A 144179-nucleotide genomic window follows, 5' to 3' on the forward strand; every position below is an offset into this window, starting at 1 on the left:
TCTTCCCTCCCCACTCCATAGCTGCCAAACTGATATTCCTTAGTACAGGTCTGACCATCGGTCCTTTGCTCATCAGGCTTCAACGCTTGCTCTGTTGCCTTTAAAATACAAACAATTGTTGAGCGTCTAAAATCTTTCACAACCTGGCTCCAGCCTATCTCTCCAGTCTTATTATGAACTTGCTCCCCTTCACACTCTAGAATCCAACCAAACCACGATATGTTCAGTTTCCCATACAAGACACTCCATAACTTTGCATAGGATATTCTTCACACCCTCATCTGTCTCTTGGAAACTCTCAGCACAATTCAAGGCTCAGTCCAAGTTGCTACATCCTTCGAAAAGCCTTTCCTGATTCCCCCCAATTATTAATGTCCCTTTCCCCTGATCATCACGTATTTATTTTCAATATATATCCCATACTTGCTTATCTATGAGCATGTTGTATTCCCCTTACTAGAATGTGTCTCCTTTTGGTATTTCTAACTTTGGTACATAGTAGGCACTTAATAAATGCTTGTTGATTCAGATAGTACCCAGCAGACGGTTGAAGCTCAGGGTAAACTAGGTTCAAGGTAAAACAGGACTCAAATCCCATTAGTGACCATCTTTAGCTTATTTCATAGCTTCATTTTTTTGTTTCTTTACCCATATTTTGGGCAATTCATTCTTCATTATTTCTGAGTCAAGAGAATTTTGTAGAAGCTGGCCACACACTACATTCAGTCTCACTAACCTGTGAGGATGTAGCTTTCAGAATTTGGCACCTGCTTTTGCATTATCTTACCGTGCCGCAGAGCTGCATCTGTTAGTGTGGTCTTTAATTTAGTTTCTTGTTCCCATCCCAACCCTATCTATACCCAGAGTGCCATGACATCGAGGTAAAAATGTGGGCTTCCTTAGGGAAAACAAAGTCTTTTAATATGTAGGCTACTGTTCAAAACCATATAATGGTGTTTTAATTGACATTAGATTGGATGACACTAGAATCCATTTAAATCTGGAACAGATTGCAGTCTAATTTACTTCCATAATTCTAACAGAAATCTACCCAAAAGGCTCAACAGGAAAAAGTAACTAGCAAAGAACGGTGTGGTGTTACAACCCCTACAAACCATCCTTTTATCTACACAGAAGATATGGGCCCTGAAGCACATTCTTCACAGAATGCTTTTACTCCCAAGAAAAGATTTAGGGCATCTGGTCTTAAGGGAATCCTAGGATTTTCAACCTCTGATTAAGCTCTTCAAGAAATACTCTTTTTGGTCTGCATGTGACTTTTGTAGTCCCCCTTATCCATTTGATGCAAAAGCAGCCTAGCACTAGCATTGCTTGATAGAAGGGCTGCTTATCAGTGAACCAAATCTATTTCAGAGTCAGAGACTGAGAGATGCAGGAGTGACACAGCTCGCATCAGCTGTGCAGCGCCATCAGCCTCTAGGCCTTCAGGAAATAAGTCCCCCCAGGTTCCTTGGCGGCTTGCCACTAAATACTGCTTGTTTATCAACCCAGACCCAAACACTGACTATAGCATGTTGTTACCTTCCTCTCTTTTATTAAAAAACCATCAGTCACTGATAGTACTTTTTTTAAAAAATAGAGATTCAAGTTTCTAAAAGACTTGATCTGAAGTCTGACAAAGTGTCAAGCTAAGTGTCTCTGTTGGGATCGCTATCCCCAGATTTGCTATGCCAGAGCTTAGAAATACCGTCTCTCGTTACCCTCAATTTTAGAGTTTAGTTATCATAAATACCACGAAAAGCAGGAGGGATTATTTTGTGCTATATGGCCCTACACAGAAGTCACAGACCAAAGTGAGACTGCAATAAATGGCAAAGAACTAAACAGGAGACCAAAACAAGCCTGGGAAGAAGCATGAGAGAACATGAAAAGGATCCAAGGTGACTAGACCTATGCTGAGCAGAAGACTTGAGCACATTTAAAAAGCACAGACAATGTTCAGTGCTATTATCTAAGAGTATTAGAGAGGAATCAGAGAGGTCTGAAATGTTTAAAGTAGGTAAGGAGGGAGAATTTGATGGAACTTTTGGTTATTTGTGCCTGGGTGAGGGGTAGTAGTAGTAGTGAAAGAAGGCTAAATAGATGCAGTGAGGATTGTAAGAGGTGGAGGTGGTGGAACAGAGTTGAATATAGAGTACACAAATAACCACCTACTGTTTGGCTTTCACATCATCTCTATTCAGTCAGGTACCACAAAGATGCTTGGTGTTGGTTAATATGACATATTTAATAGGTCATGCTCTCTATAGCTTAGCATAGCTATTTTGTTGAGAAGACGGATGTGGAAAATACAGTAACTGGCAATTGAGGGCATGGGCTAAGCAAGCAGCAGCTTACCTTTCCTCATACGGACTCTTCACAGCGTCCCTACGAAAGGAGGAGCTTTTTCATACAGAGTAATACTAATCCACCTGTTCTACTTTAACAAAAGTAACCTAAATAATTCCCCAAATTAAGATCCTCTGACATTTCTTTTTTATCTTCTTGACAAATCATCTGAAGAGAGCAGCATGTGATGGGATAGGTCTAATGAGGGTATGAGATTTTCATTTTTGAAGGAAACTCCTTATTCGTTATTACTAGCCATGGGCCAGATCAACTATTCAGTGCCAAAGGAGGAAAAAGCAGTGTAGTAAATGTTTGAGGACTTTTTGGTGTGACCATGCAGTTAGCTTTAGAAATTTCCTGTCACTCTCATCCTATGCTGCTTAGAAAGCCACGGTTTAAGTTCTGACGACGTTCACTGACGCTGTAGGTAAAGACAGCAACATTTGTTTCATCAAAACAACTTCCTGGATTCAGCTCTGACATTTCACTTCCTTGCCTGTCATTTTAGAAAGGCCATGACTTTTGAATATGAGTGATAAAGCATTTATTAAGCCCTTTGATGTGCAAAGCACTGTTAAGTGGCAGGGATACAACAAATAAAGAAAATCATGGCAGTCACTGCTCTCAAGGAGCTCACATCCTAGTGGGGAGCCAATATACATAAAGGATTTCAGCTGCAACTCTGGTGGAAAAGTCCTTATGGGGGAGCAGCAAAACAGGTGGTAACACATCATCTTTAACATCATTTCATTGATAAAATCATGTCATATGTACCACAGTAGCAAATATAGTGCCCTCTGTGTAAGATATAAATTCAGAAGTGACCAGAGGTGCTTTATACTCATTGTATTTTGAGACGACAGCAATGCTTGCAAAGTGATTCGAATACATTATCTCATTTGATTCTTAAAATATTTCGAGGTTAAGTGCTATTATCATTTCTATTTTACAAAAGGGGGAACTAGGGCTTAGAGACCTGCCTATGGTCATACAACTGGCATTAGTGGCAAGATCTGAATCCAGGTCTTTCCCGACTCTGATTTCTGTGCTCTTTCAACTACATAATATTTCCCTAACAGGTAGAAAACGAGGCCAAGCATTAGCATCTATGTGCTATTAGCATAAGCTATAGACAGATATTAGCTAACATTTTATAAGACACTTTAAGGTTTAGCAAGTACCTTACATATATTATTTCATTCAATTTTCACAATAATTCATTGAGGTAGGTGCAGAGATGCCTACTGTTACACCAGGAGATTGAAGAGTTAGCAAGGAACTAAAAGCAAGGTTCATAAGATCGCAAGGAGACTATAACCATTCCCAATCATAAGCTATCACAAGCTTTCAAAGTAGTTCTGACTAACTCCAACCACTTCAGGATAAAGTTTTTTTTAGAGCTTCAGATATCATTGCTAAATAGTGAGAAAAAACAAACCAAAATTAGGTGTTTTCACATTGACCTGTTGCATTTGTCCTTTCATAAAATTGGTGATAATGGTGAAAAAATCTTATGTTGTCATTATTTAACCAACAGGTACTGACCTACGAATATACCTTATCACTTGAGGCCTCATATACAAAGACAGAACTTAAGATTTTTGAAAACCACAATAAAAACCTGAGAGGTTGGTGGCAAAACAGACTAGTGCCAGAATGAGACAAAGTTATTAAAATAAATTTCATTCACTCTGTATTACTATAATAGATATCGACAAGTTCATTCTTAGCATACTACTTCTATTCTCTTATGGGTAAAGCTGTGTTGAAGATAAGAACAAACCTACCAACATTTCTGTTGGCAGTAGTAGCTTATCTGCATTCTTCTCATAGTTACAGCAAAAAAAGAAAATCATTTTTATAACAAAGACATCATAGTACTTTCTGCACATTAATTTTGCTACTATAGTAAGTATAAAACCTTTTGTCATTACCTTTTCCTAAAATATCTGGGTCCTAAATGAAAACTCCTTGTTCTCATATACTCAAACAATGGACTCCAGTCAGTAAATATACCAAAGGGAAATCAAACAGCAAACTAAACAGGTACCTTACATTCTTCAGAGTTGGAAAGGCACTGAAAAACGTGTACCCAAATGACAGAGAAAGAAAAGATATAAATACCTACAGAATAAAGTCCCCCACCAACCCTCCCCACCCATATTATGTGAGAGAGAAAACACCAAATTCCACATTATTTCCTTCTTTTATTTAGAAGTCTAGGCATATATGTTCCACAAACACACAAAGGATAAATCAAACACTCAGATGCTAAGAGTTGGTCTTCAAACATTATATCCAACGATGCCACCCTTGCCTATGATCTCTCCAACGTAAAACCACATGCATACCTCAGTGGCCACCAAACTGTTTAGCAGAGCTTCCTGAAAGAGAAAAACAAAACAAAACAAAACAGCCACAGTTTATTTAAGGTATATGCTTTCTCCTTTCTTCTAACCATTCTCCACCACAGTTTTTGTGACAGAGACCAAAAGAACACTATTCGGTCCAGGACAACTCAATTTAAGAAGAATTACTGACTAAAGTTAAATTCATTCAACTACTGAGGGCACTTCTCAATTATGAAAACTAAATAGCTCAGAGCTCATACTTTGAAGAAAATATTAAAGGATGAGAACTGTCTCTTGAATAGATAGCATTTCTTTCACAATTATCTGGCCCAAGAAAATTCTCAAACATTTGGGTGATAGCTCCACAATTTTAGTCAAGGGTAGCTCAACCTTTTTTACTTTTTTCTTTAGTAGTAAATAGTTAAATGAGTTCCTCAAAAGCACTTTCTCATAGAGACACAAACTAAATTATAAAGGACAAGAAATACATAACACTATTTTCACAGTGAACTCAAGAATTTTCCTATTCTTTGGGAAGATGGCTGAGACTTCTTTTACTGAACATAAAATTTACAATTTCTTTTTGCAAGTTTGAATCTGAAAAATCACCCAGGTTTTCAGGATGTGGGTATAGCAGCTCAGCAGTTATTTATTCTCTTTGAATTCTACAGCCTAGGTCAAGCAAGAGACGATGGAATTCCAAGCTCCAACCCTTACAGCTTTTAGATTTTTATCTTCATGCAACTGAATATTCCTTTAAACCAAGTTATAATGCTTGCCAGGTCTAGATTTTTTTCTTCCAGGAGAGCGCTGCTTCCTGCTTATGATATATTCAAGCAGACCTTTTGGCTGAACTAGAGAGAGCCTCAGAGCTAGAGATGCACAAGAATGTTGAGTCAGCAAAACTAAGCAATCATCAAAGCAGAAACCAATGTAAAATGAAGAAAAGAGCTGCCCAGTCAAAAGGTCAATTATTTGCTACAGAAGGGGTCAACGGGAACTAGGATATTACACAGCAAATTATCAAGGTGAAAATCTTCAGAAGCTGTTAAGTCAGAGCTAACCTCTATATACATCTTGTTGGATTTAGCCTCACTTAAAAACACAAGTGTTAAACAAAATGATCAGAAAACTCTCAAGGGAAAACATTTTCTGTTACGCACACCTATTTTCATTTAGCCCATGGTTACCTTAACTGTGAGATTTTTGAAGCTACCAGTTCGAGCTGATGAGATGACTTTCTTCAGGCTTTCAATGGCTCTGGGGATCTCAGTAGGACTTGGAGGAACCAGCTCAACCTTGGCATACTGCCAAAATGTGACCAAGCGAGGCTTCGAATAAGTTACAGCAGCTGGAAACAAGAAAAAACCAAAAACCAAAACCAGGATGAACTCACTGGAGACTGAAAGAAGCAGATGTGTGGGCTGGACACAAATATTTATTCATGCATCGCATTCATTCACTGCTTGTACCAAATGTGCACCCCATACGAAGAGTCAAAGCTGCTCCCTGGTAACAAGCAGCTATTAAAGATGCCTAACACCTGTGTCACAGGGGACGTTCAGTCAGGCAGGAAGCCTGTAAGTACAACTTATTATGCAAGGACTTCACTAGTTAGAAGCTAGCACCATTGCCTGGTTTATGAATGGCAAATCCATTTAACTGCATAGTTTGTACATGTTGGTCCTATACATTAAGAAAGTAACAGCAATTTTATCATAAATACTTGGTAGAGACTGGACAGGAGTGGGTGGGGGAGGTAAGAATGGTACATTCAGAATCGGATTAAAAATCTGTCACAATATTTGGCACAAATAACTTGATCCAAATGGAATTATACCAATTAGCATCCATTTTTAGTATCTATTATCAATATGTGCTGGATTAAACCTTTCTTTAACAAAAGCACAGCTGCTCTTCTTTCAAAAGCAGTAGAAACAATACTGCAAAAGCCTGTAGCAGCCAGGATGAAGAAAGCAGTATTTACAAGATAAAATGTCCTCAGACATTTATGTTAACAATTCAAGAAGAATTTGTCCTCTTCTGATTTAACTAAAGCCACTATTTATACCAAGGTAGTTACAGAACTGTAGCAGTAATAATAGTAAGATGGCTTTTTTGAATGAAAATCCAAGAATAAAAACAATGAACAAAATAAATTTATGAACATAAAGTATATGGATCCATATCCCTTGTTTGTTCTTCCTGCCTATTGAAATTTACTTCCAATTAGCACCTGAAATACCAAGCTTGGGAACAGAAAAAAAATTGTTTAAACCCACTGAGTTTTCTAGTTGCTAGAAATTTTGCGATCAGATTTGGCTAAGAGGAAAAATTAATGGCAAATAGAAGGTATGACGTTTCCTTGTGAATTTTTTCATTGGAAGGCCATGTAGTATAGTGAAAAGAGAGCGAGGTTTGTAGTCAGAAGACTTGAGTTCAAGTCCCATTTCTGCCACTTAACTACCTGGGTGGCCTTGAATACATGTCTTAACACTGTGTGCCTCAGTTTCTTCATCCACAAAATGAAGGGAATGGACTAGGTTAGCACTTCTTAAACTGTGGATCCCACAGTTCCCTAGAAAGGCCCTTCGAGCTCTAAATTTATTACCCTAGGACTTATGTATCCCTTCTCTATTGGGACAGTGCAAGATGTAAATATTCAAGGAGACAAAATCTTTTAAGAAATGATGTAGAAAAGACCTCATTCTGGCCAATAAAGAAGGACAACTAAGAAGCATGATTTGGATAGGACAATAGTTTTTTTTAAACTAGTTCAAATGTAAGATAATGACAGTTTTTTTTCCAATGGTTTCACAAACTAAGAAAGAAACAGAATTTAAGGCTGGAAGGGTCTTTAGAAATCGTTTAGTCATTACTTATCACAGTGTCTGACACAATATCAAAATATACTTTTGATTAGAAACTTTCATTTCATTGAAGAGGTAAAGTGACTTAGCCAAGGCTACAGAGCTCATTAGTGGCCAAGTTTTGACTAGCAACTAGGTTTCCTGACTCCTGACTTATGTTCTTTCCACCCCATCTTTATATATTTGGGGGGGTGGGGTGGTGGTGGAAGGGCATGGAGGAAAGGTTAAGAGTTTTATAATAAGTTTTCTACTCTGATACCTTATTGAGCACAGAGGTGAACCTGAGACTCTCAGTGCCTATGTCAGGGAAGCACAAGTTTTGGTAGGTCCTACTAAGTCAAAAAGGCAGAGCACAGGCTTTACTACATTGTTGTCTGAGGATCAACCTACTCAAATCCCCAAAGGCTTATCACAAGTGGTGAGATCTAAGTTATAGAGGAGTTGTAATTTACCTGATGTAAAAGAATCTATTGTGACAAATTCAGATGCTTTATATATACATTCACAGATTTCTTACTCCACTGAAAATCAATCTGTCAAATACTTAATCACTGGAGAAGTTTGACGGCTATGAAATCATTATGTACTATGAGCTCCACCAAGATCAAGTTAAAATAATATAACCAGCAAACATTTAACTTTCAAAATATATATATACATACACACTGGACTAGTTATTAGATTGAATTAGATGTCTATTTTGTTTTTGACTTCGCTTCACCAATTTCCTCTTTTTTCTATAACATCTAGAAATAAAAGGACACCTCTCAATTATCCATGTTAATGGAAGCAAGTAATGGTGCTAATAATGCTGAAATTTGTGTTTTACTTAAGAATGTATAATGATATTTTTTGCTATTTATCTTTATTCTTCAATTTTGGTTGGGTTAAGATTAAAACCAATCTGTATTCCTTGAATACACCCCGACTGACTGACGAAGGTGCTGGTTCTTGGGGGAAGGTGAAAAGCATCTTAGATCCCCAAAGGGATGCTTAATGGTAATCCACTAAATGGATAATCTAATACAGATAAGAAAAGACTATTTACTTTCTATTTTGGTAGCCCTTGCTTGAATGAGGATGTGTATGATAACTGACATCTAGTTATTTCAGTTAAACAGCACTTTGCAAACATGGTTGTTTCACTGGCAAAATGTAGAGAAAGGCTTCTTTATCAATATTTTGTTAGTAAAGAGGTTATTTTCTATGGCTCTTGCAGTTTTGGCACTGTCCCTTTTAGAACCTGCATGAGAAAAGGACAAGGAATACGACTAGTCTACAGGCTGTTCCTAAAGTCTGGACACATAGGCAAAAATGCATATTTTCAAGAAATGAATGAAATTTTCAACATTTTATTTAACTGGAATGTTAACAAATAACATCTTCAATACGATTTCCATCATTTGTGATGCAAAGGTTGATGTGCTTTGCAAGATTCACGTGAACTCAATGCAATAACTCCACACTGCCGTCAATTTTAGCACATTTACTCTTTATGCGTTCAATCAAGTGTGTTGCACCTGTGATTTTCATTGAGTATACCCATCTCCTTCAGCATACCCCAGAAAAAGAAGTCAAGGGAGCTAAGGTCTGTTAATATTCCAAATATTGCAAAATATGCATTTTTGCCTATGTGTCCGGACTTTAGGGACGCCCTGTATTACTAAGGAGGGGTGTGCGCCAGGCAGAGTTCCAAAGTTTTACTTTTAAGTACCAAAGTTCACATTTCCTGCTTATATATTTCCCACAATGGAAGGAGTTCTAGAGGTGGAGTCAGGAGATCTGGATTCCAATGCTGGCTGTCAACACTTATTAGTAGCTATGTGACCATTCTGGGCTTCATTTAAATTAGGGATGTTGCGAAAGAGTCCTAATTGTTAGATCCTAGAGAACTGTTATTTGGGAACACAGAGCTTCCAGCAGTCCCTTGAATAAACTAGGCACTTGGTAAAAGTAGTAAGTGATACAATTGAAATCGCTCCAGGAACGGATGCCTGAATAAAACAAAGAACGATCTACAAAGTAGGCGCTTAATAAAATGCTTGCTGACTAAATAATGGTTCATCTAGAATACTGGATTACACGCCATAATTTTAAAGCTATCAGATGGGAGTCACTCAGGGATTCAACTCCAGCTGAATGTTCTGTCACTTAGCCAGTCTGGATGGTCTGAATTCATACTCATATAGTGCCTTAAGGTTTAATAAATCATTTTACTCACAACGAACCTAAGATACGTATGGCACAGTACTATTAGAGCCACTTAATCAGAAACTTAAAGTAAGTTGTCCAAAGACGCAAAACCAGCGTAGGTGCCGGTATTCAGGACCAGGCCTTTCCGGGCTCTGAGGTCCTCACTCTTTCCCCCCAAAACACGCGATCCCAGCTCTCAAGCTCAATTCTTCTCTTGGGCTTGGGGTGCCTGGGGTTTACAAAAGCACACCCCGGGCCCAGATTTACGCGCACTGAATGGTTTACGGGGCCGCCTGGCAGGGAGGACGGAGACAGAACATGAATTCTGCGGTTTCAAAGCACTTTGTGGGCAGCCAGGCTCTCGGGGTGGGAGCAGGGGGTTCGTCCAAATTCCCGGGGATCCCCGCCTCTCTGCAGTCAGTTTCCCCTTTGCTCCAAAGTGCTTCCAAACCAAAGGGGTTGAGAGAAGTCCCCTCTGTGGCCCTGGCCTCAAGGCAGTGGCAGATAAAGGGCGTATTCAAGGCAGCCCTCACTAGAGTTTCGTATTCGGCCCCTACCCACGACACGCTCGGAGTTGAAATGGGGCCGCTCAGGTTCCTTCGGATCAGAGTGGAAATGGAGCCCGCAACTGGACAGTTCTGGGGAGTGAAGGCGAAAGGCCCAGCCGGGCGAGACAGGCCGCGGGGCAGCCGGGGGCCCTCTTCTGTCCCCCGCGGCCCCGTGCGCTTCTCCCTGCTCCCCTCCCTCCACCCCCCCTCACCGCCGCCCAGTCAGGGAAGGAGATGAGAGAAGGTTCCGCTCACCGTTTAACAGGACTGGAGCCTTCTCGACAGCGTTGCGGACCAGCTGAGCCATGGTAGGGGCGAGCGGAAGAGCACACGGCCACTCAAAACCGTCCCTCAGTCTGGGCCGCAGGCTCTCGACTGAATGTCACCCCCCGGAAGGACCCCAACCCCCAGGACCCCTCCTCCCCTTCCCGAAGTAGGATGTCCAAGGCGCGCCTCACCTCTAGGGTTCCTGTGGCGGGCACTTTTAGCTCAGTCGCCTCACAGTGGACCCAGGGAGGTGATGACAGAGCATGACAAATATTTTTATGTATTATGTGTGCCTCTCTGTGGATACAAGGAGCAGATTAAAGAAAAATCCAAACAGGCGATTACTTGGGCAACCTTAGTTAGGAGCTCGGAACTGACGGAACGGGCTGCGGAAGTCAGGGAAAGCGCGTGCGCGAGAGCCCCAGACTTTGCATTGAGCAAGCACCACCCCCCGCCCCCCACCCCGGGCCTAGCTTCGCTGGTGCCCTAGTACCGCCCCCCAGAGATGCGAGTTGTAGCTTGTCCTTGGGCGGGTACCCCAGTGGAGGGCGAGCCCTGGGCGGAGAAAGGCGCGCCGGGCTGCGGTCCAGGTTCTGCCCCTGACCCGCTGCGTGAACTTGGGCTCATCACCACGCCCTTCGAAGAGGTTTTCTCACGTGGAACACGAGAGGGACCGGATTTCTAAACCGGCCTCGTGAGACCGAAAACGTTTATTGGAGGGCCGTCGCGCACCCGCCCCAGGCGTCATGGCTGCGGTGCAGAGCTTGGACTCCCAACCTCCCGCCCCCGGTCACCCGGATTCTTGCGTCCGTTCCCGTCTGGTAGCCTCTGTGTGGCCTGGCTCCCTTCCCCTCCCTTGCCCAGAGCCTGGCTGGCCGCCCAGCATGGGGTGGTGCCCACACCACGTGCCCGGATCCGCCTCTAGCACTGAAGCCTGAGAAATAAAGAGAGGGAAGTGGTGACCGTGGCTCTAGGCAGGTTTTTATTAAATACAAGTTCTGCACAAACACCCCAGGCAAAGGTTGACAAGCGGGAACCTTGAGGGAACCTTTTCACACACGGTTCTGATGACTAAATTTTATTTCAGTGGCAAAACTCCATTCTCCATCCTTCTCCGGATTCTCTTCACATTTTGCTTGCCAGGTCTGGGGATTATTTTCTCACGTGATACCAAAGCACAGCGCAGTACCAGCCCCAGGCTTGCAGAAGCACCTGGGAAGCCTTCTGTAATGGCTACTCAGCAACCGGATCAGATAAAGCAGAACAGACCATAGTCTGACACTTTCAACCATTAAAAAAAAATGCCAGCTGCCAGCTGCTGAGATGGAAATGTTCCTCTAATTTCTTACCACACGTTAAGAACTGTATTTAAATAAAAAAAACTTAGTACCACTTGATATAATCTACTAAATATTAAATTTTAGTATCACTCTTGCAAAGTTATGAGCAGTGTTGGAAGTTTTTGTTTTCTCATCAAATGTTCCAATGCTTTAAGAAACCTCTTAAGACCCTTCAAGATATAAAGTGTTGCTTCAGAGTTTGCAGAGTTTGAAACCATCTTCTTGAGCTTCATTAATACCCTTGTCTATATGAAGATGGTCATTTGAAAAAATTTACTTCATAGGTGCCCTTAATTCAACTTACTGTAAGAAAGAAAGGCACAGGGGCAATGGCTTCACCACCAATGGGTACCCTTAAACGACTTACTTCTTCCACTCTGTTGGATTGTGGTGTTAATTTAAAGAAATCCAGCAGCAGGTGTTAGGCACTATTACTTACATAGTGCTTCAGCCGTACGTGTAGATTTTCAAGAAAGTAGATTTTTTAAATAGCTTGCCAAGAAAGGCTTACAATCTAAAGGCCACACAGAAAGAAATACAGTGGACACACATAGTAGAGGCAGCACAGAAGTAATTTACAAAGCTGCTGGGGACAGCTGACTTGAGGTTTCATTGCTCACTTTTAGCCATCAGTTTTCCCTGTAAACCTCTGGTTTTTGTTTTCTTTACATTCTAAGTGTATGTGTAAGAGACATATAAGTAGCTAGATGGCTTGATACTGTACACAATGCATTCTCAGAATGCTAGCTACAGGCTAATAATGGATTTAAGTGAAGCACACGACAAGGTAACTAACAAATCTTGGAGCAACTCAGACATACCATGAAATTGGTGAAAGAATTCTGGGTTCCTAGATCACGGATAACCAAGGCAGCTCATGGTAGCCACCTAACACAATCTAGAACACCCTCTGGGGCCCATCTGATTTATGGTTTTCAATATGAGACAAACACTAAGATAGTGATAACCTATTAGAACTACTTTCAATGGACACCAACTCATTTTAAAGAGGTCACAGCCCATTTCAATGTACATTAAATCAAGGACCAATGCTCGCTCCCTACTTCCTATAAAAAAATTTAACCATGTCAAATTAATTTTTAGTTATGGAATTTCTAGGTTTACAGGTATAATACATATAAAAACAGCCCTTGAGGGAAGGAAAGGTTTTAAACACTATATGCCTTTTCCAGCACATAACTTACAAAACTCAACAAGTGTGGCCTGCATACCCATTATAGTCCATCTATCCTAAAGAGAATAGGACTGAAAATCACTGGCAAATATGCAAAATGTATGTGGCCAAGGTTTTTCTCAAGTTATTTCTTTGTTAAGTGAGAACCCAGAGCTGGGCTCAGACCAGCTCTGTCAGATCCTCTGGCCACAGGCCCAAATATACATTAACATACATACTTTACAATCTAAGACTCTTATTTAGATAGAATGAAAGTGTCAGCAAATGTGTCTACACACTACACTGCACACATATAATCATGCAAAAGGCACAATAAAACTGGTATACAGTTTATACTGCACCTAAATAATACGTATACTGAGATACATATTCTGTGTTGACCAAGACAGCTGTTGGCTGGATATTAGTGATTTCAAATGGCAGAGATAGGAAAGGACCCTATTCATAATACAACTTGTCACACTTTGTTTTACTTAATTTTAGTCCCTGCAGTTAGGGTGGTGGTGGTGTTTTGCAGATGCCAGTGGAATCAATAGGCATATGCCTTCCTCTAAATAGACACTAGTATGCCCTTACCCCAGGATATACAGACTAGACACATCAAAGCTGCTGCTATGTCCCACTCATCTTCATAAAAATATCATAGTGTTAAATCTTATAACTGGAAAGGGCTCCCCACAGGGGAGTGTTTGGATAAGATGGTATCCCTGGGTACCATTCCAAAATAACAAACACCAAGACCACACAACTCATGGCTTCTGAGAGCAATTGCATAAGATAACCTCTTTCTATCCTGTGCATCATCTTTTAAAAAGCCTATGCAAACATCAAGACATTTTATTCACATTGAATTTTGTTATCTAACAAAAAAATAGCAATAACATCACAGAGCTATACAAGGAGAAAGGCTGAAGTCCAGCTTATGGAATCTGATAGGGACCTGGCCAAAATTTTTTTTGGTTGTGCCAATTGCCACTGAAATATGTGATGTCAATTCCTTAATATCAGTGAATAACAAAAATAATGAGCAATTTACATGGTAAGTAGCCAGTACTTAAGAGAAACAAATTAAGAAATTAGCCTCTCCCCCACTGAGACCACCAGGAAGCTGATATTAGTGTAAATTGAAGGGTAAAAAAAGAGGAAGAGGAAACAGAAAGGTGAAAGTTGGAGACTTTCTAAACTTGGTGATGTCACATAAAGCATAATTATCAGCAAGTCAGGGAACACAGATTTGAAAGTTTTTAGAGTCATAACTATCATTATCTGTGCAACAGCAATTCTCCATTTGAGGGAAAGGAAAAAAGGGAAGAGAGGAAAAAGGGATTGAGGGTGAGGGGAAGGAGAGGAAGAGGGAAGGGTGGGGGATGCGAGAGAAAAAAAGAGGGGAAATGGGTGAGACATGGATTGGGTGGAGGAAGGGAGAAAGAGGCAGAGGAGACAGAGACCAATAGACTATATTATTTATCCACATTCTTGGGGTTGGCTTTTGGTTTGTTAAATTCACAGTATTTACTCAAGTTGTTCCTTCTGCAATTTCCTCTCTGCGAGCCACCGTTGGATTTTCTCTTTCAGTTCTGTGTTTGGCCGGATCTGGTCCATCGTTAGGGGGCTACGGTTAAAGGGATCAGTCTGATCACTGGGAGAAAGAGAAGGAAGAGAGAGAAATTTACTGTAACAATGTCTAACACTGCAGGTCATTGAGGCAAGCAATGTTTAAGATAAGACTCTCACTTTTCATTAAGCAGAATCAGTGACTGTGAGAATACATGTCAACTTACTCTCTGAAATGCTCATTTTGTGTCTGGGAGAGGCTGAGATAAAGAAAATCTGAGACTGTAGAGCAGGGGTTCTTGACCTGCGGTTCATGAATTTCAACAGGTGCATGAACTTGGATGGGAGAAAAATTATACCTTTATTTCACACATTTAAAAATATTATTTTGAGAAGGGGTTCACAGGTTTCATTAGAGTTCCAAAAGGGTCTATGACACAAAAAGAATAACCTTTTGCTCTAAAATAGCTAGCATTTATGTAGTGTTTTAAAGTTTGTAAAGCCCTTCATTTTTATCCTCACAACAACTATGGGAAGTAGGTGCTATTTATATTTTAAAGATTAGGAAGCTAAGGCACACATAGGTTAGTTGACTTGCCCAGGATCACACATGTAGTAAATGTCTGAGGCCAAATTTGAACTCAGATCTCCCTTACTCCAGGTCCAGCACTCTATCCATTGTACCACCCAATTGCCTAGAGGGAACCTCCAGAGGATCCTCCTGGTATAAATTAGCTTCCCTCCCTTAGCCTCTGAAAAAATATACCCAAATGGTGGGCAGTGGATAGTGTTGGGCCTGGAGTCAGGAAGACCTGAGTTCAAATCTGTATTCAGACATTAGCTGTGTGACTGTGGGCACTTAACCTGTCATTTAACCTGTTTGCCTCAGTTTCCTGAGTTGTAAAATGGGGATAGTAATAGTACCTACCTCCCAGGGTTGTTGTGAGGGTCAAATGCGATAGTATTTATAAAGCACTTAGCACCATGTTTGGCACATAGTAGGTATTATATAAATGCCTCCTTCCCTTTGTCTTCCCAAATGTTATTGCCCAGGTAATACTTAGTTGATAATAGAAGCTTTAAATCCCATCTTTCCGCATTCAAACTTCAGCTCTCCCTGAGGCTTTTTGTTATTCTCAGTTGTGTCCAACTATCAGAGGCAACTATATCCAAACTACCTGTATGGAGCCACCAGGGGTTTCCGTTGGACAGGTTCTTAAAAGTTATAAAAAGACTGAGTTACCACGTGAGTAATGATCCTAAAATGGAGAGAGACCTTGTAAATGTGTACTTGATCCACAATGTTACTGAGTTCTGTTGGCCAACTAGAGAATAGGATTTTCTAAGAGAAGGGAAGGCTTATAACAATTTTTGTAGGATACTAAGTGTCCTCTCTGCATACCAAGCCTATCATAATATGAAAATTCTTACAAAAATGGGAAAAAGTACTACCTAGTACAGTGTCATATACCCAATATCACCAGTCATGGTATGGCTTTCTTTTTCCTTTGGCCCAGACCTATGGTATCATTGGTTTAGAAAACTCCTTGTGAGGAAATGCTCTCTCCCAAATGCAAATCAATCACTATCCTGCACCTTATACTTTTAGAGAGAATTTAAATCACTTGCTCATGGTCCTGGTCTGTGTATGTGTTAGATGTGTGTGATTTGAACTCAGGTCTTCCTGCCTTCATACTGCCTCACTGTCTGCCTTTAAACCATCCCTTCTATGTATTATTCTTCTAAGGTTAAAAAATACCTTCCACCATACCTTCCACCAAATTCAGACCAACTTGTAAGGGCAAGGAGCCTTTTATCCTTAGTTCTGCCTGCTATTGCTGCTAAACAGGATTCTTAAGTAACTACTTATAAGTGGTAGTGGAGGTTACCATTGCCCTTGCTGGTGATATCCAATTACTGGTAGCTGTTTAAGTAGTAGTCTGGGGAAAGTTTTCATATACTCTGACTTCCACTGCCAAGTACAACTGCAGCATCAGGACAAGGGTTAACCTGTGTGGTTAGTACAGATTGAAAACTAAATTTTTATGAAGAAAAATTCAAATTGATATATTTTACAATGTATGCTATTTGTTGATTTTCTCAAGAAAGGAAGTGATAAGGTATGAGTAAACATTTCTGAATGGGGTGCTTAGTTTGGAGTATTAAATTTCTCTTTCCCACACAGAAGGATCAATTAGTTAATATAGAAAATATTTACTATACTCATAACTCCATACTCAGAGTTTAGGGAAAGGGATCATACCAAAGAAATATAGTACATGGTTTCTGCTCTCAAGGTTTGTTTGATTCTAGAATGTGAATACCTGAGCAGATGCCTGGCTATTGTGGACCTATCCACAGTGACTCTGGAAGACGGAAGCATCACAGGGTCTGACATGAGTGTGCTCATGATGGGATCTAGAAACTCATCACAGGCATCTGCGTAGGTCTCTTCTTCCTGTTGCTGGAGGTCTGCAAGAGACTGAAAGCAATAAACCAGGTGGTTAGTGCTGGATTTCCAAAGCCACTGATTATGGGAGGCTCAATGGCTATACCTGAACACTCAAATCATGAACTACTGTTAGCACTAACAAGAGTTTAATGTTTATTTTTTCACTAAGAAGGTATCATGAACATCTGAGCAGACACAAGCAAGATGACCAATTTTGCCCCCAGACCAAAATTCATTTTGGCTGCTCTGAGCTGGAAATGAGTTTCAAATATTGGTATGAAAAGGTCAAACAACACAATAGAAAAGAATGTTTTCTTTTCCTCTACCTGTTCTAAATGCTAGAATTCATTTGCATAGTTACAGAATCTCCCATGTAGGCTGAATATGAATATGAAAAGCTATTTCTGGTTTTAGGTAGAGAAACCACAAGAGCAGTCAAATTTTACATATGGAAATATAGCTGTCAATGGTCAACCATATCATAAGCAAGGCACTAAATTGTCACTAAATCTAGCTTTACTATCACTTGGTTTCTTTATCGGCCCAGTAAAGGTTCTAAGCAGAAAGAAAGCCTCACTCATTGAATAAGTAGTTCAATCAAGGAAAAGGAAGGCTGTCTCTAAAAAGGCAATGCTTTGGTTAGGCTGGGTATAAGGACAGTTGGGTTCCAGTTTCTTCATTGCACAGGTTCATACTCCTTAATCATTTCTATTCCAGTTTTACCTTCTATGAAACAGAATAACTGTAAATGGAGCCTTGCTTTATGTGAACAGTGAACTATTTTAGCTTTAAACAATGCAGAAACATAACAATGTAAATCAGCCAAGAGAATTAAGTAGATCTATAGGGAATGAATTAATGGCAGCAAAACACACCTGGGTAGGGGAGTTGTGTCTCAATAGCTCTTATTCAAGGCCTCCTCGAGCTACCTCCTACCCCTGGGAAGAAGAATGAATGTATTTTTACATTCCTCTCTTCCTTATAGCAGGGTCTTAAAACCAATCACGTTTTACTTGAATATATCAAACAAACGAACTTAACAGGAAGAGGGCACATCAAATCACTGATCATGATAAAGCTCTTTTTATACACCTTTATACTTCCTCAAGCAACTTTTTTGGGGGATACAGAGTAGTGGAAGTGGCATGTTGGTTTTAGCACAGGCTGTAAGCAGCTACATAGTGGTGTTTCCTTGGCTTACCTTGATTTTCTCTGCCAGATTGCTGAAAGCCACAATCATATTTCCAGGCTTGTTTATTTTCTTCAGGACTCGGACTGTCTGAGCAAAGAGCATTGGGGAATAAGATCGCCCATCCTTGGGCACAGTGGCACAGAAATTTTCCTCATCACTGGATGGCCGGCATCAGAGAGAAACAATGTGAAGAGTATATGTCAAACAAAGGAGATGTGTGCTACGGTTCAGAAAAGGTCTCCTATCACCTATAAGCCATGATTACACATTTGATATAGGAAAATTGCATGCAACATTTTGGGTGAAAAGCCGAGTGAGTTTTTCCCTACAGGCTTAAAGATTATATTTATTTTTCTTTGCAATCCAGAACCCCTCAAACTTATCTCTACATGTGGTGGGCATAACATTTATCACCCCAAAGAATGCTCCACAGTTCATACTAAATCTCTTTAGGGTAAAGTTTAAATTCTGAAAACATGCTTTTAAAGAAATTAGAACTCCATCATTTCAGTCACATCTCTACAAAATGACCACTCTGCCACCCTACAACCATGATTACATTCTCTCTGATCTGAAAAGATCCACATTCATGTACCCAAGGTTTAAGTAGATGTTGCAGATGTCTGAAACAAGCTGCTGGGGTTTGAAGTCAAACTCGCTGAAGTCCTTGACCTTTAAGGCTCCCATCTTAGGACCAACTAGGTGCTGCAGGAAGTAGTTTAGCATAGAGATGATGCGTTCAGCCAGGAAGGGGTGTACAAAGAGGGACTTGATCTCTGAAACATAAATGGATGGCACCCTAAGAAGTTAAACTATTAGCAATTCTTTACTACCTCCGGGCAGGACAGGTAAAGTATCTGTTTCTCTATGGAGGTGAGATTGCATTGAAGAAGAGAGATTTCATATTCCATATAGAATTCCTTAGAGATTTATGTATTTATTCTACCCATGGGATGGCTCAAGCTCTTTACATGCAAAGCCAATTGCACAAAAACCTTTAACAAAGTGAAAATAGATCTTGAATTAAGTAAAGTTTGGTCAAATCATTTGCCCAATAAGTCTGATATGAATGTTTTTTTGGTGACCCACCACCTAATCTTACAATCAAAGATGCTGCTAGTCAGACTTCTAGGGTCAGCTGTCCAGGTCCCCCCAACAAAGTTCAGTGCTGCCACCACTAATTTTTAGATATGCAGATCTTCCTGTTCTTACCTGATGTTAGAAAGGCCAAGGTACCAATGGTTTCATTAGACATGATGTTATGGAATCGAGCCAGCTGCCCAAACATTTGCAGACTGGCCTCCTTTTCTCGGCGGGCCTCTGGAGACAAACTGTCCCATTCACCTTGGTCCCTCTCAATCTGCTGAATCTTTATCTTGCTTAAGTACTAAAGAAAATGGAAACAATTAGTGGGATGAATCAAGATTCTTCAATTAAAATTTCTTTAGTTCAACAGACACTAAAGGACTATTTTGCACATGGCAATTTGTTAGGTAATAAAGGAAGATAGTCAAGTAAGGGAAAATATTTCAAGAATCTGCTTAAAATGAAACAGTTAAAAAAAAAAAGGCAAACTTAGTATAAGTCAGTGTAGATGAGATTTTCCAAGATGATATAAGAACATTGTCACTCTAGAGGGTGTATTTAAGCTTTAAATTTTAAGCTATTAAAGCTTAAAACTGCACTGAGACTTTTAGGACACCCTATATATCTTATGGAGGTTGAGTAATAGGAAGAAGTTGAAGTGATACAGAGTTCAGCTTTATGTAAGGAAAGGTTTCCTAACTAGAGTTGCTGAAAAGTGAAATGGGCTACTTCAGGAGATGATATTAATAATGATAATAACGGCTAACATTTATATGGTATTTACTATGTGCCCGGCACAGTGCTAAGAGATTTATAATAATTATCTCACTGAATTCTCACAACAATCTTGGGGGGTAGGGGCTATTATCCTCATTTTACAGAGAGGAAGTTTCCCCGCCACTGGGGTGCCCCAAGGAAGCTGGATGACTCCTTATCAGGCAAGCATAACAGATGTGGGTTAGACAAGAAGACTATGAAGGTCTTAAGTTCTGTAAAACTGTGTATGAGTGAAAATGAAATACTTCGGTCACCTAGGCAGGTATGAGGAATCAGAGATCACAGATTTAGAGCAGTAAGGGACGTCAGAGGCCTCTAATCTAATCCCCTCATTTTACAGCTGAGGAAACTGACACTAGGAAGGGAGGTGACTCACCCAAGGTCAAGATTTAAACCACAGTCCTCTGAGTCCAGATCTGTTGATCTTTCCTCAATCAGAAGAAAATGAAATCAAGATGCTTCTTGTCATCAAGAAAGCTCTATCAGGTTGTAAGAAGGACCATATACTTATGTGGACACCTGTTTCTGTTCATATTCTTCTAGCAAACACTAGGACAAACAGCTGCATGCAGATACCATCTGTTTTGCCTGTGTCATAATGGCTCTTGCTGGGAGGAAGATTTGCACGTAACATGGCCTGTTCTCTTACTCTCCTGAGTTTATAAAGAACCTCATCTGAAAATATCAGCTTGAAAAAATCTTTGTATTTTGAATATGTATAAGCAGCTGTGGGTATGGCTAATTAACAAGAGGGTCATCATGAACCCAACAGGCTGTCCCCAAGGTTTAACCGGTTGCCTCCCCTCTGGAAAATTGCCCTCCCTTACTCCCATCATAGGGATGGGAGGTTTTGCTCAGTGGATGAAGGCTGCTTTTTACTGAAGCAATAAGTAGTTCCATTAGGTATGGTTAATCACACCCAAGGGGCTGAAAGACACCAAACTACGTTTTATATTTTGCAAAACCTAAAAATATAACTGTTTCCTACAACAATTCTACGAATCCACCCTGTTATTATCACTCAAGATTTGGGAGATGAAGAATATTGACAATTTGAGATTCCCCACACAAAAACCTACCCTAAGCCAAGCTCTTTCATTTTGCAGATCTGGTTTCATGAGTTAATTCTACCAGTATCCCTTTGTCTGGATTCAACATGCTATCTTTTAATCTTTTTGCTGAGGCAGCTCACCCCTACCCAGTTGACTTTAGTGCCCCTTGATCTTGGCCAACAGGGGGAAATTACTTGGTAGGCTGCAGGTGACCTCATATCAGGTGTGGTAACATTATCTGGTTCCATTTGTACACTCTCAAGCTCAGTGTTAGAAACTGATCCTGCTTTTAAACAAACATGAGGTTGCTCTATTTTGATTAGAAGGTATGAATTTATGATTTGATAACATGGAGACTGTCAAACAAATTCTTACCTGTATGGCTTCATCCAATAGGAAGATAGCATCATTCATCAGCAGGTTAAGGAAACGGAGAAAGAGAGGAGGATTCATGGCCTCCAAATTTTCAGAGGCATAATCAGCTAGACCCTGCAAACCCCATCCCAAGAGAAAGATATGTTAGCATGAAACTACAGCCCCTTGGGGTTTTTTTAACGTAAGGACAGAAATTTCACTATTAACTATCTTACCTTTATGCTTTCTCTGTAGGTGTCTGTTCCCCACATGTACTTTAAGATAGGATACATGGGGCGGCGGTAGTTAAACTTTTGCTCAAACTGATGGGGGTCTCCTGGAGAAAGGCAATAGAACAAAGGATAATCAGGTAGGGTGTGGGTGTTGGTGAGAGTGAGATGGAGAGTAGGAATCTCCTTTCATTGTGAAGCTGCTAAGGCTGCTAGAGGTATCTGCTTTCAGAGTTACTATCTGCCCAGAGCAAAGGTGGGATGTGTACTCATTTTCTTATGATAGCTCAGGCAATGGATGTATAGAGCACCTTGCTCAGCAAGGAATCTTTTATCATAGCAGGTGCCTGAACAGCAGCCAAGCCGCAAAACAAAAACCAAAAAAATAAGCACTACCAAATCCAAATACAGGGCACTCATCAAGCTTTGTTGTGAAGGTGCCATAGGAGCATCAATGCAGGAAGTGAAGTACCATTGCAGAGATACGTTTCCAGATATATTTCTCCTTGGACTAGAAATAGTAGACTGTGCCTTCAGAATTTTAACTTATTATGGTCATTACTATAGGGTAGGGGTGGATGGAGTATTTCTAGCTTTCCCCAAATTTAACATCTGTATCGAGCTCAATTCAATCCCCACATTCTTGGAACTCCATCTCTCAACCGGGAGACCATCTAGGTTCTGATAACCCTGAAAGACAGGAAGTCAGAACATGACACTGTATCCTAGCCTCAGGAACGGATAACCTGATGCTCATAATACCTTTGACACAACAGTGCTAACCCTGCTGAGAAGAGGCTCCCCTGTAACAGGGCTTGAATGACAACTTGACATATGCCACTACTTGAATAAGTTACCACTGGCATACTATCTGGCTACAACTAAGGGGCTTCACTGCTAGAGAATACCAGTTGACAGCATTTGAAGCCCAACAGGCAGACAGGCTGTAAACAGACGGAAGAGCCTCAGTTAATAAGTTGTCTTTATTTCTGCTGCTTTTGCAATTTTACCCAGATAAGGGAAAAGAAGGGTCTGCATATGCACTAATTAGATAGTCTAACTGACTCTGATTTGATCAAGTCTGGTACCCTAGTACTTTCTTCTACTCCACAAAACATCTGCCTGGCTGTCAGTGTCTCAGTGTTGGGGCCATTCACAGCTGCTTACCTGTAAATTCGATGTCTACAAAGACTTTGATGAGTGCCTCAGCAAGCTGGGCTGCATAGGGATAGCTGCAGAACACACGCTTACGGTGGAACACACTGGACACCAGGGGATTTGGGGCTTGGTCCAGGTGTGGCATGACTGCTTCTAGCACCTCTGCCAGTTTGGCCCTCAGGTGGGGGTTTTTCATTCTGCAATATGTTTAGGAGATGAGATAATAACAAGTATGGGGGAGAACTGGCTACTAAATTGGTGAAAGTCTGTTATTTCAACATTCAGACTAATTAGGATGGTGACGTACCATCCGTGCTCCTCTCTAACTGTAGTTTTACACACATGGAGTGTCTCTGCAGCTTAAAATGATCAGTTTCTAGAGGGCAATGCTGGGCAAAACATGACTCTTGAGAAGCCATCTCCTGTGGTGCCTATCTGAAGGCTGGTGGTCCTTCTCGGTGTCACAATTCTATACAATACAGGACTTGAATCACTGCTCTCTCTCTTTGATTCAATTCCACAAACAGTTATTCAGTGCCTCCTGCTACGGACTAGGCACTAACACAAAAACAACAATTCTTGTCCTCAAGAAGTTTCCATGATAATACGATATGTAACACAGGTAAATAAATATGTTCAGGAGAGAGAGAACCAGCAACGTGGGGTATCAGGAACAGCTTTAGGAAGGAGGTTGGCCTGGCTGAGCTTTGAAGAAAACTAAAGATTCTAAGAAGTGGAGATAAGGATTCCATTCCAGACATGGGGGCCAGACTGGAAAAGCACAGGTAGGAGATGGAATGCTAAGTTTGGGGAACAGGCCAGTTTGGCTGGAGTATAGAATGCATGAAATAAATCTGCAAAGGTAGGCCAGTGCCCGATTATGGAGGAATTTAACTGCTAAGTTGAGGAGTTTGTATTTTACCCTATACTCAACACGGAGTTTCTAGACTTCGTCACACAATTTAGCACTTACTATTCTTTTCATCCTGGTTATATTTTAAGTTTTGAGACCATAACTTACACATCATCTATATTATTCTTAGTGCCTAGCACATAGTAGGTACTTAACTAATGCTTGGTGACTAATGATTTCTCATTAAGTTCTATGAAAACTAGGCAGTGACTTCTAGTTTCCATTTTAAAAAATTAGGAAAATGAAGGTCCATCTCCATTTTGCTGCCCCACCACCTCCTGGGCATACCTTTATTCATATGAACAGACAGACAGGGCCTATTTCCTACTATACTTAAACCAGAGAGACAAATAGTTTGCTAGTCACACTAATGTCTGCTAAAAGACGGTTAGAAAGTCTATGAGGGGGAAGACTGGGATAGACCAGACAGTACAGCACTAATAAGACCTCTGATAACAACAGTACCTCCTCACATTTATATAGCACTTTAAGGTTTGCAAAGCACTTTCTTCACAAGCCTTATGTGAGGTAGGTAGGTGCAAGCGTTATCATCGCTACTTTACAAAAGAGGGAACTGAAGGTCTGAGGGGTTAAACAACTTGTCCATAACTAGACCTAGTAAGGCACAACTTGGATCTAGACTCCCAATCTAGCACTGGAAGACTAAGCTTTACTGTTGCTATTATTATTGTCTGCAGTTACTTACAAGTCATTAGCTGTAACTGGTTCAGTTTGACATGATGGTGTTTCTGCTTTAACAAGGGATTAACTGCAGAAATCTCACCTGAACATCCTGTGCAGGCCAAACCTCTGAGGGGCAAAATCCTTTGCTTATTATGTCTCTCAAGTGTGGAATTCTTAGCTACCCCCAAGGAAGGTCAGGTGAGTCATTAATGTTAACCTAAGACATCCCCTTATGATTTAAACTTGTTTATTCTTGGTTTGAAAGCACTCTGGAGATTCTGTAGCTCTATATAGTGATAAAAGTCAAGTTGTTGGCACATTACCTCTCTACGCTCCCAGTGAAAATGGTGACAAAATGAAGAACTTGCTCGAGGGAATCAGCTGATGTCTCCAGGATGTCATCAGCAAAGCGCCGTAGGAAAATGAGAAAATCTCCCAGGTTATCCGCAAAAAATTCTGCAATTGTAAATGTTTGCTAGTCTTTCTTGATGGGTTACGAACCTGAGCCAATGTTTGATCCTTTCTCATTCGGCAACATTTAAATTATCCTTTACTCCACATTTATGGTAGAGCTCAAATTACAGAGACTTTCAGTTGATTTGTGAACATTCACTGGAAAGGTCAATTCCAGTCAAGGTGCAGGACTAGATGAGGAATTCTCTACATTTACTAAGTCAATTTCCATATCTGTCCACATGTAGTTGACTAGTATTGGGATGCAGGTCTGAGCACATGGAAGCAATAATTACAGGGCTTAGCAAAGTGACATACTGTGCTAGTGTTTCCTCTTTGGCTCCCAAGGCTAACTGCTGGTTTTAAAAAATACTTATACGGATGTTTGAGGAGTTTCTGATATGGATAATTAAACTATTAAGTGGGTAAAACTGTTGATGACATTGCTCATGACACATGAACGACATTTCTGGGTGTAGCTTTATAGACCTCTCACACTATTTGCTGTAGCTAAACTAGATTAATAGTTATCCCCTTAACAATAGTCATCTCCTTACAGTCTTGCACTTTCCCACCTCTGTTCACTCTCTCCCTTATACCTGGAATGTCCTTTCCTCTTACTTCTGCCTATTAACATCTTACCCACCCTTCAAGGCTTTCTGTGATCTCCAACAGATGAAAGTGATCTTTCTCTCATCCGTCTTTATGTGCTCCTATTACACATAAAGATTCTAATTTGTATTATATACTTGTTTGGTCATAATTACTATACAGTAATTCCTTAATGGTAGGGACTGCCTTATTTTTGTATATCCCCAGCACCTAGTGTGGTACATTCCACAAAGTAGGTACTTAATTGATTAGTGAAGTTGGCACTGAATTGTGGAATAAATGAATAAAGAATATCCTATTTCTGAGGAAGATTAAAGGTGATATTTCTACAGATTACAGAATTTAAATCTAGCCATAAAATTGAAGATATTTACTTTACATCAGAAAAAGTATCATTGGCTCATCCTGTATAAAGTCAGCAATGTAAAAACTGTATCATTGAGAAGCCCTTACATAGGTAGAAGTTCGTGGAAGAATATTACCATCTAAATAAAACTGATTGCTTTGTAAGTTCTATTAATCCTTAGCAGAATATTTTCGGATTTGAGTACCAGGGGTTCTTTTTACATTTCTACCATTAGACAACCATATGTAACATTAAAAAGCATTTCTCTGAAAAGCATTGAAAATAACACCGAGGGAAGTTAATCTGAAGCTTAAACTTCTGGAATGACTCAGTTCAGACCTGTCAGTTATAAACAGGAAGCTCCCAAGGAAGGACCAACTCACCTGGCACATAAGCCAAAGAGCTGTACTGATCCGGCAAAGGGAAGGTCAGCTCTACTGGCTCTGTGCCTTGGTTGCCAATGGCTAGCTGAACCAGAAGAACGGCCATGGACACCTGCAAATTGAGGCAGTTTTGTAGCATCTGTGGCTCAGTCATGGCAGTCTTGGTGGAGAGATAGACTGTCATCAGCCGCTCAAACTGCTCTCGGAGGCTGTCTGCGGTGGGGCTGGCACTCTGCTGGGCCTCACGCCAGGCGACCTGCAGCCGGTGCAAGCTCTGGTTGATTTTTACCATCTGGTCATGCAACCTGCCCCAAGGGAGACCAGACAGAATGAGTCTGGGAGGCTAAAAGAAGGCAGGTTTGCCACAGACTACCCAGGTACATCAGATATCCAAAAAAGTTTGTTGAATGGTTGATGGAGGTGTGGGGGTAGGGGTGGAGAGAATGAAGGATGGGGAGAGGAAAGGGTGGAGAAAAGGTGTAGCTCCAAACCCAGATGAGAAACAAAGGAAGTAAACTGGAACCAATTAGGAGAATCCTGATTTAAGGGCAACATTCATACTCTTGAAATGTAGGAAACAAAATACCATCCCTACACATAGCTTATGCTTGGTAATATCTGCTGAATTGATCTGAAGAACTTCTTTAGTTAAGTTGCATGTAGATCACAACCTACTAGTTTCTAATTTTAGAAAACAATGAAGTGACCCAACTATCCTGGAAAGCAGTCTGCTATTCTGCTCTAAAAAAGTCTAAAATAGTGATGTCTTTTGACTTAAAGACCCCATTGCTAAGCATTTATTTCAAGGAAGTCCAATATGGAAAGGTGCCATAGCTGTCAAAATATTTCTAGTGGCATTTTTTATAGTAGCAAAAAAATAGGAACAAAATAGATGCTCATCCAGTGGGTAATGGCTAAACAAATCCTGGTATGTGAAATGTAATGGATCATGTTGTTAATAACGAATGTGACTGCCGAGCAGCATGAGAAGACATGTGAACTGATGCAAAGTGAAGTAAGCAGGAAAACAATAATATATACATAAAAATAACTATAACAATGTAAACAGAAACAAAAAACTCAAACTACACACTGTATAACTGTAAAGATCATGCTAGGCCCCCAGGAGAGGAGAAAATGTACTTCCCACCTTTCTTTAGGTACTACAGGTAGGTATTGAACACTGAATATACCGTCAGGCTCTGCTGACATATGGGGCTGGTTCTGTTGCACTGTTTAGGGGTGCGAGGTGGTGCAGTGGATAGAATGCTGGGCCCAGAGTCCAGAAGACCCAAGTTCAAATGCAGCCTCAGATACTCACCAGCAGTGTGACTCTGAGGAAATCACTTAACCTCTATTTGTCCCAGTTTTCTTAACTGTCAAATGGGAATGATAACATCACCTGTCTCCCGGGGTTGTGAGATAAAATCTGTACAGTGCTTAGTATACTGCCTAGCACACAGTAAGTGCTTAATACATGCTTATTCCATCCAGCTTTATACAACAGTTTTAAACCATATAGGAGACAAAAATCATGATTTCTTAGTACCATACAATTAGGGTTTTTTTTTGAGCTAAAAAAACTGAGGGAAACAGAAAAGTCTATAAGAAATGTTACTCTACATAATACTTTGGGTAGGTTTTACATCTCGAAGTGCTTTTGGCGAGTAGGCAGAATTAAGTTTTAAAAATTTTCAGAAATCTTCAATTGATCTTTGAAAAGCCCTAGTGTAAGTTTCTCCCTAATCATTTAAAACTGTTACATCTAAGTTCCTTTATGGGAACATTCCACTGATTGTGTTGGTATTTTTCTCCCTTATGTAATAGCCCAATAAGAAAAATTATCCTATGAAATACTACTGGCCAGAATTGAGGTATCTCTACTCTTAAGCTTTTGGCACCCCCACCTTACTGTCTTCAAAATTCACATTCCAAAAAGTTCCTAGTTCTTAATGTAAAGGTTTTTGGGGATTCTTTTGGAGATGAGTATCTCACAATATATACTCCTCAAAAATTTTCCTACACCCATTTCCTGGCTCTTTTCATTGAGGCTATCAAGGACTCAAGAGCAGATGGGAATATGTAAATAGAGTTCTGCAGCACCAACTATCTATTGGAAATTCCAAATAGATATCTATAAGTATCTCAAATTTAGTATGTCTAATGTTAATTCATTTTCCCCTTCTCCTCTGCCAAAACGCACGTTTCTAATGAATTTCCCTATTTTTATCAAGGGCACAACCACCTTTCCAGGTTAGTAATGTCAATACCATCTTCTACCCCTCAACCTCCCTCATTCCACATAACCAATCAGTGGCCAAATCTTACTTTCTCTACCTCTACAACAGCTTTCTCATCTATCCCTCTCTCAATACTAAAAACAACCACTACTTTACTTTTCGCTCGTATCATCTCTTATACACTTGTAATACCTCCTAATAGGCCTCCCTGCTCCTGTTCTTTCTCTACTCCAACCCAGCTCTGCAGAGCTGCCAAAATGAACTTCCTTAAGTGAAGGAATGTCTCTCTCCTGCTCAGGCACCATTATCTCCCTATTGCCTCTAGGATAAAATAGAAACTCCTTTGTTTGGCTTTCAAAGCCCTTCACAGCCTGGCCCCAATCTACATTACCAGTCTCCTTGTGTATTGCTTCCCTTTCCTGAACTCTGCAGTCTAGCCAAACTGGCCTTCTCTCTATTCCCCACATGTGGCACTCCATCTCAGTTCTTTATGTCTCTGGGCTGGCCATCTTCCATGCCTAAAATACACTATGGCCTCTTACCTCTAACTCACAGAATCCTTTGCTTCCTTTAAGACTCAGCTCAAATATTACCTTACACATGAAGCCTTTCCTGATTTCCAATTGCTAGGGAATAAGCATTACTATAGGACCTATTATGTTCCAGGTACTTTATAAATACTATCTCATTAGATTCTCACAACCACCCTGCGAGGCAGGTACTATTATTATCTCATTTTACAGCTGAGGAACCGAAGCAAACAGAGGCTGAATAACTTGCCCAGGGTCACATAGCTAGTCAGTGTCTGAGGCTGAAATTGAATTCGTGGGATCCATAAATATGTTATCTTTTATTTATTCTGTACATATTTATTCTGAACACACTTAGATACATGTGTCGTCTGATGTAACGTAAGCTCCTTGACAGCATGTTTTGTCTTGTATCCCCAAAGCCTTGCACAGTGCCTGGAACATAGTAGACATTTAATAAATGCTGGATTAATCACTGTAATTCAGTTTTCCCAGAAGAGTGTGGTAAAAAGGATCAAGAGTAAGACCTAAAACTGTTGATCCGTTACCCACAAAGTACTGGTGAACATTTTGTAGCATGAGCCTGGCATAACTACAATTTTTAAAGGTTCTCTCAAATAAGGAACAATACATTTAAGGTTTTTTTTTCCCTCTCCTGTTGTGAATCTAAAGTCTTGAATAAGACTATACCTCTGAGATTCACCTACGACAATCTTGGCTATAGACAATGATTACATCAAATGACAGAAGAGTTATAAACCTGTGAAATCCCACGTGCAAGGTGTACTGTGTCAGGACCAGGTTCTCTGTTACCAGGTTATAGTTTTGGGCAAACTCCATCTCCTGGTCATTCTCTTTAGGGATCAAACAGGTCTCTTTATCCAAACCTTTAGAAGAAGAAAAAAAAAAAAAGGACAAAATTAGCAGCCTGTAACCCTACTCTAGCTGCCAACTCCAGAGAAAAAGGACTCAAGGTAGAATCAGGAGTCCAGCTGAAAATGACCAGATGTAGGATAGACATTCATTCATTTTTTTATGGTTCTTTCTTACATCTCTCCTCTCTGCCTCATCTCTTTTTCCTCAGAAACCAACTAAGAAAGGTGCAAATGTAAGAAAAACTACATTGGACAACATATGAGATATAGATTTGACAAGTCGTTTCTGTTTTACCTTTCATATGTACATTCTTTATCCTTCTCTCTTCATCATTCAACTCTTTGAGGGCACAGTAGGTAGGGTTAAAGGTTAGCAGCCTAGGGGATTTAGGTTTGCAAAATGGCTGGCACAGCTTCAGGAGGGCAGCACCCAGATTCAGGAAGAAGGCATCCGAGGCATACATCTGGAAGAAGATTTCTGGCATCTGATTGGCCCAGATCTTGGTGCGGCCTGTGTTGGCATACAGGCAGTTTCCAAGCCAGGACAAGATCCAATGCTTGGTGTCTGGAGAGAGCTGGAGCAAGTTCTTCAGCATCTGGTAAATCTTTTCATGGAACTGAGCCATGAACTATTAAAAAAAAAACAACACACACACACATACCAAAAAGTTCCAGTTTTACACTCCTAACATTTATAGCCAAACACTTGTCAATTCATTTCCAAAAACACATTAATCTTATACTTCAGATTTCTTTTGGAACTTCTGGGCCCTCCATAATAGAGATTTCTTGATAAGGTGCTGAATATAGAAGGCTTTATAGCCTTGGAGAAAGTCATATTGATTGGATGATGATGGGGGAGGCTTAAGACTCCCCTACTTACTATATTTGTTAAAGCAAATTTTTGGCTTATCTTGTGATACTTGGCTGAGGAGATTTAAGGCCTTCGCTTATAATGAGTAACAAAGAACAGTAGGGTTTGGGAGGAAGTCAAAGTGATGGCATAGCAGCAAGGGGCAAAGAGGACTGATGACTGGACCTGCAGTAGCCTAGTCTCAAGCCCCATCCCAGTTTTATTTTTTGCTTTCCCTGAACTTCAATAGGACTGCTTTTTCTTTCAGCACTTACTATAGAACACTAACTACTTCTGTAATGATCAATGAAAAATTATTTGCTCCCTAAAGGGAGCTCAAACCACCTTATTTACAACTATTTTCAGAAGACCCTTTGTTTTCCTTAAGGCTTGGGGCCTGGTATCCAAGTGAGAAGTTCCACCTGATGGATGTTGGCCTCCTGCACTTTGATCTCCTGGGGACTGGATCGGGATGGATTCAAGAAGTAGCCGTGATTCTCCACTACCCCTGGAGTCTTTAACAAGCAGGAGATACTCAGAATTACTCCCAGTAAAGTCTTCTGGTACATCTGTCCATTGCTGGGGTCCTTAGGCTGAATGTACTCTACAAAAACCTGTAGGGAAATGGAAATGAGCTTTGCTGATCTCTTTGTACAGGAACAATCGGATTGCTGTGTCAAGATCTAAGAATCTAAAGAGGATGGGGAAACTAATTCATGTTTTTTTTTGTTTGTTTCTCTCAAATCTGAAGATAATAATTACATTGGGGTAAGTAATTTTAAAATCATCTAAGAATAGGAGAATACTGGATATTTGGCACAAAAGGCCCCAGTAGGACCTTTTCAAATCTGTGGACTTACTTTCGCAATATCCTTCTGTCTTGTGAAATAGATAAGCATATCTAGATACGTGTATAGCAAGATTTGACAGAGATCTAAGTCTTTTATTCTGCTCAGCAAAATGTCAAATACTGGAACCATGACTTCTTGAAATGTCCGAACTTCCTGATCCACCGTCAAAGCTTCAATGACCTCTTCGAGGAACTCAGTTACATCTTCAAAATCTAATAATGGAACAAGAAAATGGGAAGAAAAAGTGGGCCAGGGAAACTTAAGATGGCTAAATAACTCTGGTATAAATAACCCTTTTTCATATTTGTATTTATACTCTAGCAGTAGTCAATTGGATATGACTTTCTTGGAAAGAGTTGCAAGATTGCTGGATTTGGAGTTAGGAGATAAAGACACAGATACCACCTCAGACATTTACTCATGTGTGATCGTGGGCAAATTATATAGTGACCAATGAAAACGTATCGATTAAAAGCTTACTAAATGCTGAGTGCTGGGATCCAGCATGTATGATAAGCAGCAGGCAGCATGGCACAGTGGGAAAATCCGGAGCTTGCCTGCTCTGGAGGCAGAGGACGCAGTTTCAAATCCTACCTCTGATAAGGCCTTCTAATAGCAGGCACAGATCTGTCTCTCCCTTGAGCATTAATTCTGCATTCCCAGTAGCCTATGGAACACCTCCTAGTGGACTTGGCCCCACAGACATCTCGAACTTGACATATCCAAAACGGAACTCTATTTCCCTACCAAAACTCTTCCAAATTTCCCTATTTCTGACAAAGATACCACTGTCTTCCTTTCTAAACTACCTTGTATTTAAGGATTTTGTATTTATTCTCTTTATATTTACTTGGTATACACTTTGTTCTCAGCATTAGAATATAAGTGTTTTATAAGTAAGGATTGTTTCAGCTTTTGTATCTCTATCCCCAGATTCTAACAAGCGCTTGGCACATAGTAGACACTTAATACAATTGACGGATTGGTTTTTGGGACAACTCTTTAGTTGTCAGAAATTTCTTCCTCATGCTGACCAAAATCCTGCTTCCCTATGAATGACATTTACTAGCCTTTGACCTTTAAGGCAGCAGGATATAGTATAAACTGGCTCTGGAGTCAGAGGACCTGGGTTCAGATCCCACTTCAGACACTATTTGTGTAATCCCGGGTAAGTCATTTAACCTCCCCTAGACCTCAGCTTCCTCTTCTGTAAAATGATAGGGTTCGATGGTCTGGAATCCCTTCCACCTCTAAATCTATGAATTTATTATCCGTAAATGTAGGATAATGATACCTGCATTACTTAACTCATAGGGTTAAAGAACTTCACAATTCTTAAAGCACTACATAAATGTGCATTATCGATTGAAATACGAGGCATATAAGGAATATTTAAACGCAAAGGTTTCTTGTTTCACCTTGCTTTTTTTTTTTTAAACACAAGTATCATTGTATTGGTCCACCTTACCCCTGGGCTCACTGTCCCCCTAAGATCCAGGACTTCATTATTATCCACGGCCAATTTCAAACCACTCATTCTGGTATTCTACCCAAGCCTCACTTTCCCAAAATGTCCCATGCTCTTTCACTTTTGCCCTTCTTTCCTCTTCCTTCCTGATCAGTGTGGCGGCCTCAACTACGCGTTAAGATGAAGTCCGTCTGACTGATTCAGGTTATAAACGGACAGTTACGGAGAGTAGCTGAATATGTCTCCAGCGGAAGGGAGACGATTTGTCCATTTTTTAAAACTTAAGAGTTCTTGTTTCACTTTAACCAGAGCCAAAAATGACAGACCTTGAAAGGACTAATATTGTCTAGGTCTCCAAAGGTTTGAGTTGCTGGTTCTCGCTTCCATACTTACGGGCCCCTCGAATTGCTTCCAACAAGAGGTCTACCAGCTGATCGTAGACATTCTGGTCAACATAAATCTCTGGGGTGAGGAGGACAGTTCGGGTATTAGACACAGTTAAGTTCCTACACCTCACAGCAAAGGGCAGCAGGTTTTCTGGTACTTTGGTAATCTGAAGGGAGAGAAAAGAGCCTGAGACACTTTGACCTGGAATGAATTTGTATGCAATCAGTGGAAAAAAAGCAAATGACAAACAGTTACAGTCTTTGTGAAACATAGAATTCATAAGAAAAGCAAAACACGTAAAAAAAATTAGTTGTAAGTAAACTATGAAAGTGTAATAAGAGGTACAGAGTAGCTTGGGAATTCAGAGCAGGGAAATGAGGAAACCATTCATGGAGGAAATGGCAGTTAGAGGATAGGAAGGATTTGGACAGGTGAATCAGGCAGTGGGAAGGGAATTAGAGAAGGGAAGGGAATTTTAAGTGGAAAGAACAGCGAACAAAAGTAGACAAACAGACAACCTTATGCTGTGTTTAGACAACAATTAACAGTCAAGTCCAATTTGGCAGGTTACTTAAATAATTCTAAAAAAAAGACAAAGGTTGTTAGGGTTAGGTTGTCAAGGACCTTAAATTCCAGGCCAAAAATGTGGACTTTATCCCCTAATGGAGAAATATTAAAATTTTTAAGGTAGAAGGTGGTGATATGAACTGTGCTTTACGAAGATGACTCTAACAGCAGCATGTCAGATGGACTGGAGGTGGAAAATGAAGACGCTCAAGGCAGGGTTATCAGTTAGAAGTCTATTGCAACAATCCAAGTCAGAGTTATAATGAGGGACTGGAGTAGGGTGGTGGCAGTAGGAATGCATGCAAGAGATATTTAAGAGTTAGAAAGGACAAGACAATAATTTCCTGGATGTGGAAAATTAGAAGGGGGAGAAGTCAGAGATGACAGAGGTTTTAAGTCTAGTTGACTGGGAGAATGGTAGTGCTATTCTCAGAAAAGGAACATGTAGATATTGGATTTCTCCTATAATTACTGTAAATGAATATTTAGTAAATTCACAGTGCAAAAGGCATGAGGGGCTTTACATTATATACAGAAGACCTCTGAAAACTAACATTCTAAAAGTGAAACAGTATGGAAATGCTTTCATTCACAGAAGAGATAAAATGCATCATAGAAAATATGGGCTCATTCCCCTACCTCCTCTTTTGCTCTTAGGAAACAGGAATAAAGGTAGCAAAGAATGTGCTTCTCCCCTGCATCTCGATCGGCAGAGAGGTTTAATGTTGTGGAGCAGGTCATGTTAATCAAGTGGTTGCTTGGATCCTGAAGCAGCAATCGGGTAAAGAGGGCCTAACGACAATAACAACAAAAAAAAAAGAGTACAAAAAGTTGCAAACAATTGTTAATGCCAGAGCATAAACATATGCAAAGCCATTGCCAGCCAATGCTAAAAAAAGGAAGCATTCCCTGGTTAACCCTTCCACTGGTTCAAGAGATCCCATTCCATCTCTTTTCCTCCAACAGATTGTCCTCTCTATCATCCTCACTCTTTTTCACTTATTTCCAATCTCTCCCTCTTTACTAGCTCATTTTCTACTGCCTACAAACACATTCATGTCTCCCCCAACCTGAAAAAACTCTTACTTGACCCTTCAATCCCTGATAATTATTGTCTTATGGCTCTTCTACCCCTTGTAGCCAAACTCCTTGAAAAGGCCATCTACAGTAGGTGCCTCCACTTTCTCGCCTCTCATTCTTTTTTGTTGTTGTTTCAGTCATACCTGATTCTGTGACTTCATTTGTTTTTTTTTTTTTCCGGCAGAGATACTGGAGTGGTTTGCCACTTCCTTCTCCAGCTCATTTTATAGATAAGGAAACTGAGGCACACAAGGTTAAAAGACTTGCCCAAGGTACATAGCTGGTAAGGGTCTGAGGTCACATTTGAATTCAGATCCTCCTGACTCTAAGCTCAGCACTCTACCCACCATACCACTAGGCTGCCCCACTCTCTTCTTAACCCTGTATTCACAATCTGGCTTCCAACCTTATTATTCCATCAAAATTGTTCTTTCCAAAGTCACTAATGATCTCTTGGTTGCCAAATCCAAAGGCCTTTTCTCCACTCTCATTCTCCTTGACCTCTCCTTTTCACTCTCTATACTATTTCACTTGGTGATCTGATAAATTCCATGGATTTAATTATCATCTCTATGTCAATGATTCTCAGATCTACCTTCTCAGCCCCAATCTTTCTGCTGACTTCCAATCTTTCATCTCCAACTGCCTTTCAGACATCTTGAACTAGAATGTCCAGTAGATGTCTTAAACTCGTTATATCCAAAACAGAACTCATTATCTTTCCCACAAACCCCTCCCCACTTCCTATCTTCCCTATGATTGTTGAGGGCAATATCATCCTCCCAGTCCCTCACACTCACAACCTAAGAGTCATCCTGGATTCCTTATGCTCTTTCACCCCTATCCATACCCAATTTATTGCCAAGGCCTGAAGATTTCACCTCAGCAACATCTCTTGAACACACCCCCTTCTCTCCTCTTGACACTCCTACCCTCACTGGTGCAGGTCTTTATCACCTCATGCCTGGACTACTTCAATAGTCTCCAGGTGGGTCTGCCTGTCTCAAGTCTCTCTCCACTCCAATCTACCCACCATTCTGCTATTAAAGTGATCTTCCTAAAAAGCAGGTCCAATCAAGTCACCTCCTCACTCCCTCTACTTAATAAACCCCAGTGACTTCCTACTTCCTCTAGGAGCAAATACAAAATGTTCTGTTTTGGCATTTAAAGTCCTTCATAACCTCGGTCTCTCTTACGTTTCCAGCCTTCTTACACCTTATTCCCCAACACATATTCTTTGATCCAGTGACAGTGGTCTCTTTTCTGTTCCATGAACAGGACATACCATCTCTTGGCTCTAGTTATTCTCTCTGGCTGTCCCCCATCCCTGGAATGCTCTCCCTCTGTCACTTTTGAGTGCCGACCTCCCTGGCTTCCTTTAAGTCTCAACTAAAACCCCATCTTCTACAGGAAACATTACCTAACCCCTCTTAGTTCTAGGGCTTCCCTTCTGTTAATTATTTCCTACTTATCATGTATACAGCTTGTATTGTCTATATTTGTTTGTATGTTGTCTCACCCATTAGACTGTAAACTCCTTAGGGGCGGGTACTGTCTTTTGCCGCTTTTTGTATCCCTGGAGCTTAGGAGAGTGCCCAGCAAATAGTAGGAGCTTAATAAATGTTTACTGATTGATTGATTGATTAGAAGTAGAGCAAAGCCACATTAAAAAGAAACAAACCAAACACTACCTTTTAAATTCAAAGAATAATTTCCTCCACCCTCCCACAGGATATTAGGATATCCTGATGTCCCATGGGAGGCTGTCTAACTTGATCAACCGTACTTGTTTTTTTTTCTTACATCAAACTTTTGGAGAAACAGTGATTATGCTTGTGGGGTTTACCTGTGTAATTTCTGAAGTCGCTACAGACTCACGGAATTTTAAAAGCCTAATGACAAGCTGTAAGGGCTTAGAATCCAGCTTCCTTCACAATGTGACTCATTCTAGTCCAGAGAACAAGATAAAAATAATACCTGCTCAATGTTGTTCATATCAAGCCAGTCTTGTTCATCCAAGTCTCCTGCTAGTTCCTCCAAATAGACACAGCGGCTAGGGATCCCATTCCCACCTTTCATGCTTGGGTCACCTGGGAAATAATTAATGATATGTCTCTATCTTACTCTGGATGCTAATCATGGCAGCATTTCTACTACTTCCTGAGTTCTCAGATGACATAACAGTCATCCCAATAAACACCAAGGATTATGGGAACCGAAGATAAAAATCTTCTCACTGGTTAAAAAGAACCAGGCCTTGTCATAAATCCAACAATAACATGACATTTGGAAAAGCTTTCCTGACAGGAGAACTACTTTTTCTGGAGTCCCACCACAGACAGAACGTGGTGGAGGAAAGGATGCCATTATTTCCGTTCATAAATAGTAATGCACGCATATGCTACCTTTGGAAAGAAAGTGGGAATATCTATTACGTCTACTTTTTAGCTGAGTAAGAAGTGACAGAACTGGGTCACGACCACGGAAGAAGTAAATCAGAAATGGGACCTAGTCCTATTGTCTGTTCCCAATGTCTTTGGAGAAAGGAGAGGGACGTTAAGACAAGGAGGGATGCTGAATGAGTCTGTGCTGGATGAGATGCTCCTCTGAGGTGTAACTCCTCACTGCAGGAAGCACCAGAGCTTTGTAGGATTATAAGGAATGCCCAACAGTAATCTTGATCAGAGTAAGGTGGCTATGGAAACGGGTAGAACTGATGACTCACTGTTGTCCAGGGTGATGAGGAAAATCCTCTGGATCATGTGATTGATGTTGAGCTGCTCACATATCTCCTTCTGGGAACGGAATGATCGACTGATCTCAGAGACAGAGTAGTCACAGTCATCCAAACTTTCCGACACGCTGTTATCCGAGTCATCAGGGCTAGCTGAGGGCTCATCTGCCAGAAAATTTGATCTTGTAAACATACATTTCTCTGGGGAAGAAAACAGCCCAATACCAGGAAGGTAGAAAGGAAGAAAAAAATGGACAACGTGGGATTTTAAATCCATCAATTAACTACTGATGGTCTCATGGCAGGGCAAGTAAACTGCAGAATACCAAAGAACAACTTTAACTGTGACGACTGCCAAATATTACAAAGAGAAAGGGTTAGGTCTCTGCTCCCCCCTCCCCCCCTCCTAAATAGTTGTACCTCACACTACAAAAATAGTAACATAAGCTTCCCTACAGAATTCCTGGAAATAAGTCAGTGTTAACTTACCAAAGTATAACCCCCTTAACTTTCTAAAAAGCATCTTAAAAGCTACTTCATTCAAGTATGATACCACATAGGAAGACTGAAAAAGTAGTGCCACTCACGAAAAGCCACATACTATTTTGGGCCTGTCAGTCCTTTCTTATAGAATGATGGAATCAAATTCTGAAAATCCAGTGAGACTATTCAGAAGCAGGCACTGTTTTTCTGTAGTAGGGCTTATAAAGAATGAGTTTCAGAGCAGGAAGCTAAAGCTTTTGGCACAGTATTAATTGCTGATGGAAAACAAGTTGGACCTGATGGCATGATAAACTCAGGAGAATTGAAATAGTCCTGATGCCAACCCAGTCCCAACAGAGCACATGCCAGAACTGTTTCCACTGTTTGCCCTGCTCCCAATTTCAGATATTCTAACTTTTGCTTTCAGTCAGAAAGGGAATACTGTTTAGGACCATTGCTTCCATATGCACATAAACCATATAGATCTTCCTATTTACCAGAGTAAGTTTGATGCCAGCTAAGCTACTTTGAATATATTTTCTATTACTTCATTTTCTACTGTTTTTCATTTCTTAATTTCCCTCCTCCTCTTTAATCACCCTAATCTCTTATAAGGTAGGGAACGAAGAACTAGGACATCAGAAGTATAACAGGAAACTATGAAAGGAGCTTAAATATCTCCCCAAAATCTTTCAACATCATCACACAAAAAACTCTCCTAATTTCTTTTTAGATTTCATCTTTTATTCTGAATTTAACAAACACCAAAAAAATTTCAAAATACAAAGTAGAACAAAAAAAGATTACATGTGAAAACACAAATCTCTACTCCTAGTTGCTTTTCATCCCACTTCATTCCCCTTTTCATGTTGTGTGCCACTACTCTTTCCTCTTCTTAACCTTTCCTTTTTTTCAAAAATGGCCTATAATTCAGATAAGCATCTCTCCAATCATTCTTGAAATGAAAAAATAAGGTGAAATTGTCAGTAAGTCTCCTTCTCCACTAATGATGAAGCACAGAAACCCTCTGATACATTCTTTTTTTTGGCAGAAGCACACTATGGTATTTAGAGAATTATGGGAGCATTCAAGGTGATTAAGGAACATCATCCAGTCTTTCTATTCTACATGTAAAAATGGCAGACCCCTAGTCATCCGATGTCTGATGCCAGGTCAGAGAGGTCATTTTGTGATGAGTGTGAGTGATGGTATTCTGTCAGTACCATAATCACAAGACTACAGGGCTGGAAGGGACTGCAGTGGTCATCCAGTTCAATCCTCTCATTTTACGGATGAGGAAATTGAGGTCTGTACAGACTAAGTGACTTGCCTAGGGTCACACAGGTAGTAAGGGTTAGAGACAGGTTTTGAATCCAGGTGCTTTGACTCCAGAGTCAATATTCTTTCCACTGTATGAAGCTCTCTGTTTTTTTTTTTTTTCCTACATTAGGGTTTGGGATTGGTTTTTTTTTCCCTAAAGGGTTTGTTCTAATAGCATTTTGATATAATAGACCCCAACCCAGAGTTCCTCCTGAGAGGACTCCTGTGGGGCAGTGAACCTAAGACTAAGATCTTTTGATTATTTACTAGTTTCAGGTAAAAAAATCTCTTCTAGCACTTCCCTTTACACAATTCACTATCTACAACTACACATGGCTTGTTTCCTACACTGAAATACCCTCAGCTGATCATGTGAAAAAGAAGATAATTTAGGACGTTTTTATGAGGTGCTTTTTGACAGTACTAGAAAAAGTGACAGCTTGACAACTCTAGGTCCACAATGAGCATCTGTCCCCTTGGAGCCACCTGTTAACCCTGGCTCTTTTCCTTTGTGAAAAAAACTCTTATCTGCTACAAACTCTAATTCCACTTCTAATTTCGGCCCCCAGGCACACTGGATTTGGAAAGTTCCCATTCTGGGTCATCTTGTCTGCTGCTGTTGGCTCATACACTTACCAGATTGCTGCTTCAGCTGTTCCTTCTGGATCGCTGCAAAGTGCTTGGCATCGGCCAGGGAACTGAAGAGAGCAGCAAAGGGGTTACTGGAGATGTTGTTGTTATTGTCCTGGTCTGTCATTTCACTTTAAAGTAGACTCCATCCAGACCTGGGGGAGGGGCTACAGAAAGGGCAGGTGTCAAGAGCAGAAGGCCAGACACAGAGCAGCCACTATATTCCCATAGATTTTTTCCCCCTCCTTTCTCTGCGGCATATTTTGGAGGGATTCTGCAGGCAAGACTGATTAATGTTTTAAGATTTAAGGTATTTGGAGGCAAAATAGCAACAAATTTACTTACTGGAGGAAGTGATTGGGCTTCATGGTAGCTAAGATGAAAGAGACTAAATTGAGATCAGGAAGATGCATTTGCCACTCCTTTTTTTGAAAAGGGAAAGGATAGATTAAAAAGGAAAGGTCTGATTAAAGGCAAGAAAATAAAGATGGCTTGCTAAGAACAACAGCAAAAATGTAGCATTTTCTTTGAAAGAAACTACTGAGTCTCCCTCACTGCCCCGAGTGAGCAGCTTCTTGCACATTTACATGAATGATGACAATATAGCATCTGCTCAAAACTATAAGGAGGGCAGCTGGTGCTAGAACTAGGACTGGAGCTGGGGATGAACCACCACAATCTTAGAACGGCAATTCCTGCGCAAACAGGCTAAGTTGTAGGTGCCCAATAAAAATGAAAGAACTATTTCTCAGTCATGCTCCTAGGCTTAACTGTTAGTAGTTTTCTAGACCCACTAAAATATGTCCAGACGATTCTTTATTGCATTTAAGAAAGACATAAATAAACAAACAAACAAATAAATAAATAAAGCTCAAGTTTGGGAGGTCCATCAAATAACCTGAAACTAATTGGAAACTTGGGAAGAGAGTTTGCATTTGACAAGATTTTGCTGATCAAAATTTCCCATTCTGGACATCAGCTGTAATGGTCAAGTGGACCTAGTGTCACAACTAGACTGACAGAGCTTCCTGAATGTTTTCCCCTCCTTTCTAAAATTTCAGCAGAACCTGAGAACAGCCACATGACCCTGAAGGGCACAGAGGTGAAGGAAATGATAGACACGGCCTGTTAAAAAAAAGCTGATGAACCTATCTAAGGGTAAAAGTCATAAAGGGAGTTAAGGGAGGTCAGGGGAGCACAGGCAATAAGTTTGTATTTATAAAACGCTCTTCAGTTTATAAAGCAATTTCCTAAAAGTCACTACGTAAGATGGTGTAAATATCATATTTCCATTTTACAGGTATGAAAACTAAGGCTCAGGATTTGCCCATGGTCATAAAACTCGTAAGTAAACTCTGGTTTCCTAACCCCAAGTCTAACACCGTTTAATAGTTCTACTTTTCATTTTGTTGAGATAGGTCAGGATTACTCACAGAATCATATAAACAAAACGAATGACATTTGAAGGCTCATCCTTATCTCCAGGAGTCTAATAATAAATAGTTTTATATTCAATGGCAGTTCTACCAGTTGCTTTGCTTGGCTAAGCTATCCCCATGTTTTCTGCAATTGAGCACAGGGTCAATTAGGAACAGTTGTTTGTCTTTTGTTTTTGAAGTGAGTGATATCTTGATTTGTGGGTGAACTGAGTTTGAGGGAGGCAGAGCTACACAAAGCCTCGCTCTCTCTCTTCCAGAGTTATGGAAGTTCAGTGACGAGACAAAAGTCAGAATGACTGGGGATTGCTTGGGATGCAGTGGATGACCTTTCAGTCTTCAATGTCAGATCAAGCTCTAAGTGCTCTACAGCGTCTGCTTCAGCCACTTTCAAATTGTTCTCATCCTCCCATTCTCCTGGGGGAAAGCTTCACATGCTTAGAATAGACATCCCTCTAACTCACTGATGGGTTTGAGGTCTGTCAGTCACCCCCTCAATCTAGTTTAGCTGGTCTGCTGAGTCGGTTTTAGTGGGGTGTGGCCGCTGCATATGCTACAGCTTCTTGGAGCCACAGGAGAGAGAGAGTTGAGTGAAGGTGGGTGCCAGAGGCGGATGAACTGCCCTGAAAAAGGCTCAGCTAGCCCTCATACCAGAGGTGCTAGTCCTTCTGAACATCCCACATACCCCAGCAGGAATAGTACAAACAACTAAAGCTGATGCAGTAAATTTCTTTTCAGCATGATGCTGGGCTCTATTGTATCAGTTAAGTGGAATTGTTATATGTTGTTGCATACAATTTAAACATGATTAGTAGCTCATAAAGGGATACAGGATAAGTTAACAGGGAAACTGAAATGAACTACAATGAATAAGTGGCAATCAACTGAGAGGCTAGAGTACAGTGTTTCCCTCCCAAAGGGCATATGTAATATGAATTAACTTTTTGAGAAATTCAAAACTACTGGACAGGCTACTCTGTTTGAGGCACAAGGTAATTTCTGGGAGTTAATAGCTTTCTCAAATATCATATGTGATATGATATGAGATAAAGTTAGAAGGCCAAGTCACTAGAACTCTGAAGCCTATAGGATGCTACATTTAGAAGAAAAATGAATTGAATGTCATCCAGCATGGTGTAGAAATGCTGGATTTAGAGTCCCTAGGGACCTGGGTTCAAATTCTGACAATTACTAGCATGGGCAAATCTCTTGACTTCTCTGAAACTCAGCTTCCCGATCTGTAAAATGGGGATAATAATACCTGTCATTCCTACTCCCAGAAAGACCCAAGGGAAAGTCCCTTAACTCCCCAGTGCTACTGGCAATGTTCTAAGGTTATAAGTTGTAGAACAGTTACTAATCTGTATCGAAAGGAGTTTCTTCACCAAAAACTAACCCCCTCCCCACATCAATGAGATCAAATGTCAAGACACAAAAAAGTTTGTACCACAACAGGACCTCTGTGAGGATCAAACGAAATAATATGTGTAAAGCATTTTACAAACCTGACAATGCTATAGCAACATCAGCTATTATTAAGAGCGTAAGAGAGAAAACCTTTAGGCTATCAAGAATTACAGGGCAATTTTAAACCACAGTTCACTTAGTGTTCCTGCAAAATATGGAAGAGGTAACATGATCTCAAAAATCTTAATCATCTTATATGAAATTAGCTCTTTTAGGACGTCCTTATGACTAATGTACTGAGAGCCTTCTTTAGCACAAATGCTTTCATGTAATAATGAGAAGCAGCTTAGTAGTAGAAAGGTCCCTGGACATGGAACAAGAGGACCAATTCAAGGCCCAACCCCTCTATCCACTAGCCATGTTATCTTGGGCAAGCCACTCAACTTCTAGTCTTTAAAATGGCGATCGTACTAATTCTGGTATTTCATAATTCTTGATGGAAGGGAGAGGACATGAATTCCTATGACTGCAGAAAACTAAATGGGTTTTAATTTTTTTTTCATCAGTTCCTCTTTTCCACAGACACTAAAACTGGTAGTGGTGCTCTCCTATAACTAGAGAAGGTAAGATTGATCCTTGCACCTCAAACTTAACACGTCCAAAATTGAATCAAGCTCATTAATTTTCTCTCTAAACCCGATGCCCCTTTTGATGTCGCTATTTCTGCATATGGTATCATATGATTCACTTAGTCTCCCACCCTCTGAACCCCGAGGTCTTTGACAGAACTCTCATGGTTCTTCTACATGTCAGACCATTCCTTTGCAAATGCTTACTGGATACTATTTCTCAAACCCCACCTATCTTCCTCCCTCCCTTTTCAAATGCAATCATTTACAAAGTCTATTGATACCAACTTAAAAGTATCTGAAACATGTTTGCTCCTTCCTATTCCAAAAAAACACAGACAGATTTGGTCATCTTATTCCTTGGCAAAAAGAAAAAAAACAAAACAACAACAAAAAACCCACTCTTCAGTGGGTCCCTAATAACTACTAAGTAAAATTTAATTTCTTTGCCTGCATTCAGACTTCTGAGCAACATGGCCTTTTAGCTTTATCTCATACTACTGGCCCATGAGCTGGAGTACACTCCAACTGGCTTGGACCATCCTTACCACCACCCCCTCCTTCATTAACCCCTTTCTACCACTTTCAATGCTTAAATTATTCCTTTTGCCAGTTAATACTTTCTTCCCTCACATCCCTGAAAGCTCAATTCCTCCTGCAGTAAGTCTTTCATATTGACCCATTTTAAAGACTAGACCTTTCCTTCCCATCCCTAGACCTTACACTGAACTTTGCTTTCTAACTCTTTAATATACTTATATAATTGTATGTACTCCGGTTATCTGTATTGGTGTCTTATTCCCTTATTAGACTATAAACGACTTAGGATCACAGGACTGTATATCTAGAGGTGGAAAGCGAATTCAAGGTCACATCATACAAACCCCTAACTCGATAGACAAGGAAATCTGGGTCCCAAGTGTTTAACTGATTTGTCCAAGATCACAGAGGTGATAAGTGGCAACACCAGAATTTGAACTCTGATCTCAAGCCTTCAAGTGCAACAGTCTTTCCGATGTACTGAGCTGCCTCTCCTAAATGCAGGCAGGCCCAATCCTCATTCTGCTACCTAGAAGAGTAGGGTTCTCCTTTGGCAGTCCAAGGAAGGTTTGATGCCTACATTTATCATTGAAGGAAGTGTTAAATTTCAGGTAGAGGTTAGTGAAGATAAAAATGTGATTTTTTAATTTCCTATCCAAGTTCGTGGAATCCCAGACTCAGTGGGTTAAGAACTTTTGCTAAACGCAGCATTGTGAAATGCAGTTAGGTGGTAGGGTGGATAAAGAGTGGGTTCAAATTCTGCCTCAGGCACAAGCTGGGTTGACCATGGGAAAGTCACTTAACCTTTTTTTTGCCTCAGTTTTCTCATCTGTAAAATGGGGATAATAATAGCACCTACCTCTCAGGGTTGTTGTAAAGATCAAATGAGTTAATATATATGTAAAGTGTTTTGGAAACCTTAAAGAGCTACATAAATGTTAGCCATTATTATTAGGGAATAGCACTGAACTTGGAGTCAAGAGGATCTAGATTTTAAGCCTACAAAGAAACTCACTAGCTCTGTGATCCTAGACATGTCACATAATCTCTCTAAGTCTGTTTCCCTGTATGTAAAATGAGGTTAACAGTACCTACTTCACGAGGTAGTTGTGAGGGTCAAATGAGATAATGTATTTGTAAGTAGTGAAAAGCCTAAAATGCTGTATTATCACCATTATTGTCTAATTCAATTCCCCAGAGGCACACCAAAAAAACTTAACAAATGTTTACTATATTTGCTCAATGATTTTAAAAAAAGAATATACTGAAGGAATAGAGAAAGAGTATTTCTTTAAGCACAAAAATGCATAAATAAATGACTTCAGAGAAGGTTCGCCAAAGAAACAAAACTCTTATAGTTAACAAAGTTTCTAAAGAAGCTTTTTTTTCCATTTTTATCTGCCTACTATGTAAAAGTACTGTGAAGCACTAGGGATACAAATAAGAAAAAGAGAGACAGCTCTTGCCCTCAAGTTGTTAAATCCAAATCTCTAAGAAACTTTTGGACTCAATTCTTTTTGAATGTGTGTTTTCCGAAATAACAAATTTCTTTCTGCAGGATCTAAGAAATTGCCCGAAAAATTCCCAGTATAGGTCCCAAATGGTATTGCAAATGTTTTTGTCCCCTCTGACTACATACATACAAGCATCATCTCTGTTCCCACAAGATATAAGAATGATCATTCTCATTATCGAATTTTGCTTATGAATTATACTATTTTATGCTATGGCAAGTATCAAAAGACAAGCCTTTGTGAATATTTCTACACATGCTTTCTGAAATCAATACTTGTTGGAAGTAACATGTGGATTACTTGTGAAAAACCCATGACCACTAACATTACCAAGTCACACCCCATAAGCTCACCTACCTTGGATGTGTTCACAGACATCTACCTTCATTCCAATTGTGCCAACATAACTAAGGGTATAATATCCTTCTCCAAAAATAATAATTCACACTTATGTAGTGCTTTAAGGTTTACAAAGTGTTTTTAACCCTGTGGGTTGGGTAGTATTACTATTTCTACTTTTACAAATGAACAACCAGGCTGAGAGAAATACCTAGTCTAGGGTCACTGGATTTAGAGCCGCATGGGACTTTGGAGGTTGGTCCTCTACGCAAACTCTGTCAACTGGCAGATGAGGAAAGTGAAAACTGAGGTACCATGCTAAGGTCACACAGAATTACGATCTGAACTCAGATCTTCAAATTTCAAATCCAGAGCCGCCTTCCATGAAGTCACTTAGTCTATCAGCCGCTTTAGGCTATCTATCCATCTTTCCAAAAAATGTCTGAGAACAATTGAACCTGGATTTTACATGCCTCATCAGACCAAAAAGGCAGTGTTATTTCTTCTTCAGACTCCAACTTTGTTTCAAACGGGATCCACTTGGAGCCAAGAACTGAGCGGTAACATAATCAAGTAAACACGCCTGGGGAGCTTGGAGGCGGGAGGAGAGAACGCCACGCAGGAGAGGAATGTGGGCGAAGTGAGAGTCGGCGAGACCTGTCAATTGCATCCAGCTGGCCAAGGGCTGCCTCGGCAGTGGCCCGGCCGCTACGCGATCTGCCGGCCCAGGCCAGCAGCGCACGTCTAACGCGGGGCTGCCTCCGGGAGCCCTGGACGGGACAGGGCGGGAAGAAGCAGCGCACGGATCACCTAGTCAACTTCCTCACTGGGACTCGCCGACACCCCGGGAGAAGTCCCTGGGCACGACCCGGCAGAAGCGGCATTCGAAGCCGATTTCTTGGAGCCGACCTGTCTATGTCTCCTCCAGACTAAGTCCTAAGACTGCCTCCTCCACGAGGGGCCCAGGGTCCCACGGACAAGCCTGGGTCGGACCCAGGACCACTGCTCGCCCCCCTGCCCGGACCCCCCACGCGTGGCACGCCCTAAAGGAGGAGTGTCAAAAGGGACTGCGACCCCAGGGCGCCCAAGGCCCTCCCCCGCATCTCTCCTCCCGAGGCCTCCCCGATAAATGGGAGGGGGCTTCAGGGGAGTACCGAAGCCTAATACAGGTGGGGGTGCAGGAAGAGGAGGGGTCCCAAGCACCGCACAGGGGGCTCGGGGGAAGGGAAGCCGTCTGGCAGCGGGGTCCCGGCCTCGGGAGGGGGCGAAGGGGTCAGGGCAGATCCTGCCGAAGGGTGCCTGCGCCGCCGTCTCTTTCACGGGACGCACTCCTTCTTACCGGGGCCTGAGGGTGCCAGCGGCGGCAACACCAGGAACTCTCCGAGGCCAAGGGCTTTCAACACTTCCGACTCAGCCCCGGCAACCGGAGCTGACGTCACCGGCCGGGCGCCCATGCCCCTTTCACGTCACACCAGGGCGCCGGAAGTGCGGCCCGTGGCGGAGTGGCAGCCCTGGCGGGCCGGGCATCTCTGCCTCTCCTGAAGGGGGAGAAGGGACGGGGTTGGGGGTGGGCGGAGGGCAGGAGGTGAGAGAAGCTTCCTCTGCGCTGTCAAGAGCAACCAGCACCTTTGCCAGTCCTACCTGTGCCACGGGGGCGGGGAGAAGAAAAGAAAAGCCAAACAATGGCTATGGCATTTCACGCCACGTGTCCTTGTGATGCCAGCCCTGCTAAAACAGGATTATAGCTTAAGAGCAGGGAGGGGCTTTACAGGTCATTTAGTCCAACCCCTCACTATACTGGTGAGGAACCGAGGTCTTCGGGAACCGAGAGGAGACGGGCTTTATCGGACGGCACACAGTGGTAGAGCCAGGATGGCAAAACACATTTTCTGACTCCAAGTCCAGCGTTCTTTGCATTAGCCGTTGGCACAATGGCTCTCTGTAATAGTTAATTTCCAGGCACCCCAGGATGCCTTTGTTGTATAATAATAATAGTAAAATTTTACATAATATATTAATTATTATAACAAAAATTGGGGCTTTGAAGTTTTTTTTCCCTAATGACAATCCCATAATGTAATGAAAAGACCACTCATCTATAAAGTCTATCATCTATCGAAAACTTGTTGAATGACACCAGGGAATGTTACTATTAGGCATCACGTGGATAACTAGGGGAAAGAGTATTGGATTTGGAGTCAGAAAACACGAATCCCAATCAGAGGTATACTGGCAAATGTTTGACAGCAGGCTCTCCAGAAAAAGACAAAAACCGACAACCTCAAAACATTATACACCACACTTGTAAATTTAATTTGCGTTGTTAACATTTTCTCCACCACATTCTTAAGTCTAGATAGTGAATGAAACAATGAATCAAGCTCTAATTTGTAGTGTTTACTGATTTCCAAGGTATAAAGCTCACGTTGAAAACTGAACAGTAAGCTTTGCTTTGCCTGTAGGAATATCTCCAGCACACCTCTGATTCAAGTCCTGGCTCTACCATTTGACCTTCAACAAATCATTTCTCTTCTTTAGGCCTCAGCTCCTCATCTGTAAAATGAGGGAGTTGGATGAAATGATCTTCTAAAGCCCCTTCCACCTCTATATCAAACTTTTTGTGTATTTAACCTCTTTTATCCATTTCAGAGAAGAGTAAGTTTCATTTGATGCCAGCACCACCCACCCTTTAAAACTCTTCTCACGTACCCCATTTATGAGCAACAGCAAGTTCCACCCCCTTCTTCCTCCTTTCTACACCAGAGTTTTCCTCCTTTTATCCTCCCTTTTCTTTCTTCTCTTCAAGCTCTTTAAACTGAGCCAATCCCCTCCCCAGACACTGGGGATCTCTTAAAAAAAAAAAGCAACCAAACAAAAAAAACAAAACCCCTTACATTATCCCTTGAAGATATTGAGGTTCCAAAGGACTATTTATTTCTTTTCTCCTTATTAAGATGTTAGAATTATGTTGTTATACATACTTAGTAGATGTCATACTTTCTTATTAGAAAAACTATAATAATAATAGCACCTAGCATTTTTATAGCCCTTATTTTGTGCTAAAAGGCACTATGCTAAGTGTTTTATAAGTATTTAATCTGATCCTCACAGCAACTCTGGGAGGTTGGTGCTATTATTATCCACATTTTAAAATTGAGGAAACTGAGTCAGAGGTTAAGTGATTTGCCTAAGGTCACACAGCTAGTAGGTATCTGAGGCAGAATTTGATCTCAGGTCTTCCTGACTCCAGGCCCAGTACTCTATTCACTATGTTACCTCTCTGTCAACATCTCCTTCATTAAAGGTCCACTTTTCTCCGCATAGGATTGCAGTTTACTCTTCTGGGTTATTCTTGGCGCTAAGTCTATTTCTTAGGCCTTTTGAATATAATATTACAATATCTATTCTTGTTTTTAGTAGAAGCCAGGTATTGTATGATCCTGACTATAGTTCCTTGGTACCTGACTGCTGTTTTCTGGATACTTGCAGTAATTTTTTTTTCTTGGATGTGGGAAGTCTGGAATTTGGCTGTGACATTCTTGGGATTTTCCATTTGGGGATTATTTTCAGGAAGTGATAGATGACACATATATCCCAGTATGAATGCTGCTGCCACTCCTGGTGACTTCCAGGGTCCCTGCTGCTAGGGATTTGTGATCACCCTGGGGTTCTGATCAGGTGAGCTCTACCCTCTTACTACCTTGGAACACAGAATCTTTCACGTGATGTGTTTCTTTGGCTCATCTCTAGTTGCCTTGGGAGGTTAGCAGCTTGTTTTCCTGTGCAGCTCTGGCTTTGTCGGCAACCCCCCTTTCCTATTGCCCATGGGATTCTGTCTGACTTTTTGTGTAGTTCTGGGGTAGAAGAAGTCACTGTAGTCCTCATTGGATTTCTTGATCATTATTTTGGCTGATGTGATGCTGGAATAGGTGTGTGGGTGTTGCATTCAGGCAGCCATATTGGACAGATGGCTGGTGTTGACTCTATATGACCCATAGGAAGGGTTTGTCTTCCCTAGTGACTTGTTTATTTTTTTTTCCAAGAGGAGTTCAAACCACAGGGTGGTGCTGTAAGTCTGGAGGACTGCAAAAGTACTGGGTGGAAAGTGGAATTTACTGAATCAGGAAGGAAAAGATCAATTGTTTATGGGCTTCTCTGAATCCTTTGTGTATTTTGTACATTTTCTGTGGGACAGAATAAAGGTTGTACTGTACCTAATATATACACTGTTATCTTGAGTGCTTGTGTGAGTTCTAAAACTTTTTTATCTGCTTCAGTGGAAATAAATACATGAGCTATATTCTGAGATTTCCTAAATGTGACTCTATATGGGAACAAAATGACCTAAAGAGAGTAGTTTTGAGGGTCATACCCAAGATTAAGCCCAGCCTATGTAAGCCCAGAGTTTGGTTATTTTATAATTTAGAGGGATAAGATGCAAATAAGTATGATTTAAGCCAGGATGTAAGAAGGGCAAGAAATGGGAGGAGTATACTAATAAAAATAATTGTGGACACTTACATAATGTTTTAGACAAAATGCTTATAAGAAATATGAGGAAGGAAAAAGAACTTTGCAGCTGGGGGAATCAGTGAAGGTTTCATGAAGGACGTAGTACCTTAGCTCAGCCTTGAAAAAAGAGAATTTTCCAGGTGAGGGGAACAGCCTGTGTGAATATATAGAAGCAGGGGAAGAGAGGGATCAACTAATAGTCTAGATGGACTAGAATATAGAGTGTGTGGAGAGGCTGTGTAGTGTTGTAGGTGGAGAGCCAGAGTCAGCAAGAGCTGGGTTCAAATTATGCCTCTGATCCATTGTGGCAGTGTTGTCGTTTGCTTTTTTTTTTCCCAGTGGTATTTGACTCTTTGTGACCCCATTTGGGGTTTTCTTGGCAAAGATACTGGGGTGGTTTGCCATTTCCTTCTCCAGCTCATTTTACAGATGAGGAACCTGAGGCAAACAGGGGCAAGTGACTTGCCCAGGGTCACACAGCTAGTAAGTGTCTCAGGCCAGATTTGAACTCACAAAGATGAGTCTTCCTGACTCCTGACCTGGCACTCTATTCACTGTGCCAACTAGATGCCCTGGCAGCGTTACCCTGGGGAAATCACTTAGGTCTCAGTCCTTTAGTTAACGCTCTAAGACTATAAGTAGCAGAGTAGCCACCAGTCTATAACAGTAGAAGGAATTTGCTCACGGGGACTTCCTAACACTAGGGAACTAGTCCAGGGGGGAGGGGGTGAGAAGCAGCATAGATGAAGGAATTTAGACTGAAATAAGATTGTAAAGGTAGGTAGGATCCTGATTGTGCAGGATCCTGAGAAGTTATTTCTATCCTATCCTTTGTGCCACAGGGGACCACTGAGGGTATTGTGAAGGGGAATGACACAGTAGACCTGTGAATTCGGAAGATCATTTTGCCACTTGTGTGACCAAAGCCAGGGAGACTGGAGGCAGGAAAAATAGTTAGGAGACTGTTACAGCTGCCCAGGTGAGAGGCCCTGAATTAGGGCAGTAGTGCCAAGGAGACATATGTAAGAGGGATTGCTGCAACTTCAGTGCTACAATTTCAGGAGTAGAAGTGTTCGAGAATCTAAGACATTACCTTCTGCTATGAGTTTTCTGAAGGGCAGGGGCTGCTTCTGATCATTAATGTGCATCCCAATACGTAAACCTAATGGGTTCTCAAAAAAAAAGAAGAATTTACCCGATGCTTGGCAGGCATATGCCTCTGTTTTATAAAAAGAGCTATAAATCACCCAGTCCTAGGTAAGTGAGCTAGGAGGCCATGTGGACAAGCACTGGACTTAGTTAGAAAGAGTAGAGTTAATCCTGGGATATTACACATGTCATTTAACCTTTTGTGTGTCCTTTTCATCATCTGTTAAATGGCATAATAAGACTTTGCCCATTGACCTACCTCAGTCAACCAATCTCACATCTTCTACGTGACTATTCTAAACAGTATTTTAAACACTTGAGATACAAAGAAGAATTTAACAGTCATTGCCCTCAAGGAGCTTATATTCTCCGAGGAAACACATGTGTACATATAAGTAGATACATGATGTATACAAAGTAAATAAAAGTAACGAGATGGGGAGCGGCGCTAGATCAGGAAAGGTCTCGCATAGGAGGTAGCTCTTGAGCTGAGCTTTGAAGAAAGTTAGAGATTCTATAAGACGGGTGAAGAGGGATAAAATTCCAGGCATTGCGAACAGCCTATGCAGAGGTACAGAGACAAGAGATGGAAAGTCATGGGTGAGGAAGAGTAAGAAAGCCTGGCTATATCAGAGTGTGGGAAAAAAGCCTGGAAAGATGAGTTAGAACCAGATTGTGAAGGGCTAAAACACCAAACGGAAGAGGCGACAGAGAGCCACTGGAGCTTATGAAACAGGGGAGTGACATTGCTGAGCTGCGCTTTAGCAATGTTATTTTGGTAGCCGTGTGGAGGATGAATTGGAGAAGGATAAGGCTTGAAGTGGGGACTGGTTCAGGAACTGTTTAATAATCCAGACATGAATTTTGAAGGCCTGAACTAGGGTGACGGTGATGGCTATGTGAACTGAGAGGAAGGAATGGATGTGGTAGATGTTATTTGAGGTAAAGCTGATGATACTTGTCAACTGAATATATTATGTGGGATGAGAGAGTATCAGGAATTTGAGGATAATATCATTAATAATACCTAATGTTTATTTTGCACCTACTATGTGCCAGGCACTGTACTAAGTGCCTTATAAACATCTCATTAGATTCTCACAACAGTCCTGGGGGGTAGGTACAATGGTTATCCCCATTTTTACAGATGAGGAAACTGAAGCAAACAGAGGTTAAGTGGGTTGCCCAGATCATACAGCTAGTAAGTGTCATCGGATTTAAACTCAGGTCTTCCTGACTCCACGCCTGGCACTCTATCCACTGTACCACTGAAGAGGAAGACCTGGAGGATTGGAAATATAGCCAGTGCCTTAGTCAGAAACAGAGAAGTTGGGAAGAGGGGTGGCTATGGGTTTTGTATTGGATATTTTAAGTTTGCAATGCCTTTGGCACATATAATGCAAAATGACTAGTAGTAATTTTAGTTATGTTGGGACTAGAGTTCAGGAGAGATACTAGGACTGGATATATAGGTCTGGGAATCATATGGCATAGAATGAAAAAGCATTTATTAAGCACTTACTCTATATCAGGTCACGTGTGTGTAGGTGATAAATGAAATCTTGGGAAATAGTGAGCTCATGGAGAATGTAGAGAGAAAAGAAAAGGACTAGGATAGCGCATTGGGGTATCCCCACAGACGGGGGTAGCAGGTGGGTGATGATCCAGCAAGAGCCCAAAAGGAGTAATGGAAGACCTTCAAGTACTAAGTAAATGTGAACTTTTATTAAAAGGCAGCAGGGCTATAGTGGGGAGAGCACAAATTTAGTCAGGAGACCCGAGACTGAGTCCCTAGTCTGCCCCCTAACAGCTATAGGATAATGGGCAAATCACTTCCCTTGGTCTGCCTTTACTGTGAGAAACCTTAGCTTCCTTCAGGATGCACCTCCTAAGTTCAATGCCATGGGTTCAAATCCACCCCTCTCTATGTGAATTTGGGCAAATAACTCACTTTACCTCCATAGGCCCCAGTTTTTTACATAGAAAATGAGAGGATTGGACTAGATGGCTCCTGAAATAACATCTGTTTCTAGTTCTATGATCCTTTGAAATTAATTCTCTGATCTTCGATTTTTTCATCATTGAATGGCAGTGATCATAATTGTACTACCTTCTTGAAAGGATGGTTGTGAGGATAAAATAAGGCCTTGTCTAGAAAATGTTTCATAAACCTTGAAGTGCTGTGTAAATACAAGTTATTATACAGCACTGTGGAAGAGTCCGAAGCGTCACACATGGGAGAGGCCTCCCTTGCTATCCCTTCCATCTTTCCTTTTCAGACAACGACCTACCAGTAGGTGGCGTATATGAGACATGGCTCAAGGCGGCCTTGTGTGGAGGGAGATGGCCACGCTAAACCGGACTTGGATATGACAGAATATCCTCTCTCTCCAACTCTCCATCATTTGTGGGGCCCCTAAGTGCCTTGAGACCGAAGTCAGAGATTGGCCTCGATGTCTGGATTGGCCGATTGAGAACAGAAACAGCTTGCTTAAAGAAACCAGGCCTCTCTCCTTTATCATTTTCAGGCCTTGCCTTCTGGAGCAGAGTGCTTCTAAACAATCTAGTAATGCATATTTATTCAATGCCTAGAATGTTCCAGGCACAGCTGGAAAAGAATTTGCAGGCATACAGTGAACATGTTTTTGAAATGCCATTAACAGCAAGCCACCAAGAAAATCCACAGTGGCCCTGGCACTTTGGAAAGGGGCCTGCCTCAATCAGTGCAACCACACAGCTTGTGCTGGGGCTCAATGGAGCCCCATCAGTGGAGATCAGGAAGGATGGACAGTTATAGTCAGGCTAGAAAAACGGAACCTTATTTAGAAGCAGTCAGAATTGCAGAGGTAAGGGTTCTAGGTTTTAGGGAGTCGGAGGGCGCCATCAGGTTGAGCCTGGGAGCTCACTTCTTTCGGGGATGACCCCCTTGAATGTGGCTGTATTGGTCATCTTCTCTGTCTCTGAGCGGCTGAGAAGGAAGAACAAAATCAGCAACTTGTTTCCTACATCATCTCATTCATTAATTCACCAAGTGTCTACTATGTGCAAAGCACTGTCTAGAGCTGAGGGAGGGATAGAACACAACCGTTGTGAACCTCTCCCTCTTTGTGTGTGTGTGGGGTGTCCCAAAAGTCTTACAGTATTTCAAAGCTTGTTAAAAATGTGTTCAAGCTTAAAACTTCACCCAGACTTTTGGGATGCCTCATGTATCACTCTTAAATTTTCTTCCCTGGACCTTGACCTAAGTTTCTCTTTATCTCAGCACTCCTTCATCTGGGGGGGAAGGGGGGGAAGAGAGGGAAGACACTCAAGTTCCTGGTATGTCCTAAGCATTTCCTGATCTGAGCTGAACCTTCAGAGTCACTCGCTTCAAAATTTAAAAGCTTTGTTCCCAGCTAGTCCTACCAGAGGCTCTATCATCTCCCATTACTCACCTGGTAAAGCTGGTCGTTAGTCAGCAGAATCTGTTTGTCCGAAGCTACGCAAAGGAAGACAGGGGGACAGTCAGTAGGAATCAGACATCAGGAAAGGCGAGCAAACCCAGGGATATTCCCCCTTCTTCTCATCCCACGTAGACAAAAGTCACTCCTAGCCAGGCCCACCCAGATCAAGGCATCAAACAACTTTTCTGTGAGTACCTCCAGGTACTCAAGAAACTTATGAGACTGAAAGGAATGGGTTGGTTCTACCCTGTCTACCGGGACTCTGTCCCTTACCTCTTGACTGCCATACTCCATCTTGCCCTGCGATGAAGTAGACGCCAACAGCCAGGAAGAAAACAGTGACGATTTCAGCTAAGATAAAACCTGACAGAGTGCCTCCATCCAGCTTAATACAGTTTTGGCACACTGTGAGGGAGGAAAAGGAAAAATACCTTTAAAAGATATTGGCAAATATTCTCCTTGGTAACTTCTGTTTCCTCATAGAGAGAAGTGTCCTAGATAAGATAGCCCTGCAGGGTTGTCCCATTGTAGAGTATTAGGAACTACTTGGAAAAGATCATTGGACAATGCACTTATTGCCTTTTAATGTTCCCCTGACAACATACTGAATATCACTTTTAAGATCTCTGTGGAAAAGCAGACTGTCTAGATCCTTTGCCCCGGGTCAACAGTCTGTGTTCCCATAGAACCTCCCTCTATCTCTTAGCTTATAGAAACATCTGCCGTGTCCCATCCCAAGAGGGGGATGTACCCAAGGTAGGGCCAGAGCATAATAGGATTAGATAGTTTCCTTTAAGGGAGTTAGGGAGCTGCTGTCTGCTCCAGAGTGTTGCCTACCAGGGGTTAACACCCAGTTCTACTCAGCTCTAGCTTTCCAGCCCAGCATGACCTTCTTCCTTACTCTTATAAAAAGGAAAAGCAAGAAGATTACGTACTTCTGTAATGCACATGAAGTGGGAGAGACTGCTTTTCGGATCTTGTTTCATTTGTTGAGTTTCTGCACCAATATACATTTTGGGGGTCCTTGAAGATACTTCCCAAGTTCAATGTTTTCTTAGTTTCCTTTAGGACCTCTTCCCCTGCAATCCACTGGACAATCTCCCTTTCCAAGTTGCAGGTTAGTTGTACAGTCCCATCTTGTCGATTATCATCCAAATCCACTGGCTTTTTTCCTGGGTTATGAAAAGTCACGTGCTTGTGACTGATTTCACCTCTAAAACATGTTCCCTTCCTAAAGGATATGATAACCATTTTCAAGAGAAGATGGCTGGAAAATGCTAGACTCCCATTTTTGAGGTGTGTGGGACACAATTTTTCCTTCCATTTCTCCTTTTTCTCTTGCCTCCTCCTCACTTCCCATCTGCCCACATCATACAAGGAACAGGTGAATTCACAGAGCCTTAGCCTAATTGTTGGAAACTGAGGGGTCTAGGATGAACAAGTTCCCCCATTCATTTTATTATCATTCTCTAGGTCACAGATGTGAAGATGGAAGGGACCTCAGAGGCAACCTAGCCCCTCATTTTACAGAGGAGGAAACTAAGGTCCAGGGAGGCTGAGGGACTTGTTCAAGGTCACATAAGTAGTAATTATCAGAGATAGGATTTGAACTCAGCTCTTCTGACTGCTGAACAAGCATTCTTTCCACTGTCTGATCTTGCCTACAGTATGTGAGGACACAAAGAAGACATTCCTCCTACCTTGGTCTTCCTGGGCCACAATACCTGCAGAGAGAAAGAAATAGAAGGAAAGTGGGGTTAAGACCATCTGGATGAAGTATAAATAAGATATGTCTCTGATATGATATGATAAATAAGATATGTCTCTGATAGTCCTGAGGTGGCCCAAATCTAAAACCAGGGCAACAGGCGGCATTGAGCCTGACGTTTGACTTCAATTGCCAAGTTGAATTCAGGGGCTTTTATACAGTCCACATCTTTAGCCCTTGAAACCCTGATTGGAGTTAGGGACCAGATATGTATATATCTGCCAAAGGATCAAGATGCTCTTCAGAATTTATTTAAGTTCCATCCATTAAGCACCTACTGTGTCCTGGGGAAGATATAGAGTTCAGATGACAGCCCTCTTCTCAGAGAGCTTTTAGTCTTTTAGTTTTTAGAGAGGGATATGACATATATACAAATAAATTTCATATTCTATGAAATAATACTTGAAAAATGTAAAGGTGAGGCACCATGTGTCACATAAGCATATGCTCATATGGCTCCTCAGAGATCTGTTTCAAGTGGAAATCCCAGGTATGGAGCTTGCCACCCAATAATAATCTCTAGATTTGCATTATTATCTGTATGAGGTAGACATGTCCCAGACATAGAGTACAGACTCAGCACTAGAAACATCTGGAATGAGGATCACCTTCCAAGAAAGAGCAAATTCTAGCTCTGGCTTCTGGCTTCCAGCCTAATTCTGGAAGGTGTGACCCATAGATGGAAGAGAGGGAAGCAGAACCCTTAATCATGCCATTTCTTCTTTCCTGGACATTTCCTGGAAGAGCTGAGATCCCTTTCTTTTCATTCTGGGTCAGAAGGTTAAAAGCTAAAATGGCTTGTTGACTTTCCTCTCAGCTCTGCACCAGAGATTCCTGGGCCTACATACCCAGTGCCCAATGCAGCTCTGCTCACTGGGCAAGGCAGATATAGGAAGTGTAGGCTGTTAGAGCTGGATGTTTTTACATGACAGGATCAATTATTCTAATGCCTTCCAATCCAACTGAACAAACATTGATTAAGTGCCTACTATGTGCCAGGCACTGGATCTGCTGGGGATTACAAAGACATAACAAAAAATAGTTCCTGATCTCAAGGAGCTCACATTCTATCTAGAGGGGAGAAGGAAGATTGGTCAGATAAAAAATGCAATGATTATATGTGGTTATTTGAAGGGGAAGCAAATATTAGGAAAGGCTTCCTATAAAAGGATGTCCATGAGCTGAGCTTTGAAGGAAGCTAGAGTTCCGTAGAGGTAGGGCAGGAGAAGGAGTACATTCCAGGAATGGAGGACAGCCTCTTCATAGGTACAGAGGTGGGCACTGGAAGAGCAAGGGAGAACAAGGTGGGCTTCTTTGGCTGGAGCATAGAGTATGTGGAGAGGAATCATGTGAAATGAGGTTGGAAAGGTAGACCAGACAGGAGCCAAATTATGGAAAGCTTTACATCCTGAGCTGAAGATTTTGCATTTTATCGTAGAGACAAGAGAGGAGGGGGAGTCACATTGCTAGCCTTTTTCACCAGCTGAATGATTTAGGCAATTGTGTGAAGGATGGATTTGAGAGAGGGGAGACAGAGAGAGGAGGCCAGTTTGGAATCTGTTGCAGTCATCCTAAGGCTAGGAAAGATGAAGATGTAGTGCAGACAAACCTAGAAACCAAGTGTCCCAACTCCATTAAACCATGCTCAGGTTTAATTTCAACCCTAGCCTTGGGTTCAGGGCCTCTTCTTTGCTTCCTTTTGGGCGCCTGGCCCCATAGCTTTTGGTGTAAGTTTTGAGCCCAAGATGGAGGCCTCAGAGTTCTCTTTCTAGTGCATCTGAGAACTCTGGCCTTGTTAGACTAGGATGGTGCTAGGACGGCACAAGCCTCATGAAGGACTGCTGTTCTCAGGTTCTGTCCTCCATAACCCCTGCCTTCACTGATGGCCCCTCCCCATGCCCACCTGGCACCACATCAAGAAAACTGAGCCCCACCAGTATCCCTCCCTGGGGCTAAGCTGTGATGAGGATCCAAATGTGCCCCACCCTCAGGGGTGGCCTCTCCCCCAAGATCCCTCTCCTCCTTTCTGCACCCATTTAAAAGTCCTTACCCTGGAGGAGAATGACGGTCAAGATCAGGCCAGCTGGATGCCAGTCCCCCTTCATGCTGTGCTTGGGTCCTTTTCCTGTGGTAGCAGCTGGGATGTCCTGCTGAGTTGTTCCTAGTGTGGCCCCACCTTTCTCTTGCTGGGCCTTGCGGTGGGGGGTTAGGGGGTAAGACTACTAAACCACAGCCTCCTGTGTGAGTGAAAGGGGCTATAGTTAGGGGCAAGAAAGGAAGGCAGTAGGGGAAAGCTATTCTTACTTTGTGCTCTAAGGCTGAGACTAGGGTTGGATGAAATGGAAGGAGTGTGGGGTGGAGCCAGAGCAGGAGGGAGGGGAGAATGTGGGCTCCCATCTCAGAGCTCAGTTTTTGTAGGGAGAGAAAGGATAAAGGAGAAGGGCCCTGGGATGACTGGGGTTGGGGGGTGCCCTGGATGTCTCCAGGGGTGTCTCTGGCCTCTTCCCCTAGGGAGATATGCAAATATCATGACAGTTTGTCATAGTAGTTAAAATGGGAGGCTGGAATCAAGAGCCCTCCCTGGTAGAAGCAGACACTCGTTATCAAGGTGACGACAGGCAAGCCGCTAAACTTTTCAGTTTCCTTGTTTGTCAAATGGGAATAATTAATAGTAATAAGAAAAATACTTGTTCTTCTTACCTTGTAGGAAATCACTTTACAAACTTTAAAGTGCTGTACAAATCTATTTTAAAAATGCTTCTCATTAGACTCCCAACTCCACAACTCCCGAATTCCTCCCCTTCTCACCATCCATACTTCAGGTTCTAGTTAGTTCTCTCCTGGACCATTGCAATAGCCTCCTTTTTGTCTCCCTGCCTCTGGCCTCTCCCTCACTTCAACCCATCCTCCAAGCTGCCAGAATGATTGTCCTAAAGCCCAGGTCTTACCCTATCACCCTGCTACTTAATAAATTCTAGTGACTCTCTGTTACCTTGGGGCACCACAGTGGATAGAGCACCAAGCCTGGAGTCAGGAAGACCTGAGTTCAAATGTGGCCTCAGATACTTACTAGCTATGTAACCCTGGGCAAGTCACTTAACCCTGTTTGCCCCAATTTCCTCATCTGTAAAATGAACTGGAGAAGGAAATGGCAAACCACTCCAGTATCTCTGCCAAGAAAACCTCGAATGGGATCACATAGAGTAAGACATGACTGAAATGACTGAATGACAGCAACAAAAATCTGTTACCTCCAGGCACAAGTGTAAAATCTTCTTAGAGTTTCAAGTTCTTCACAACTTGGCATCCACATACTTTTCTAGTATTCTTATACATTATTCCCTTCCACGATCTCTACCAGCTATAATGTCCTCTTTGCTGTCCTCCTATACAACACTCCTAGGCATTTTTTTTTTTTACTGATGATCACATTGTTGGGCTTCCCTAGCTTCCTTCAAGTCCCAACTAAAATCCTACTTTCTACAGAAAGCATTTTCCCATCTCCCTTAATTCTAGTTTCTTCCCTCTGTTAATTATCTCCAGTTTTTCCTCTATATAGTTCGTTTGTACATAGTTTGTACATAGTTGCATGTTGTCTCCCTGCATTAGATTGTGTACTCCTTGAATGTAGGGACTGTCTTTAGCCTTTCTTTGTATCTCCAGTCCTTACTGTTGTATCCAGCACATAGAGGCACTTAATAAATGTTTACTGACCAACTATTGCCAATGATAATTATGCAATTTTCATTTCTCTTTCTTCATGTAAGAGAATACCTTGGTCTCAGAATCTTTACAATCTCACCACTCTCCCCTTGCTTTGGACACCCCACACACCTCTTAGAGACTTCTAGCATATTTTTTTTGCCCTCTGTTTCCTCCCTTTACCCAGCATCCAAAGCCTCCTTGAACAGAAAGAAAGATCAGTTTGCACCTGCTCCCTTCCTGTCCCCTCCTCCCCCAACCCCAATCACTCTGATGATCTCTCATCACTCACAATTCAGAGAAGTGGTTGTGAACTTGCCGGGTTCTGCCCAGAACCTCTTACCTTTTCTGAAAGGCCTGAGGGGTACAGGAAGAGAGTGGGTGGGCCTTCATAGAGGCAGCTGATTCCATGACTGTCCAGGAGATCCAAAGGCGGAGTATGAAGTGGGATTTGTGTCTGGCTGGCCTGATCCTGACCATCATTCTTCTTCAGGGTAAGGTTTCCAGGATGGGTGGGAAATGGAGGAGAGAGAACTTGGGGGAGAGGCCACTTGTTAGGGTGAGGCATTCCTGGGTCCTCATCCCAGCTTGGCCTCACAAAGGGGCACTTGAAACTCTTTTTCCATATTCAGAGCCTCAGCTTTTCTGGAGTCCTACTAGGAGTGAGGGAGGGGACATGAGTAAGGGCAGAGCCTGAGTAATGTCAATGTCTCACTTCCCTCCCCTTCCCCGTGGGGTCTTTGTCTCAGTCGGGCCAAAGCCAGAGACCTCAGATACACAGAAGTATCAAACTCACTCCTTCTAGTCAAGCCACCTCCAAACTCTCTAGTGCAGCCCAAACCAGACTAAAACATAATTGGGAAATATTGGACAAAGTAAACAAAAATACAACATAGCTAATATTTCTTTTTGGTTTTCTAAGTCAATATGTAACTTCATGGATCCATTTTTATTTGAGTTTGACCCCACCACATTAGAGAATTCTGTTGTTCCCATCTTGGACTTAATAATAATAGTTCATATTTTAAATACCATTCTAAGGTTGACAAAGCACGTTGTCTCATTTGATCTTCACAACAACTCTGTGAAGGTGACAAAAATATTATTATCACTTGTATTTTACAGATGAGAAATGGCATTTCAGAGAGAATAAAAATACCTTGGTCAAGGTCACCCAGCTAATTAAGTGGCAGAACTAGAATTCAAACCCATATCTCCTCATTCCAAGACTTCCTAGTGTTTGTCCACTGTACCACAGGGAGTAGACCGTCTGTAAGTTACTGCTGTCTGGTCAGTGAGGCCAAATTGCGTGGGGCCTTTTATGCTGGTGTGCTATAAAGCGGGCACTCTCAGGAGTTAGGAATTCAAGCTCTGCCATTAGCTTGCTGTGTGTCCCTGGGTAAGGGTCTTGCTGAGCTTCAGATGCTTTATCTGTCAAATGAAGAGGCTGGACTAGATTTGGGGTTTGTGGATTTTAAAAAAATAGATTGATAACTATATTTAATACAACTGGTTTCCTTTGTGATCGTATGTATTTTGTGCATTTAAAAACATTATTCTGAGAGTCCCTAGGCTTCATCAGACTTCCCCAGAGGTTCAGAACACAAAAAAGAACTCCTGGATTATCCGATCTTTAAGGGCCCTTCCAGTTTCAAGTTCTACAATTACATACAATTATATCAGCCAATGTCAAATCACCAGCTTGGATTAACATGGTGCTTAAGATGAGGGATGAAGAGAGAAGTCATTCATTTATCCTTTTGGTTTCCTGAGCCTGGGCAAGATGGAGAAGACCTCTGGCCCTCCTCATGGCACTCAGGAGCACAAAGACAGAGGATGGTCAGACATTCCAGCTCCCTTTTCTCTTGGTGACCTAACTCCTAGCTAGATGTCTCCTGTTTTCCAGAAAGTGACTATGATTCAAACTGTTTTCATGTTGAATTTGTGCTATGTGTGTGAGTGTGTGTGTGGTGGTGGGGAGTTTTGTATTATCAAGCTAAGAGTTTAGAAGCCTGGGACAAATTGAGAGCTACCCTGGGGTAGCTGAGGTTTCTGTGTGAAGTACAGTCATCCCTTCCACATCATGGGGGTTAGTGGTGCAATCTGGAAAAATCTGTGTATAATTTTTTGGCCCTCCTTTCATACCAGAGAATTCTGAATTATTATGGTATTAAAAGATAAAATATGTTAACATTATACCATACTATATGCACATTTTATGCATTCCAGAGTTTCTAAACTTTTTCTGTGTTGTTTGCTGGCCTTCACATGTTGTCTGTAGTCTCTGTGAAACTCTCAAAAAATTCCCATTTAATTTCTTGTGCCAAGCTGTGATGTATTGAAACCACAATGGGGAAAATTATGATGTGGAGGAGATAACTATAGTTCTCTGAGGGGCCAGGTATGCCTTAGAAATCTGAAAAAGAAGATCTTTGCATCTCTGGCATCTCTAAACCAAGACTTGAAGAATTTAAGAAGCATAGCCTTTCGTGTTATATAGATGATGTCCTTGCACTTCGTAGTTAGTTCCTGGAGCATGACGTCAGAAAATACCATACTATGACTTGAATCTAATAATAATCAACATGAAATAAGAACAGAATATTTACATCAGGCTCGAGGAGTTCAAAAGACATAGATTTCCCTAAAATCACAGATTCAGAGCTAGGAGGGCTTGTAGGGGTCATCCAGTCCGTGACCTTCATTTTGTAGATGAGGAGACAAAGCCTCACACTGAGGATCTAACTACAAGATTTACTGATAGCAGGCAAATCACTATTGGAATGTTCACTCATATGAGAAAGGTTATAAAACATACATTTTCCTCATCACCACCCCCTGTCCTTGCTATGGTCTGGATATTAGAGTCCGTGGCAACCAGCTCCATCTAAGCAAAAGACTAGTTTTGGATAGTACACAGCTGTTTGAGGGGGTTGGGGGAACCTCTGCTAGAGGCAGCTAGGTGGTACAAGGGATAGAGCACTAGATCTAGAGTCAGGAAGACCTGAATAAAAATTCAGCTCCAGATACTTCCTAGCTGTGTGACCCTGTGCAAGTCACTTAACCTCAGTTGAGGAAATTGTAAAATGGGAATGATAACGGGTTGTTGTGAGGATCAAATAAGATAATATTTGTAAAACGCCTTGCACAGTTCCTGGTACATAGTTGTTATTCAGTCATTTCAGTCGTGTCAGACTCTTCATGACCTCATCTGGGTTTTTCTTGGCAAAGACACTGGAGTGGTTTGCCATTTCCTTCTCCAGCTCATTTTACAGATGAGGAAATAGAGGCAGACAGGGTTAAATGACTTGTCCAGGGTCACACAGCTAGTAAGCGTATGAAGGCAGATTTGAACTCAGGATGATGAATCTTCCTGACTCCAGGCCCAGCGCTCTGTGCACTATGGCACCAACTACCTCCCCTGGCACATAGTAGTAGGCATTTTATAAATGCTTGTTTCTTTCTCACCCCCCAGTCTCCCTCTTGGATTTTACCTGGTGTAGACAAAGGTAACTGGACGTTTCAGTCTGGAATAAACAAATCCTAGCTGTCACGGAGTATTTGGATCATGAATAGTTCAGATAAGGCTGTAAATAGAGGGGTTAGTTTAATTCCTTTGGCATCAGGGGATATTCTTAGCCTCCCTCTCCCACGCTCCCTCCTTCTCTCTCTCTCTCTTTCTCTCTCTCCTTTTCTCTCTTTCTACCTCTCTCTCTTTCTTTTTCTCTCTCTGTGTCTCTTTCTTTCTCTCTACCTCTTTCTATCTCTCTGCTAATATAACAAGGCTGTACCAAGTATCAAGCAACCAATCAATCAACAAACATTTTTAATGCCCTTACTATCTATTGAATGCTATACTAGACATTAGAGCTACAAAGCCAAAAATAAAACAGTCGCTGTCCTCAAGGAGCTTACATTCCTTTGAGGAGAAGTGACAGATACACACAGGTAAATATAAACAAAATAAATACAAGGTAACTTCACAAGGAGGATCTATCAGCTGAAGGGATCGGCAAGGGCATTGGGTAGGAAGTGGCATTTGTGCTGAGCTTTGAAGGAAACTAATGGTTTTCAACAGGTAGAATGATGAGGGAGGGCATTCTAGGGATGGAGGACAGCCTTGGCATGGAGGTGGGGAATGAAACGTTTTATCTAAGGAACAGCAAGAACAAACTAGAGCTCAGGAGAGACTAAGGATGTCTATATAGATCTAGGAATCCTCTGCATGGTGATGATAATTGGACCCATGAGGACTAATGAAGTAACAAAGAATGAATGTAGAGCTTAAAAAAAAAGAGGGCCCTGGTTAAACCTTGTCATTATAGATAGCTCCTTTGAATTCACATTTATATAGACAAAGCTTAAACTAACAAACTCACCCTGAGAGAGAGATGTTTTGTGAAGGGGTGGCTGATACTAAGATGTCTCCATCTTATCATAGAGACTAGAGTGTCCCTGGAAACCACCTCAGGAAGACACCAGTCTAAAATGTAATTGAAGTTACACAAATGTCAGATATTGCTGTGAAGTAAAATTAGCTTTGTTTCTGATTAATTTTTTACGTGCCCCAGAAATATCCTAGCAGAAAGGTGGTGGTGGTCTCCATGGAAGCTGGGAAAAGGAGAGCTGGCCAGAAGAGAGGGATAACCTTGATGACTAGTATGGGTTTATTAGACATAAATGTCTCCCATTGGAAAAATGTATAAATTAATATTCTGATTTATAATTCATCTGGTGTGATTGTCACTCTCCCACTCTTTAAGCACAAATCCCTTTTTAATACCATCTTTTTTTTAGATTTCTTTTTTTTGTTGTTTTCAAAAGTTTACTATTTATTGACTTTTTAAAAACATTCTTTTCTTTTTAAATTTTGAGTTCCAAATTCACTCTCTCCCTCCCCAGCCCTCCCCCATCCACTGAGAAGGCAAGCAAAATTGTATCAAGAAATTATTTATGTGAAATAATGTAAAAAAGCTCCATATTAGCCATAACAAAAAAAAAAGAAAGAAAATTATACTTCAATATGCACTCAGAGTTCATCTGTTCTCTCTCTGGAGGTGTATAGAATTTTTTCATCATGACTCCTTTGGAATTGTGTCAGATCATTGTCTTAGAGTAGCCAAGTACTTCATAGTTGATCATCAATAAAATATTGCTGTTACTGTGTTCAATGATCTCCAGTTCTTCTCACTTTACTTTGTATCAGTTCATATAGATCTTGCCAAGTTTTTTCTGAAACCACCCTCCTCTGCATTTCTTATAGCGGAATAGTACTACATTACAATCATATGCCACAGCTTCTTTGGCTATTCCTCAATTGATGAGCATCCCCTCAATTTTCAATTCTTGGCCACCACAAATATGTACAAATATTTTTGTACATACAGGTCCTTTTCCTTTTTGTTTGATCTCATTGGGAGTACAGACCTAGTAGTGGTATTACTGAGTCAAAAGGTATGCATAGGTTTATAGCCCTTTGGGAATAGTTCCAAATTGTTCTCCATTATGGACCAGTGTACAACTACACCAACAGTTTATTAGTGTACCTATTTTTCCTCATCACTCCCCAGTCATCTGCTATTTCTGGTAGGCATGAGGTGGTTGTTTTAATTTGTATTTCTCCAATCAATAGTGATTTAGAGCATTTTTATAGGACTATAAATAGCTTTGATTTCTTCTGAAAACAATCTATTCATATACTTTGAACATTTATCGATTAGGGAATGGCTTTTATTTTTTATAAATTTGACTCAATTCCTTATATAGTGAGAAATGAGGCCTTTAAGAAAGAAACTTGTGGTAAAAATTTTGATATTACTTGTCTATGTTACATTTTAGCAAATTGTAGTTTCCCTGATTATCTCTTTTAATTAGGTCTGTTTTTATTTTTTTATTTTTATTTTTTTTTTTGCTTTTATCTTTTTAAATTTTTTTTTTAATTTTTAGTTTACAACACTCGGTTCTACGTAATTTTGGGTTCCAGATTTTCTTCCCTCCCCCCCCACCTCCCTCTCCAAGATGGCATGGAATCCCATATAACTTCCACGTATAACTTTGCATTGAATTAATTTACACACTAGTTAAGTTATGGAGAAGAATTATGACCAATGAAATGAATCATGAGAAAGAAGAAACAGGACCAAAAAAAAATCAACCCAAAAACAAAAACAAAAGAGAGCAAAAGAAAAAAAAGTGTGGGGGGGAAAGGCTAGCATGAAGCATGCCTCAATCTGCATTCATACTTCATAGTTCTTTCTCTGGATGTAGATAGCATTCTCCATCGTGAGTCCTTTGGAATTGTCTCTGCACCCTGTGTTGCTGAGACAAGTGAAGTTTGTCAGGGTTGGTCCTCACAGAATCCATATATCTGTGGTTGTGTATAATGTTCTCCTGGCTCTGCTCCACTCACTCAGCATTATGTCGTGTAGGTTTTTCCAGGTTGTTATGAAGTCTGTATCATCCCCATTTCTTATAGCACAATAGTATTCCATTGCCTTCATATACCACAGCTTGTTCAGCCATTCCCCAATTGATGGGCATCCCTTTGATTTCCAATTCTTAGCTACCACAAAAAGAGCCGCTATAAATATTTTTGTACATATGGGTCCTTTTCCCACTTGTGTGATCTCTTTGGGATACAACTCTAGAAGTGGTATTGCTGGGTCAAAGGGTATGAACATTTTTATAGCCCTTTGAACATAGTTCCAAATTGCTCTCCAAAATGGCTGGATCAGTTCACAACTCCACCAGCCATGTGACAATGTTCCAATTTTCCCACATCCTCTCCAGCATTTATCATTTTCCTGTTTTGTTATTTTAGCCAATCTGACAGGAGAGATGTGGTATCTAAGAGTTGTTTTGATTTGCATTTCTCTAATCAGTAGTGATTTCGAGCATTTTTTCACATGCCTATAGATATCTTTAATTTCTTCCTCTGAAAACTGCCTGTTCATGTCCTTTGACTATTTCTCAATTGGAGAATGACTTGTATTCCTATATATTTGGTTCAGTTCCCTGTATATTTTAGAAATGAGGCCTTTATCAGCGACACTAGTTGTAAAGATTTTCTCCCAATTTTCTGCCTCCCTTTTAATTTGTGTTGCATTGGCTTTTTTTGCAGAAAAACATTTCAATTTAACATAATCAAAATTATCCATTTTGCATTTTGTAATGCTCTCTATCTCTTGTTGGGTCATGAATTCCTTTCTTTTCCATAAATCTGATAGGTAAACTATTTCTTGCTCTCCCAAATTGCTTATAGTTTCAGCCTTTATTCCTAAATCATGAACCCATTTTGACTTTATTTTGGTATATGGTGTAAGATATTGGTCTATGCCCAGTTTCTGCCCTACCATTTTCCAATTTTCCCAACAGTTTTTGTGAAATAGTGAATTATTAGCCCAGAAGCTGGCCTCTTTGGGTTTATCAAAGAGTAGATTGAAGAAGTGGTTGACTTCTCTATCTTGTGTTCCTATCCTATTCCACTGATCCACAACTCTGTTTCTTAGCCAGTACCAGGTAGCTTTGATGATTGTTGCTCTATAGTACAGTTTAATATCTGGTATGGCTAGGCCACCTTCTCTAGCATTTCTTTTCATTAATACCCTAGATACTCTAGACCTCTTGTCCTTCCAGATGAATTTTGTTATTATTTTATCCAGCTCTGTAAAATAATTTTTGGTAGTTCAATTGGTATGGCACTGAATAGATAGATTAATTTAGGTAAAATTGTCATTTTTATTATATTAGCTCGGCCTAACCATAAGCAACTGATATTGTTCCATTTATTTAGATCTCACTTTATTCACGTGAAAAGTGTATCATAATTATGTACATATAGGCCCTGGGTTTGTCTTGGCAGATAGACTCCCAAATATTTTACAGTGTCTACAGTAACTTTGAATGGAATCTCTCTTTCTATCTCTTGCTGTTGGGCTTTGTTAGTAATGTATAGGAATGCTGAGGATTTATGTGGGTTTATTTTATATCCTGCAACTTTGCTAAAGTTGTTTATTATTTCAAGTAGTTTTTTACTTGATTCTCTAGGATTCTCTAAGTAAATCATCATATCATCTGCAAAAAGTGATAATTTAGTTTCTTCTTTGCCTATTCTAACTCCTTCAATTTCTTTTTCTTCTCTTATTGCTACAGCTAACGTTTCTAGTACCAAATTGAATAGTAAGGGTGATAGTGGACATCCTTGTCCATTTGTCCTTTTGCTTTGTCTGAGATCATGATTGTTAACCCTGCCTTTTTTATTTCAGCTGAAGCATAATCTACTCCAGCCCTTCATTTTAATTGTGTGTGTGTCATTTTTAAGTGTGTCTTTTATAAACAACATGTTGTTCGATTCTGGTTTCTAATCTATTCTGTATCTGTTTCTGTTTTACATATAAGCTCCTCCCATTCCTATTCATAGCTATGATTACTGTGTATTTACCTTCATCCTATTTTCTTCTGTTTATCCTCCTCTCTCTCTTTTTATCATGTCCCTCCTCAAAAGTCTGTTTAGCTTCTGACCACTACTTCCCTTATTCTGCCCTCCCTTTAATCTCCCCTTCCCTCATATCTTGTATCCTCTTCCCCTCTTATATTTCTATTGAATAAGATAGATTTTTATGCCCAACTGAGTATGTATATATATTCTTCCCTCTTTGAACCATTTTGATGAGAGTGAGGCTCAAGCATTGCCCACCCCCCCTCTCTATTTCCCCTTCCATTATAGAAACACTTCCTTGCAAGCCTTTTTTATGTGGAAAAATTTCCCCATTCCACCTCTCCCTTCTCCCTTCTTTTCTCATTCTTTCATTTTTTTTGAGATCACCCGAACACAGTTGACTCACACTCATGCCTTCCATCTATGTAGATTCTTTCTAACTGCCCTAATAATGATAAAGTTCTTAGGAGTTATGTGTATCATCTTTCCATATAGGAATATAAATAGTTTAACTTCATTGAGTCTCTTATGAGTACTCTTTCATGTTTACCATTTTATGCCTCTCTTGAGTCTTATGTCTGAATGTCAAATTTTCTATTCAGCTCTGGTTTTTTCATCAGGAATGCTTGAAATTCCTCTATTTTCTTAAATATTTTTTTTACCCTTAAAGATAATACTCAGTTTTTCTGAGTAGGTGATTCTTGATTGTAGTCTTAGATCCTTTGCCTTCCTGAATATCATATTCCAATCCCTACACTCTTTTAATGTGGAAGCTGCTAAATCTTGTGTGATCCTGACTGTGACTCCACAGTATTTAAATGATTTCCTTCTGGCTGCTTACAATATTTTCTCCTTGACCTGGGAATTCTGGAATTTGGCTATGACATTCCTGGGAATTGGCATCTCTTTTAGAGATTGGTGGATTTTTTCAATTTCTATTTTACCCTCTGATTCCGGGATATTGGGGCAGTTTTCCCTGATAATTTTTTGAAATATAATGTCCAGGCTCTTTGATCATGGCTTTCAGGAAGTCCAATAATTCTTAAACTATCTCTCCCTAATTTATGTCCTGGTCAGTTGTTTTTCCTATGTGATGTTTCATATTTTCTTCTATTTTTTAATTCTTTGGACTTTGTTTTGTTGTTTCCTGATGTCTCATAAAGTCATTAGCCACCACTTGTTCAATTCTAATTTTTAAGGAGCTGTTTTCTTTACTGGGCTTTTGTACCTCTTTTTCCATTTGGTCAGTTTTGCTTTTGAGGAGTTCTTTTCTTTGATGAATTTTTGTACCGCCTTTCCCATTTGATCTATTTTGCCTCTTAAGGATTTCTTTTCTTTGGTGAATTTTTGTGCTTCTTTTACCATTAGGCCAATTCTGTTTTTTAAAGTGTTATTTTCTTCAGGATTTTTTTGTACCTCTTTTGTCAGGCTGTTAATTTTTTTCATCTTTTTTTTTGTATCAGTCTCATTTCTTTTCCCATTTTTTTTCCGTCATCACCCTTAGCTCTTCCTTTAACTCTTCCAGGAATTCTTGTTGGACTTGGGTCCAATTAGCATTTTACTTTGAGGCTCTCTTGTATCTGTTTTCACATTGTTGTCTTCTTCTGAATTTGTGTCTTGGTCTTCCCTGCTGCTGTAGTAGCTTTTTATGGTCAAGTTTATTGCTGTTTGTTCATTTTTCCAGCCTGTTTCTTGACTTTGAACTTTATGTTAAAGTTGGATTCTGCTCACCTGTGGGTGGGGAAGAATTGTCCCAAACTTCAGGATTTTTCATGCTGTTGTTTTCAGAGCTAGTTCTGTGTGTGTGTGTGTGGGGGGGTTCTGCAAGTTTTCAGTACTTCCAAGTTGATGTGATCCATTGAGAGGTGGGTTATGGCTTTCCTGGTCTGCACTATTGTCTTTACTCAAAAATGGCCTTTGGTCCCCTGCAGATGCAAGCACTAGTACTCCTATTGGTCCTGGAATAGTGATGAAGTCTCCTGTTCTCCTGTAAGCACAATCACTAGTGCTCTTTTCTGCCTTGTGTACTGTGACCAGAGCCCCCACTCCCTTGTGACTGATCACAAGTGCTCTTTCCCACCTGGAACTGTGACCCAGAACTTCTTATAGGTAATAGAGTTACCAATCAGTGCCAGCAAAGGGCCCCTTGTAATTTCTTTCTAAGATGCTGCTGCTGCCACTGTAGCAGTTGCTTCCAAGGCCCATTGCTGGTATTGCCTCCATGTGCTTTGGGCTAGATCCTACCCCCTGTGTCACAAACCTCTCCTATCAACTTCCTAAGTTATCTTAGGCTGGAAAAAATGTCTCACTCTGCATCTTTATCTCCTTCCCCTCCTGCCTCCTGTCACTGGAAATCTAGGGCCCAACTCATGGAAACTCAATTCAACTCAAAACAATGGAAAGTTCAATTCCACAAGCATTTATCAAGCATAGATAAGGGTTAAATTAAGCTGTTGTCACTTGAGGAATTTATTTTTAAAATGGATTTTTTTTGTTGATATCTTTTTGTTTTTACAGCACCAATATCACCTCCTTTATCTCTTTCAGGGATCCATCCTTTATAACAAAATTGTTTTTTTTTAAGAGAAGTGAAAAAAAAATTCAGCAAAACCAATTAGCACTTTGAAAAAAATTTGATGTTATAAGCAATGTTCCACACCTGTAGATCCCCACCCCTACTAAGGATCAAGGAAGGTGTATTCCTTGAGGAGTTTATAATTGTGTGTGTGTGTGTGTGTGTGTGTGTGTGTGTGTGTGGAAGGGTTAGATTTTTTTTTCTTTTTGCTTTCATATATATAGGGATTTTTGCTTAATATAATATAAGGAACTTCTAAGGGGATGTGGAGGGGAAGGAAAGAGCAACAAAATTGTTGAACCAAATGGAAAAGACACCTTTTTGTGTTTTGAATAGATTGTGCCCAGTTGAATCTGTGTTCTTTCTTTCCACAGGCTCTGTGGTCCAGGCAGATGATGAAGGTAAGTTATTTGGATTCTCCAGCTCTAGGCAGCCAAACTATTACTGGATTTAGAGAATTAGAGCCTATGACCAGGGGAACTTGAGGGCTTTGGAGGTGAGGGGTTGTTCACCCCAAACCCTTAAGGTTTCTGCAAGCCATGGCATGCCCTGGTCTCAACCTGACCACCAGAGATCCATCGATCAGTGTTTTCATCTTTTTCTGGGAGGGTGGGGTGAGACGGGGGTGGGGGGGCAGGGAGGGGGAGACTAATGAGAGAGGGAAAGGGAGTTTGCATGTTTTATGGAGCTAGTAAATATAAATCATCTTGTAAAACAGGGGCATCCTGGTTGGGGAGCTGGTATAATTGGAGAAACATCTTTGGCAGGGGTCCGTCTGCCTTAATCTTCAATTAAAGTCCTTCTCCTACTTTAAATCTGTGCTTGCTTCCTCCTGGAAATCTTCCCAGATCAAGTTAATCAAACTGGTGACATTTATCCTGAAGAAGAGATTTAGGGAGGCCATGAGAGCTGTCTTCAAGTATTTGAAGGGCTGTCATGGGGAAGAAGAGTAAGACTGAATTCTTAGCCCCAGAGGGTAGAATCAAGGGCAGCGGGTAGGAATTACAAAGAAGCAAATTTTGGGTCTATCTCTATCCCAAAGTGATAGTGGGCTTTCCCTCACTGGGAGTCTTCAGGCAAAGGCTGGGGGATTCTCTGATGCTGTGAGCTCCACACCCCTTCCCCCCACCACTACACATTTATTCAGCTTGTATTATGTCTTTGTTTTCATTCTGCTAAAGTCCATTCTGTCTGCCTAAGTCCTGTCTCTCATTAGATTCCTTCCTTCCTTCCTTCCTTCCTTCCTTCCTTCCTTCCTTCCTTCCTTCCTTCCTTCCTTCCTTCCTTCTTTCTTTCCTTCCTTCCTTCTTTCCTTCCTTCCTCCTTTCCTCCCTTCTTCCCTTCCTCCCTCCCTTCTTCTCTCTCCCTCCCTGCCCCCTCCCTTTCTCACTGTAACACATATACATAGTCAGCCAAAGCAGATCTCCACATTGGTTATGTCCAAAAAAGGACATCTTAAAGGTGAGTCTCTCACCTTGCCTGTTAAGAGGTGGCAGCATTCTTCATCTGTAGTCCTCTAGTGTCATGGGTGACCACTGTGTTTTATCAGAATTCTTAAATAACTCAATGCTGTTAATTTTTAAAACATTTCGGTTATCATACGAATTATTCTCCTGTTTCTGTTCATATATTACTTTGCATCATTTCACGGAAGTCTCTTCCTAGGTTCCTCTGAAATCATCCCTTTCATAATTTCTTATGGTATAATAATATTCTATCACATTCATACACCATAATTGGTTTAGCCATTCCCTAATTGATGTATATCATTAGACTTTGATCTCCTTGGAGAATAGGGATTGTGTGTCTCTTCCTTTCCCTGGATCTGCAGAAAACACATAATGAGGACTCAATCCCCAGTATTGACTGGCTGTTGACTCATTAACAGGAGTGGTAGAAATGAAGAATAGTCCCTTCCCTGCTTTCCTCCCTTCCCCCTATCTCCCTCCCTACTTTGCCTCTTGGCCTTAGGGGCCCCATAATTGTAATTTTTTTAATCTAGAGAAATCCTTATCGATATCGGTGGTAGAATCTGAAGACAAGATCTTTCTGAAGTGCAATGCCACAGAGTTCTCATGGAATGCCTTTGATGAATCACCAGAAAAGGATTATCCAAGCAATAAAAGTGCGGACTTGGGGAGAAAAATCCAGGATCCCAGAGGAGTATATCAGTGTGTTAATAAAAAGGACAAGGATTCTCCTATCCTGCATGTTTATTATCGAAGTATGAGCATCAATCTCTTTCCTACATTCACCCGGCCCCCTGACCCCTTTCCTCCTAGTTGTAACGATTGTGAACTTCTTGGTTGGGAGATGGGGGGAGCTGTGTATGGTAAGGGCTGGGATCCAAGTCTTCCTAGCTGAGACAACAATCCATATAAACCAAAACATGCTTTCCATGGTTCTAGCAGTAAGGGAGAAAGCTCAGCTCTCCGGATGAGGTTTAGGGAGCTAATTTATGACCTGAAGCTTCTGGCATTGTTAAGAAAACTGTCTTGTTCATTTCTCCCAAAGCTGAGAGCTTCAGGGGTGTTCCCCATAGATTTTTGGGATGAGAGATTACTGTGAGGGAGAGGTGGTGGGGATAGCTAGGTCTTGCACTGGGCTAGGTCCTCTATCCTGAGGTGGGCAAGGAGGTCCATCAGGGAGCATTTCCTGACACTGAGGGAGCATTTATCCTTTCCTTCTCTACAGTGTGCCAGAACTGTGTGGAATTGAACTCGGGCTCCCTGATCGGTGTTTTCATTGCTAACATTATTGCCACCATTATTCTGGCTATTGGAATCTACTGCTTTGCAGGGCATGAGGAGGGCTATCTTTCAGCTGGTGAGTTGGAGGAACTCTTACATGCACAAGAGGGAGGAGACAAAGTTGGCATCCTTTAGGTTTAACTATTCATAACCAAGGTTTTCTATGGGGCTCCTTCTTCTGGGCTTTCCCCTGCTGGTTCCACTGCCGCCAGATTAATTTCTTAATACAAAACTTTGTTGTGAGGGTCCAGCAGTACCCATGAGGATGATCATGCATGTCCTTTATCAAGGGGTCAGAGCACAGGCTCATCCTCACACATGCTCCTTGGGATGCTCCCCCTTCCTCATCATGTTAGTCCACTTCTTAATGAGTCACCATTTAATCACCATTGCCTACAGAATAAATGTAATTCAGCAAACACTTATTAATTACCTACTCAGTGTAGGTGTTAGAAATACATAGATATGATGCAGCTCCCACTTTCAAAGAGTTTATAATCTAATATGAGCAGAGAAAGAAATAGATACAGATCACAAAAATATAAGGGAGATGTCTAGGAAAAGAACTAAGAACAATTTAATCAGGGAGATAGCATTTCCAGTTTCAGCTAGGTGGGTAGGGCCTAGGGGACAGACAAGGCTTCACAGAGAAGGAAATGACACTTGAGGGAAAAGAGAGCAACTTGAATAGACCAATATGGGGGCAAAGGCCTGGAGACTAGAGAAGAAAGCTGCATGGTATAAACACCAAATTAGGAGTCAGGAGACATGGGTTCGAGTATCAGCTGTGATGCTTACTTGTTGTGTTGATCTTGGACAAATCACTTGATTGCTTGAGGTTTCAGTTTCCTCATCTGAAAATGAGGGGGTTGAAATAGATGATTTCTAGTGTTTCTTCCAATTAGCTCTACCAAACCATGGATCTAAGGCAGGATGAGAATAGAAGACTGAAAGCAGTCTTGTTTGGGTGGAATGTAGGATACATGAACTTTTATATAAGTATGAAATAGCATGGGATAAAACTGGAAAGTCATTAGGAACCAGGTTGTGGAGGTCTTGAATGCCAGTGTCAAGAGTTTATACTGTGTTTGATAGGTGATAGAAAAACATTGAAAGTTTTTGAGCAGAGATGGTGCATTAGGCAGCTTACTTGGGCAGCAGTGTCATGGATGGATTGGAAGAAGATTAGAGTGGAGTCAGGAAGAGCTTATAGGTCATCATAAGAGTCTAGGCATGAAGAGATGAGAGCCTTAACTAGCATGTTTGCAGTGAGAGTAGAAAGAAGGGGACAGATTACAGAGTTGTCGCTGGAGTGGAATCAATAGGACTTGGTCACTAATTGGAGATAGGTGATAAGGGAGAAGGAAGAATCAAAGTTGACTTTGAGGTTACTACTTTGGGTTACTGAGAAGATGACGGTACCATCGATGGGAATAAAGGTGATGGGGAAAGAATAAGTTTAGGGGAAAGATAAGTTCAGTTTTGGACATGTTGAGTCCAAGGGATTGATGGTATATCCAGATAGAGATTTCTAGCAGGTAGGTGGAGCTGTAAGGGAAAATTTGAGTGGAAATACATTAATAGGAATTATTTAAATAGGAGGTGATGATTGAAACTATGAGAGTAGATGAGTTTAATAAGGAGAAAACTATCGAAAGAGGAGAGAGCCAAAGATCTTGGAGGAAATTAATGATTAGTATGAGGGAGAGGGTTGAGAAAACGTCAAGGGTGAAAGAGGAGTAAGTAGTTAGAGAAATGGTAGAAGAACCATGTGCACAGAGACCAAAGGAGGATTGGGTATCAAGAAAGAAGACATGTTTAACAGGGTACACAGAGAACTCAAAGAAAGATGAAGACAGAATTGGTTAGCAATAAGGCAGCCATTAGTGTTCTTGGAGAAGACTCTTTGAGTAGTGTAGTAAGGAACAGAAGTCAAATAATAAGAGAATGAGGAATGAGGTGAGGAAGTAGAGCCAGCCTGTGTAGGCCATTTTTTTTTGGCCCCGAAGGTGGAGGAGAGCATATGATAGGTCATGAGATTATAGATTTAAACTTGGAAAACACCTTATATCTAGTCCAATAGCCTCATTTTACATTACAATTACATTGCAATTTTTGCTTCCTTATGAGGAAATTGAACCCCAGAGAGAGGCAGTATCTTGCTCAAAATCATACCTTGTAGTATGCCACAGAGCTAGGATTTGAACCCAGATCCTTCAACTCCAAATCCAGCATTCTTTCCACTACCCCATCCTGCCTCTTTGGTTAGAGAAGTCAAGGGAAGGTTTTTTTTTTTTAGAAGAGAAGAGATCTAAGAATGCTTGTAGATGAAAGGAAGGAACCAGAGGAGAGGAGAGATTAAAGCTATATGAAAAAGAGGGGATGATAGATGAATGAAAAAGCATTTATTAAGCTGTAGATGGAAGAGATGAAGGGAACATTGAGGTTTAGCAGGAGTTAGTCTTAGAAAATAAGATAACTACTATTTCTTCTTCTGAAACTAGGTAAGGACATTGAGAGTTAAAAGAACGGAGGAGCAAAGGTTAGGGAACCCACATTAGACAGCCTCAACCTTCTAAATAAAGTAGAAGGTAAGGATATATTCTGAGAGTGATCCGGGGAGGATGGAGCTGGGGACTTGAAGAAAAAAGACGTTCGGAGTTGCCATTGTTAAATCATCAACAGGTTAAGATGCAAGGTCTTCCATAATTCATCTCTCTTACCAAGTCCTATCAATCAACAGCCTTTTTTTTATTTATTTATTTTGAGATTTTTTTATTTTTAGTTTACAACACTCAGTTCCACATGATTTTGAGTTCCAGATTTTCTTCGCCCCCTTCCCCCTCTCCCCTCTCCCCCCTCCCCAAGATGGCATGGAATCCGATATATCGTCTACATATAACAGCCTTCTATTAAGTGCCTACTTTGTACCAGTATTTACTCTCGCATGCTCTATATGCCAGGCAAACTAGACTACTAACCATTCTCTAAAATCCTCTTAGATTTTTATACTTCCACGCTCCTGCTGTTCTGTAGTCCTCAAGTGGCCTCTTCCCATCATGTCTCACCTCCATCTATTGATAGAGTTTGAGCTGGGTCAATTAGACTATGTCTTTCACAGAGCCTGTCATGACTTCCTTTAGCTAGAGGTGCTTTCTCCTTCATTTGATCTCAGTGTTCTATATTCCTCATCTACTTATCATCTTCTAATTTACATTTACTTGTGTACCTGTCTTATGAGAAGCTGTGCATCATAGTAGAGAGAGACCAGGCCTCAGAGCCAAAAATACCTAGGTTCAAGTCCTGCATTTGGCAAACTGGCTCTGTGATACTGGAAATTCTTGGCAGTTCTCTTCAGAGAAGGTGCTTTGGTACATGGAGTTTCCTCTTGGGAAGTCTCTATATTAATGAAGTCACAGATCCAGTTCCTATCTCTACATGTCTTATTATCCTTATAGATTTTCAGTTCCTTGAGGGTAATAATAATGTCTTATTAATCTCTAGTAGTCATTTAATGTTTATTGAATAATTAAGAATAAATAAGATCAACCTGAATGAAGTAAAGGTTATAGGATGGTAAGGGCTTTAGCATTCTGTGGATGTTTCTGAGTGGGCTTATACGTAGAATTTGGGGTTTAGTGCTTTCCACCCATGTCCTGGACATCTGTTGCCTGTCTCCTACTGATCTTTCTTTTCTGGGTTTCTCTCTGATCAGCTTTTGACAAGCCGATTCTGATGCAGAATGATGCACTCTACCAGGTGAGTAATGAAGAGGGATGAGGGTGGAAGGGATGAAACTGAGTCTAGGAGATTAAAGAGATTTGACAGTGGATTGTATGGAGTGGGGCAGGGGTTAGACTGGGAATTTAGTAACAGATGGCATGGGAGAAACATGAACATATAGTTTTGATCTCTTTGGGGTCTCTGGATTCTAAATCGATTTCTTCTTTTTCAAAAGAAGAAACATAAGAAATAAAAACCCTGATCTTACTTTCTCTTCTCTTTATCTTTTAGCCGCTCAGAGATCGAGATGACAACTCTTATAGCCACATTGGAGGCAAACGACCTAGGAACAAGTGAGCCCTTGAACTTATGACTTGGAATGGCATTCCAGCAACATGCTAACAACTGTCTTTCCCAGTTATTTAGTCAATAAAATTCTCCACTATTTCACTCAGTCAATGCCTTCTTGTGTTCTTCCTGGTTCCTGAAAAGGGAATGGGGATGATGGTAGCCAGTCATTCCTAACCCAGCTTTCTAGTACTGGTCTAGTCCTGTAGTATCCCCATGACTTTAAGACTAGGAACAAATAATAGACTTCTTCCCCCTTTACTTCACCTTTCCTCCACAGCCCTATCTCTAACTCTTCCCTCTAATCTCTCTCCCTCCCTCCAGCAGGGTGTAGGGTTCTGAGTTCCTGTAGCAGGCCCACACAAGCAGTACTGGTTTCCATGATGTCATGAGCTGGGACAACATCAAGGGGACCCCTAGCACTCAGTTCCTGTTGAAACTCATGGGGGAGGGGAGAAGAGGTAAACAGATTTCTAGTCTCAGCTGAAGGGCTGATCTCAGCTTTCTTCTCCATCTCCTGTTTGGGCTTCCTCTTGTTTCTTGCTGTAATTCTATTCTCCTCTTGGCTCGCACAAGCCTGTCTGTTGAATTAGAGTTATAGCATTAAAGAATCACCCCCTGTCAGATATGAACAGGCAGTTTTCAAAAGAGGAAATACAAACTATTAGCATCTATCTGAAAAAGTGCTCCAAGTCCCGAATAAGAGAAGTTAAAATTAAAACAATTATGAGGTTCTACCTCATAATCCTACGATTGGTTAAGATAACAAAAGGTGAAAATAGCCATTAGAAGGGTGGAAGGAGAATGGGCACACTCATGTATTGTTGATGGAATTATGGATTGTTCCAATAATCCTGGAAAGCAATTTGGAAGTTTACCCCTCCTCTCAAATCAAGAAACTGTATGTGAGGTAATATTAAGCATATACCCCAAAGAGGTCAAAGAGAGAGGTAAAGTACTCCTGTGTACTGAACTTTTTATCATAGCAAAGAATTGGAAACAAAGTGGGTGCCCATTAATTGGGGAACAGTGGATGGAACACATTGTGATAAATGAATATCATGGAATATTATTGAACAATTAGAATCGACAAATATGACAAATTCAGGAAAACCTGGGAAGACTTTGATGAAGTGGTGTAGAGTAAAGTGAGCAGTATTAGGAGAATAATCTCTACAATTACGATATTACATGGGCTTCAACAATGTCAAGGAAAATAACTTTGAAAAACTACAAAACTTGGATCAATGCAGTGGCCAATCATGACTTTAGAAGACTGATGATGAATCATGCCACTCACCTCTTAGCAGAGAATTGATGGATTAGACTTGGATAATGAGACATGGCTTTAAACAATTTTTTCTTGGCTATTATGAATTTGACAGGCACTTATGAACATGAACTTTTCAATATACAAAGAATAGAAAAAGAGGATTATATCTAAAACTCTGCATTTCTATTACATCATTTGTTTTTAAGCATATACTAAATTTAATGTGTTAGCAACAAAACTGCCTACTTGTCTATTTTACCCATATGAACTTCTTCCTGCTCTTTTCTGTACATTTTGGAAATGTTTTATCGATGCTCTTTTCCTTCTTTTCTTATTATTTTCGGATCACTATCGATAATATCAACCTATTCCCCTTTTCCTCACAAATAGAAGCTCACCATTATAAATAAGTATCATCATGCAAAATAAACTCACATATTGAGATTGTATGAAAATGTATGCCTCATTCTGGACTTTTAGTCTATTACTTTTTTTTTTTTTTGCCAAGAGCCAGAAGACATTAATCTTCTGAACTATTTGTTATTCTGAAATTTGTATCTGTTGTTCTGAAGTTATTTTTATTACATTGATTAGAACCGCAAGGTTTCTAGAGGTTGTTTTCCTTATGTCAGTATAGTCATTCTAAAAATTATTCGGGTCCTGTTCACTTTAATCAGTATAAGTTCATATAAAGTCTCTCCAGCTTTCCTTCAGTCTTTCATTTACATGATTTCTTATGGCACAATATATTCTTTCTTTGTTTTTTCCCTCTGTAACAGCTTTTATTTTTTATTCTGAACTTAAACACCAAGAAAAAGAACATTTCCATACAATCAGAACAAAAAAGGGGATTCTTTATGAAACTATGAATCTTTATTTTATACTGCTTACTTTCATTCTTAAAAAGTATGTAATAAATTCAATACCTTACTTTCAAGGTTGTCCTATTTGCCTGCTTTCTTCTAAGTTTCCCTCTGTTCTCCTCTGTGCATTTTAAAAAAATGTTACGATGCCTCTATGTTTTTTTGCCTTAGTTATTGTCAGCTCCCTTTCCTCCACCACCATTCCCTTATTAACCACCTGTAAGAAAGAAAAGAAAAAAAACCCCTACTTGTAACAAACAAGCATGATTAAGCAAAATGAAGTCACACAATGGCCGTATCCAAAAATGTATATCTTTACACATCTTGTGTCCATCACCTTTCTGTCTGGAGGCATATAATGTGCTTCATTATAGATCCTCTGGAGACATAATTGGTCAGTGCTTTCAACAGAGTTAAATTGTTTTTCTTTATACTTCTGTCCCTGTATAAATTGTTTTCTTGGTTCTGCTCGCTTTATTCTGTATTGGTTCATCATTTCTTACAGCTCAATATTTCATCACATTATACACGCTCTGTTCAGCTATTCCCCTCTATGTATATTCTTAGATTGTCTAAGAGGAGATCTTAGGCACTTCCTTTCTCTCTAGTTTTTTTTTCTCCATCCTTGACCTTTTAATTCCCATCCCCCTGCCTCTCACTTCAGGATCAAGAAGTTTGTTTTGCTTGTGAATATGTCCTTCAAGGTATGATTCTTCCTTTTAAACTCAAATCCCTTCTAATTCCATATTCGTGTTGAGTTTGATGTATTTCAACATTAAACTGTATGTGTGTTCAACCTTCCCTTCTTGAAAGAGTGAGCTTCATCTTATGGTCACTCCCTCTGCTCTTTCCTCCATGTTTGCACATTCTTCTTCTCACAATAAGAAGCAGCAAGTTCCGCCTCCTTCTATCTCCTTTCTACTTTAGTGTATTCTTTTACCTTTATTTCTCTTCCTCCAGTTCAAACCCTCAGTGCAAAACCAATTCCCTCCCTCTCTGTTTTTCTTATTTAACTTACTCAATACCCTTTGCAAACAATAAGGTTTCAAAAGGATGTTATTTCTTTTCCCCTAATTAGAATGTTAGTACTACATCATCAGAAAGCTCCTTCCAATTACTCAAATAAATTTATTTTTCTAAGTGTCCCTGGACCCTTATGTTTGTATTTCAACATTCCTACTCACTTGTAGTCTTTTTTAAAATCAGAAATACTTGAAAATTTGCACTAAAAGTTCATTTTTTCCCTTGTAGGACAGGGATTCTAAACCTTTTTGGTGTCATGAGGAGGCCAGTGATGAAACTTTTGGACCCCTTCTCAGAATGTTATTAAATGCGTAAAATAAAATAAATAGCATCACATAGAAAACCAGTTGCATTGAAATTGTTATGAAATATATTTTTAAAGAAGTTCATGGACTATGAGTTAAGAACTCTTGCTATTATTCATTTAACTTATTCAGCTTTTCAGGATAAATTGTTACTGTGGTTGGGAACCTATATCTTTTGTCCTTGAGAATATTATATTTCAAGATTTCCTCTATTTTTTAGTGAAAGTTGTCAGATCTTGTGTGATCCTATGGTTTTTTGGTACATGAACTGCTTCTTTTTGGATGCTTGTAAGATTTTTCTTTGACTTGAGATTTCTGGATTTTGGTTATGGCATTCCTGAGACTTTTCCTTTGGGGGTTCCTTTTAGAAGGTGATTAGTGGAGTCTTACTATCTTTGCCCTCTGCTTCTAATAGATCTAGGCAGTTTTCATTGATGATTTCTTAAAATTATACTGTTTAGGCTTTTAAAAAAGTCACAGTTTTCAGGAAGTCTAATGCAATTTTAATGATCTTTCACTCATTTTTTAGTTCAGTTGTTTTTGATGTCAGATATCTTACATTTTCTTCTATTTTTTCAATTATTTGATTTTGTTTTAATATCTTGCTATCTCATGGAGTCATTTATTACCATTTGGTCTACTCTACTTTTTAGGGATTCCATTTCTTGGATAATGTTTACCACTTTTTCTTCTAAGCTACTTACTATTCTCTTAATTCTTTCCTCAGGAGTTTTTACTTCATTTTAATGTTTTTTTAATCTGTTGCTTCATTTCTTCTAGGTATTCATATGCTGGCAGAAAATCTATTTTTTTCCTTTGAGTCTCTGCAATTATTACAGTCTGATTTGCAGTTTATGATATTCAATGATGATGTTTCTTTTGATTTACTCATCTTTCCAGCTTTTTTTTTTTTTGCCAGAACCTGGCTCTGGCCTGTGATGTGCTCATGGATGGTGTGGTCATCTCTATTTGATCATGCCTAGGGCCCCCTATGTTCTTACATTGGAGTTCAGCTCCACTGGATCTTTGGGATTCAGGTACTAGATTCTCAGAGTCCTCACTGGTGTCTCAGTGTTAGAGACTCACAGTCTCTGCCCATAGGGCATCCCGCTTTAAGTGCTGTTGTACTATGCTAGTCTGATATCACACTGATGGCTGCCAGCTATTGCTTTCTAGCGTTTCTAAGGTTCCCATCTACAGAGTTTCTCAGGGTAGACGTTGGCTCTTACTACATTCAGACACAAAGTGTTGTAGGCTATATGTGCTCCTGGTTGATCCTGGTTGAGCTGGGAGCCTACTCTGTGCTGGCTTTTGCTTTGGTCTTGGGGCCTGGCTGAGTTTTTACAATTCAAGAGGGGAAGATATCACTTACCATAGATTCTCATTAGATTTTTTGATCATTATCTAGTCTGGTGGGAACTTCAGAGTTTTTCTGAAGTAAATATGTGGGAATTTGGTAGCCTGCCTCCCATTCAGGCAGCTACCTTAGTAAGAATTTGGCAATATAATTTCATTACACTCATATGAAACAATTTGGTCAGCCAATACCCACTTTGTTTCTGGTTCTTTGCGTCAATCAAAGGTGCTATTTACAAATATTTTTGCACATATCAGTTCTTTCCTTCTCTCTTGAACCTCTTTGGAATACATGACTAATAATGGGATAGCTGAGTTAAAACGGTATGCACTATTTAGATGCTTTTTTGAGTACAATTCCAAAATGTCTTGTAGAATGGTTGGACCAATTCACAGCTCTACTAGCAGGACAAATGTGCTTGTCTTTCACCTGCCCCTCCAACAATTGCCATTTTCATCTTTCATTAGCTTTGTTAATGTTTATGGGGTAGAACCTCAGAATTGCTTTAATTTACATTTTTCTTATTAATAGTGGTATAGAAATTTTTTTCTATGACTTTAAATAGCTTCTTCTGATAACTGCCTTTCATATCCTTTGACCATTTATTTGTCCATTGGGGAATGGCTTTTCTTCTCACATAATTGTATCAATATATCTTGAATATCAAATCTTTATCAGAGAAATTTGCTGTAAAGGTTTTTCCCCCCAGGCAGCTATTTCATTTCTAATTCTAAGTACTGTTTCTGTTTGTGTAAAAGCTTTTCAATTTTATGTAATTCAAATTATTCATTTTTATCACTTTTGATTACCTCTATCCCCTGTTTGGTGAAGAATTCTGCCCCATCTATAGTTGTGAAAATATCTCATTGTTGAGACATGTATTTTCAGACATGGTGAGTGTGATGAATGGTATAAATATTGACTATACTTATTTTCTTGTGGAGAAGGGGTGGCTTGTATTTTGTCAGAAGGGAAGGGAGTGGTGAATAGGTGGGTAGTGATATATACATAAAAGAGAAATAAAAGCATCAATAAAATATTAAGATATTCAGAGGAAAACAAAAATAAGTTCAAAAATAAGTGCCTAGAATGCTCTTCTCATCTTTGCCTCAGTTTCCCTGGCTTCTTTCAAGTTTCAGCCAAAGTCCTACCTTTTGCAAAAAAGCCTCCCCCAGTCCTCCTTCATCTTAGCCCCTTCCCTCTGAGATCGCTTTCAATTTATCCTGTATCCTTGTTTATTTGCACATTGTTGTTTGCATGTAGTCTCTGCCATTGGACTATGAGCTCCTTGAGAGCAAGGACCAGTGGTATTTTTTGTTTGTTTGTTTTTGGCACTTCTTTGTTTCCCCAGTGCTTAGCATGGTGCCTGGCACATATCAAGCGCTTAATAAATACTAGTTGACTGACTGGATACAGGACATTCATTATTCTGGATGGGATTCCAACTGGTTGTTGTTGTTCAGTTGATTCAGTCATCTCCAACTCTTGGTGATCCCATTTGGAGTTTTCTTGGCAGAGATACTAGAGAGGTTTGCCATTTGTTTTCCAGCTCATTTTACAGATGAGGAAACTGAGGCAAACAGGGTGAAGTGACTTGCCCAGGGTCCCGTAGCTAGTAAGTGTCTGAGGCCAGATTTGAACTTAACCCCTTAGTGCTCTAGGCAATTCTCCAAGACTATCCGTTGTACAGAAGTTGCCAGCCAGCATTGGTAGAAAGAGATTCCCTGTACTAAGAAAATCATGGGTCTGGTTCTCATTCCTATGTACTTGTCTCCCTTAAGCATATGTGCTTCTCAAGAGAAGGAATTGTTTCCTAGCCCAGTTAATGTGTGGCACAGAGTAAGCACTTAATAAGTGTTGATTGATGAACTAACGAGCTGTTCCTGCAAAGTAGGCGTATCAATGCATTTTGAGAGCTCCTGGCCCTTTTCATCCATTCTGCAGCTGAACTCTCCAACTTGTGCTGTCTTTCCCAATTAGCGTATGAGCTCCTTGAGAGCAGGAACTGCTATCTTTTTGTATCTGTCTCCCCAGTGCTTAGCACGCAGTATAAATGCCTTTTCATTCATTCAGTAACACTTATCATCTGTGCTCCTCATCTGATTCCAACTCCCTACTAGGAAGCAGTGTCGTGTATTATTATTATTCCTGCTGACATGGCATCTCTTGAATGGTTATTCTTCTCTTATTTATCTGCTTATCTTTTCAGATTCATACATCCTGTCTCCCCAGCTGGATTATACAGGGTGTCCCTAAGTCTGGACACATAGGCAAAAATGCATATTTTGAAATATTTGAAATATTGACAGACCTTAGCCCCCTTGACTTCTTTCTCTGGGGTATGCTGAAGGAGAAGGTGTACTCAATGAAAATCACAGATGCAACACACTTGATTGAACACATAAAGAGTGAATGTGCTAAAATGGACGGCAATGTGGAGTTAGTGCATCGAGTTCATGTGAATCTTGCAAAGCGCATCAACCTTTGCATCGCAAATGATGGAAATCGTATTGAAGATGTTATTTGTTAATATTCCAATTAAATAAAATGTGGTTGAAAATTTCAACCATTTCATTTTTTGAAAATATGCATTTTTGCCTATGTGTCCAGACTTTAGGAACACCCTGTAGCTTTGTCATGGGCAGGAATTTTGTGTTTTCCCATTTTTTTTATGCCCTTACAACACCTACCACTGTGCTTCTCATGCTGCTAAATCAAGCAACCAGAGTTTGGAAGGAGAGGGGTTAAAATGAGAAGAAAAGCTTCAAGGGGCCCTGAAGCACAGCTGCAAATAATGTCAGATGACTACCACACATAGTCGGCAACAGTTAGACACAGGGTTTGGAGAGGCTTTTCTTGAACCTTTGAAATACGCAGTTATGATTGGTTAGGGGAAAATATTATTGATAGCCACAATGGAAAAAGTGTGTATGCTACCACAGACCACTCATCTGCTGATCAGGCACTAGTCTTTTTCACTGCAGCTACAGTTATGAACCACTCTGTTGTGAGCAGGATGGTACTCTGTCAGTGAAGAGAACTGGACAGGACAGGGAGGGGACGATGGAGACAGAGTCTTGGGCAGCCTGGTGCATATGATAGGGAGACTTCAATCCTCCTACCCTCTGCTAAGCGTGATGTATTCTGGGGAGAGTGAGAAAAGACGCTCACTTCCCCCAGTGCACTCTTTGCTGTTGCTGTTGCTGCTTTTTCTCAAACCCATTTTCTCCCAGAGATCAGCAGCCCACATCCTGTCCCATCTAACCTCGGCTTTGCGATCTAGCTCTGAGGCTGCCGCTTCCTCTGCGGAAGAGAGGAGCCCCGCTCCTGCTGAGGCCCTCTTTAGAGCCTCTGATTAGTCGTCATTGGTGAGATCTTTGTGAAGTGTTATAATAAGTGTTGGTTGCCTCTTCTTGTGTTGTGAGAACCTCTTACCGTAGAGTCCCTCTGCCTTTTTCCTTTCATCCCTCCACCTCACTTCCCATGCTCTTGGCTCTGTCTTATCTTTTCCCTGGGCTTTCTGTCCCCTTGGTGACTGTGACCTGAATCCTTCAGCTTTTTTTCCCATCCTTAGTAAGTAGTCCTTCTCTCCCTCAGGTGTCACTTTCACCTATAGGAAACTTTTGGTCCCTAAAACCCTGCCCCTTTTATAAATTGAACCTGAAAAAGTCAACCAATTGCCCTTCAGACGTGATGACAAACAGCAGCTTTATCCAATCACGGCTGGGAGTTTTGCAACAAGAGGCCGCAGGAGACAGTAGGGAAAGAGCTGAGTTGGTGTACAGGCTCCACCACTTTCTAGCTCTCAGACTCTGACCAAGTCATAATAGACCCACAGACCCTCAGAACGGGAAGGGGCCCCAGAGCTCATCCAGCTAAACCTGTAACTGAACAGGTGCCCTTATCTCAAAAAATGGTTCTCTTGCCACCTATCAAAGTCTCCTAGGAGACTTGTGAGACAGCCCATTTTACTTTGGGACAGCTCTAATTGTTAGGAAGTCTTTCCTTAAATGAAGCTGCAATCTTCCCCTCTGCCTGTCCCACCCATTGCTTCTAGCTTATTCCTCTGGGGCCAAGAAGATCATGCTGTAGGTAGGTCTCTCTCTCTCCTCAAAGCCCTTGAGATAGTTGAAGATATCAATCACATCAGCGTTGTACAAGTGGATTTAAATTTAGGAGATCTGTGTTCGAATCCCAGTTCTGTTATTGTACAACTTTGGGTAAAGCACAACTTCTCTGGGGCCCTGTATCTTCGCCTATAAAATAGAGAAGTTGGTTTCTTTGATCTCTAAACTTATGTTCCTCTGATTTCCACCTGAGTCGTTTCCTTCAACTAGTCCATATATGGTATGGTTTTTAGCCCCATGTGATCATCCTAGTGGTCTGTCTTTGGATGATCTCAAGCTCGTCAATGTCCTTTCCAAACTGTGACACCCAGAACTGAATACATTAAAAGCACTGATTTGGAGTCAGAAAACCCTGGTTTGAATCCCAGCTATGTTATATACTATTTGTGACATTGTAGGCCAGTGACTTTAATCTCTCTGGACCTCAGTTTCCTCATCTATAAGATGAAGCAATTGGACTAAATCATCTCTAAGATCTCTTCTAGATCCAAATTTCATGACTTGTATGGTCTGATCAGGGCTGAGTACAGCAGGAGTGCTAGCTCTGTTTCTAGATATTGTACTTCCATTAACTTGGCCCAAAATCACATCAACTTTTTTGGAGGCCATGTCACACTGTTGACTCGTATTGAGCTTCCAGCACACTAGAACCTCCAAGTTTCCTTAATGTGAACTACATGAAAGTGGATATGAGGTACCTAACCATGCCTTTCTCCATCCTGGTCTTGTGCAATTGATTTTTTGAACCCAAGTATAGTATTTTACATTTATACCTCTTAAATTGTATATTATAGTCTATCCTATTGAGATCTTTTTAGACCTAAAGTCTGTCATCTAATACATTAGCTACTCCTAAAAGCTTTGATACAGTTTATAATTTGATAAACATGACATCTATGTCTCCACCTAAATGGAGACATGATAAAGAACCAAAGGCAGATTCTTGATGCATGGTGCTAAAGATCTCACATCAGGTTGATCATTATTTCATTACTTCCTTTCAATCAGTTCCAAATCCAGCTAAATTCACCTGGCTGTACTATCATTCAATCCATATCTTTTCCACAAAGGTACCATGACTTTGTCAAATGCCTTGCTGAAATAGCTTTTCAGGATTTCAGTATCCTTTTCTATAAAATAGATTGTACCTGACAGAATTTTGGTAAGGAAAGATCATATTAAACTCTAAAGTACTATAGAAACATGATCACATATCTAGAGCTTAGATGACTTTAGAGGCCAGTCCAATGACTTCATTTTAAAGATGAGAAAATCAAGCCCCAAAGAGATTGTGAATTCCCCAAGGTTCCACAGGTAATATCAGATAGGATTTGAACCCAGGTTCTCTGAATCTATAATCAGTGATGATGGTGATGATGATGATAATGATGATGATGATGATGATGATGATGATGATGATGATGATGATCTGGAGGCTCAAGAAAGCCAGGATGTTCCAAAGGATAAAGAAGTCTTTGAGCAGGAGTTCCTCCAAGAAGAACAACTCTTTCAACTCAAATGTACTTTATTAGGTTATCATAATCTACATGAAGACTAGACATTTTGCAGAGCATTCAGGCAAGATTAAGCTAGAGGAAAAGACTCTGGCACCAGACTCCATGTAGGGAACAGAACGTTTGAGAACATTACACATGCCAAGCTCCAGAGAATACCGGGAGAGTGACAAGCTAGGTATGGAGAAACGGGTGGAACTAGGGGTACTGGGACAATCTGACAATAGAAAAAGGAAGGCAAGGAAAATGAAACATGGTGGAGTAGACCATGAATTGGACCACAAAAGGAACAAGCAAGGATTCTAATGTTCCAGAGTTTTTAGTTGATCCTTCAAGGTTGGTGTTCATGATAGTATCTTTTGTACCTTGCAAATATAATTTCAACACTAGGGGAATAGTTATGCCCTATGGTCAGGGAATTAGAGTGGAGAGCAAGAAGATTGCTGAGGATAAGACTGTGGGGGTAGAGAAGTCAGTTTTTCTAAAAGTGGAATCAACATTTAGAAGAAAAAACCATTTTTCTTTTTGAATCCTTAGTTCTGGGATGCCCCAGATTGGAGTGAGCATAGGTACACAGTAGAAATCCCAGAATGGGGGCTGCAGTGAAAGGAAAGGGTCTTCAGGAATTCTCAGAGGGCTCTCTGGTTCAGGCCTGCATACAGGTCCCGTTGACCTTTGCGGATGGGCTGGGTGGAACAGAGATGGGAATATTAGTGGAGAATAGAGATAGATCAGGGGAGACATATTCTAAAAAAGGTCCTTAAGATCTCTTATTTGACTTGAATCCAGGTTTTCCTGACTTCGAGAATCCATCAATCCTCCTTGTCATTTATAGGGTTATCATTTTAGTGTTGTGAAAAAGCCCATCATAGTAGTATGTTTGCTTAATGATTTACTTCTTTTCTTAAACTTGTTTCTTTCTCTATGTATCCTTTGCCAATAAATGAAGAGGCCAGAAATTCCCAAGTATTCTAGTTTCTGAGAAAAGAGGATGACATAGCTGATGTGAATGAATAAGGGAGATATACTGAGAACATTTCTATTTCTTTGCTAGGATGGTAACTTTAAAGCTTTCCCTGGTTGCTGGGGCAGTTATACTGAATTCTCAGTTCTCAGCAACAGGTACCAGAGTCCACAGGTTAGATAGGCTGCTGCTTCACTTAATTCCTTGTCTCCCCTGCCTGGACCCCAAAGACTGAACCTTCTTTCTCCCCCCGTTACCTCATAGTCAGGGTTGGGAACAGGTGGAGGCCTCTCCTTGTTTGCTCCTACAATACAGAGGAAGAGAAATGGATTTATTTCCAAGAAGGAACTCCTGCCTTTGTCACCCCCAAGTGTCTCGATTGTTCTCAGGCCGGTGACAGGTGGCTGCACCGGTCGTTCCCCCCCCCCCTCCGCCCTGCCCCTGCTGACTTTTTTCTTTCCCTTTCTTTTTTCACCCTTTTCAGATCCCCTTCACTTTCCCCCACCCTTTTGGATTTTCTTTCGCTCAGGATCCTCTAGCCTTCTTTTGGCTGGGAAAGGCAGTAACCGTGACGTCCATATTTGTGTAGTGCTTTAAGTTTAAAAAGTTTCCTCACAATAGCCCTGCAAAATAGCACAACCATCATTTTTCCCATTTTAGGGATGAGGCAGCTGTAGTTCTGAGTTGAATCTATTGCTCAGCGTCACAATCGTCTTGATTTTAAATCCAGGGGTCGTTCATTTAGTCTTCTTGCTCCAGCTTAGAGGGAAATCAAACTGCCTTAGAGAGCAATTGGATGTTGGCAGAAGGGAATAACTATGGGATGGCGCACACTTTTTCAGAGTGGAAAGAAATGTCAGTGACTTGAGTCACTAGGATATTTCGCCTAGTCCTTGCTGTCATGGAGGATCTGTGTTCCTAACTCTGTAGACATCATTCCATCTTTGCTCTTATGGCTTCCTCCAGGCTAGCCACGTCTTCTTATGTTTGAAACGCTCCTGTTCCCCACCATGGTTACTCCAGGTTCTTACCTCTGGTCCTGCCACCAGCACCTCCCCCTCGACCAACAGGATTGGCCTTGGCCTTTCGCCCCTTGCTCCAGTAATACACCAGGAGCAGTACTCCCAGAGTGATGAAGATGTCCGCAATGACAATCCCAGCCACGGTCAGCACCTCCATCTCCATGCAACCATGACAGACTATAGGGGCAAAGAGGGAGTTAAGATGTCAGGGGCAGACTGACTTGGGGGAAGGAAAGAAGGAAAAGAGAGGGGAGGGAAGGGTAAGGGAGGGGAAGGGACAAAAGGAAAGGATAGAAAAAGCAAAGGAAAAAAGAAAGGATGATTTTCTCCATATTGTGGTTCCTTTGCTGTGATGACCAGAAACCTTATCCTCTAACAGAGTGGGTTTGAGGCCTCATTTGAACGTCCTCTTGTTGAATCATTCTCATCCATATTCCCAGAGTGCAATATTTATTAATAAGTACCCTGGGTTGGGTATGAGAAAGCAAGCAACACAGAAGAGCTTCCTAAGAGAGCATCTGAAAAACACATGCATACAAAAATAGCACCTGGAATCACAGAGGTTTAAATCTGAAAGATTAAATCAGGTCCAGCCTCTTCACTTCTGAGCCCCAGAAGGGATAACTGACTTGCCCAAGGTCACATGGTTATCAAATGGCACTTAAGCCAGTCAGCACAGACCAGGTCTTCTGCTCTTAGGTCAGTTCTCTACTCAGTGCTCCACGGTTCCTCCTTGCTAGTTTATAGGTCATATGGCAGGATCAGAGGTTTAGTGCTATAAGGGACATTGGAAATTATCTAGGCTAAGCCACTAAAGTATTGACATTTTGTAGAAGCAAGAAGGTCAGAGGCAAGCTGGTAAATGTTTAACAACTGGCTTGGTGGGTTGGGGGGAGGGGAAATGTATCCAACATACTCTTAAGCTTAATCTGAATTATTAACATTTTTCTCTATCACTTTCTTGAATTTAGATAATCAATAGTGCAATAAATTAAGCCTTGATTTGTAATGTTTGCCAATTTATGAGGTGTAAATGCTTGCAATGATAGTTTAATAATCAGCTCTGGAAAGTCGGTTTAAGCTGCCTTCAGCACATTTTCGAACTTAGAGGATTTAGTGGACTTGGGGAGAGAGAGTAGCTGGGGGTTTTAGCTAAGACTGAGGGGTTCTTCCCCAGAGCCTGGTTTTCTGATCCTTGTTACCTCTTGCTTTCAGGTAGAGATAATAGCCTTCATGATCGTCTGACGATTTCTTTTTACAGTGGAAGTGGCCGCTATATTCAGTCTCTGAGTCTTTCAGGGTGAGGGTATTGGTGTCCACGCCTTTTATTTCTACATCATTTTTCTTCCATGCTATGAGCTCGCTCTCTACCTCGGGGCAGGTCAGTGTCACTTCAGTTCCTGAGATGTAGACTTCGAATTCTGTGTAACAGTAAAGAGGAGACAGAAAAGGAAGGTTGGAAATAGAGACAAAGGTCAAATCTAAGGCACACTGCTAATGCAAGAGCAAACGGCTCATCAGTTAATCCCTATTTAGATTTCCTTTCTCAGGGCAAAACTGTGGAATGCTAATGAATATTCAGTATGAGATATGAGGCAGGAGGGAGAGAGGTGCCAGGGACCCTTTTTAAATATGTCCCTAGGCTTAAGGATATAGGATATATCACTGGGGAATGAGGGGATAATTAAAGTAGGATGTGGCAAAGAAAAGTCTCTTGGCCCAGAGTCCCTCAATTTATAGCCCATCAGATATGGCATAGCCAAAGCTAAAATTCCTGACACTTGGGGCAAATTCAGGTTGGGGCTAGGGAATGATGGCCTCCGCACAGAGGGCAGTCTGACAGTTGGTACAGTTCTACTGGGAGAGAGAGTGGTGGATTCCCCCCAATAGAGCTTTCCTACCCACCCACCGTGGAAGGCAGGCCCTGGGAGACAGAACACTGTGAGCCAACTGAGGTGTTTGCGCAGAGTGGTCCAGCAGAGCCCTGTGAGGTGAGGTGCAGGGATGGGGATTGGAGGTCATCCTCCAGGAAAGGAAACACACTACCCTGTATACACTTAGACTCCACCGGGATACCCTATTCACCCTCTGCTATTTAGAGTTCTGAGAAATGGGGATTAGGCGTGAAAGGCTGACTGACAGGTTCATCAGGCTTCTCTGCCTTGATCTGTTTATTCCCTCCTTTGTCCCTAACTCTAGACAAACAGAGCTAATAACGATGGCCATTCTAAGTCCATTTATGAAGTTTGTAAATCATGTTAGTAACTCTAGGAATCTTCCTCAGTAGAATCCTGGTCCTTCTTGAGCTCCTTGATGTGTTTGTTAAATGGATGTTTATTTCATTGAATAGAACTGAGAAGGCAGTTGTAGTACGGTGAAGAGTGCTGGATGAAGACCTGAGTTCAAATCCTGAGTCTGCTACATACTCAGGCTTGGAACTTGGCGAGTTTGTCTTGAACAGATGTGGGCAGCCTCTTTATCTCTCTTTGGAACTCCATTTTTTCTTCTGTTAAGTGGGGATAATAGTACCTAAGGTAACCTCATAGGGTTGCGCTGAGGATCAAATAAAATAATGTATGAGAAGTACTACGTAAACTATAAAAGTACTATATAAATGTCAGATGTTATTATTTGTAGTAATAATAATTGAATGCATATTTTTACTGCAAAAGCCTCGCAGGACATTTCCATCTTACAGCTACAAAGACAGTTTGACCTCTCTCTGAAAGGATGGAGGGAAACTAGGTTCCGCAGGTCGTAATTAACTCACTGTAATTCTTCTTTTCTGAAAGGAGAAAAAAAGGAAAGAAAGAAGAGTCAGAGAACTGGATTGCACGTGGGACCTTTTTCAGGGATCCAAGTTTAGATTCTACAGTGTATATGTACATGTACACTCTTGGTCATGTAGAAACACATAAAGCACGCTTCTACAAATACGTGTTCATAGAGCTAAGGGGACACAAACTCCTAAGTTTTCTAGGCCACCCCTCTGCTTTTAGGTAGGAGCATATAGAAGCCATCTCAGACATAGGAAGAATCTGTTCTCAAAGACAAAAGATTCCACAATCTTTCCTCCTCTTGGGATTAACTCTTTGATATTCTCTTAGAATATTGAGAAGAGCTCTTGATTTTGCACAGATGGCACCTTGGGCTTCATTTTTCTTATCTGTGAAATGGTAGATCGGGGTACTTAATCTTTTTTTTTTTGGTACTTAATCTTTATGTGTCACGGACCCCTTTGGCAATCTGGCAAAGCCTATAGACCCCTCCTTAGAATAATATTTTTAAATGCATAAAATAAAATACATAGTATTGAAAGGGAAACTAATTTTATTGAAATAGAGACATCATTTTTTCCTGTCCAAGTTCATAGACACCCTTGTCCCCCACCCTCAGCTGCCTTAAAATCCATCTGTAGCCACTGGGTTAAGGATCCCTGGATTAGATGATCTTAAGGTCTCTTCTGGCTCCAAAGCTAATAAGATCCTTGTTTTCAGGAAATTCTACTATTCAATTAATTCAATTCCCATACAGTGAAGATCAAGTTCATATTCTCTTATTCTGTATAGCATTCTTTGTGTAATAACCCATTGGACTCTAATCAATCAATAAGCATTTGTTAGATACCTAATTCTGTGCCAGCTGCTAAGCTAAGAGCTGGGCATACAGTGCAAACAATGAAACAATCCTCACTTTCAAGGACCATATGCCCAGCTTGGGTGCACTTATTCTTGTACTCAAACATTCTCAGTTGTAACAAGACAGATCTACTAACCCAACAACTGATGAACGTTGTATTAAAAAGTGGTTTGGGTTTGTACTGTCCCTGAATACAGTCACCTCTTCTTATCTATACTAATGAAAGGGAGAACTAGTATGAGCAGCTGGAATAATCTCCTGATCTATTTTGGGAACTTGGCCCTACTCCCAAGGAAGGACATTGGATCCCATGGGACACTCTATTGCAGTCACCTGGGTCTGTGGTTAAGGCAAGCAGAGTGTTCTCAGTGGGGAGAATTCACCCGATAACTGGGAATTGACTTAATAAAAAAGGGCAAAATGATGCTTCTTACTGTTATAAGTTGCAACATATAAATAAAACATAAATTGCTTATCTCAGAAAGAGAGCATGATATAGTGAATAGACAGCCAACCTTCGAGTTAAAAAGAGGTAGATTTAAATCTTGCTTCTGAAACATACTAGCTATGTAACCAAACAAAATAACTAAATCCATATACACAAATCCATGCATCTGTATCTGCTCTGCTGCCATATGCATTAATTAACATAAGAACTCAGACCACTCTCTTTCTTTATATATGTATATATGTATGTATATATACATGGCATGCTCGATGAAACATGCTATAAAACTCTTGAGGAAGCATAGATTTCTTACACTAACAAGAAATACAAGTGCATTCTCTATGGACCCCACTAAAAAGTTTTGTATTAATAGTCATTATGTCTTTGGTTTATTAGCATCACTAAGATTCATTTTATGTGACTACTTTGTTTCATAATTTTAAAAAATTAGCAAAGTGAAAATCTTGTAAGGTGGGGCATTGGCCAAAAAAGAAATAATAAGGAAACCATTAGGAAATTTCCCTATCAATATCCCAAACCTATTATTCACATGTTTCAGGGATCCCTCTCATTCTCCTTCCAATCCCTGCTCTTCTGCCCTTGCTTTATGTGAGAATCCCTGTCCATCCTTGAATTACTGGAAAATCATTCAGTGGCCATGTAGAAGATCTCTTGTGAGCACAGTCCGAACAACATAGTTGTTTGAAGGGTGCAGCATTAACAAGAGACAACAAAAGTTGTGGTTGCAGTGGTTCTACACATACACACACACACACACACACACACACACATATGGTATTCAACCATTTTGCTTGAATTAGATTGAATGGAAGATGAGGGTGGAGGAGTCTTGGGGTGGCTGGGAAGTTTAATTCACTCGCCATATGTCATGTGTGCCTTTGACTGATGTGCGAATACCTGTACTCCCATGTTGGAATATTCAAGATGTGACTGCAAGCACACAAGTACAAACACACACAATAGAGTACTCAGGCTGTAAACATTTGAGTACAAGCATACATATTATAGTATACAAACACGCACAAAGGAAAATGGAGGTTTGCATGGAAACAAACCTACAAATAGCCAATGGAGATCTTAGATGCTATGGCACATATGCATGCACAAACACATGGTCACACATTAGAGTGACAGGACAGGATCACAAATATGCTTATACAGAGAGATATGTATGATAGCAGCCTATCCAAATGCCCCACCAAAAAACACTCACAATAAACACATAAACACTCAATCCCTCTTAAGAGACTCATTTCTTTCCTCCAGAATAGTTAAGACTCCTATATTCTCTTGTGTTTTCATTTTCTGGGTCAGAAATATCTCTTAGTTTGTAGGTAAAGGGAAAGCAAGGCTGCAGTGGAACATCACTAGTGATCTATCTCCTTGGGGTGCCCAGTGACAAGAAGAATGTTGTGCCACCATAACAGATGAAGGAAAGACGGCCTTACCTTCTTCCAAGTCTTGCCCCCGGACACAGGCTAGAAAAGAAGATGGAGGAAAAAAATGAGCAAACTCTGTAAGTGGTTAGAATTCTAATAGAAACAGGGAGTTATCCTCCAGTCAAACCCATTAAGAACTCCTGAAGTCAAATCCTTCACCTCCTCACTATTGAAAAACATATTCTTACCCAACAGACTGAGACATTACCCCAAAGGCCCCTGTTGCCTGGAAGCTTTTGGTCATCACAAGAATGGGACTGTGCCAGGAAGTGTTTCACGTTAAGCTTAAAAACATGTGACGAGGCTAACTAAAAGTGAAGAAATGGGGAAGGGGTGGTCAGGGAATAGAAACAAGCCTAAGTCTAGCTCTTTGGGAGCTAGAGAAATAGCAAAGAGAATCTAAAACCTGAGCCTCCATTTTGAAAATTATTCCCTGCCTGGGGGGGAAAACCAAACCTCTTTTGAAAGCAATATTCGAGGGCTCCCACTTCGATTCATCTTTGGGCACAAACATTGTTATTCGTGCTTTAATACAAGCTATTGCTTCATTGATGGCTCATTTCTTCCACTTGTTTTCTGTCTGCGGCAAAGACCAAAATGCATTTTAATTGCTTACTAGCTGTGTGATGATGAGAAATTTATTTCACATCCCTGGACCTCAATTGTCTCATCTGCAAAACAGGGATAGTGATATTTATCCAAGCCCCACCCTCCAATCAATCAATAAGCATTTTAAGTGTCTGTTATGTACCAGGAATTGTGCTATAAGATGAAAAGAAAGGGTGGATTAGTTCCTGCCCTCAAAGAGTGTACATTTGATTAGGAGAGAAGGCGTGTACTCGTACAAGCATATATAAAATGAATTTCACGGAAATTTGCTTTCATTCTACCAGTTATTTGTGGTTCCCACCCCTTGATAATAGATTTTTCTTATTTTTAATTTATTTTTCTGTGTAAACGTTGTTTCCATCCAGTAGACTGTAAGTTCCCTAAGGGCAGGGACTAAGTCATTTTTGCTATTGTATTGTTAGTGGCTGGCACTTAGGCGCCTAATATGTAGTTGTTGAATTAAATTCAGTTGAAATATGAACTATAAGTTAAATTAATTAGAATACATTTATTACCACTTGGTCCTGTGTGTCAGGAGTGGTGAGGAAATATCACTTTTTGGTCGGGCCTCCCAGGTTCACGTGCTTAGAAATGACTTGGAATAACTTCATGGCTAGTCACTCTAGCACTCATTCCCTAAAGATTTTCTATATTTGGGTCTGTATATCTCCTTGGACACCAGACTTAAAAAGTGTCAGAAGCCCTGCCTAGAAGCAGGCTGGGCATAGCCCCATGATGCCAGACTACTTGGCAGTGTATTCTGGGAGGTTCTGGTCACTGTGGTTCTCTCCTCTCTTGGAAACATGTAGAAAGATCATTTACTGCATATACCTCTGGGAAAACACCCTGCAGATTCCATAGAGGAATCTCACCTTACCTCCTGGTAAACCTTCGAAGATAGGTCTGAAAAGTAAGGCTATTTGCTGAGACTCTGAGATAGAAGCCCTTTCTGTGAGAGTGTGGAGCCTTATCTGGGCCTCCTAGGTGAAAGACGATCAGCCATTTTGTCTCAGGCTTCATCTCATAAACATTAAAAATATTCGAGGGTTTGAGGTCGGTATCCTATCCCAACATCTGGCTCTTCCAGTGTAACACTGGACCAAATCTAGTTGGACCTTCGAGAACAAAGTTTAGAGATAGCTAAGTGAATCTCTTTTGGGCTAGCTTAGGAGGCCATGGAGGAGCTCAAAGAGTTTTCTGAGGGTGAAAGACATATTTCATTAAGGGCAGGCAATCCCCTTTGCTCTCTGGACGCGATCATCTCAACCCCTGCCTCATTTTCTCTCTGGGTGGACTCTATTCCCCAGGTACCTGAAACATGGATATTTCTGTTTCTTGACATCTGGATTTAATTTCCCACCCTGCCTCAGTCCCTCTTAAACACCAGTCATTTTTCACTACTTGTGAGTGGGTCAGGGCAGCCTGGTGTCCTGGGCACTGTTAGACATGCCTGCGTGCCTCCCCTGGCCTTCCTTCACACCACCTTACTCACCTGAGAGAAGACAGAATCCCAGCACAGTCCGGAGAGCTTCCAACTGCATCATTCTATGCCTGGATCCTTGATCCAGCAGTCAGGGTTTGGTGGGTTTATTTCGTCTGAAAAAGTAATCTTGGGGTTGGTTCAAAGCTCCTGATAGAAGTTGAGGACTCTGAGGAACATCTTTGTTGAATGCTGCTCAGAGCAGAAGGGGGTTGGGGTTTGAAGAGGCCAGAAACAGGCACCCAAGGCTAGAAGGGGAGGGCGGGTTTCTGAGTCCCATACAGGAAATGTATATGGGCTGCTGAGGCTATGTGACTCTCTCATTTGGATATATTCAAGGCAGGAGACGACCACCTGGGGTGATTGTGGGTGAAAGAATATGGGGACTTCAGAGAAGCTTGGGGCTACGTGTAAAAAGTATCACCAGTCTTGTTCACTCTGAATTCTCACTATTGGCACAACTAAGGAGATATGTAGAGTGGGACAGAAAAGGATGAGGTTCTTTTGTCAGAACAGAATTGTCTTCATTGAGAACAAATTGTGTTTGTAATGTATGAAGTATTTAGAAATAAAATTTCCCCCTTTATACCCTCTTTCTACCAACCAGATAGTTAGTATTTACTTTCAGGGTATACAGAGGAAAATATTTAGTAAAAACATTTTTGTCCCTGCTGGGATAGATATTAGGTCCTGTGTGATTTCATTTAAATTTGGATGCCACAAACGATTCTCATGAGGAACAAAAATGGTGAGTGTCTAAAGAGATAAATGCAGATCAACAGGGTATTTATTGACCAACTTAGACATGTAGGTAAACTACAAAAAGGTGGAAAGTGATATGTGTTATTAGTGAGAATTAACAAATACTATGTTATTAGACATTTTTGCTTATAACCGTGGGAACAGACACATTTTGTTGGAGATGAGCCTTTTTAGGAATTTGTTGAGAAGTATCTGTTTTATCAAAGACAACTTGCCAATTTAAAAAAATTAGTGGGAAAGATAGGAACAAAGGAAGATAACTGAGGATGAATGCAAAAGAATGTTATACTTCTGGAGGAGTAGTGTTATGAGTGTTGAATTTTGAAATAAACTAAGGGTGATGATAAATGCTAAGTTGGTGAAAGAGATTGATTTATTTTGGGAGCAAGAAGATCAAAGAAAGCACAGGACTGCTGTTTGGCCTGGGTATACCAATCATAACAGATGACAGAGAGAACACAGATCTTAATAACTCTTACTTTGCTTCTGTTTTCTCTGTCAAAGAGAATGATTTTTGAATGGGGAAGGGTGAGATGAAAATGATTAATAGGAAACTGAAATCAAGAGATGTGAAGAGTTCATGGAAAGAATACAGTTGTCTTAAATGAGTCACCAAATTTTGGGGAACTACATTCCAGGGTACTACAAGAACTAGGAGATGCTATTGTGTTAATATTGGTGATTGATTTGGAAAATCAACATTTTGAAAAAAGAACAGGAGCTAAATATAAAATCAGTAGTCATTCCCCAATTGATAAGTGGTCAACGAATATGAACAAACAATTCTCAAGAGAATTGCAAAGTATTCACAACCATGTGAAAAATGATCCAAATCACTAGTAAGAAAAAAATTCAATCCAAGACAACTCTGAGGTTTTACCTCACACTTTTCAAATTGCAAAAATGACAAAAGATGGCAATAGTAAATGTTGGAGGGGTAATGGGAAGACAGGCACACTAGTACATTGTTGGTGGACCTATGAAATGGCACAACCATTTTGGAAAGCAATTTGGACATAGGCAAATAAAGCGACTAAGATGTTCATATCCTTTGACCTAGAGATTCCTTAGTGGGCTTATACTCTAAGGAGGCCATTTGATAAGAAGAAAATTCCTATTTACACCTAAATATTTATAACAATTTTTTTTGTGATAGCAAAGAATTGGAAAGAAAATAGGTGTCCATAGATTGAGAAATGACTAAACAAATTATGGTACATGAATCTAATGAAATATTAATGTGGTGAATGTGGTGAACACAGAGAAAAACACTGAAATATCTATATGAACTGATACAGAGTGAAGTAGGCAGTCCAGAAATGATGTACACAATGACTACAATAATATATGTGGAAAGAAAAATATACACAAAGACTACAACAGTGTGAATGGAGATAACAACCACACACCTACAGTATTATGAAGAGCAAACATGACTTAAGAAACATAAGAATCTCCCGACCCACCCTTTTGGGATGGTCTACAGGTGTTCCCTATTGTGTATGTTTTCAGATTTTTTCAGTGTATTGATCAGTTGTGATGATTTTCTCCTCTCTCTCTCTCTCTCTGGTTTTAAAAATTCCATTTGTTAAATAATATTGTTCTCTAGGAGGGGGAGGGAGAGAGATACTGGAGGAGACGATGAAGATGTAAAAAACAAAAGACATTAATAAAAACTTATTTTAAAAAAAATAGTACCATAAGTCTGAACGTGGGAAATGTCTTTTTAAAAAAAAAAGAAAGAAAGAAAAAATACAGTCTTTGAACTATGGACTGGTCAGCTTGACTTGGATTCTTGACAAAATTCTAGTTTGTATTTTCAAAGGGATATTTTGTAAGGACTTAGAAAGGAAGTGGTAATCACAGGGAATTGATAGGGATTCATTTAGAGCAAAACATGCCCAAGAACTGTTACAAAAACTGGAAAGCAGTTTGGTAGAAAATAGGTTTAGACTAGCATATTATACCACATACCAAGGTAAATTTCAATTACCTAAATGTAATATGGGTTAAATATTTGTGCCCCCATCTGATGCCTCAAGGAAGCCCCAACATGAGGCAATAGAGGGAAGTGACATAATTCTTGGCCAAACTCTGACTAGTAGTGATAAGCAAAGAGGGGGTGGATAGAGTCCTCTATAGGGCAGTTGATGAACAAGACACCAAGAAGCAATAAGAAAGAGGACTGGAATTATGAGAAGTAAAATGGAATCATTAGGAACTGGGACTACAACATTCTCCCCCACATTCCCCAGTCTCTGTCTCTGTCTGTCTGTCTCTCTCTCTCTCTCTCTCTCTCTCTCTCTCTCTCTCACACACACACACACACACACACACACACACACCCACCAACCTTTCAGGAAGTCGTACATCCATTGGCAGGATCTGGGAACTGTCATGCTGAGCTAGCACTCTTTGTCTCAGGTATTCTTGGATGGCCAAGCAGCAGGAGATGGCACTGTGTGATGAAAGGCACAAGTGAAAGTGATACAGTCCAAGAATCAAGTTAATGATCTTCATGGACCAAGGCTCTTAGATTGCCCTAGAATGACTCTTAGTGCTGAGACAATGGCAGAAGTTGTTATGATGTACAATACAGGTGCTGAGCCTATGGGCTGCCCAACTCAACCCAAACCAGATCAAAATGTAATCAGGAAATGTTTAACAAAATAAATAAAAATCTAATGCAACATAGATAATGTTTATTTGTGGTTTTCTAAGTCAATATGTGGCCCAAGGGGGAATCCATTTCTGTTTGATTTTGTTACCACTGCCATACAACCCTGTAACAGATCCCATGCCATTGCATCTGCTGACTATTTCAGTGAAAGCAAGGTTCTCATTGGAGGGAAGGGGGACGGTGAGAGGTTTGAGAAAGGATGACACATGTAGTTTCAAATTTTTGATGGTTATCTTTTATATTTATGCTGTTATAATCACTGTGTATATTGTTTTCCTGGTCCCGCATATTTCCATTTATCTCAATTAATATGTCTTTCCATGTTTCTCTGGGTAACCCAGATTCTACTCCTATCTGGGTTGATTTTGCATACTGTTATGTATGCAGAGGGAGACATGGCTTCTGATAGGTGGGGAGAATGCCGAGTGCAACATTGTGTAAAGGACGTAAGGAGTTAATTGCAGACCCTCTTTGGGAGAGACTCCATGTCCTTGAACTCACTGGAAACTCTAGTGATTGCTGAAAATGGATCTCCTTTGGGTAAGATTGTTCTCTTCTGGTTTGATCTGAGATCTTATCTCACTTCCACCTAAAGAGTTCATTTACTTTGAGAATTCTTTTGAATAGTCTAATCTGTAAAACTTCTATTTTCTATTTGTGATGGTCTTTTGTGTGACCAGCTTCTGGTGAGAACAGTAAGCAAAGGGCTACCCTCCCCTCAGGAGGCATCAGGAAAGTAGCTTTTGTTCTAAACTTGTCATCCCCTAGACTATCAATATTTAAGGGGGGAAAGATAAATATAATCCAATCCCACTGCCTCTCTGAGACACTGGAGCCCAGCTCCAGTAACACGCCTAGGGCTTGTCCCCCACCAAGAACCCCCCCCCCCCCCCACCCTGCCCAGATAATGGGCTGGTGGTGCCTGCATAGCCTTTGGCTTTACTCACCACAGAAGTACAACAAACCTCAGATCATATCTATTCATATCATCTGTGAACCATTTCTATATATTTATACAACCCATGGTGGAACATGCATTACATCTGCATTCGTAATTTCATCACTTCCTACAGCATGGTTATATTCCATTACACATTCATGTACCACAATTTAGCCATTCTCTAATTGATAGTCAGGGGGCCATCTCCAGTTGTCCTGATTTATATCTTGCCACTGGACCTAGATGACTCTAGAGAAGAAACTGAGGCTGGTGACTTTGCACAGCCTTCCCTCATTGTAATCCAGTTCACTTGCAAGTCATGGCATCACCTTCCTGACGTCATGGTCCTCTTCGAGGATGGACAAGCAACAATTGATAGGCATCTACTTTGTTTCTGTCTCCTTACTACCACAAGTGTTGCTATATTTTGGTGTATATGGAGCCTTTCTTTTTGTCAATGTAAAGAGAAACCCACATATAGAGAAGCCTCACATGTGGCAAGGGCTATCCCTCACTTGTAGCATGGGGGTGTTGTTGTATGGCTTGAAAGAAAGCAAAATATGTATCTCTAGCCTCTTCTCCCCTCTCCCATCCTTCTCCAAGAGAGACTTTCATTTCTGCTAGAAGAGGAAGCAGGGAGATAGAGCTGGAGGCCACTCTGGTCTCCTCAGAAATAGGGGGTACTGGGATATGGATATACCTATCTGCTCCCTTAAGTATTGTTAGTCTAGGAGATATGATCAGGTTTAATATAGCTTCTGATAGCTATTTCACTAAATGGGGAGAAGGAGATGGACCTTGACCTCTATATTAAAGGCTTGACCTCTTTGCCAATTCTAAAATAAATATCACTTCTAAAATAAACATAGTGAATAGAAAAAACAAAAACAAATCCCTCCCCCAATCATTTATCCAAAACAGAAATCAGAGAAGATATACATTGGAGAATGTATAACCAGACAATACAGAATGATGTAGCTCTCCCATGGGAGCAGGATAACTCAACTTTACCAAGAGAGACAGTCCTAGAGTTCAGCCAAGGGGGAAACTCCCCAAAGTTTCTACTATAGTAAGGTGGGGAGACTGATGGCTTCTCTCATGTCTTCCCAGGTAGAGTCTTTTCTGTCAGCAACCTGAAGCTGGGTTGGCCTATTCCATCTTCCCTCTTGAAGCTGGAAGCCAAAGGGGCCTGGAGTGACTAGTACCTAGGAAGGCTGAAACTCCCAGAGTCCTGAAGAGAACTGAGGAAGGATGGAGCTCTCCAGTTCTCACCATCCCCACCTTGCCTCTCCTATAGCCCAGGGTATCATCTCCACCACTAAGGACAGAGTCCCACACCAATAGGCTTTCAGACTGAGGTTTTTATGTCATTGACTTCATTGGAGCACAATACCTAGCAGTTGAATCTTTGGGTCAAAGACTACAGGTGTTTGTTACTTTATTTGCATAACTCCAAGGTTTTTATCAATTGATAGTTTCAGAAGCAATGCATTAATGGCCGGACTTTCCACATCATCGACTATTCCCATCTTTATGTCATCTTTGCCAATTTATTGTGTATGAGGTGAAACGTCAGGTTGTTTTGATTTGCATTTAATATTAGTGATCTGGAATAGCCTGGTTAAAAATTTCCCAAGTCTGTGAAACACTGTGGGCCCAAAGACCACACTGAAGTTATTTAAATTCATTCCTCTCCAGGCTGCTCTCCAGTCTTTCTCCACCATGCCCTAGAAACCTCTTCATCTTGGAAGCTCACTCCAGCCCGGGAATTCACACGTTGGAAGTGCAGGCCCCTATGACTGGATCGCTCCTCCCCAAACCTCCAGGCCAGACATGTCTCATTCCACTCCAGCCTGCCTTCCTGACACTCTTCACCATGTCCCCTCCCCAGTACTGTTGTCTTCCTCCTCTTCCCCTCCCCCAAGATTTTCAGCTTCCCCCATTAAAACATAGGCTTTTTAAGAGCAGGTATCAGGGATCTGTTGGTAAATGTTTAACAAAAGATTCTCTTAAAAAATGTATTATGGACAGACTTTTAAGTTTAATTTGCATTATTAACATTTTCTCTATCACTTTATTAAATCTAGACAATCAAGTCCTGACGTACAGTATTTGCCAATTTCTGAGGTACAAATGCTTATACTAGCTCTAGCACACCCCTGGCGAGACTGTTTTTCTGCTTGTATTTGTATTCTCAGCATAGAGCCTGGCACACAGAGTATTTAATAAATGTTTGTTGACTGACTGACTGACAGGTTATTAATGGTTTGCAGCAACTTACATTCTAATAGGGGAGACAACAAATAGAGTGAAGTGGTAGTCAGAGAAGAGAGTTTTGGTCTTGGAAGTCACAAGGATGGTGAGGGAGTCAGTTGACATGCCCCTTTCCTGTAGCAAAGGTAATATTGATTTGATTACAGTTATCAGAGTAAGAGGTGGAGGGAGGGGCATAGATGTATGGTGGCAAGGTGGATGGTGAGAACGTGGCTGAGATGGACTTTGAGAGCATACCTTGGTGGAGTCGACCCCTGGCATTTTTAGTACAAGAATACAATCCTACCACGAGTGACACAGGCTTTATACCATATCTGCTGATGTTGGGGTGAGAGGTATTTGTGCTTTGGAGTCTCAGAAGGTGGAGAAGATGTAGAGACCCACAGCCAGCACTAGTCCATGTCTGGCTTGCTCCTGAATATAATTCACTGCTCTACTATCAAAGAATAAGCAGAGAGGAGTGGTCATAGTTCCATGCACTCTGCAGATGATCATGCCAGGAAACAGTCCCTGCAAAGGTCAGAGGAGCAAACCAGTAGTGACATTAGGTGCTAGGGACTGTCTTCCCTCAACCAGTCTCTCCTGACTCTTCTTGAGGCTATGAAAGGATCAGCATTTGGAAACTTTGTTTTATCACATTAACCTCCTTTGCTTGCTCCTGGGGCAGAAGAAATGGAAGGTTAAACAACTGAACTGTATCTTTCCTAATGCCCCTGTGTTCAAAGTCTGTCAACAGATTACTGGAGACTGGTTAATAATTTCCCAAGTATGTGAAAAATTGTGGGTGCAAAGGTCACACCACAGTTATTTAAATGCACCTTTTATTTTATTCCTTTTTGTTGCTTTGATACTTATAAGTCTAAACAACTACTATATACAATAAAGAACATGTGCCTACTTGCTTGGGGGGAGATGCCATTTTAGCACGGTCATGTGATGAGGGCTTGGTGACATAGAGCAGGCATGAGGGATGTGGTTTCCCATCGAGGGCCTCAGGTCTATTTTGATTGGGTAAATCCACTCTAACCACACATGTTAGACTAACAACAAGAGAGGTCCCTTGTCTCAGAACGAGAAAGAGCTCCAAATTTCCCCAAAGCTTCCGTTGGTACTAAGTGAAAATGTAGGACTTCCAGGTTGTGTGTGACTTCTTAGTACCTACTTCTTTTGGTGACTAAGATTAGATTAATGGTTAGCGATGCCACCTGGTGGTTACATAAATATAAAATGTACTGTTACAAAAATATTAAAGAAGAATGGAAGTCCTTCCACAGCTATGACTGGGGGAAAATTCATAAATAAATAAGAGGTGATCATAAAAGAGAGAATATACAGTTTCAACTACAAAAAATTAATAAGTTTTTATACATACACAGTCAATACAACAGGAATAAGAAGACAAACAATTAAGAAAAAATCTTTGCATTAAATATTTCTAAGAAAAGTCTGATGGCTTTATTTTAGGAATTGACATATATATTTAAGACCAAGAGTCATTTCCCAATAGATGTGAGCTAAGCATACACAATTTTTAAAATTGCAAACTATTAATCATATGACAGTTTGTTGCAATCATAATCATAAGAGAATGTAAATTGACAACTCAGAAGTTTTATCTCACATCCACAAAAGTGATAAAGATGATAAAAGACTGAAATAGTTAATATTGGAAGAGCTTAAATCAGTCAAAAAACATTTATCAAGCACATACAATGTGCCAGGCACTGTGCTAAGTGTTGGGATACAAAGAAAGTAACAAGATCCCTGACCTCGAGGTACTTACAGTCTAATGGAGAAATAGTACACAAACAAATATGTAAGATGTATATATATTATATATGTATATATATATATATATTATATATGTATATATATATATTATATATGTATATATAATAGGGAGTAATCAACAGAGGGAGGGTACTAGAATTAAGAGGGATATTAGGAAAGATTTCCTGTAGAAGGGGAATTTTATCTGAGACTTGAAGGAAGCCATGGAAGTCAGTGGGTAGAGATGAGGAGGACACACATTCCAGGCATGAGTAACAGCTAGAGAAAATGCTGACAGTGGGGAGATGAAGTGTCTTATCTGAGGAATAGCAAGGAGGCCAGGGTCACTGGATTGAAGAGTATGTGAGGGTGATGGTGGAAGTGGTATATAAGGTGTAAGAAGACTGGAAAGGTAAGAGGGGGCTAAGTCATGAAGGGCTTTGAATGCCAACCAGAAGATTTTTTGATACTGATTTGAGTAGGAAGGTGACATGGTTAGAACTGTGCTTTAGGAAAATCACTTTGGCAGCTGAATGGAGGATGGACTGAAATGGAGAAAGACTTGGGGCAGGCTATCAAAATAGTCCACTTGTGAGAAGATGAGGGCCTGCACCAAGGTGGTGGCAGTAACAGAGGAGAGAAGGGAGTGTATTCCAGAGACGTTGCAAAGGTAAAATCAACAGGCCTTGACAACAGATTGGACATGGGTGGTAAGAAGGAATTAGGGATTAAAGATGACACCTAAGTTTCCAGTCTGGTGGACTGGGAGAATGGTGGTGCCCTTGAGGGTAATAGGGAAATATGGAAGGGGGAAGGTTTAGAGGGAAAGATAATAAGTTCAGTTTTGGACATATCGAGTTTAAGATGTCCACTGGAAATCCAGTTTGAGATGTCAGAAAGGCAGTTGGAGATGTGAGTCTGGCAATCAGCAGAGAGGTAGGGCTGGATAAGCAGATTTAGGAATCCTCAACATATAGACAATAATTAAATCCATGGGAGCTGATGAGATCACCAAATGAAGTAGTATAGAAGAAGAGAGCCCAGGATAGAGCCCTGTGGGACACCCAAAGTTACAGGGTGTGACCTGAACAAAGATCTAGCAAAGGAAACTGAGGAATGGTCAGATAGATGGGAGAGCCAGAAGAAAGGAGTGTTCTGAAACCCTAGAGAGAAGAGAGTATAAAGGAGAAAAGGGTGATTGACAGTGGCAAAGACTACAGAGAAGTCAAGAAAGATGAGAGTTGAGAAAAGGTCATTGATTTTGTCAGTGAGAGATCATTAGTAACTTTGGAGAGAGTGGTTGAAGGACCAGGCTGGAAGTCAGACTGTATAGAGTCAAGAGGGAGACAGCCTTTTCTAGGAGTCAAGTCACAAAGGCCCAAAGAGACATGGGATATTTAGTGGGGATGGAAGTATGAAGTGAGGGGTTTTTGAGGATAGGGGACACACAAGAATATTTGTAGGAAGTAGGGAAGCAGCCAGTAGACTGGGAGATAATTGAAAAGATAAGGGAAAATAAGTGAGAGAGTGGAGATGACAGAGGGAGGGCAATCTGCTGGAGGAGAAGGAACAAAAAGGAATTGCTTGTGCAGGTAGAGTTAGCCTTGCAAGGGGTAATGCAGCTACCTCTTCAGGGGTATACATACAGGGGTGAAGGAGGAAACAGTGACAGTGATGGGAGATGAGGAAGAAGGGAGAAGAAGGAGCTTATGATAAATGCCAAGAGGGTGGGTGGTAGGAGAAGCCATGGGAGGTTTGAGGAGGAATGAAAAGGTTTGGGAGAGTAGCTGGGGAGAGTAGGATAGTGAGTTGATAAGGGAGGTATAGAAAGATTGCCTCTCAGCAGCGAGGGCCCAGTTGAGATTCTGCAACATAAATTTGTAGTGGACCCAGTCAGAATGATTAAATGATTTTCTCCATCTTCATTCAACAGCATGTATATAAGGGCACAGAAAGTGGGTGATAGGAGTGATCCAAGGCTATGGCTTGGCAGGGCACAGTCCATGATATATGAAGACAATGAATTCAAGAGGATAGTATAGAGCTGAAGGGGTCAGGATGGGGAAGGGAGCAGAGAGTGATTGGTCCAGGGTTGACTTCCTGGGAGAGAACTGAGGAGTAAAAGGATGAAGAGTAGGGTTTGCTGTGGGAAGACAGAGGGAAAAGGGGAAAGCAAATAGACTGTGATTAGAGAAATGTGGGTGTTCTTGAACATGGAAGTGGTGCATTTGTGGGTGAAGGCAAGATCAAAAGAATGGCCACATTTGTGTATAGTGGAGATGGAATGGAGGAGGTCATGGGAAATGAATAGGTTAAAGGATTCGGAGATTAGGGTCTTTTACTTTGAGGGAGTACCAATATGTATGTTGAAGTCCCTTTCAACATTATGCATATAGTATGAAGGTAAGACTTGGGGAGGACAGGAGGATTGTAAGCCAGACACTGAACTCATTGAGGAAGGAATGGGAATGTCCAGGAGGCTTGTAGACAATAGTTACCAAGATTTTAATTGGATGGAATATGTGAATTGTAGGAACTTCAAAGGAGGAGAGGTTACTGTGGTAGGGGGGAACCTGGAAAAGGCAAAGAAGAGCAAGGAGTATTTCAACTCCCTTATCTTGATCAGTAAGTCGAAGGTAATAAGTGAAAGTGCAGCCAGTGCTGGAAAGGGTGGCCACAGAAGCTGTGTCATCAGGCGTGAGCCCTGCTTCAGTCAGAGCCAGAAGATGGAAAGAGTAGAAAAGGAAAAGATTTAAGATAAAAGCAAGTTTATAGCCTATGGAGCAGACTCCAGAGGGCATACGAAGGGGTGGGTATGAGACTTTGGGGCATAGGGGGATGGGAATAAGGAATTGGATAGTGGTAGATGGGGAATGGTGTTTGGATGATGATCTAGAGGGGTTCAGACTCACTGGGATGTGGAGGATGTGACCAGGTGGGAGTTTGTTAATCCTAAGTGAAAAGTGCTTCTTCTCTTCCCAGAGGAGGCTGGAGATCAGGCAGGAGACAGGAGGCATCGGTCAGATGGGAAGCTCCTGTTCCTCCTCTCCTCTTTCCTCTGTAGACTCCTTTGTACACTCCTACTAGAGGCTGGAGATCAGGCAGGAGATCACACCACAAGATGAAAAGCCACCTTTCCTCTTCCCACAGAAGACACATGCAGTATCAAATGGAAGATACAGAATCAGATGCAAGGGCCCCCCTGCCTTATCTCTCCTCTTTATTCTGTGGCTGGAGATAAGGCAGACAACAGGTGTAGCACCAGGTGGAAGTCTGTGCCTCAAATGGAAGCTGTATCTTCTCTTCTTGCAGGAGATGAACAGCAAGATTTAGGAGGTGGGTGGTCAGATGGAAGGTCTTGCCTTACCTCTCCTATAGAAAGCTCTAAGAAGACAGATACCCTAATACACTAGAGGTGGAACTATGAATTGGTCTAAAATATTACTAAAATATCTGCCAAAATATTAACAACCACTTTTTTTAGTAGCAAAAAATTGGAAACAAAGAAGGTGTGCATCAGTTGGGTCTGTCTTAACAAATTATGGTTTAAGAATTTAATTAAATAATATTTTACCCTAAAAATATGAACATGAGGAATTCATAGAAACATAGGAAAATTTTATGAACTGAAGTGAGTAGAGCTAGGGGTACAGTGTACCCAAAGACTATAAGAAACTAAATGAAAATCTGACAATTCTAAGCTCCTATTGCTACTGGGCCCACAGGGGCTAAGGCACTGTGTTCTCTCCTTAACTAAGGGGTCCCTTATAGGCATGCATGGCTGATCAGGTTCAGTCCAGGGAAGCCTACCTTCTAATGAGAGGGTTAGTCTCATTTTCATAATTTTTAGCTAATTAAACTCCTGCACTGGCACCCTAGGGAGAAAACTGCTTAAGCTTAGGTTTTGGCTCATGTGTAGGGGTCTACTTAAACTGGATGCCCAAAACTCAAAGCTCAATTCTTGGGGCTACAGAGCCTAAAAGAGGGAGGGAGGTGGACATAATCTCCTTCCCCCCACCACCTTCACACAGTGACATACAACCAGCTCAGTGTATGTTGCCTAGACTTCAACTGAATAGACCTTCACCCCCTTGGATGCTTCTGGAAAGAGCATGAGGCCATAGTAGGTTAAAAACTAGTAGGTTTTTTTTTTTTAAACAAAGGAAATCAATTATACTGAAATATCCATCTTAAAATACAAACAGAAAATGAATACAAATTCATGGGCCCCCAGGTTAAGAACTCCTGGACTACATGTTCTCTAAGGTCCTCACAGCCCTCCATCTTCTAGCCTAATAAAAATTTTGCCAAAGCATCCTGATATTCACTTTAGAGATCATTAGCCTTCCCTCATTGCTTCATCAACTCTACATCATCTTCATAGGGAGTGGATTCACCTCAATCCTCTCGGTCCTCACGCAGCACTTTATTTATTTATTTTAGCAGCTAAACTTTTATTTTACTTTTTAAATTTTTTATTTAATTATTTGTTTTTGTTTTCCTACAAAATGCAGATGTTGATTGTTGATCTGCAATTATTCTGCTTGTGCACTCGCAAAAAAAGGGGATATCGATAAGAAAGGTGGGGAAAGTGCTCTGAAGATGCTTTCAGTAGCATCATACAGGGGCATTAAAACAGTCTCGGGGAGAAGGCAACATTCCCTCTTGGTCCCTTTAAACACTTTCTCTCTTCCACTCACATGTTTTATCAGTCTTTAGCTCATATCAATTGTGTTGAAGACCCACTCAGTGAATTTTTTCAGCTTGTCCCACGAAGTCTGGGACTCCTTTTTTAAAAATTTTATTAAAATTCTCTCTCCCTGCCCTTGAGGAGCTTACAACAGACTAGAAGTTTTAAAGACACAAACTGCTCCTGTTCTAGCTATGCAGCAATGGGAAGAGGCTGCTCCAAGCTGGAAGGACAATTCAGGTTGGCTTCTTCTAGAGGCTGTCTCCCACATGGGGACCTCCATGTTCAGTGGCCTGGGCATCTACAAAGTCCTGTTAGATTTATAGCTACTGGAAGGATGAGAATTAAACCTCATCAGCATATAAAGTGATCTTCAGGACTTCTGAATAGGCATTATTAATTTCAACTCAGCTCTGGGCTGCTCCTCCAAGTCTATGTTTTCTGGACAGCAAGGCCAGGAGGTGGACTCTTCCTTTAATCAGTAGTCATCTTCTCTGGTGCAGAAATGCCCCCTGCCACCAGTCAGCTCTCATCCAGAGACCCTGGGCTCTTTGCACCTTCTGCAAAGTCACCACCAAGCCTAGATAGGTCCGTCTTGAGGTTGATATTTGGTTTATCTATCAGGAAAGAAATGCAAAATGGAAGATGAAGCTAGGACTTGCATATCCAACCTTAGACTAACCTAAACAGGGCATGTGTGTTAGTTACCATGTGGGTTATAGCTATGTGGGTAGCCAGAATAGTGAAATGGGTGAACTACCATTATATGATACCACCTAGAGGATTGAAATAAGAGAATGACATAAGGGAACCACTCTCTTTTTAAAGGTCCACTGAGTCATCATCTCTTTTTGATCACCAGCCAATAAGGTGATTACTTCATCATACCCAAAGTATTTAAGTGTTGACTCATAATGTAGTTGACTGGAAGCAGGTAGGGAAGTTATACATTCTCAGTGCAACCCCTGGCTTCAATATTAGCTTAACAGTTTTTCTTTGTTGCAATAGAGAAGCTCATTGATAAACCTGATAACAAAGTATATCTAGGGGAAAAAAACTCTTGTAAAAACAAAAGGCATAAATGTAATGAATTTTTTGAAGAAAAAAAGCGATATCAAAATAGTTTTTAATTTCTTTTTTTTAACAGGATATTAAGTTAGGGAACACTGTAGATAAGGTTGTATTCACCTGGATTTCAGCAGTATTGTGTCAGGTCTCTCATGATACTCATATGAATGAGATGGAGAAATGTGGTCAAAGGATAATATTGTGGGGTGGTTTCAGAATTGGTTGAATGATCAGACTCAAAGAGTGGAGATTAATAGATCACTGTAAATCTGGATGGAGGTCCTTTGCAGACCTTGTACTTCATCTTGTACTTTTCAATATTTCTTAAACAATGCTTTGGTTGAAGGCATAAAATCAAGTTTATCAACTTTGCAGATGAAAAAACATTGAAAGGGATAGCTTGCACATTGAATAACAGAGGCAAGCTCCAAAGAGATCTCAAAAGGTCTGAAATTATTAAAGTCTGAATTCAATAAAATGAAATTTACTAAGAATAAATATAAAGTACATGAAAAATAAACTGCACAAACAATATGGTGCAGTGGAAAAGAGCATTAGGTTTGGAGTCACAGTCTAGGCAACATACTCTGAGCTGGTTGATTGTCATTGTGTGGGGGGGGTGGGTGGGAAGGAGATTATGTTCACCTCCCTCCCTCTGGGTTCAAATCCTGGTTCTGCCACTTACTCTTTGTGTGATTTTGGGAAAATTAGATAACTCTTCTAGGCCTCAGTTTTTTCTTCTTCTAGAAAATGACAGTTAGACTAAAGGGGGTGTCTGTCAGCTATAAATCTATGGTAATATGATCTTATGATCCCTTGCACAGGATATAGGAGACTATACAACAAATCACTTAAAAACAATCTGGATATTTGTATTAGATTGTTAAGTTTAAATTGAGACAACAATGTGAGCCCTGCAAAGAGCTGCATTAAGAGAGGCAAAGAGTGTAGAAGGAGAGACAGCCCAGTATACACTGTCCTGGTCAGACTACCTACATTGCACCATTTGTGACTCTAGGTGCCTCATTTTAAAGGGACATTTACAAACCCCAAGAAGTACATTCAGAGAAGGTTGATTGGGGTGATGATGAAGGAGCTGAAGATTAAGCCGTATGAAGATTTTTGAATAAATTGGGGTACATGATAGCTGTCTTCAGGCATGTGAAGGGTTATCATTTTGGTCAAAAGCCTTTTCTGCAACTACTGATATAATTACATGGTTTTTATAACTATTATTAATATAGTCAATTATGTTTATAGTTTTATTAATATTGAATAATTGCAGCAGTCCTGGTATAAATTCAGCCTGGTCACAGTGTATAATCTTTGTGTTATATTGCTGTAGCCTCTTTGCTAACATTTAAAATACGAGAATCAAGTTTCCTTAGAGATATTGGTCTGTTGTTTTATTTCTCCTTTTTTGACTCTTCCTTGTTAAAATATCAAGACCATATTTGTATTATAATAGGAATTTGGGTGGGTTGGAGGGCTCTCAGTTGGGAGAGGGATTAGATTTGTTATTCTTGGCCTCAGAGGACAAGAAGGGAGCAATGGGTGGAAAGGACAAAGCTGGATTTAGGCAGGGCAGAAGGGAAAGCTTCCTAACGACTGAACTTCCTAAAGGTGAAAGGAGTTTTACTGAAACACAGAGGGCTACCTTCATTGGAGATGTTCGAGACAATCTAAATGATCACTCGTCAGCTGTGTAGAGGGGCTTCTTGATAAAGTGTAGGCTAGACTAAATGATCTCTGAAGTCTCTTCCAACTTTCAGATTCTGCGATTCTGAAGGAGGAAGCCTGTGATCAGTACGGACTATCCACTTTTAGATGAGACAGGTGATAGTATACATTTCAATACACACACAAAAGGAGGTTAAAGACAATGTTTTCATTGGAATCGGGGAGCTCAAAAATGATACATGTTTTGGGTAAGATAAAGAATTTTTCTCTCGGTTTTTCTGAGTTCCACCAGAGGGAGCTCACTGTGGTTTTGAGGAAGTTTGAATATAAATAAATCAGTGAAGCTGTTTTTAACCAACACACTGCAATAGGAAGGAGGAAAGAAGGATGAAAACACATTTATCAAGCACTTATCAGGCTCCAGTCACTGTACTAAAGCGCTTTACAAACATTATCTCATTTGATCCTCACAACAACCCTGGGAGGTAAGTGCTATTATTATCTCAATTTTACAGTTGAGGAAACTGAGGCAGAGAGCTGTGAAGTGATGCCCCCAGGATCACACAGCTAGTAAGTGTCTGGGGCTGAATTTGAACTCAGGTGTTTCTTACTCCAGGCCCAGTGTTCTGCTTCATAAGTATAGGTTGTCCTGCCATTGATGCAGGGCATGGTTTCAATGCCTTATTAAACACAGCCTTTGGGAGACTCAGTTCCCCATAATTAAGAATCAAATTCATTAACTGATAGACAAACAGCCTTCTGTTGATAACCCTCTCTAAATTAGATATGCTTTCGGACAAATAATGTGACACTTTTTTACTTAGAATTTTCCATATTGTGAGGGTAGTACCTAATACATACCAAATTAAAAATTTTTTTTCTTGATCTCTAGAGCAAAAGTGTGAGGTATTATGTGTGCGTGTGTGTGTGTGCATGCGTGTGAAATTATGAGCAAAAGTATGGAGATTTCTAGGAGCGCTCCTATATAAATTCATCCATTTTTTAATGGGAAAACAAAAACTTGAACCAACAAACAAAAGCAAGACAAGCACAGTTAATTCAATCATTTTCTCCAACTGGTGGGATAGGTGAGCATGCCCTTGCCAGTCTCTGTATCACCCCTTGGCCCCAGGCATAGGGTTGTCTACTTTCCCTTGGCTCCCCACACCCCACCATGGCTCCACATGATATATTGGGAATCCATCTCCTCCCATTTTCAGTAGCTGGGGGAAAAAGGGCTGGAACCCTTCAGTGGAAGATGAACGCAAGTACTTAGGGTGACAGGGCACCCCTAGTCTCATACAATACAGGAGTGTGCTGGAACACTTTCTTACTGACTCGTGAGAGCAAATTGTTAAATTTTCAGTGTAAATATTTATACCTTGGAAACTGTCAAATGCTACAAATCAGGGCTTGGTTTATTATTTTCTTGATCATTTAGATTTAAGAAAGAAAAAATACAAACACTACGGATTAAATTTCAAGGTGTGTCATGCATTTTCAGAGAACTACTCGTTAAACATTTACTAACACACCTTCTCTGACACTCTCTACTAACCCTGACCTTCAGGGAGTGGGGCCAGAACTCATTTGATTGTCTAGTGACAGGAGCCTACAGATGCTTGGTGACAGGTATCAGGTGCCCTCTGTTGTGTGTTTTCCTCTGGGTCTCTCTATCTAATGTCCATTCTCCACAGCCCCCTCAACCACCTTGAAGAAGGAGGTTCTTAAGGCAGACTGAGGGCTGGGCTGGACAAGGCTGAAGCCCTCAGGAGATTACTGCTTGCCAGTGGGGCCACAACCTCATGTATTTTCTGGACCCCTTGCCTCAGATATTGGAGAGGTAAAGATTTTTAGGACTACTTTCATCGTCTAGGAAAGAGATGGTAGAGCTGAAGTCAGAAAGATGTGCTTTCTAATCCTTCTTCAGATACTGACCTTTAAGGTCCCTGGTCCTGCTATAACTATGATCCTTAGAGTGCTCCTTGACTCTAGGATGTAGCTTAGTGCCATGGAGAGTGGTGTAGAAAGTAGACACAGGGGATATGGGTTCAAATCCCAGTTCTGTCAGTTCCTAACCATATGATCTTAACATCTTTAGACCTCAGTTCCCTCAGATGTAAAATAAGAGTTGGCCTAGATAACCTTTGGAGACCTTTAAAATTGGCCTAGATGACCTGCCATCTCTAAATCCATGATCTTGTGATGAGTCAGTGCAATGATTTTTAAAACATTTTAATTGTATATTATTTGTTATACAAATGGTAATAAAATTCTTAATTGTATTTGAATAAAATATGAGACAATAAAATTACTTGTGTAGGGGTGTTGGTTTTTTTTTTTTCATAAAAAAGGAAAGGGGTGGATACAAAAAGTCTCTAAACCGCAGCTGTATTTGAAGCTTTTCCAACTTGTTAGAACTTGCTGGAGCTTGGACTCTGCTGGCAAAGCCTTTGAGAGCCCAGGCCTGCATGTACAAGATGAAGCAATGGAGTAGGGCTTTTAAAGCTATGTCAGAAATTCTGCCTATGACTGCTGTCCTCTCACTAGTCATCATGCATATGGTTAGTTTAACAATGCTGACGGTAAAAGCGGTTTCACAATTCTTTCCTCAGAGCTTTACTACTTTTTAGTTGCAACTTGTTTTTGTTCACTTTTTTCTGGACTAAAATGTTATTACTCAATTTGATCATTCATCTTATTTCTTTTTGTTTTACTGAGACCTTTTATCTTTTTTATGAGTAATTTCCTACCAAACTGCCCTCCCTATAGAACCTCCTTTGTAACAAAGAGAAAGTTAAGCAGAACCAGCCAAAAGAGTAATTATGTTTGATATCCTATGCAATGTTTTACACTTGCAGTTTTCCCCATCTCTGAGAGGAGAAAAGTATTTTATCATTCCACTGGAATGAAAATTGATTGTTGGATTTAATATGACTTCTGATGCTTTTTTGTTGCCACTTGCGTTTATATTATTGTAATTATTGCATATATCATGTTTATGGTTCTCTATTGGTTCATAGAAGTCATGTGTTACTCAGAATGCCTTATAGTTTTTACTTTTTTTGTTCCAGATTTGTGATTTCATGGGTGTAGGGGAAGCCCCAGTGAGGAAACTCCCCACACTAATGCACTTTGTGCTCTTGTTAATAAACTGAAGTTTTAGAAAACTCTCTGGGCACCTGCAGGTTCAGTGATTTGCCCATGGTTCCACACCTCATACGTTCCAGAGGTAAGAACTGAACACAGGTCTTCCTGACTTCAAGCCTAAGCCTCTACCATGTGGGAAACAGCTAGAAATCTCAGTTCAACTTCTTACTGCACATTTGTTAGGAGAAATTTACTTTTTTTTTCTTTGCTTTTTTCTCATAGAACTCTGACCTTTATGAGTCATTTCCTACCAAACTGCCCTCCCTATAGAAACTCTCCTTTGTAACAAAGAGAAAGTTAAGCAGAATCAACCAAGAGTAATTATGCTTGATACCCTCTGTAAGGCACTGAATTTGTTTCCACCTCAGTTTGCTCATTTGTAAAACAGATATAATGCTGACACCTACATCACAGTGTGGATCTGAGGATCAGATGAGATAACATGTATAAAGTGCTTCGCAAACTTCGAAGTACAGTATAAATGCTTGTTTTTATTATTACATCACACTGCCTCTCTTTATGTCCTTTCTTATGGCACTATATCCCATTACGTTCATGAATGAATGAATTAAAAAGAATTTATTAAACACTCTCTATGTGAAAGGCATTGCGCTAAGTGCTGTGGATATAAATACGCAAAAGTCAGTCCCTGTGGTCAAGGTGTTAACATTCTAATGGGGGAAGAAAACACATAAAGGAGAGATGGAGAGTGGAGAGTACTACACAGTGACAGGGGTTTGGAAATGGCTGGAAAATGGCATGGTGACCTGGTTCCGGGCAAGAAAAGGCAAGTGTTCACCTCTCAGAGCCCTGAACCTCAGGGGCAGAGTCCAAATCCCAGTGAGAGGGGGATCAGTAGAATGGTTACAATGCAGGCAGCATGCTTTGGAAAGCACATTTGACATTTAGAAAGCTCATTTAACGGAGGGTCCAGAGCCCTACAAGCAAAGTCCAAATTCTGATGCAAGAGAAAGAAGGAGGAAGGCTTGAATACAGGTGGCATTTTGCTACCACACATACTATGAATATTTTGGCACATATTTTTTGGAAGAAAGATAAAAAAGGGAAAAAGTTTAAAAGAAAAAAAAAGGAGCTGTTGACTCACTTTAAAAGGCCACAATAGAGGGGATGGCATTTCTCAAAAGAAATCTGTCTTTCCAAGAAATTGCATCAAATAATTCATCTCAGGAGCAGAATGAAACCCATCCTATAGCGTGTACTAAGGTGGCTACTCTAAAGAAACCAGCTCATTTGGTGACAGTGCTCACGACTGAGACTTAATAAGAAGTCTTTAGCTTTCTTAACAACAAGCCAGCGCTAGGCATATTTCATCCTCTATGCAGAGCTGCCATTGTCTTAAAAAGAAGGCTCACCACACTGTAAGGTCCTCAAATTGATTATGGAACACCCCCAACCCCCAATTTGACTCACTACAGAATATGAATGGTTTAGTAACTTTTCTAACATCCAAATTGTTTTCAATGTTAGTTGGACAACTTCACAACTCTAACAACAGTGCACTAGTGAGCCCATGTCCCAATAGCCCCTCCAACACTGAAAATTTGTCTATCGTCTTTACCAGTTTGTTAGATGTGAGAACTTTCAGAGTTGTTTTATTTCCCTTAAGATAATTGTTTTCACAAGGTTTTAAAGGTTTGCATTTCTTATTCTGAAAACAATTTGTTCATATCTTTTGACTCACATCTGTTAAGGAATTGCTTAGTTTTAAATATTTGTGTCAATTGTCTATTCTTTGGGACTGAGTTTTGTCACTGATGTTTGCTGTAATGATTTTTCCTCACTGGGCAGCTTTAACTCAGTCTAGTGATGTTGATTTTATTTATGCCAAAGTTTTAAAATTTTGTATCACTGATGTGAGAAATGGTGGGAGGAGTTTTGTTTCCACGGAGTTAAAAGTATCTCTGCGCCACCCCCCCAATTTAGCAGAATGTAAGTCAGGTGACTGGTTCTAATCAGAGCTGTGATCTAGGATCATACAATTGGTTACCAGAACTGTACGGAGAGACTTTCAGAGTATGGGGGGGGGGAGTGGTGCGTATTTTAATGAGGGAGGAAATGTCAAAATGATGATTGTAAAAACAGATGAGAAAAATGATGAAGAATGTGAATTAATGTTAGAACGATTTGAGAGTAGAAGTAATAAATAGGGGAGCCAAGATGGCCGCATGAAAACAGTGTCTTACCGGAGCTGTCTCACAAGTTCTGTCAGATTCCTATAAAAAAGTGAATTTGAGCAGATTTGAGAGAGTTAGAAACCGTGAGAAGTCTGAGTGGGGCAAATTTCCCAGCCAGGAGAGTCTGAAAGGCCAAAGGAATGAATCTGTGGGCTGGGAGAGCGCTAGGCATGTGGAGCAGCTCCAGACAGGACCAAAGTGGAAGTGGCTGGCCGGGAAGCCCACATGGGAGATAGGCTGGGAGAAAGCTGGGTGCCTGAAACCAGTGGAGATCCCCAGGCCTCCCAACACAGGACGGCACTCTGTGGAAGCGACTAGAGGCAGCACAATGCCACGACTGTGAGATATGAACTCCTGAGGCTTGCAGCCCAAAGGTATGAAACGCTTCTTGAACATCCAGGAGACATAATGGCCAGGTAAATAGCCCTAATCTCTCCCCTCCCCACTCAGAGAATTCCTCGGGAAAAAAGAAACAAAACAAAATGCTGGAATAGAGGAGACAGAAGTGGGGCTTCAGTGGCCGAGTAGTGGGAGTACCTGAGTCCCAGAGGGGCAGAGCCACCAGGGGTCAACACCAGGAGCCCAGATGTACTCTTGCTCTCCCAGGGGAAGTGCCAGACACCCAGCTCAAACAAGAAAGAGCTGAGACCATTGCTGAAGAGCAACAGTGCTGGAGAACAACCCCAGGGGAAGAGGAGATTTCGGGCAGCCAGACCCCCTCCCCCACACCTCAGGAAACTGAAGGCTATAATTCACAAAGCCAACAATGAGACTCACAATCCCCAAAATAAGAAAGCTGGGACAGAGAGCTCTGAGCCCCAAAAGCAGAAATTCATTGTAAAGCCAGGAAAAGGCTAACCAACATGAAGAACACAAAAAAACTGAGGACCATTGATTCTTTTTATGGAGACAGGCATGATCAAAATACCAATTTGGAAGAGGATAACAATGACACTATACCCACATCTGATACCTCAAAAGGTACTGTGAACTGGTCTCAAGCCCAAAAAGCATTACTGGAAGAGCTAAAGGAGGATTTTAAAAACCAAATTAGGGATGTAAAAGAAAAAATGGAAAAAAAAATTCCACTGACAAAATCAAGTCCCTAAAGAATAAGATTGGTGAAATGGCTACAGAGATTCAGAATCTAAATAGAGAAAATGGCACCCTGAGAGGTAAAATCAACCAATTGAAAAGGAGACTCAAAAGCAAAATGAAGACAGTAACTCATTAAAAATTAGAGTTGAGCAGGTGGAAGCTAATGACTCTATGAGGCATCAAGAAGTAGTGAAACAAAATGTAAAGAATGAAAAAATAGAAAAAAATGTGAAATATCTGATTGGGAAAACAACTGACCTGGAAAATAGATCCAAGAAAGACAATTTAAGAGTTATTGGTCTACTGGAAATCCACAATGAAAAAAAGAGCCTTGACAGTATCTTAGAAGAAATTATCAAAGACAACTGCCCAGAGGTCCTAGAACCAGAGGGCAAAATAGTCATTGAAAGAATTCACTGATCACCTCCTGAAAGAGATCCCAAACTGAAAACTCCAAGAAATATTATAGTCAAATTTCAGAATTACAAAATCAAGGAGAAAATACTGCAAGCAGCCAACAAGAAACAATTCAAATATCGTGGAACTACAGTCAGGATCATGCAGGATCTTTCAGCTTCCACTTTAAAAGACAGGAGAAACTGGAATATGATATTCTGAAGGGCAAAGGAGCTGGGACTACAACCAAGGATCAACTATCCAGCAAAATTAAGCATAATTTTTCAGGGAAGGAGATGGACATTCAATGAAATAAGGGAACTCTAGACCTTCCTGATGAAAAGGCCAGAACTCAATGGAAAATTTGATTTCCAAATACAAAACTCAAGAGAGACATAAAAAGGTAAGCAGGGGGAAAACCCCCACAAACCTTATTATTCAATAAGGGCAAATTATTTGCATCTTTATATAGAATTACATTGTCTTATGTATGTTTTATATGTATACATATATATGTCAATCTTGAGAATAGTACAGCTATTATGACAATTGAAAGGGATACACATAGACTGTGAATGTCTGTATAAAATAACTGATATAAGGATAAAAAACATAATTAAGAGATGTAAAGGGAGGGCTTTGAGAGAAGAGGTAAGGAGGTAGTAGAAAAGGGTAAATTACACCAAATGAAAAGGCACAAAAACACATTTTAGTAGAGGGAAAGAAGGGAGGGAGAAGAGCAGTATTTGATCTTTACTGTCATCTGATCTGGTTCAAGAAGGGAATAACATACCCTGATAAGTATAGAAATCTAACTTGTCCTACAGGAAGGAGGAGGGGAAAGGGGGAAAAAAGGGAGGGGGGTGATCAGAAGGGAGGGGAGAAGTAGCAAGGGGGAAATGGTAAGACAAGGGAGGGGAATAAAGAGGGAGGGCAAACTGAGGAAGGCGGCAGTCAAAAGCAAAACTTTGTTGAGGAGTGGAAGGGGAAATGTACACAAGATGCAGTAGTCAACGACTATAGCAATCTACTCTTTGATAAACCCAAAGAGGCCAGCTTCTGGGCTAATAATTCACTATTTCACAAAAACTGTTGGGAAAATTGGAAAATGGTAGGGCAGAAACTGGGCAGAGACCAATATCTTACACCATATACCAAAATAAAGTCAAAATGGGTTCATGATTTAGGAATAAAGCCTGAAACTATAAGCAATTTGGGAGTGCAAGGAATAGTTTACCTATCAGGATTTATGGAAAAGAAAAGAATTCATGACCCAACAAGAGATAGAGAGTATTACAAAATGCAAAATGGATAATTTTGATTATGTTAAATTGAAATATTTTTCTGCAAAAAAAAAGCCAATGCAACAAAGATTAGGAGGGAGGCAGAAAATTGGGAGAAAATCTTTACAACTAGTGTCAGTGATGAAGGCCTCATTTCCAAAATATACAGGGAACTGAACCAAATATAGAGGAATACAAGTCATTCACCAATTGAGAAGTGGTCAAAGGATATGAACAGACAGTTTTCAGAGGAAGAAATTAAAGATATCTATAGGCATATGAAAAAATGCTCGAAATCACTACTGATTAGAGAAATGCAAATCAAAACAACTCTTAGATACCATCTCTCTCCTGTCAGATTGGCTAAAATAACAAAACAGGAAAATGATAAATTCTGGAGAGGATGTGGAAAAATTGTAACATTGTTACATTGCTGGTGGAGTTGTGGACTGATCCAGCCATTTTGGAGAGCAATTTGGAACTATGCCCAAAGGGCTATAAAAATGTTCATACCCTTTGACCCAGCAATACCACTCCTAGGGTTGTATCCCAAAGAGATCACACAAGTGGGAAAAGGACCCATATGTACAAAAATATTTATGGCTGCTCTTTTTGTAGTAGCTAAGAATTGGATGCTCATCAATTGGGGAATGGCTGAACAAGTTGTGGTATATGAAGGTAATGAAATGCTATTGTGCTATAAGAAATGGGGATGATACGGACTTCATAACAACCTGGAAAAACCTACACAACATAATGCGGAGTGAGCGTAGCTGAGCCAGGAAAACATTATACACAACCACAGATATATGGATTCTGTGATGACTAACCCTGACAGACTTTGCTCTTCTCAGCAACACAATATGCAGAGACAGCTCCAAAGGACTCATGATGGAGAGTGCTATCTACATCCAGAGAAAGAACTATGAAATATGAATGCAGATTGAGGCATACTTCATGCTCACCTTTTTCTCCCCTCCTTTTTTTTTTCTCTCTTTTGTATTTGTTGTTGGGTTATGTTTTTTTTTTTTTTGGTTCTGTTTCTTCTTTCTCATGATTCATTCCAGTGGTCATAATTCTTCTCCACAAAAAAAAAGAAGTGATAAATAGGAAGTATGGGAGCAAAAATCCTATTAAAAAGGAAAGGGAAGGAATTGTAGGAAAAGATAGTATGGTATCTGGTTTTGCTCCCACAGAAGCTATCCACATAGCTGAGTTAAAGTTTACTTACCAAGACAATGGCCGCCCTGGTGTCAGGGAGGCTAGAGAGGCTAAACTGGTTGAACCAGTTCAAGCTTATCATGTCAGTTCAAGGGTCAGGTCCTGGTCAAGTATCCAGGTCTGCTAATCTGCATAATTTGCATATGTTAAAGAGGGAAGGTAGGGAAATAAAGAATGTACACTAATCCTAACTCAGACAAGGAAGATAGAACTAATTAACTTCACTTTCGCTTCTGTATCCTCACTATCCTACCATTGTAAACTGTATAAGTTAAGAAAAGTACATAGAAAAGTAAAGAATGTAAACCAACCCTAACTCAAACAAGGATGGAGGAACTGGTTACCCTCACTCCTGCTTCTGTATTGGTATGAATATTCCTAGTGAGCACTGTGTCTGCTTTCTTGTGAGGAGTATAATAAATGCCTTCCTTTGCCCACTCTGGTCTCGAGTTCTTTGGGTGAGAATAGGCAAATCATATAGATCTTCCTAAGGTTATACAACCAGGAAAGCAATGAGCTGCAGAAGCATGTCTTGGGCTTACTTCCTGACCGTGCCTTGTGGAGTCCTGTGATCCTTACTGCAGTGTTAAGGGGGCTACCACTTGGGTCTTCCTCAGGGAGTCCTGTGGTCTGCACAGCTTTCTTAGGGGGCTATCACTTGGGCCTTCCTCAAGGTCTAACCCTGCCTAGGAGCCCCTGTGGTCCCCACCGATTAAGGGGGTCTACAACTTGGTCCTCCTCAGGGAGTCCTATGGTCTGCACAGCCTTAGGGCTATCACTTGGGTCTTCCTCAAGGTCCAGCCCTAGGGAGTCTTGTGATCCCCACAACTGTGTTTCTACAACTGATATATAATGTTTTTTGTAATCAATCAGAAAGCTTTTGTTAAGTGACCACTGTGTGCTGACTGTCCTAGGTGCTGAGGATACAAAGACAGAACTGAAATAGTTCCTGCCCTCAAAGACAATGGAAGGAGTTGGCATTCTGGGAGACAAGGGTACTAACATATGTTACAAACAAATATAATGTAATCTTTGGGGCTGCACAAAGTAAAGGGATCAGGAAAGACTTCATCATAAACTAATGAAGGATGAGATGAGCAGAAGAAGTAGAACAATTTATACAACATCATCAAAACGAACAGCACTGAAAGCTGTAAGAACTGCGATGAATACAATGACCATTCACAATTCCAGAGTACTGGGGCAGCTGGGTGGCCCAGTGAGTAGAGCACTGGCCTGGAGTCAGGAGGATCTGAGTTCAAATGTGGCCTCAGACACTTGACACATGTACTACCTGTGTGACCTTGGGCAAGTCACTTAACCCCAATTGCCCTGCCAAAAAAAACAAAACCAAAAACAAACAAAAACACAATTCCAGAGTACTGATGATGAAAGATGCTATCCATTACAGAGAGGTGGGTGTGGAATCACACACACACACACACACATACACACAAACAGACACACACACACACACACACACACACACAAATACACACACATTTGCATACATCCAATAAGGGAATTTGTTTTGCTTGACTATGTATATCTGTTACAAGAAATTTGCTTTTTTTTCCTCTCATTTTTTCTCAATAGGGTGGGAGGTGGGGAGAGAAAATAGATTTCTGTTAATTAAAAAAAGGAGAGGTGGGGAGTGCTATAGACGTGAAATGTTGCATGAACTTTCAGCTGATGTCACTGCATTATTTGTTGTACTTTTATTTTAAGAGAGTTTTCATTGAGTAGGAGTAATCTATAAATGTCTGTATTGTAAAAACAAACCAGGGATTCTAAGAATGAATGAAAAAAGCATCTATTATATGCCAAGGACTCTGCTAAGTACTGAGGATACAAAGGCAAAGACAGCCCTGCCCTCAAGGAGTTTACATATATTCTAAGATGCTGAGGTGAGGAGGAAGTGCATTTTAGGCATCAGGACATATGAGTGATGTTGTCGAGGCAAAACAGACAAGACTTAACAAACAGCTTGGATGTATGGGGTGGGGGAGAGTGAATGGTTGAGGATGAAATGAATGAATGAATGAATGAATGAATGAATGAAAAATCATTTATTAACCACTTACTATATGTTTAGAATGTTGCTAAGTGATGGGATACAAATAAAAAAGTGAGACAGTCCCTACTGTCAAAGAGCTAACATTCTAATTGGAGGAGAGAACATAGATAGGAAGACTCAGCTGCATAGCCGGTAGAAAAGGCTGGTGGTTCTAAAGGTGGAATGGAAGGGCAGATGGCAACTCAGTTACTCTCAGAGGTGCTTAGGTACATTAGCAGGTGAGGTAGCAATGGCTGGGGCTTAGGAGGTCTTAGTAGTAAGGCAGATGGTAAGGCCTAGGGGTCTTCCAGCTTATGAAAAGGATTATAATTGGTAACTCCATTTATCTAATTGGTAGGAGCAGCCATGTCTGCCCTGACTGGGGAGGAGAATGTAGGCAAGTTTTGGAGAGGGCCAGCCTACCTCCATTAGGAAGAGGAAGTAAGTCTGAGGGTTAGATTAGAGTGGAAATATGAGTTCCCTCTTACAGAGGTAAATTATCTATAACATTGCAAACCTGGTAGCTGGAAGGATGGTGGTATGCTTGATAGAAATGGGTAAGTTTGGAAGAGAGGTAGTTTTTTGTGGAAAGATAATGAGTTCAGTTTTGGAATATGTTTAAGAGATCTACAGGAGGATTTCTGGGAGTGGAGCCAACATGGCAGAGTAGAAAAAGCACTCAGCTATGCTCTCAAAACAATTTTAAAATAATACTTCAAATCAAATTCTAGAGTGGCAGAGCCAACAAAAGGTCAGAGTGAGACATTCTTCCAGACCAGGAAAACATGGGGGTTAGAAAGAGTTCTGTGATACAGGGGTGGAGCCTGACCTGGACCCACATAGATGAAACATCAGTGGTGGGACTAGGCGGTGGTGACAGAAACATCAGCAGCTTTGGGAACTCTCAAGTCAGAGATAGTAAAGGGACCTGGCAACTGGTCAGAAAGAGATTAAAGGGGACTATGCTAGCACTGGATGCAGGATCAGATACTGTTTGACAGCTCCATTGCCTATATCTATTTCTGGGTCGTAGTTCAAGGGCAGAGAGGACCACTTTTAGTCAAGAGGGAGTGGAAGCTCTGAGGGGCAGTATTACTTTTGGTCCCAAAGGATCAGGGACCCTGAAGAACAATATAATTTCTGGTCTGAAGGGAGGAGGGACCCTGAGGAGCCATATTGATTTCAATTCCAAGGGATCAGTTGCCCTTCCTGTGTAAAAACCAGAGTGCAGACCAAGACAGCAGTGATCACACCTTTCCCTAGATCATATCACCTTGGAAATACTCAATACTTCCAAACCCCTAGAATTAGCTCTGAAAACAGCAGTGTGGAAAAAGCCTTAAGCTTGAAATAGTGCCCCTTCTGCCCCTCCCCCTCCTCATGCTGGGAACAGAGCTCAACATTAAAATAAAGTTCCAAGATGGTAGAAAAATGAGCAAGCAGCAACAAAAAGAATGTAACCATAAAAAGCCACTATAGTAACAGGGAAGCTCAAGATACAAACTCAGAAGACAATGAAGTCCAAACAGTTACAAGCAAAGCTTCAGAGAAAATTGTGAATTGGACACAAGTCCAACAAGAATTCCTGGAAGAGCTAAAAAGTTACTTTTAAAATCAAATAAGAATGATAGAGGAAAAATTAGGTAAAGAAATTAAAGCAAAGGAGGAAAATTATGACAAGAGAATTAACAGCTTGGTAAAAGAAGCACAAAAAACACTGAAGAAAAGAACTCCTTAAAAAGCAGAATTGGCCAGATGGCCAATGAGAAGAGGTACTAAAGCTCACTGAAGAAAACAATTACTTAAAAATTAGAATTGGGCAAGTGGAAGCTAATGACTCCATGAGATATTGAAAAACAAAACAAGTCAAAGGAATGAAAAAATAGAAGAAAATATGAAATATCTAATTGGAAAACAACTGACTTAGAAAATAGATTGAGGAGAAAGAATTTAAGAATTATTGGACTACCTGAAAGCCATTATCAAAGAAAGAGCCTAGGCATCTTATTTTAAGAAATTATTAAAAAAACCGTGCCCTGATATTCTAGAACCAGATGATAAAATAGAAATTGAAAGAATCCACTGATCATCACTTGAAAGAGATCCCAAAATGAAACCCCTCAAAATATTATAGTCAAATTCCAGAATTCCCAGGTCAAGGAGAAAATATTACAAGCAGCTAAAAGGAATTCAACTATTGGAGCCACAGTCAAGATCCCACAAGACTGAGTAACTGCCATGTTAAAGGAGCAGAGGACTTGAAATATAATATTCTGGAAGACAAAAAATCTGGGATTACAACCAAAAATAACTTACCCAGCAAAACTTTCAAGGTAAAAAATGGATACTTAATGAAATTGAGGACTTCAAAACATTCCTAATGAAAAGAACAGAGCTGAATCTGACTTTCAAATAAAACAGAAGTAGGTAGCAGAATGGATTAGAAACCAGAATTCAACAATATGTTGTTTTCAAGAAACACTTGAAATAGAGAGACATACATGAATTAAAATATGAGGCTGGAGCAGAATTTTATTATGCTTCAGCAGAAGTAAAAAAGCAGGGATAGCAATCATGATCTCAGACATAGAAAAAGCAAAAGTAGACATAATTAAAAGAGACAAGCAGGAAAACAACATCTTGCTAAAAGGAACCATAGACAATGAAGTAATATCAACACTAAACATATATGAACCAAAAGGCATAACATCCAAATTCTTAAAGGAAAAATTAAATGAATTACAGGAGGAATCTAGTGAGGGACTTCAATTTTCCTTGTTCAGAGCTAGATAAATTTAATCATAAAACAAAATAAGAAAGAAGTCAAGGAGATGAATAAAATCCAGAAGAGTTAGGTATGGAGAAAACTGAATGAGAACAGAAAGGAAAATACCTTTTTTTCAGTTGTATATGGCATCTTCACAAAAATTAACCACGTATTGGGGCATAAAAACTTCACAACCAAATGCGGAAGAGCAGAAATATTAAATATACCCTTTTCAGACCATAATGCAATAAAAATTGTGTTTAATGAGGGGCCATGGAAGCATAGATTAAAAATTAATTGGAAACTAAATAATCTAATTCTAAAGAATGAGTAGGTCTGGGGCAACTAGGTGGCGTAGTGGATGGAGCACAGGCCCTGGAGTCAGGAGAACCTGAATTCAAATCTGGCCTCAGACATTTACTAGCTGTGTGACCCTGGGCAAGTCACTTAGTCTCTATTGCCTCAAAAAAAAAAAAGAATGAATGGGTTAAAGAATAAATCATAAAAACAAATCAATAGTTTCATTTAAGAGAATGACAACAACAGAACAATATTCTAAAATTTGTGGGATGCAGCGAAAGCAGTACTTAAGGGAAATTTTCTATCTCTAAATTGGCACATCAACAAAAGAGAGAAAGAGCAGATCAATGAATTGGGCATGCAGCTTAAAAAAAAACCTAGAAAAAGAATAAATAAAAAACCCCAATTAAACACCAAAATGGAAATGCTGGAAACCAAAGGAGAGATTAATGAAATTGCAAGTTAAATAAATAAATAATAAACTAATAAATAAAATTAGGAGATGGTTTTAAAAAAATAGATAAACCATTGATTGATTTGATTTTTTGAAAAAGAACACCAATTTACTAACATATAAAATGCTCTAAATCACTACTGATTAGAGAAATGCAAATTAAAACAACTCTTACATGTCACCTCATATCTATCATATTAGCTAAAATGACAGAAAAAGAAAATAACAAATTCTTGAGGGGATATGGAAAAATTGGGACATTAATGTACTATTCGTGGACTAGTCCACTAGTCTGAACTAGTCCAACCACTCGGGAGAACAATTTGGAGCTATGCCAAAGAGCCATCAAACTGTACATACCCTTTGGCCCAACAATACCACTACTAGGTCTGTATTCCAAAAAGATTAGAGAAAAGGGAAAAGGACCTATTTGTACAAAAATATTTATACCAGCTCTTTTTGTGGTGGGAAAAAATTGGAAAATGAGGGAATGCCCATCAATTTGGGAATGGCTGAACAAGTTGTGGTATATAATTGTGATGGAATACTATTGTATTATAAGAAATGACAAGCAGGATGATTTCAGAAAAACCTGAGAAGACTTATATGAACTGATGCAAAGTGAAGTGAGCAGAATCAGGAGAATACTGTATACAGTAATAGCAATATTGTAAGGATGATCAACTGTGAAAGACTTAGCTATTCTGATCAAGGCAATGATCCACGACAATTACAAAGGACCCATGATTAAAAACACTATCTACCTCCAGAGAACTAATGAACTCTGAATGCAGATTGAAGCATATGTTTTTAAACTTTTAAAATTTTTTATTTCATTTTGTTTGTGTTTTCTTTTGCAACATGGCTAATACGGAGATGCGTTTTGCATGACTTCACATGTATAATCTATATAAAATTGCTTGTGCTCTCAAGGATGGGAGAGAGACAGGAAGGATGAAGAGAATTTGAAATTCAAAACTTTAAAGAATGATTGTTAAATGTTTTACATATAATTGGGAAATATTTAATGTAATAATAATAATAATAATACAGGTATTTACAGGACATTCAATTCAAGATGTCCAGTAGGCAGGTGGAGATTTGAGACTTGAGCTTGGGGGAAAGGTTAGACCTGGACAAGTAGATCTGAGAATCATCTACATAAAGATGATAATTGAAACCATAAGAATAAATATAAAGAAAATAAATACAAATAAACAGAAGATAACTAGGGAGTGTTGGCACTAGCACTTGGGAGAATCAGGAAAGGCTTCATGTACAAGGTGGGCTAAATCTTTGCCCCTTTATAGATCTCTGATGAGAGATGGTCTCTTTTTTTCTGTGGGGACTGTTTTCCTTATTAAGATTGCCACCAAGTTGTCTAAGGAGTCCCTTTTATTCTAGGTAAATTCACACTCATAATTAAATGAAGTTTCACTTCCCCTATGTTGTTAGAGAATTTCAATCCTTGGCCCCTCTCCAAAGCATCCCTAGGAAAGAGCTGTCCAAACCATCCCAGGAAAGAAAATCTGCCAATTTAAGGAGACTAGAGCCATTTCTCCAAGGTGTGACCTTCTAAGGGGCCAAGGGCCTCAAGGTCCCAGGTGACCCTACAGAGAGGATGGAGTAAGAAAAGAATGTAGAGGGTAGGAACATGTATAAAAGCAACTGTCTTGCAAGTTACAACTTCTTGAAGGCCAGATCCAAGAAGATGCATGGACTAAAGAGTCAGTCTGCTTCTTTCTTAGCGTTGTGAAATCATCATGCATATGGTTTCTGAAAGGTAGGACACTCAAACTTTGTAGTCAAGGCACAATGATGAAACTATTGTTTCAAAATTCCATTCTACCTGTTGTGGGTGTGACATTAACCCAAATGCCCTCTTTGTTTAGGTTCAATGTTGGAAAAAATGAGGCAGTTTTTTAAGTCATTTAAAAATATTTAATATTTTATTTTTCTTCCAATTACATTTAAAAACAATTTTTAACATTTGTTTTTTAAAATTTTGAGTTCCAGATTCTCTCCCTCCCTCCTTCTACTTCCCCCTCTTTGAGAAGACAAACAATTTGATAAAGATTATTTGCAGTCATGCAAAACATTTCCTTATTAGTCATGTTTTGAAAGAAAACACATGCCAAAAAAAAAAGCCCTAAGAAAAGTGAAGAAATTTTTTAAAAGTATGCTTTGATTTGCATCCAGATTCCATCAGTTCTTTCTCTGGAGATGGGTAGCATTTTTCATCATAAGTCTCTGGGAATTGTCTTGGATCATTGTATTGCTGAGAATAGCTAAGTCATTCACAGCTGATCATTGTACAATATTGCTGTCACTATGTACAATCTTCTCCTGGTTCTGCTCATTTCACTCTGCATCAGTTCATGTAAGTCTTTCCAGGTTTTTCTGAGAGCATCCTGCTCATCATTTTTAATAGTACAACAGTATTCCATCATAGTCATATACCACAATTTGTTTAGCCATTCCCCAATTGATGGGCATCCCCTCAATTTTCCAATTCTTCGCCACCACTAAAAGAGCTGCTATAAGTATTTGTGTAATATGGGTCCTTTTCCTTTTTTTTTTTTTTTTTTTTGAAATCTCTTTGGCATACAGACCTAGTAGTGGTATTGATGTGTCAGAGGGCATACATGGTTTTATAGTCCTTTGGGACTCTCCAGAATGTTTGAATGAGTTCACAACTCCACTGACAATACATTAGTATCACAAATTTCCCACATCCCTCCAACATTTGTCATTTTCCTTTTTATATTAACCAATCTGATAGGTGTGGAGTGGTACCTCAGAGTTGTTTTAACCTGCATTTCTCTAATCAATAATGATTTAGAGCTTTTTTGTGTGACTATAGATAGCTTTGATTACTTCATATGAAAAACTGCCTGTTCATATCTTTTGACCATTTATCGATTGGGGAATGGCCTTTATTTTTACAAATTTGACTCAATTCTCTGTATGTTTGAGAAATGAAGCCTTTGTCAGAGAAACTTGCTGTAAATTTTCAGTTATGATTACTGTGTTTTCCTCTCCATTCAACTTCCCTCCCTTTATCTCTCTCTTTTTCTCCTTTCACCCTGTCCATCCTCAAAAGTGTTTTGCTTCTGACTACTGCCTCCCCCAATTCTCTCTACCTTCCATTAGCCCCCCCCATCTTCTTCCCCTATTTTCCTGTTGGATAATATAGATTTCTATAACCAAGTGAGTATGTATAGTTTTCCCTCTTTCACCCAATTCCAATAAGAGTAAGGTTCAAGCACTCCCTGCTACCTCCCCCATCTTCACCTCCACTGTAAAAATTCCTTCATGCCTCTTTTATGTGAGATAATTTACCCCATTCTACCTCTCCCTTCCCCCTTTTCCCAGTGAATTCTTCTTTCTCACACCTTAATTTAATTTTTTAAAGATATCATTCCATCATATTCAACTCACACCACTACTCTTCTCTTCATTTCTCACCTGGCTGTATTCTTCCGAACTTTTCCATCGTGTCCCTGTGCTGGGTACCTTTCCTCAAACCTCCTTTTAAGCTTCCTTTTGTGTGCTGTTTTGCCCCATTAGCATGTAAGTTCCTTGAGGGCAATAACTATTTTTTGCTTTTCTTTGGATCCTCAGAGCTTAGCACAGTGCCTGGCACATAGTAGGTGCTTAATGTTCATTGACTAATGTCATGCTTCAGGAATCATACTCAAATCTCCTTAAAGAAGAGGGTGTCATAATTTACTAGACCCTCTCAGCAGAAGAGCATACCTCACATCCTGTCATTTGTGTAGACTGCTGTATCCATCACTGTGGACATCCCAATCTGTGCTTAAATTATGTAAGTTGGTTTATCTATGCCTCCATAGTGGAGGCATAGCAGGAGGAGCCCACGGCCAAAGCCTGATACCATTTGGGTGGGGCTCCATCCCAGGGGATGAAGTGTGTATGTGTGAGTGGGGAGAATCAATTACAATGGCCGGTCACAGGGTGTGGGGGACCATGGTGGGAGTCATACGGAGCCAGTCCACTAAAATCATCTTTTTAGGAATTTTAACCTCTCCCTTTTAAATCCTTATAGGGGAAACCATCCTTTAACCACCCAAGTTCCTTGCTGGTGAAAGCTCATCTGCCTTCCCAGACCCACGAGAGAAATTCATCCCACCTCCCACCGTGAAGTGCTTATAAAGTAAATCCGAGGCTCTCTTTTGTTCTAATACTTATTCTGGCTCTTATTCTTTTCTCTTATAGCCTTAACCTCAGTGCAGTTCAACACATTTTCCAATGAGACTTCTGGCTTGAAAACTTTATTCATTTTGTTAACCCCTTAAATGCCAGGTCACTGGGGCCCCCTCCCTATCCAACTGAGAAGTTTCTCCACATGTGGCCAGAAGCACAATGTGCACAAGGTGCAGCCTCCTGTATCAGGGCACCCACAGTTCCTTTTTCTCTGAATTCCCTTATCTGATCACAATCTATTGGCTTTGCACTTTTCTGCTTTCCAGTGCCAAATGCTGCCCTTCATCCATAGAATGATATGCAATCCCTCAACCTTTCAGTTCTCTTCCAGGATATCACCCCTGAACTAGCCACACTCTCCTTCTTTCACCACTTTGACCGCTTGGAGAATCAGTTCAACAGCATAGAGCCGTCCTCTTCTCTTGAGTCCCTTGCCCCCACATCATATCATTGCCTATTTATTTAGTACTTTTAGATAAGCAGCACATATGGCAGCATCCTAGCACTTCACCTTCCAGAGGGCTCTCCTCTACCACAATAAAAAACTCACCGATTTACAAGCTCGCCCTGTGATGATAAACTAGCTGAAAGAAGGTCTATTTATTTTACAGATGAAGAAACTGAGGCTAAGTGATTTGCCCAAGTGTGACTAGTAGAAATATCAGAGGTGGGCTTTGAACTCAGGTCCTCTGAGCCCAGGGTCCATACTGTACTACACTGCCTCTTGAAGGATGGCGCCTTCTCTGGAGAACTTCAAGGTTTACAAAGCACTTTCCTCAAACATTCTGGGAAGCGGACAGGGCAAATAGGATTACTATCTAACTCACAGGTAAACAGATGGAGGCTTAAGTGATTTGTCCAAATTAACACATCCAGGGAGTACCGGGGCAGGGACTCAGACCTTCTGAGTCCAAGGCAAGGGATCTTTTTCCAGTGCTATGCTGCCTCTATGTCCTCTTGAGGTTATTACTTTGAAAAGCAGATGTCTAGGTGCTCCGTAGACTTCATTTTCCTTACCTATATAATTGGGAAGGGAGGTCAAGGAGAGGTTGAACTCAGTCTTAAATCTCTAACGTCACTTTTAGCTCTGAAATTGTATGATTCCATGGTATAAGTTCTGGCATGTTAGTTAAAAAAACAAAACCAAATCCGGTCATACTTCTTAGTAGTCAACATTCTGTAGCTTACTAACCACAGTGGCACTCAGAGGGAGTTTGACATTAGCATAAATTGAATACAACAGAAAACCAAATTGCTGAGATTGCTTCTCCAGGCCTATACTTCTGGGTGGCTGGACACTTACATGGAAAGCTGAATTAAAAACTTTCACTTTTCATCAAATGACTTTGCAGAGCAAATCACATCCTGTTGGACTGGGCATACCACTCTCTTCTCCACCCAGAAATACTTCAGAGATAACAAGTCCAACCTGCTTGTTCCCCTGCAGGGGCTTAGCAGCTCACCTCTCTACTCACTACCACATCATGATGGCACTCAATAGATCTGTAATAAGAAAAGTAGGGATGATAATTGGCTTTAGCATCTCCTGGAATTGTGAACGGGATTGGGTTTGATATGTGAAATGATTTTTAAATCTTTGTTGATCAGAGGATGAAGAGTAACTATTCTCAATTTCCAATACAGACAAGAAAAGGTAGGGAGTTTGACTATTGTAGGAGAAACTGAAGTTAAAAATAAAGAACTCTTTGACAGGGAAGGATGTTTAACAGGGCGATCCAGGGAGACGGGGATCTCCTTCTCTGGGATTTCAGTTCAATTATCTAGGATTATTTAGATTTAGTATATATAGTGAGCTGAGAAATAGACAAAAGCCGTCTCTCAGAGTGCATTTCACCCTCCTAGGGGACTCTCCTTCACCATAAAAAAAGAATCAACCAGCTTCTAAGGATTCTGCCAGTTAGTCCTGAGATGTTAGCTTCTTCTGGGAGTAAGAGAAGGGTTAGACTGCAAGTCTCTTTGTCTAGGTTGGTTAATGAGGGCAAGATGAAGTTGCTCTATAATTAAGAAAGAAGCCTGGGGCTTTACTGGAAAGATGTACACGTTGAGGTAAGGCATGAAAGACAGAAGCTTCCCTCCCACAGTGCTTATCAACTCATTAAACTTTAATCCATGTCCTAATCAGACTTGAATATTCCTGTCTACTATGGAGCTGAATGTGGGCCCTCTTAATTGCAGTGTCTTCCCTCTGTTAATTATTTCCTATTTATCCTGAATATAACTTGCTTTCTATATTTTTGTTTGCATGTTGTTTTCTCCCTTAGATTGTAAGCTCCTTGAAAGCAGGGGTAATCTTTTACCAAATTAGACTACAGTATTTACTTTTTCTTGAATGTTTCCTGCACTTTCCCACATCCACACCCTTGTTCCTGCCTTCCCTCCACAGCTGAAGTGCCCTCTCTTTCTCTATACCACCTGTCAAAATTCCACCCATCTTTAAAGGCCCAGTTCAAACGTCGCTTCTTTTATGAAATCTCCTGACCTCCCAGTCAGTTATACCTCCCCAAAGGCACATTATTTGCGTCTCTCTTAAGCCCCCTACCATATTCTGTCTTGAAAAATAATAATTTGAGTATTTGTTTTATTCTGTTAGGGTGCCTTATTGATCATTGTGAGATGGGGGCTACCCAGGAGGAGGACTGATGTGATCTGCTATAGGGAAGGGGCTGGCGAGCCTGGTTCTGGAAAGGCATAATGACGTAAAGGGAAAGTTCCCTTTTCCCAGATTGGGATGAATGAACAAATAAAGCATTTATCTGGCAATTACTATGCAAAGAGCCACTGTGCTAAGTGCTGGGAATATAAATAGAGAAATAAAACAGTCCCTACTCTCAAGGAACTACATTCTAATGGGGGAGACAAAATGTATGGAAAGATTCAGCTACAACCAAATGGACAGGTCACAGCATTGTCTTTGGGGCACAGCAGCAAAGCAGATGGTAATGTCTCTTAAAATTATTTCCACTGATAAAATCATGTCGTTTTCTGATGTTGAGCCATCTGACAATGCTAAGGCCTGCGGTGACAAGAACTTTCTTCCTCCTGTTTTCAGTAGCAGTGGCTCTAGCATCTTTGGGAGCAGTTGCCAGGTAACATCTCCATAGGGTTTTTTTTTTTCCCAGGATGATGGCTGAAAGCAGTGAGTGAGAAGCAGTGTGCCTCCCAAGGAATTTGGATTCAGGTTCCTGCATAGTTTCCATCAGGGTCTGAGGAAAGATAGTGGTCAAGAAGATAGTGATGGTTTGACCTGCCTGGAGCATGTTGCCACAGCTAGGCTGGCCTGCCTATTTTGCGGGTGGCAGGTGCTTGAATTGGTGGAGGTGGCTGGCTCTTTTTACATAGGATTTGCTTCCTGGGATGAAGGCTGTGAGGGCTAAGCTGGAAGCAAGACAGGTATTTTGGAAGGGGCTGGCACTCACAGGGCTCCCGTGCTTATCTGCCTGTGGGTGGCAGTTGGTCAGTAGTTGTTTTTTGGTGGTAATGAACAAAGTAGACCCCCTCTCTACAATGATTTTTTCCCTCAGCAATGACTGCAGAGGCTAAGCTGGAAGCACGTCTGGTAGTTTGGCAGACAATGCTATCTATCGATCAATCAATAAACATTTACTAAGTCCCTACGATGTGCCAGGTACTGTGCTAAGCACTGGGAGTACCAAAAGAGACAAAAGACAATATCTACCATTAAGGAAATGACAGTCTAATGGGGAAGACAATATGCAAACAAATATATACGAATTCAACTGCAAGAAGGAGATGATTAAAAGAGGTAAGGCATTGGAATTAAGAGAGGTTGGGGAAGGTTTCCTGTAGAAGGCAGGATTTTATAGTTGGGACATAAAGGCAGCCAAGGAGGTCAGTAGTCAGAGCAGAGGAGAGAGATCATTCCAGGAAGGGAAGACAGCCAGAGAAAATGCTCAGAGCTGAGAAATGGAGTGTTTTGTTATGGAAAAGTCAAATGGTCAGTGTCACTGGACTGAAGAATATGTGCTGGGGAATAAGTTGTAAGAAGACTAGAAAGGTAGGAGGGAGCTAGGTTACAAAGGGCTTTGAATGCTAAATGGAGCATTTTGTATTTATTCCTGGAGGCAATAGGAAGCCAGGGGAATTTACTGAGAAGAGGGTGACAAAACTGGACCTGTGCTTTAGAAAAATCACTTTAGAGGCTGAATGGATAATGGATTGGAGTGGGGAAAGACTTGGGGCAGGCTATTGCATCCGTCCAGGTATGAGGTGATGAGGGCCTGCACCAGGGTGGTGGCAACGTCAGAGGAAAGAAAGGGCATACTTGAGAGATGTAAAGGTGAAATCAATAGGCTTTGGCAACAAACTGGATGTGTGTGTGTGTGTGACTCCTAGGCTGCAAGCCTGAGGGGCTGAGAGAATGATGTTGCCCTCTACTAGGGAAGGTAGAAGGTAGGTGGAGGGAAAAAGTTTAGGTTGGAAGATAATGAGTTCTGTTTTGGACTTTTAAAAATCTAGTGGACTCCCAGTTCAAGATGTCTGAAAGGCAGTTGGAGATGTGGGACTGGGATCAGCAGAGAGATTGGGGAAGGAAAGGTAGATTTGAAAATCATTGGTATAGGGTGGTAATTAAGCCCATGGAAGCTGTTGAGATCGCCAAGTGAAGCAGTGTAGAGGGAAAAGAGAAAAAGACCCAGGATCCAGCAAAAGGAGACTAAGAAAGGGCAGTCAGATAGGGAGGAAGAAAACCAAGGGAGAGGGTGTCCTGAAAACCTAGAGAGGAGAGAGTATCATAAAAGAAAGAGTGATTTTTCCCCCAATTCCATGTAAAAACAATTTTTAACATTTGTTTTTAAAATTCACCTATTGGAGATGGCCTTTTCCAGGAGTTTGGCTACAAAGGGCCAAAGAAATATAGGATGATAGGTAGCAGGGATGGGAGGATCAAGTGAGAGTCTTTTCAGGATAGGCGAGACATAGGCATGTTTATAGGCAGCAGGGAATGAGCTAGTAGAGAGGAATAGATTGAAAATAAGTGACAGAATTGGGGATGACAGAGCAGGGAATTTGTCGGATAAGATGGGATGGAATGAAATTACTTGAACAAGGCTTTTTAGATTCCGGGTTGTCTCCATCAGGGTCTAAGGGGAGACGACAGTCAAGATGGTGGTTTAAGTTCCCTGGAATACGCTATTTCCTGTCTCTCCATCAGGGTGCCTTACTGTTTCTGCTAGGCTGGCTTGCCTATCCTGTGAGGGGCAGTTGGTAGGCATGGCTGACCTCTTCTTCACAAGAGTTGCCTCCCCAGATGATGGTTGTGAGGGTGAGGTTGGAAGCAGCTTGAAGCATATACAGATGTTTTATAGATGGTTCTGATTTGCTAATCATATGATAAGGAGACAGACTAATGATTGGCTATGTAGCCAAAATTGAGGTGCATTCAGAGGGTACTAGTCAGTCATGGTTAGTCTTTCGGCTGTGGCTCTTTCTGGCACTGGAAAAGGAGAATGAATTGTTGTGGTCCTCTGGGTAGGGGACAGCCCTCTCTCTCACCTGGAGTTGGATGAAACTAAGAGCACTTGGCCCTGCTGTTGCTTCTGTCTCTGGTGTGTCTTTCTTCCCCTTCCCCCCCCCACCTTCCCTCCACCCCGTTTTTAGCTTAAGGAGATTTGTGAGCTTCAAAAGGTCATGAAAGCAAGGTATCAGAAAACTGGGAGCTGGAATACATGCCTGGATTTGCCAGAAGCCAGATGGCGAGAAGTAAAGTCCTGAGCAATCTACCTGGCCCTGTCCCGCAATAGGAGAGATGTAGACTCATCCATTCATTAGCCACAACACATTTGGAAGTGAATTTGGAGGGACAAATACTAGGTAGAAATGGCACTATGTCTGAGCTTCCTCTTCCCAGGAAGTGAGGTGGTGTAGGGGAGAGTGTGCTCTCAGGGATTGGAAGGGAGAAAGAGGGAAATGTTTTGTGCTTCTGTATCTTTACACAAATATATCTTTGTAAAAAAATTGATGTTAACTGCCTAAATGGAATTGGGGCATTAATCACTGGCAGGTAACAGGGAAGGATGGGGACTCAAGCCAAAAGCAATAGAGAAAGACATCCTTGACCCTTTAGGGGTATTCCTAGAATCCTGAGGGAGAAATATAGCTAATCTTGTTCTGGAAGAAAGAGTCCAGAGCTTTGTTATATTTGTATATCTAACAAGGGGCCTTATACATAGTAGGGGTTCCACAAATACTTATTTACTGAATGAAGTTTGTTAATAATAACATCTTACATTTATACTGTACTTTAGAGTTTATAAGTGTGAAGTTATTATTAACCCCATTGCTCAGGAAATTGAAGTTCATTGAAGATAATTTTTGCCTACTGTCATACAATTAGTAAGTGACCTGTAAATTTATTTTATTTTATTTTCTGTTGTGAAGTACTTAATGAAGAGAATTATTTTTTTTTCAATTCTGAATTCTCTTCCTCTCCCCTCCGGCTCCCCTCCGCATTAAAAAGGCAAGAAAACCAAAACCTATCATGAACATGTAGTTATGCAAAAAAAATTCCTGCATTAGCCATGTCCAAAACAAAAGAAAAAAAAAGAAAAAGAAAAAGGAGAAAGGAAAGAAGGACAAAAGAAAATATGCTTCGATCTGCACTGAGTCCATTATTTCTCTATCTAGTGGTGGGTAGCGTGTTTCATCATGAGTCCTTTCTTGTGGTGGGTCACTGTATTGATCAGAGTTACTAAGTCTTTCAATGTTTTTGATTTCCTTTTTACCTTTTTCATTTACCTTTTAGATTATCTTTACAACATTGCTTTTATTGGGTAAATTGTTCTGGTTCTGCTCACTTCATTCTGTATCAGTTCATATGAGTTTTCCCAGGTTTTTCTGAAACCATCCCCTTCATCATTTCCTACAGCACAATAATATTCCATCATATCCATATACCATAACTTGTTCAGCCATTTCCCCATTGTTGGGTATCCCTTCATTTTCAAATTCTTTCCCACCATAAAAAGAGCTTCTATAAACACTATCGTGCATATCATCCCTTTCCTCTTTATCTGATCTCTTTGGAGAATATATCTAGTAACAGTATTCCTGGGTCAAAAGGTATGACCAGTTTAATAGCTTTTGGGGCACAGTTCCAAATTGCTTTTCAGAACGGTTGAAATAGTTTACAGCTTGACCAACAGTGCACAGCCCCTCTAGCATTTGTGATCTGTGATTTAACACATGTATTCCTACCCTGAGGCCAGTCTTCTTTCTAGTCTACCACTTTTTACCTCATTGAATGAAAGTATAATTTCTAAACTCTGGATGATACAAATATGCCTGAAAACCATAAGTTTTCCACATAAAGCTTTTGTCTGTGAACACTAGCGCTTTGTCTGGACCACCCTAGTGCTCCTTTTAATTGTTTCACCGGCAAACAGATGAAAAGAGGTGCTCATTTACTCATTTTTTAGTGAAACCAAAGTTGGATTAGGGTGATGAGGAAAGGCATCTTCCCTTTAAATAGTTCAGTTCAACTTAGCAAACATTTATGAAGCATCTGCTATATAAAGAGCACTATGATAGGTAACTGGAGAAGAGACAGCATTTAGATTAGACATGGTTCCTACCCTAAGGAAGCTTACACAGACAGTTCTTGCTTTACATAAATTTGCATTACGGAAATCTGACTTCACATAAAAAATCTGAAAGAAATCAACATTCCAAAAAAACACCTATGTTAACTTCACTGTACAGTTTGGTACTTTCCTTTTCTGTTCAGAACTCTGTGGCTTCCCGTCCTTGCTGCATCCCCCCAAACCCCCCCACAAAAATCTAACAATCTAAAAAAATCTAGGCCCCCTTCCTGCCTCCTTTTCCCCCTTCCTCACACTGGTAGGTAAATTGACATCACTTAAAAACTGCTTTATGTTAGAGGTCTGCGGAATGATCCATTTACATAAAGTGAGAACTCTCTGTAGTCTATATTCTAGTAGTAGGGGGAGACAAGACATACATTCATACATAGACACTATAGTTCAGTAAAAGGAGACAAGACAGAATAACATAAATACAACACAAAATGATGCATGATAAATGCATTTAAATGCAAGGAAAGTACTATCTTTGAGATCCAAGGAAAGAAAGTTAAATACCAACTAAGGGATCATAGGATAAGTTTAGAACCAGAAGGAATCTTAGAGGCCATCTCTTTCAAATTCTTCTTTTACATCTAAGGAAAGTGAAGCCAAGAAAAGGGAAGGGACTTGGACAAGGTCACAGAGGTAGTAAATGGCAGGGCTAAGATTTGAACCTAGGGATCTGATTCCAAATCCACTAAATTTCCACTGCATATGATGCTTCCAAACATCATTTGAGTTGGGTTTTAAAGTATGAGCAGAAATTCAATAGATGGCAAGGGGCTAGTGCCGACCCTGGGGCTGCTCGGACCCTAGTGCTTGGGCTGTTTCCTGGGTAAAACCAGACAGGCTTAGTAGGAGTTGGAACGGTAGGCGCCCGGAGGAAAGACTTCCGTCCCTAGCTGCCCCCCTAACAGCACCCCCCTCTTGCTCTGATAGCCATCCTTTCTCATGCAGGCAGAGTCCATTCACCTAGGACTCACAAGCCCAGTAGGAGGAACCCAGCTGGCCACTACCTAATGCTCTTGAACCAGTGCCTAACACAAACATGCTTTAATTAATGGGAACTTCTTGGATACTTTACAAGGGCATCCTGCCCTGTGCCTCACATAGCTCATACAGTACTGATACCAGTTTGTGTCCTGCCCGAGCCTTCCCATGCCTCTTTAGATACTGTAGAAACAGCACTCCCCTCCTGTTCCCAGCCTTCCCTGTCACTGTAGAATAGCACTCCCCTCCTGTTCCCATACTCCTATGGAAACCACCTTACCACAGCCCTAGTTTTCCCATACACTTGCAGGCGACATAGTTTACAATAATCCAGATTCTTTCCACCAGATATCGATCTTCCCATGCTCTCATCTCCTTACCCCTTGAACACCTGCTTCTGCTTATGTAGTGCAAAACCCTATAAAACTGGATAATGTCTGCCAATAAATTGGAGTTATAACCATCTTTGCTCCCACCTCATCATTGCGTACTGAGATAGGGCAACTTGCTGGTCAAGACCCTAACACTGGTGAAGGCACCCCAAGCATGCAGAACAAACATCGAAAACAGTGAGAAGTGGGAATGTATATGGGGAATCAATCAACAAACATTTACCTTGTCAACAAACGCCTCTACTATGTGCCAGGCACTGGGCTAGGAAATAAGAATACAAATATGGTAAAAGAAACAATCCATATTCACAGGGCTTTACATTCTAACACAGGAGACGACTAGGACACATATAAATATATACGGAAAATATATAAAAGGAATAAGTACAAAGAATCGCAAGCGAAAGAAGGTAATCACCAGTATAAAAAAAATTGTCTAGAGTTCCTCCAAAGAAGGAGAAAAAATGATCATATCTAAAAGCAGAGACTTAAAGGAAAAATAATATTGTAATATTTTTAAAAAATAATTGAACTCCCTGAAAACCAAGATTAAAAAAAGGCCTGGATACTATATTTCAAGAAATCATCAATCAATCAATCAATAAACGGTTATTAAGCACCTACTGTGTTCCAGGCTAAGTGCTGGGAGTACAAAAAAAAGGCAAAAGATAGATTCTGCCCTCAAGGAGCCGACAATCTAACGGAGGAGACAACATGAACACAAATACATATGTACACATACACACACGCAAATATATACACCTCAACTACTCAGTGCTGATGCAACCACATTAATTAGTAATAAGGACATGATCCTGGAGAGATGGGCTGAACACTTCCATAGTGTTTTCAATAGACCATCATCAATCAATGCTGAAGCCACTGACCATTTACCTCAGGTTGAAGTTAATCCTTCTCTAGACAAACTTCCAGCTGAAGAAGAGGTTTTGGAGGTCATTAGACTCCTTTCATGTGGCAAAGCATCGGATGCTGATTCTATTCCAGCTGAGATTTACAAGGTAGGGGATTCACTGCTCATATAAAAGCTGACTGAAATTTTCTGGGTTATATGGCATGAGGAGGTTATCCCTTAGGAGTTTAAGGATGCATCCATTGTCCATCTCTATAAAGATAAAGGAAATAGATTTTCCCGTGACAATCACAGGGGGGTCTCTCTCTTAGTCACTGCTGGCAAGATTCTTGTCAGAGTCCTCCTTAATAGATTTAATAGACCTGAAAGATGGTCATTTACCTGAGAACCAGTGTGGCTGAGGGCTCCTTCTTCTCCCTTCTTTCTCATCTCACATCACTCACATGCCTTCTGTGACTACGGTCCTTTCCCCTTTCTCATGTGGATACGTGGCTCTTCTCCTTGCCAATGCAAACCTCTCTACATGCACAAATGATCCCATCCCATCTTCTCCTGCAGATTTC

General features: G+C 40.7%; 5 protein-coding genes across 6 annotated transcripts; 1 reads left to right on the top strand and 4 right to left on the bottom strand.

Moving 5' to 3' along the window:
• Window positions 1–4536: 4536 nt before the first annotated feature.
• ATP5MG (ATP synthase membrane subunit g) lies at window positions 4537–10704 on the bottom strand. Its single transcript, XM_036742742.1, has 3 exons — window positions 10567–10704; window positions 5891–6051; window positions 4537–4733 (listed from the first exon to the last, which is right to left on the bottom strand). The coding sequence occupies exons 1-3, from the start codon at window positions 10616–10618 to the stop codon at window positions 4635–4637; spliced, it is 312 nt and encodes a 103-aa protein (XP_036598637.1). The 5' UTR covers window positions 10619–10704; the 3' UTR covers window positions 4537–4634.
• An 830-nt stretch (window positions 10705–11534) lies between these two features.
• On the bottom strand, window positions 11535–47679 carry UBE4A (ubiquitination factor E4A). The gene is made up of 20 exons (XM_036747570.1): window positions 47582–47679; window positions 40384–40544; window positions 37936–38109; window positions 37188–37300; window positions 34770–34922; window positions 33570–33729; window positions 31718–31920; window positions 31280–31471; window positions 30300–30633; window positions 29890–30016; window positions 26360–26664; window positions 24889–25021; window positions 22978–23165; window positions 21817–21917; window positions 21602–21715; window positions 19524–19698; window positions 18907–19087; window positions 18321–18468; window positions 16992–17149; window positions 11535–14752 (listed from the first exon to the last, which is right to left on the bottom strand). The coding sequence occupies exons 2-20, from the start codon at window positions 40502–40504 to the stop codon at window positions 14626–14628; spliced, it is 3207 nt and encodes a 1068-aa protein (XP_036603465.1). The 5' UTR covers window positions 40505–40544; window positions 47582–47679; the 3' UTR covers window positions 11535–14625.
• Window positions 47680–53606: 5927 nt separating this feature from the next.
• On the bottom strand, window positions 53607–59416 carry CD3G (CD3g molecule). The gene is made up of 6 exons (XM_036747571.1): window positions 59165–59416; window positions 57047–57070; window positions 56282–56518; window positions 55620–55751; window positions 55338–55381; window positions 53607–54871 (listed from the first exon to the last, which is right to left on the bottom strand). Exons 1-6 carry the CDS (start codon window positions 59217–59219, stop codon window positions 54806–54808), a joined length of 558 nt encoding a protein of 185 aa, XP_036603466.1. The 5' UTR covers window positions 59220–59416; the 3' UTR covers window positions 53607–54805.
• A 1693-nt stretch (window positions 59417–61109) lies between these two features.
• On the top strand, window positions 61110–78745 carry CD3D (CD3d molecule). Its single transcript, XM_036746593.1, has 6 exons — window positions 61110–61310; window positions 72203–72229; window positions 73831–74052; window positions 74523–74654; window positions 78294–78337; window positions 78593–78745. Exons 1-6 carry the CDS (start codon window positions 61226–61228, stop codon window positions 78656–78658), a joined length of 576 nt encoding a protein of 191 aa, XP_036602488.1. The 5' UTR covers window positions 61110–61225; the 3' UTR covers window positions 78659–78745.
• A 10359-nt stretch (window positions 78746–89104) lies between these two features.
• CD3E (CD3e molecule) lies at window positions 89105–101933 on the bottom strand. 2 transcript variants are annotated; one of them, XM_036747532.1, is made up of 8 exons: window positions 101849–101933; window positions 98746–98849; window positions 96654–96683; window positions 93868–93882; window positions 92300–92518; window positions 91107–91274; window positions 90333–90379; window positions 89105–89797 (listed from the first exon to the last, which is right to left on the bottom strand). In XM_036747532.1, exons 2-8 carry the CDS (start codon window positions 98795–98797, stop codon window positions 89741–89743), a joined length of 588 nt encoding a protein of 195 aa, XP_036603427.1. In that variant the 5' UTR covers window positions 98798–98849; window positions 101849–101933; the 3' UTR covers window positions 89105–89740. The 2 variants fall into 2 exon arrangements, with proteins under 2 accessions (XP_036603427.1, XP_036603428.1); XM_036747533.1 differs by lacking the exon at window positions 101849–101933 and having other exon boundaries at window positions 98746–98952.
• Between the last annotated feature and the right edge of the window lie 42246 nt (window positions 101934–144179).

The sequence above is a fragment of the Trichosurus vulpecula genome, chromosome 2, assembly GCF_011100635.1.
Source record: "Trichosurus vulpecula isolate mTriVul1 chromosome 2, mTriVul1.pri, whole genome shotgun sequence".
In the NCBI taxonomy this organism is placed as follows: domain Eukaryota; kingdom Metazoa; phylum Chordata; class Mammalia; order Diprotodontia; family Phalangeridae; genus Trichosurus; species Trichosurus vulpecula.

What these genes read in the sequence shown, in the direction of transcription:
- ATP5MG (XM_036742742.1), bottom strand. Translation starts at nt 10,618, where the DNA reads ATGGCTCAGCTGGTCCGCAACGCTGTCGAGAAGGCTCCAGTCCTGTTA. An exon ending in GGCTCCAGTCCTGTTAAACG is followed by an intron (nt 6,052 to 10,566) that starts GTGAGCGGAACC and finishes TCTTGTTTCCAG; the next exon opens with CTGCTGTAACTTATTCGAAG. An exon ending in TCAAAAATCTCACAGTTAAG is followed by an intron (nt 4,734 to 5,890) that starts GTAACCATGGGC and finishes TTTCTCTTTCAG; the next exon opens with GAAGCTCTGCTAAACAGTTT.
- UBE4A (XM_036747570.1), bottom strand. Translation starts at nt 40,504, where the DNA reads ATGACAGACCAGGACAATAACAACAACATCTCCAGTAACCCCTTTGCT. An exon ending in AGGAGGCCAACATCCATCAG is followed by an intron (nt 30,634 to 31,279) that starts GTGGAACTTCTC and finishes TTTTTTTAATAG; the next exon opens with TTCATGGCTCAGTTCCATGA. An exon ending in AACATCTACTTAAACCTTGG is followed by an intron (nt 18,469 to 18,906) that starts GTACATGAATGT and finishes CCGGCCATCCAG; the next exon opens with TGATGAGGAAAATTTCTGTG.
- CD3E (XM_036747532.1), bottom strand. Translation starts at nt 98,797, where the DNA reads ATGATGCAGTTGGAAGCTCTCCGGACTGTGCTGGGATTCTGTCTTCTC. An exon ending in TCTCTACCTGAAAGCAAGAG is followed by an intron (nt 91,275 to 92,299) that starts GTAACAAGGATC and finishes TTGCCCCTATAG; the next exon opens with TCTGTCATGGTTGCATGGAG. An exon ending in TGCTGGTGGCAGGACCAGAG is followed by an intron (nt 90,380 to 91,106) that starts GTAAGAACCTGG and finishes TCTGTATTGTAG; the next exon opens with GAGCAAACAAGGAGAGGCCT.
- CD3D (XM_036746593.1), top strand. Translation starts at nt 61,226, where the DNA reads ATGACTGTCCAGGAGATCCAAAGGCGGAGTATGAAGTGGGATTTGTGT. An exon ending in GACCATCATTCTTCTTCAGG is followed by an intron (nt 61,311 to 72,202) that starts GTAAGGTTTCCA and finishes TTCTTTCCACAG; the next exon opens with GCTCTGTGGTCCAGGCAGAT. An exon ending in GGAGGGCTATCTTTCAGCTG is followed by an intron (nt 74,655 to 78,293) that starts GTGAGTTGGAGG and finishes CTCTCTGATCAG; the next exon opens with CTTTTGACAAGCCGATTCTG.
- CD3G (XM_036747571.1), bottom strand. Translation starts at nt 59,219, where the DNA reads ATGAAGGGGGACTGGCATCCAGCTGGCCTGATCTTGACCGTCATTCTC. An exon ending in ACTTCATGTGCATTACAGAA is followed by an intron (nt 55,752 to 56,281) that starts GTACGTAATCTT and finishes CCTCCCTCACAG; the next exon opens with TGTGCCAAAACTGTATTAAG. An exon ending in TGGAGTATGGCAGTCAAGAG is followed by an intron (nt 55,382 to 55,619) that starts GTAAGGGACAGA and finishes TCCTTTGCGTAG; the next exon opens with CTTCGGACAAACAGATTCTG.